This window comes from Somniosus microcephalus, chromosome 8 (genome assembly GCF_052327205.1).
Source record: "Somniosus microcephalus isolate GS21.2 chromosome 8, FLI_Smic_1.0, whole genome shotgun sequence".
In the NCBI taxonomy this organism is placed as follows: Eukaryota; Metazoa; Chordata; class Chondrichthyes; order Squaliformes; family Somniosidae; genus Somniosus; species Somniosus microcephalus.
The window spans coordinates 225,881,132-226,003,027 of NC_140994.1; the positions used below are offsets into that span (position 1 = coordinate 225,881,132).

At 43.5% G+C, this 121,896-nt stretch overlaps 2 protein-coding genes across 3 annotated transcripts; one reads left to right on the forward strand and one right to left on the reverse strand.

The window, feature by feature from the left end:
- Positions 1-14,924: 14,924 nt before the first annotated feature.
- On the reverse strand, positions 14,925-41,154 carry rnf14 (ring finger protein 14). 2 transcript variants are annotated; one of them, XM_085995742.1, is made up of 9 exons: positions 40,979-41,154; positions 39,856-40,121; positions 34,751-34,912; positions 34,474-34,622; positions 32,382-32,900; positions 25,573-25,801; positions 22,297-22,469; positions 21,062-21,192; positions 14,925-19,028 (listed from the first exon to the last, which is right to left on the reverse strand). In XM_085995742.1, the coding sequence occupies exons 3-9, from the start codon at positions 34,902-34,904 to the stop codon at positions 18,956-18,958; spliced, it is 1,428 nt and encodes a 475-aa protein (XP_085851868.1). In that variant the 5' UTR covers positions 34,905-34,912; positions 39,856-40,121; positions 40,979-41,154; the 3' UTR covers positions 14,925-18,955. The 2 variants fall into 2 exon arrangements, with proteins under 2 accessions (XP_085851868.1, XP_085851869.1); XM_085995743.1 differs by lacking the exon at positions 40,979-41,154 and adding an exon at positions 40,829-40,966.
- A 121-nt stretch (positions 41,155-41,275) lies between these two features.
- hspa4a (heat shock protein family A (Hsp70) member 4a) lies at positions 41,276-121,525 on the forward strand. The gene is made up of 19 exons (XM_085995741.1): positions 41,276-41,570; positions 61,817-61,874; positions 62,941-63,081; positions 67,446-67,568; positions 67,702-67,801; positions 70,381-70,514; positions 71,837-72,081; positions 76,304-76,380; positions 79,399-79,550; positions 84,743-84,849; positions 90,623-90,756; positions 92,246-92,442; positions 94,162-94,263; positions 98,540-98,695; positions 107,461-107,586; positions 110,865-110,972; positions 115,288-115,407; positions 117,264-117,425; positions 118,958-121,525. The coding sequence occupies exons 1-19, from the start codon at positions 41,464-41,466 to the stop codon at positions 119,162-119,164; spliced, it is 2,556 nt and encodes an 851-aa protein (XP_085851867.1). The 5' UTR covers positions 41,276-41,463; the 3' UTR covers positions 119,165-121,525.
- Positions 121,526-121,896: the final 371 nt, after the last annotated feature.

Consider the following 121,896-nt stretch of genomic DNA (forward strand, 5'->3'; position numbering starts at 1 on the left):
AGATTCATTGTTACGGGTGTGTGAAGGATAGACATTGGAGGAAGGAGTGCAAAAACCCTTGGAAAGACAACAAGGGAAAGAATTCCACAGCCCCAGCCCAAAAGGCAGAGGCAGGAATCCTTCCCGCCGCAGTCGAGTCATTTTTGGACACCATGAGGTCCATATTGACTGGCCAAGGGAGAGTAGCAGCCACTACCGGTCCTCTGACCCCATCCGCCCCATCCAACCCATGGCCCTGACTAGAACCAGCACAGCCTGTCGACCTGTGTCCCCCTGAAAACGACGAGGGGAGCAGGCCCTGTGTTAAGATGCGGGTGGAGATGGTACAGGGGAGATATTCAGTGGACACTGGAGCTTCCAGCATGGTGATCCATTCGGAAGACCCGACCAATCCACCCAGGTCTAACAAGGTCCCATTTAGCCCAATGGCAGTCACAGGGAATGAGCAGGCTGGGGAAATGGCCAAACTTTTGGCCATAGCTTTAGCATCCCTCCCTACCACGTGGGAGGGTAACCAAAGGACCAATGAGGTGGCCGAGCAGAGGGTTAGGGAAGGAGAGTCTTGGGACCCCTATCGGACAGGTTCGGTAGCCGCAATCCGGGACAACGGAGGCACACAGTGGGTAGCTTTGGCCCCGGACCTAAAGCAGGTTCAAGTCCAAGATCCCGTCTGTAAGGCCGTCCCGGTAGGGAAAGAGAATGGGGAGCCCTTAGAAGGCCCATTCGGGGCAGCGGACGAGGTTTTAAAACAGGCTGCTGGTTATATTGATCAGTGTAAACTGTTTAAACCCGAGACGAGAAAGCAGTCAGTTGGGGTAAGGTCTGAGGATAGAGATCCTCAGCCTGCAGTGGGAACAAGTTCACAGGCTGCACAGGCAGGCGCTGTGGCTTGTTTAAGGGGAGGGGCCATCCCGCCCACCAATTGGGACACTCCCCCACTCTTCTGGGATCTAGAGGAGGAGGGACCCAAGGGCGAAAACCCCGCCCCTGACCCAGGTTTAGAGGAGGAGGGACCCGAGGGCGAAGCCCCGCCCCTGACCCAGGTTTAGAGGAGGAGGGACCCGAGGGTGAAGACCCCGCCCTGGACCCAGGTTTGGGACCTGGGGGTGGAGACTCTCAGCCTGCAGCAACAGGCTGCAAAGAGTTACCTGCCCCCTAGCCCAGGTTCGGGAGAGGTAAAGCCTGAGGAAGAAGATCCCCGGCCAGCGGCAGTGGTAAGCCCACAGACCGCACCGGAGGGGCCGGTGGTTCGGGTTAAAGGCCCACCAGCCAAGAAAACCCTACCTGCCAAAGTCCCTAGAAGGTCCCCACGGACGCCCCAGCCAAGGAAACCCTGGTCACCGGCTCCCCACCTTAAAGGGGCAGCCTCCCGAGTCAGGGGTAAGTCCAAAGACAGAGGTCCCCAGCCAGCAGCCACAGGCTGCGAGAGACCGGAAGTGCAGGACAGTGCGGCCACACCGAAGGGAGCGGTGTGCCACAGCCCTAACAGGGATTAGGCTGGCTGCCCGGAGACGGGCGGCGGATGTATATAGTTTAGCTAATTTAAGTTTAGGTATTTAGCTTAAGTTTGAGTGTTTAGCTTAAGTATTAAACAAGGTGATGGGTAGTTTTAAATAAGTAATAATCTGCTAAGAGTGTGTGTATTTGAGTCGAGGTCGCGAGACCCGACTATGCTTCGCCCAAGCCAGAGAATCTCCTGGAGACCTGGCTATATGTTCTTGTATCTTTTGCAGAAAGATTTTCAGGATGAAGGGGGGCGTAATCCTACTCACCCTGATAGGACTGAGCATTGGAAAGCGAGGTGACGTGGAGGAGTCCCACATCTATGGGTGCTCAGGAGAGAGAGCACCTATAGTAACCGATAGAAGTGGCGAACGGGACATGGAGGAGCTCGCCGTCTACGTCCACGAGGGAAGGTGGCCAGGGTGGCTGGGGTCCAATTCATCTCAGTACTCCAGCCAGACCGGGTTCATATACGGGGAGGCCTCCCTCCTGTGCCCCAGGGTATAGGTCATTACCACAAGGTTCAGCATCACCGTAAGGAAACGTGTATACCTAACGTGTAAGGGACACATTCCTTTGGATAGGTGGTGGTGGCTCAGAAAACTGAGCAAAGATATGAGAAACCCCGCAGTCGAGTGGGAGCGGTTGGGGAACAATACCCACCGGACGATTACAGGGACTCATGGGGGATTAAGTGTGTGTTCACATCACTGTAAAAGAGAATTTTACCAATCTGCAGAAGTATGTAGCGCATTTCGGCTACGAAATTCCCCCTCTCCCAGAACACCTTACCAAAATACTCCAAGCAGTTATAGTTTCACAGAAACATTTTTACACTCTGGAGCAGAAAACAGTAGAGATAGGGGCTAAGATATTTGACATTGTAGTTCCACCCTGGTGGGACATTTTCAATAATATAGATGTCCCTTCGTGGATCAGATTGGCTTCCCACATTCTTGTGGTTTGCCAGTTGAGGATATTATTGTACCTAGTATGTACTCAGTGCAAGGGAAAAGGTCAAATACTAGAATTCCGAAACCAAAGGACCTGGAAGGAACATTATGTTAAAGTGGAGGGAGATACACCTGTTTGAATTTGTTGTTTGTATCATTGATTAAAGATTGTTTTTTATGTCCTTTTATTGCTTTTAATAAAGATGTTCAACGTGTTGTTTGTAATAAAGATGATGTGTACCAAGTGGTGCAGGGGTGTTGGACCCCCTCCATGCTTGGATGTGTGTAAACGACTGTAATTATTCTATGTATGCTTATGTACACTACATTTTACAGAATGGGAAATGCATGTGTCATGGGTATCTTAGATAGGTAATTGCAGGGGAAGGTTGACTGTGGAGGGTCGGAAATTTTGCTCAACTTATCAGGATGATACTTAAAGCAAGTTTAGTATCAACAGGGGGGAGTGTAAGGTTCTCAAAATTCCCACATTCCCCGAAAGATATGGATAAAGGGACCCTGCATGGACAAGTTGCTAATAAGGGGTACCCAAAATGGCTTCTGCAACCTCGTGACCAAAAGTACAGGATTTTAAAAGCAAGGCCCTGCAAACAGGCAGGCACCATTTTCAAACCTGAAACTTAAAATGCACAAATCTGTGAAGAGACTTTGTGGAGCCAGACAGTTATAGCAAACACAGAATATGCATTCCATTCGCCTTGAAACAGATCAGGTTAGAATGGGCCTCAATTAAGGCCATCAGGTTTCTGCATATTTAATCGGTAACAGCTCACAGAAGCCATCGAGTCAGGAAACCCGATTAAGTTTCATACATAACCAACAGCCAGGACATCGAAACCATTAAAACACAGAAACAACCATTTCAGGAGTTGTTAAAGTAAATGGCTGTAATCAGTTTAAACGAGCCCGCCAAAAGTTAGACAAAGGACTGACCTGATTTGGCGCGCAGATAAGGAATGAAGAATCGGGTATAATTGTAGGCCCATCGGTAGTGATCGCTCTCTTGCTCTGGCCACTTATCGTTTGGCTTTTGGCCTGCTGCCTCTCGTTCTCATGCTCTGGCCTCATGGCGGGCTCTCTTCTCGCTCCCCGCGCCGCTCAACGCCAAGGACGCCCATTACTACACTGAGGGCCCAACGCGGGAGGAGAACAAGACCCGAGTTCGAAACCACACAGGCCACAAACGGGCAGACGAGATGAGACGAGACGAAGAATACGGTAAACCGATAAGAGCAGAGAAGGGCAGCGAAAAGACGCGTTGAGGAACAAACGCCTAGTTATAAGCTGGCGTTTGTCACATGGACAGTAATAGCCCAGTTGAAGAACAAGCTGGTGTTCGAAGCATGGATAGCAAAATCATTAGATGGTAAAGACCGCCAACCGACCCCCGATGACAGCAATACCGTCGGCGACTGCCCAAAGGAGAAGAATGCCCATCGCGACGAAGTACTCGACGAAGGCGTTAAAGGAGAAAAAAGGGAGGGTGCCTCACACAAACAACTTCAGCACCGCGCCCTCTGACCACATGGCAACGGGATATCCCAAAGGACAGAAAGAGTGGACCTCACGGTGGCATAGTGGTTAGCACTGTTGCCTCACAGCGCCAGGGACCCGTGTTCAAATCCGGCCTCGGGTGACTGTCTGTGTGGAGTTTGCACATTCTCCCCGTGTTTGCGTGGGTTTCCTCCAGGTGCTCCGGTTTCCTCCCACAGTCCAAAGATGTGCGGGTTAGGTTGATTGGCCATGATAAAATTGGCCCTTAGTGTTAGGGGGGATTAAATACGTGGGGTTACGGGGTTACGGGGATAGGGCTTGGGTGGGATGGCTGTCGGTGTAGGGACCGGGTGCTAGGGTTTGGATGATCAGCCATGATCTCGTTGAATGGCTGAGCAGGCTCGAAGGGCCGAATGGCCTACTCCTGCTCCTATCTTCTATGTTTCTATGTTAAACCGCACCATCTAAAGCAACAGGTTTTGAATCGGTGAGCATGAATTCCTGGCCCCTCATAGCTTAATCTAGTTAAGTATAGGGGGTGGGATAAGGATAAGGGGATTTTTAATGTATTTGTTTCCCTCGATGTGCCGTGTGTTCCCCATTCCCATATAAGTGTATTAACTGTTTATGCCTGTAACTATACCAGTAATTCTCAGTAGTGTTGTATTCAGCCTTTTAATAAAAATTGGTTTTCTTGCACCAAACCACTTGTTTACTCGATTTTCTGTATCGCTGTCCAGTCTGGTGTCCAGAACCCAGGGGGTGTGGAGCGATTTGAACCGCTCAGAGACAGTCAGGGGCAGAGCTGATTGGGCACACACGCCAAAACCCCCTACAGCTTCTAGGTTTTTGTCCAGCAGTTGTGAGCAGTACTTCAATTTCAGGGTGATTGCTGAGAATGTTGACTCACACAATGAAAATCACCAGACCCACCCCTGCTTTCCAGCCAGAATGTGATTGGATGCTGCTTGCCCTTTGCCATGATGTGCCCTAATGGAGCTGCAACTCTTTTGCATTCAAAGTTATCTCAGAAAAGATTCAAAAGTTTATGCTTCACATTGTTCTGATGTTTTTTGATTTATAATAAATTCAGTTACTTTTACTGCTCTTAAAAATGATTATGTTTAGGGGTTTCATCCTTAATAGTTTTCTATTAATACACCAGAGTGGAGAATGGGGCAAAGTTTACAAACAACAAATCACAAGAAGTTCGTGAATGGCCAGTCTTCTGTCAATTGTTTAAATAAAAACTCTGTGAATTGTAGAAAGAAATATATGCTTGGAATTGTAGAAAGAAATATATGCTTGGAGTTGTAGAAAGAAATATATGCTTGGAGTTGTAGACTGCTACCTTGCCAAGTCTCTTCAGCTGAGAACAATGCCTCTGGTGACCCCCATTGACACAGAACTCAGGTTCTCATACAGGCACCGACCTCTAACAGAAACATTGTTAGCCATTCTCAACACAGATAATACTGTTGCAGTGATGCATCAACTTAGTGGAGAAACTAAGATGATGGCTAAAAGAATTTTCAAAAATATTTGTTGAGTGACAGGGTCACTGGCAAGGCTTGGAAGCTAAGCAGAGCCAGGCCTGGTTAGTACCTGGAGGGGTGACCATCAGGGAAGACCAGGTGCAGGTGGTCACGGAAGGAGCCCCGAGGAGGGGCGGTTGGTGAGAAGGTCACGGAAGGAGGAGCGGCTGGTGAGCAGGCCCGGGCGTTGGGCTGAAGATTGTCGGACAGGAGGAATGGTGGAAATGGAATGGCGGCACGCACCGACGCAGCGGTTTTGCTTCTCCCAGTCATGGGAGCTTGCAAGATCACATTTCGTTGTTCATGTACTTGTGCAATGACAATAAAGTTGAATTATTATTAATTATTATTCTTTTTAGTACATTTTTGCAGTATTATTTCTTGATTCATTATTTTAATGTCCTTAATCTCTTCAGTTGTGATTTCACAGAATGATAGAATCTTACAGTACAGAAAGAGGCCATTCGGTTCACACCTGTGCCGGCTCTTTGACAGAGTTGTCCAATTTAGTCCCACACCCCAGCTTTTTCCCCATAACCCTGCAAATTAGTCCTCGTCAAGTACATGTCCAATTGCCTTTTAAACGTTCTTATGGAATCTGATTCCACCACCCGTTCAGGTAGTGCATTCTAGATCTTAACAACCTTCCGTGTGAAGAAATTTCTCATTTCCCCTCTTGTTCTTTTGCCAATTATTTTATATCTATGACTTCTGGTTACTGACCCACTTGCCAGAGGAAATACTTTATCCCTACTTGCTTCTATCAAAACCCCTCATAACTTTGAATACCATCTTCTCTGCTCCAAGGAGAACAATCCCAGCTTCTCCAATCTCTCTACATAACCAAACTCCCTCATTCTAGAAAACCTCCTCTGTACCCTCGCCAAGGCCTTGACATCCTTCCTAAAGTGTGCTGCCCAATACTGTACACAATACACTAGCTGAAGCCTAATCAGAGATTTGTAAAAGTTTAGCATGGCTTGTTTTTGTCTTCAATGCCCCTATTTCAAAGCCAAGTATCCCATATGCTTTCTTAACCACCTTATCAACTTGCCCTGCCACCTTCAAAGATTTGTGAATATGCACCCCCAGGTCCCTGTTCTTGCACCCCTCTCAAATAGTACCATTTAGATTAAACTGTCTCTCCATGTTGTTTCTACCAAAGTGCATCAACTCACACTTAACCACATTAAATTGCATCTGCCATGTGTCTGCCCATTTCACCAGTCTGTGTCCTCCTGAAGTCTGCTACTATCACACTATTTACTAGGTTGCCACGTTTTGTATCGTCCGCAAACTTTGAAATTGTACTCCCTTTACTAAAGTTCAGGTAATTCATATATAACAAGAAAAGCAATGGTCCTAACACTGACTCCTGGGTGACCCCACTGCATACTTCTCTCCAGTCTAAAAAAATATCCATTCACCACTACTTTCTCTCCTATTCCTTAACCAATTTCATACCCAAGTTACCACCATCCCTTTAATACTATGTGCTTCTATTTTCCAAATAAGTCTGTTATGAGGTACTTTATCAAATGCCTTTTGAAAGTCCATATATACATCATCAACTGCACTACCATCATAAACCCTCTCTGTTACTTCATCAAATAACCCAGTTAGTCAGACACGATTTGCCTTTAACAAATCCATGCTGGCTGTCCCTTATTAACTCATGCTTCTCCAAGTGAGAATTAATGTTGTCCTTGTCAATGGTCTCTAGTAGTTTTCCCATCTCTGACGGTAGACTGATTAGCCTGTAGTTACGTTTATCCCTCTCCCCTTTTTTGAACAAGGGTACTGAGTTTGGATGATCAGCCATGATCTCATCGAATGGTGGAGCAGGCTCGAGGGGCCGAATGGCCTACTCCTGCTCCTATCTTCTATGTTTCTATGTTTGCAATCTTCCAGTCCTCTGGTACCACTCCAATATCCAAGGAGGATTGAAAGATTGTGGTCAGAGCTTCTGCTATCTTCACCCTAGCTTCCCTCAGCAACCTAAGATGCATCCTATCTGGACCAGGTGACTTGTTAACCTTGAATGATTCCAACCTATTTAGCACCTTCTTTCCATCTATTTTTATCCTATTCAATATCTCTACTATGACATTAACTTCATCCTCTTCTTTTGTGAAGACAGATGTTAAGTACTCATCCAGCACCTCAGTTATGCCCTCTGCCTCCATAAGATTTCCTTTTCTGTCCCTAATCGGCCCCACCACTCCTTTAATTATCCTTTTACTTTCTTTACATTTATAAAAGATTTTTGGGCTCCCTTTTACGTTACCTGCTAATCTTGTCTCATACTCTCTTTGACCTTGTATCCTTTTATAATTTTGCCCTGCACTCTCTGTAATCTGCCTGGTGTTTGATTGTATCCTGTACCTGATATTTGTCATAAACCTCCTTTTTCTATTTTAACCTCTATTTCCTTTGTCATCCAGGGAGCTCTAGCTTTGGATGCCCCTCAACCCTTTTTCTACCTATGTCATTGGTTCCAATACAGACCACTACTTCTGGCTATTCCTCTTCCCCTCGCAGATTGTCCTACATCTGTTCAGTGATATCCTTTACCCTGGCACCAGGGAGGCAACACGCCATTCAGGACTCATGTCTGCGGTTGCAGAAAGGCCTGTCTATTCCCCTATCAAATCCCTTATAACAACTGCAGTGCTACACTATCTTGTGCCCCCTGTGCAGCCGAATCTCCCACAGTGCCTTGGATTTGCTTCTGATTGTACTCTCCCAAGGTGTCATCACCTTCACTGGCACCTGATTGTGAGTGCCACTCCCAGGGGATTCCTGCACTACCTGCCTTTTCCTCCTAGTCTGCCTGGTGGTCACCTTTGCCCCCTGAACTCTTTGTAGCTGCAGGGTAACCACCTCCTGAAACGTGCTATCCACAAAACCCTCAGCTTCCCGTATGCATTGTAGTGACACTAGCCGCCCCTCGAGCTCAGAAACGCGGAGTTCGAGCTGTTAGGGGCACTTCCTGCATATGTGGTTTTCCAAGACACACAAAGTGTTCTGGAGTTCCCACATGGCACAAGATTTCTAGGCAACTGGCCCCAGCTGTATTCATATCAGCGAAGAGTTATTTAAAATTGTTTGTTTAGCTTTAAGGTTATTTAATGGTTTAGCCATTACTAAAACTCGGAGCAGTAAACTAAATACTTAAACTAACCACCAAACACTAATCTTAAATACTTCCTTATCTGTAATTCCTTGGGTTCTATCCATAGCGCTGGTTGTGACGTCACTTCTTCAGTTTTTCGATGCTCTGTCGCTCTCACCGTGTCTGCACTGTAGTTATGCTTATCGGACCTCCCACGATGCTCTATTATTTACAAGCCTACTGTCAACAAGGGCAGATGTCGATGATGAAATCCAACACTGCCTTCAGTGTGTCAGTGCAGCCTTCGGTCGCCTGAGGAAGAGAGTGTTTGAAGACCAGGACCTCAAACCCAGCCTTAAACTCATGGTCGACAGAGCAGTAGTGATATCCGCCCTCCTGTATGCTTCAGAGACATGGAACATGTACAGCAGGCACCTCAAAGCACTAGAGAGGTACCACCAACATCCCCAGCATCGAAGCTCTGACCACGCTCAATCAGCTCCGATGGACGAGCCACATCATCCGCATGCCCGATATGAGACTCCCAAAACAAACAATCTACTCGGAGCTCCGACACGGCAAAAGAGCCCCAGGTGAGCAGAGGAAGCGCTTCAAGGAGACCCTCAAAGCCTCCTTGAAAAAGTGTAACATCTCCACTGACACCTAGGAATCCCTGGCCCAAGACCGCACAAAGTGGAGGAGAAGCATGCGGGAAGGCGCCGACCACCTCGAGTCTCTTCGCCGGGAGCAGGCGGAAGTGAAGCGCAAACAGCGGAAGGAGCGCACGTCAACCCAAGCACCCCACCCGCCCACCCGTTCAACCACCGTTTGCCCCACCTGTGAGAGAGACTGTAGGTCCCGCATTGGACTCATCAGTCACCTGAGAACTCATTTTTAATGTGGAAGCAAGTCATCCTTGGTTCCGAGGGACTGCCTAAGATGATTATTTGCTGTTGCCCTTTGGTTAAATTGCCCTTAAATTACTTAGCACCTCCTTCCCTCTCTGCACCAAATTCCCGTTGCCATTCTGTTTAGCAAGCCACTGTTTGCTGCCACTGACTTTCAATTTTAAAGTAAAGTTTTAAAGTAAAGTAAGAAAAGTATGTTAAATTTCAGATTGATAACATACCATCTACTATTTACCCACTATTTAGCTCTCAACAAATTCCCGTTGCCACTCTGTTTAGTAGATACTTCCAGCTCTGTGCACAGAGTCCCTTCCAGATTTGTTGATGTTTTATGAATATAGAATTTAAAACATGCAAGTGAAATGTGATACAAATAAGCTTGTAAGTGGACAGTGTGATGGCAAAGGTGCGAGGGACAAATAAGCACTATACACATACACAGATCTCCTGTGGCATAGTTCGTGGTGAGTCAGAGGTTCAACTGTGCAAGGGATGGCCAGAACCACATTTGATTGTACAGGAAAATGTTGAGGTGGACTGGGAAGGGCTCTGGACAGGCAGAGCAGCAACTCTTTGTTGTGGTACAATATGCCACGACCAATAAGATTTTCACCCGACAGCACAACTTTCCTCGGCAGTCTCTCCACTTCAGCACTTTAATTGCGATCAGTCGTGTGTCTTTAAAGTAACAGCCTTCTGTTTCTCTCAATCTACTTAGCAGGGAGGTTTCCAGCTAGTTACTCTTAACAACTGCTTTTACGGTTTGCTGCTGTGACCTGAGAAGTTACTGACTGTAGACCATTTGTTACAGTAAACTAGCTGGAAATTTCCTACAGTAATAAGCAGGTTGAGCGAGGCAGAACACTAATTTTAATCACCAACATGCTTTAAAATATCAAAGTGGTTATGACTAAAAATTGACCAGGATTGCAAGAAAAGGATCTCCTGCAATTGCCCAGGATAGGCGAGTTCATGCGGAAGCAGGCTGTGGTGGTGTGAGACCCTATTGGGGATGGGTGAGTAGTAGGAGGGCATACAGCAGGATGGAAAAAGTGGAAAGGATTTTATTAGGGTCAGTCAGCATTTGGAAGTGTGGGGAAAGATATGGGTGCTGGGGGGGGGGGGGGGGGGGGTTAGGGAGGTGGCGATGGTGAGACATGGCAGAAGGGAACGAGGGGGGAAACAGTACAGGTCCTTGGAATAATGGGTGATAAGAGGCAGTGAGGGGAGGAATGCACAGGAGTGGTAAGAGGTTGCTGGAAGGAGGCAGGCAGCAAGCCTGAGTTGGTGAGGGGAGGGAAGAGAGATGAAGAAAAATTCTTCCCTTCCATCCATCAGAAGGTTTTAAACATAAGAAGGTAAGAAATAGGAGCAGGAGTAGGCCATTCGAGCCTGCTCCGCCATTCAATGAGATCATGGCTGATCTTTTGCCTCAACTCCATTCACCGGCCCTATCACCATATCCCTTGATGCCTTTACTAGTCAGAAATCTATCGACTTCTGTTTTGAATGTACCCAATGACTGAGCCTCCACAGTCCTCTGGGGTAGAGAATTCCAAAGATTCACCACCCTCTGGGTGAAGAAATGTCCTCTCATCTCAGTCCTGAATGGCCTATCCTTTATCCTGAGGTTATGGCCCCTGGTTCTAGACTTCCCCAGCCAAGGAAAACATTCTCCCAGCATCCACCCCATCAAGCCCTGTAATAATTTTGTATGCTTCAATGAGATCCCCTCTCATTCTTCTGAATTCAAGAGAATACAGGCCTAGATTACTCAATCTCTTCTCATACGACAGTCCCCCCATCCCAGGAATGAATCTCGTGAACCTTTGTTGCACTCCCTCTATGGCAAGTATATCCTTCCTTAGGTAAGGAGACCAAAATTGTACACAGTACTCCAGGTGTGGTCTCACCAAGGCCCTATATAATTGGAGTAAGACTTCTTTGCTCCTGTACTCAAATTCTCTTGTAATGAAGGCCAGCATACCATTTCCCTTCCTAATGGCTTCCTGCACCAGCACATTCATTTTCAGTGACTCATGTACAAGGACACCCAGGTCCCTTTGAGCATCTGCATTCCCCAATCTTTCACCATTTAGGAAATACGCTGCCTTTCTGTTTTTTCTACCAAAGTGGACAACTTCACATTTATCCACATTATATTCCATCTGCCATGTTCTCGCCCACTCACTGAGCCTGCCGAGATCCCCTTGAAGCCTCTTCACATCCTCTTCACAACTGACACTGCCACCTAGCTTTGTATCATCAGCAAATTTGGAAATGTTATATTTAGTCCCCTCATCCAAATCATTGATATACATTGTGAATAGTTGGGGCCCAAGCACTGATCCTTGCGGTACCCCACTAGTCACAGCCTGCCATCTTGAAAAAGACCCGTTTATCCCTACACTTTGTTTTCTGTTTGTTAACCAATTCTCAATCCATGCTAGTATGTTACCAATTCCATGTGCCCTAATTTTGTTCACCAACCTCTTGTGTGGGACCTTATTGAAGGCCTTCTGAAAATCCAAATACACACCTACCGGTTCCCCTTTGTCTAATCCACTAGTTACATCCTCAAAGAACGCCAATAGGTTTGTTAAACAGGATTTCCTTTTCATAAATACATGTTGACTCTGCCCAATCTTACTATTAGTTTTTAAGTGCCCAGTTATTGCAACCTTTATAATAGATTCCAGCATTTTCCCAACGACTGATGCGAGGCCAACAGGTCTGTAGTTCCCTGTTTTCTTTCTCCCTCCTTTCTTAAATAGCGGGGTTACATTTGCTATCCTCCAATCTGCAGGAACCATTCCAGAATCTATAGAATTTTGGAAGATGACAACCAATGCATCCACTATCCCAATGGCCACCTCTTTCAAAACCCTAGTATGTAGGTCATCCGATCCTTGGGATTTATTGACTTTGTCCCATTAATTTTGCTAGTACTGTTTTTTTTACTAACAGTAATTTCTTTAAGTTCCTCATCCTCGCCACGCCCTTGGTTTTCTTGTATTTATGGGAGGTTTTTTGTTGTGTCTTCCTCCGTGAAGACAGAAAAAGTATTTATTTAATTTCTCTGCAATTTCCTCATTTCCCATTATAAATTCTCCCGTCTGACTGTAAAGGACCTACATTTACCTTCGCCAGTCTTTTCCTTTTCACATACCTATAGAAGCTTTTACAATCAGTTTTTATATTTTTCACTAGTTTGTGCTAATTGTAGAAGTGCCTTACTTCTTAGCTCTGGGTAATGACTCAATACACACTTGGATTCGTCAGACGGACAGGCCTTTTATTTAACTTGCAAGGGGAATCAGTACCTCCACTCAAGGGGTGAGGCTACTATTCCAATGATACAGCGTGAGCGTACTATATTTATACAGTGTAACAAACAAGTTTGATTGACATTCCTTTGTTCCTCTATCAGGATACATTTTAGATTAATCATCAGGTAGAAATAACATATTGACAGAAGGATCCTGGACACATAAGTCAACGGTTAAGATATAACAGGATATGAATCGTGTAACCGGAGGTCCTCCTTAATCTTAATCATGTACAAGTTATTAAGTCACTGGGTACTTCAAATGAAACCCATTGTTTCACTTCTACATTCTCATTAGGTGGGCAGACATCTGTTCTTGGCTGTAATCCAAGTACGTGCAATAGCTCTAGTTACACATCGACTCTTGATCGGTGTCAAGTCTGAAAACTTATACCTAGCAAGCACCTGAAATTAACCCCTTATAATATGTAGATTTCCTCATCATATTCCATTTTCCCTTTATCAATTTCTTGGTCCCCCTTTGCTGCTTTCTAAAAAGATCCCAATCCTCAGGCTGACCGCTTTTTCTGGCGACTTTATAATCTTCCTCCTTTGACTTAATACTAGCTTTAATTTCTTCTGTTAGCCATGGTTGGATCACTTTTCCTTTTGGGGTTTTATGCCCTAGAGGAATATATGTTTGTTGCAAATTATGCATTATTTCCTTGAATGTTAGCCATTGTATGTCCACCTTCATATCATAGTCTCCCAATCTACCATGGCCAACTTGGCCCTCATACCCTTGTAGTTTCCTCTGTTTAGATTGAAGACCTTAGTTTCAGATTGGACTACATCACTCTCAAACTTAATGTAAAATTCAATCATATTATGGTCACTTGTCCCTAAAGGCCCCTTTACCACAAGATTATTGATTAGCCCTTTCTCATTACACAGTATCAGATCCAGAATAGCCTGTTCCCTGGTTGGTACCTCCACATACTGATCCAGGAAACCATCTGGCATGCATTCCAAGAATTCATCCTCCAGTGGTAATTTGATTTGCCCAGTCAATATGTAGATTAAAGTCCCCCTTGATTACCGTATTGCCCTTGTTACATGCACTTCTAATTTCTTGATTGATACTGTGCCCTACATTACCACTACTGTTTGGTGGCATACACAACTCCCACCAATGTTTTCCGCCCTTTGCGGTTTCTTAACTGCACGCAAACTGATCCAGTTCTACATCACAACCTGCCAAGCCAAGCTCTTATCTCTACCATATCGATAAAGAAGTGAACAAACATGAATGTTTTCCGATGCTTTGGCAACATAAGATGTAACTTGTCATGCCAATAAAGCGATTTGAATTGAATTGAATTGGCTTCCTAGAATTGAGCTGGAAAAGCCTGGCTAGGTGCTTTTTAAAGATTTGTGCCTTTTAAAAGCATTTAACCAATTTGAAACTGGTTCCTAGTCACTGCCAGGAATATGGCTTTTCTTTGTGCAAAGGCAGGATTTCCTATTATTTCTTAGTGGAACAAAAGCAAGACAGGCCCTGCTACAAGGATAATCCAGTGGGGCCTGATATTAAGGGGGAGCTAGGAGAGGCCAAGTAGGTCTCTGGCATGGAGCACAGCACCTTCACTGGTGGGAGGATGTATTATAAAAGTAGACATTGGAATATATTGTTGAAAAAGGTGACAGGAACTATATAAGATTTTTAATACACTAGTCAATCTCCTTCTGGCATTGCACTCCATGGGGTGTCAAAACCAAGTGTAATCTTCAAGTGAAGCAGTATATAATTGACCCCTGCCACTAGTGGTAGCACTGCAACTACTCCACTGGGTGTGAACAAAGGTGTAATTAGAGTGTGACAAGTTTACATAGGTTGTTTGTTACCATTATAAATGGAGACATAGAAATGTATCATGTAAAATGTTGACAGAAAATGCATGCAGATGCAAGTTTTAAAAATATTATTTATGGATATAGATTAAAGGAAACTTTCCATTTTGAAAACCTTATGAGGAAAACCCCTTTCCTCTTTACTATAATCTAATCTTCTGCCAGCACCATTTCAAGGAAAAATACAAAAACTCTGTGAAATAAAGCTTCAGGCCAATGAGTCCATCAATTGTTTATTCCACAGAATTGTTAACCTTCATCAAATCCTTTTATACAAGAGGAAATTCAATTTTAAACATCTGATTATATAGATTTTCTAGCAGTAAAGTTACTTCACAGCAGTTTAAAAAAATCTTGCTTTACAACAAAAAGCTTAAGGTAATCTTTCCTTGAAGATTGTATTTTTTACAAAAAACACTTCAACCCTGAAATTATGCCCATCTGAATTAACCTATTTATTTTAAACGTATGAGAGCAACATATCCCAGTAACATTTTTCTTGTGAGCTGATCCAATTGTAACCCCAGTCTTGTGTTGTGTAATAGAACATGCCATCTGAAAAGCAGAGCTACATGGGTAAAACTAGCTGTTTTAATGGAAGATATGAAGTGTGTCTGGAATACAACAGGAAAGTTCTTAGTGAATGGTTAGGGGAAAAGTTTATTTAAAAAAAAAAAAACAGGATCTTAGGATTTAAATAACATCCTACATTGAGGATGCCATGTCATTCGCGTGCTTCCATCATTTCAGCAACCATTATACATGGCAGGTGTTGGTTCTTCCTCCTCCCAGTAACTGACTTAATAAACCTGCAGTAATTAGATCACAATTATTAATGCATTGGTGCGATGTCACTGCACATTAACTACAAAGGATGTCTTACCCAATTACACCTGGATGACCTACATTGTAAAACGATGCAATTGTACCAGGGTACATATCTAAGCAGTTACTGGGGTCACTGAATGGAGCAGGGGGGGTGGGGGGGGGAGAAAAGAGAAACAATTCAAAATGTCCAAAAAAGTCAAATACATTTTAGTGCAGTGAGTAACTAACAAGCCCTGGGATGAATCCCTAAAAGCCCAGGTGCATAATTATGCCCTAGGACAACCAGATAGGATTAATAAAACACAGTAAAACTTGCCCATAGTGACTACCTTCAGGATGGACTTCACAGACTTTTTGACAGGAGAATTTTTGATACAGATCCAGAATGATCATTAAATCTCAGTAAAGGTGTTAGAGCGATAGTAGGTGGCTCCATCAATCATAGCCCACATCAGTTAAGAGTTTTCTACAATTTATCATTTTCAAAAAGCATACCAATTTACAAAGTTGTCACAGATATACTTTTCAATGAATTACTCCTAGTAATGAAACTCCAAACAAGAAACAGAATTACTTCAAAAATAATTTGCTAAATAAAAAGGCAACTTGCCGCTCTATAGATATTCCCTTCATAGAAAATCTTAGCATTCATTGTTGAATATTAACTTCTCAAATCCACTGCAGTTGCAGTAAAATATCCACTATACACCACCATTTTGTATGTCACTTCATTGATATGGGACAGTATGCTGTCAAGAACAATAAGTTAAATGAGATTTAAAGCACCCACTTGAAGAATATGCAGTGAAAGAAAACCATTTAAGAGAATTATGTCCAGTAGTCATGTGATTAACTATAAAGATAACTGCAACATTTTTAGCAATGCTCAGAAGATAGGATTACCAGAAGTCACCAAAACATCTTTTTATTCAATTATTTCTTGAAATTCCAAAGAATTTTTGCATGATACTTTAAATATGTCTTACTCTAAGGGAACATGGTGATGTAACAGACTGAGAATGGCTGGACAGTTTAATTGACAGAAATGCCTTTCTTGCACCAGAGTTAATAGATTAGCTTTATGTAATACCAAGGAAACACAACAGAAATGCAGCCGAAACAGCAGTCACCTTGTACACAAATATGCAGCAAATAAAAAGTATTTATAGTATGACCAGCTGATCATTTCAGTCGGATTCACAATTCCAGCAATTTCAATCATTTCTTTTTTTAAAACCAACAATTGTATTGCTCCTTTCCACCACCCAACTGTCCAAGAGAGGGATTAGCAGACTTGCTCCGAGGCCTTTGCTTGACAGGCTTACAGTGCATTGCAGGTTGACAGGACTTGACATATTCTTTCCCTTTATAAAAACCATTCAGTCTACTCAGCACCTAGTCCCCTTCCTTCAACTGACCAACATCCTGCCACGACCATAGTTTCTTACTGACGATAAATGTCTTGAATTAGCACAGTATTGTTTCACTGAAGCTTATGCCAAATGCCTCATCAGAAAGCAAAGAAAACCCAGGAACTTCACAATATCCCTTCAGGATTAAGCAAAGCAAAACCTAATTCACGCAAAAAAGATTAACTTGAGAGAATCTCACAGTTCGATACCTTTCAAAATCTACGATACATCATTACAAAGAATCGTTAGCCTAGGTATCCGTTTTAAAAATTATTTTTCGACTGTTTAAACACCGAGTTGCACTGACATCAGGTGAACTTGCTTGAATGAGACTTAGCCTACCACGAGGATTAATAACCATGTATGAATGGTAATGTGGCGCCTTGGTTCTGTAGATCACTGCTTTATTTTAAGGAAAGCTGTCACTGTGTACTCCAATGTATTGCAAGGTATAAGCCTATGATCCTCCTCAATTAATTTCTAAGTTCTGCTATAAGCGACAATGGAGAGTGGAGGCAAGAGAGAGTGTTTCCCACAGGGAGGAAACTGTTCTTGTGCACCATCTAGTCTATAATGTTCAAACTACAGCTACAATTAATAAGTGGCCTGTGAGCCCTAGCTATCTGGTCCACAAATTCTTGTTCACCATTCCTGAAGTATATGCATCTCCTAGAACACCTTCTCGTGCTGATTCTCCATGTTAGTCCCCATTGCCATGGTGTGGTAGCCAATCACATAACATGAACCTGTTTAAAAGAAATAAAGTAATGTAAGGCGTGCTTTAGTGACTGGCAGGGCTTTGGGGTGAAAAAAGGCTATCAAGATGCATACAGTGACAGATAGCAGGATGAGAGCTTCACATTTTACCCCGCAAAAAGATGCTGAGGCTCTCCAGAAGTAAAATGCACATGAATGACTTACAATGCAGAGGGAAGAATGATTCTCTTTTAATGATTTGCAGGGGGCGGGGGAGAAAGAGAGAAAGCAGAATAAAGAAAGACTAACTGACCAGAGTTCATTTGAGTGCAGCAACTTTTAACTTCAACCTTGAAATGACAGTTGTTTCTTGTTTTAATGTGTAATAAATCATTGCTTTGGGCACTTTTTGGGGCAAGTGAAGGCACCAAACAGCTAAGAGTTGAGAGCTGCTGATGAGTGTTGGCACAAGCATTAGAGGGACTCTGAAGGGCCCCAGGACTGAGGGTGACTGCGCCTTTATTACCACCTAGTACTTTCTTGCATAGTACAAATATACATTTTTATCTGCCTCTTCTCTCTCTTCCACCACACCCATGTTGCTGCAACTAGGATGTAAAAACATCAGGACTGTAATTAAACCCCCTGCCCGTTCCGGTGTCAAAACTGAAAATGCATCAATAAAAGCTCTCACAGTTTGTGCTGTTGCACCAAGTAGGGAAATTCCATTCGCAAACTACTGCATATGTTGGTTTGCAAAGCTCCCTAATTAAGTGGCCCATCAATGTCCTAGCCAATAGATCAAGAGCTGCAGCAAGAGGTCTACAAGCAAGCTGCCAATGTGGGTGTTATGGAAAGACCCAGGATTTGTTGGGGGGGGGGGGGGGGACAATGTTTTTTTTAAATTGGAAAATAAAGATAGCATTGATATTTCTCTATAGCCAAATATTTCTGAAAATGGCTCCCAATGACTAGGGTTCTCAATTTCACTCAGCTACACCAATACTTTCCTCTGAATGCTGTCCAAGTTAAATGAAACATGATCTTCCTCTCAAATTTGTATGCTTCATTTGCTCAAATATCTTTTATGTATATATGCTTGAAAGCCGAAAACAAAAAGCCCTGGAATACTGTATATTCTGAGCCACAGGGTTCATCACGGTCAACAATAAGTGTTAAAATGAATGACCTACACCAGGGGATGCCTCAACTACGATTGATTACACTGAAGATAGTAGCAGCTTGTCAGTTTAAATGGTTAACACATAAGCTTCACATAATGATAAATCATCGGCAACTTCAGAAAACAGCTTAAACAATTCCATCGTCATCTTCATCACTCAGGAAATCGTCTTCCGCTTCAAACTCAATACCTTGGAAAAGCCTACAAAATAAAAAAAAAGTAACATGACAATTAGCCCACCACTGAATCTCTCGAAGCTTGATCCACCTGTGCCATTACTTCATAATTTTAATGTATGTGAACCCACACTGCAGGACATATCAGGACAAGCATTGGCCTCACAACCTTTCTAAAACTCAGGTTAGACTTTCAGGATATATAGAGCAGGACTCAGGCCCCAGATAGATGACTAAGAGTCCGCCATGAAATTAGTTCTGGTAGCTTCAACTCAAGAGGACAATTATTTAAAAACTTGCGTCATTGTATTATCTATTGATTTCCATTGCTCAAAGAAAATGTTATGTCTGGAGCGCTTTCTCTAGTGAGGAAAATGTATATAGGACATGGGAAATGTTTTGACACGTCTGTAGGAAGCAAGCAGTGCCTGGTTTCTGGGAAATTACATCCAATCAAAACACACAGACACTATCATCTCCAAACACCTCTCTGAAGAATGTTTTCATAATTCTTTTCAGCAGATGTTGTTCATCATCCACCTCACTATATACTCATAAAAATATAATTTAGGACCAACACATTCTGACAAAAATCCCCAAAAACTCATCAATAAACTCACCCATTTATCTTTCTATAGCAAAAGAAACTATCATCCCCTCTTCTTGGTGGCTTTGCCTTGCCTACTACTGTTTCCAGATCTTCAGTCTTTCATTTAGCTTTGGCCCCTGACATTTCTTGGCCTTCTACGTACACATCATAATGCAGGACTCGGCAGAGTCAGTGAGCAACCTCACTGCTCCTCATTCTCATCTATGCATGCGCAATTTGTGAATCCCTCCTCTCCATTGCACATGAAGAATTAGTCAACACTCCATACATGCAGGAAAATTCGATAAGACTATTATCACTGAGCACACCACAGGACAATGATGCATAAACATTTTCAATTTGTGATAAATTTACCACTGCTTTCACAACTAAAGGCTGTTTTAAGTGTTACTGTTTAAATTACTGGGAACTTTGCTTTCAACAAAAAAGCTTGAGCCAGCATTTGAAGTTTTTATCCTTATTTCCAAGAAATTATGGCTTCTCTACAGCATTCTGTCACCTCTCCTATCCTATCCCTCTCGCAAAGTGTCAGTGAGCACTCCGCTTCTCCTTTGTGAAATGCCATGGGACGTTCTTCTACATTAAAAGGTGCTGTATCAATGCAAGTTGTTGATGCTGCCCCTATCCTTCATGGGAGGCTTTCGCCATGATCGCTTGGCCACCGTCCTGGTTGCTCTATTTCTAGCTGATCGGCTGCCACAAAATCTCTCTCGTTCTGCTTGGCTGCTCTGTATACACAGCTTCCTATCCACCAATACTATTAGAGCCAGTTTCCAAATGCCTCATGTTATCAAATCCCAGGCTCAAAGACATTCCAACTCTAGACCACTATCTGTGCTCGTAGATCCAAGCCCCTTGAAGTCCTCGCAAGTCTCCTCGCCTTTCTTCCAACCCCTCCACCTTCGAATCATTCTACTCCCTACCCATCCAAGTGCTTCCAAATACATTCCCCTTCCACTGCAATAGCATATCCCTCCACTTACCATGAGCAATGTCACAGGAATTCCACACTATAATACATTATACGTCACATGGCATAATAATGGCCATTATAAATCAGCACACCCTCCAACTCAAGGAGCAACACCACGGAACATTTGCTGGTTTTTTTTTTTTTAAATTCTTGTTATAATGCAGCTTGAACCTATTTACTTACTAAGCATTGTGACAAATATAACGAGTAAATAAATAATAGGTTGATGTAGGTTCAAGCTGCATTACAGTGAGGAATTTAATTAAAACATAACAGCACATCTTCTGCAGATTTACAAGACTTGCTGCGCTTTGCATCATTTTATGATCAAGAAAAATCTGCACCGTCTAAACAAACACAGTTGCTGGTCAATACCACAGCAGCAAACTACCAGAATAAGATAAACATGAAAGCCTTATGAGCAATCTAACGTTTAAGAATACCTCAAGATAAAGCTATTAAAAAAGAAACTCACTCATTGAAGCATGGTGATGAGGAATCGCTGAAGTGTCCATATGGATTTACTCTCGACAGCGGGCATATGCAAAGCCAACAGAAGTATTGCTTACAGCTAGTGCAAGTCATCTTATTGCATCCATTCGCCTTCTGGAAAGGAACATGAATAACATTTTACTGCAGCGACCCAATGACAAAGCATTCCATTACAAGCTAAAAAAAATTCTACATTGGTATCGATGATTCCTTGACTGAGTTTTGAATTTCAGGCAAACATTTGGTAGTTGGTAAGGGCTGTGGTAGCAGGGTCGAATGTCATGAAGCTCTAACAATATTTGAAGTTTATAGAAGTCAGGCTGCTATAAAACATGCATTCTGTGTATAAGAACTTGCATTAATAAAGCGACCCAGGGCGCCCCCAAGCACTTTCCAGCCAATGAAGTACTTTTGAAGTGGTCACTGTTGCAATGCAGGAAATTTTGTTCCTTCATGGAGTACTAACAAATGGTGCAATGCAGGCTTCATCAGCCGCCAGGTTCCCGATCTCAACTTTGTCACTGCACAGTAATGATGAGTACAGTCCAGGCATTTCCCTATAGGGATGGAAGAAAAAGGTATCCCTGGGCTACTCCCACATACTTTCTAGTAGCTGATTCACGGCTGTCTTGATACCAAAGCATAAATATCATGCTTACAGGGACATAAATGTGAACATATCTGTCCCTGGAGATTTCTGAAAATGCATTCCTAACAATTACCAAAAAATATTCAGCTTAAATAGTAAAAAAAAAATCAGGCATAAAATTTAATTTGTCCATTTTGCTCGATTTCTTTTTGCATTTTTTCATTTAAATTCAAAACAAATAGTTCCTCTCAAGAGGCATGATCAAAGGAAAATACATAACCGTACTTTAAAGAAAAAATAATCACTAGATCTGGCTAGGCATTCAAACCAACGACAATGGAAATATACTCATGATATGGCAAATGAAAATGAAAATAGTGAATTCCATGAACTAGGGACCTGGCAATATATGAACCATACATAAAAAACATCCAAAACTATTGCAAAATTCATCAACTTACCAGTGCTTCATAAGACTAGGATTGGTTTAAATTTCTGACAAAATGTTTTTAAAATTCAAAAGAACAAACAGAAGTTCATAAAAGAGACAAAGTTCAGTGACATAACTATCTCCTTATGTTACAAGATGATTTTAAATTCAGTGTGCGCCTTTAGGCTGATCAACCAACCTGTATGTTTGTGCCACAGCGGGGACATGGCTTGGAGTTCTTATCGAGCCATTCCTGGCTGCACAACTCCTCCACTGCTTTCTGAATCACTCGGCGGCCATAAGTCTTTTCCAAAAGCTTTTTGCCAGATTCATCGGTCGCCAAATACTCATCACGCAGCTCAGAAAGTTTCTCTGGTAAAATAAACACCCAAGAAAGACTGAGAAATAAAGTAACTAGCTAGCTCATGAATAACATATTTCTTTCCTCGCACTTCTTGCTCGGCCAACAAAAGTCCATGTGTGAATGACAGTGGGACTCAAATTCTAGATTGTCCTAGCCGATAGCCTATTGCTCCAGGATTCCAGTTACCAGAATGAACATTATGTAGAAAACCAGCAATGTGTCCACTTAAAATGACGCAAAACACACAATTAACTCTAGTCAAACCAACCTTATCCCATTCTCCTCCCATTACCTAGTGTCTTGCACTGTGCTCTTCTAACAGATTCTAACCCACTAAATTGCATGTCTTATGAACAACTCTCTTCCATGTCCTAAACATCTTTTAAGTTTGTAAGTGAATCATTCTGATCTAATGTGCTTTGGTGAAACCAAGGCTCTTTAACCAATATAGTTTGACTGAATAAAACTTGAATTAAGAACATCTCCAAAAATCAATCCCAACTTGAAATACTTAACAGTTTATATATTAGGTAACTATCAATATTTCATATCTAGTTCTATATTACTGTACATTCTACAGATGAAGACATACATGACTGAAGTTGATCATATAAGTTGCTACCTTCCAACTACATCTAATTTGCACAACAGTAATCCTAACAGATAAAGGGGGCAGGATTGTTTCTGCCTTCTAATCCCTTGTTTTAAACTATTGATCACAAAAAGAATCATTTTGTATGCATCAAAATTCATTCATCTTTATACAGCTAAATACTTTAGTACCGCATTTTCTGGAGCTTGTGGAAATCATTTAGAGCAAGTTATTAGCAAGTTTTGAATTTGTCAACTATAATTTATTTAAAATCTTACAACTGCACATACTTCCTGTCTGCACCACTTAACTTCCTTCTTCTGTCAACTTTTCCCCATTATAATTTCTTATGTCCACATTTAATATGGGTTTTGCCTATGTAAACTTGTCACACTACAATCTGGCCACTGGCTCACTTATGCACAGTCTGAACATTTTCAGAGACCTTTGTACATTTCCAGCAAGTCCAACTTACCATCTTGTTTTCAATGGTGAGATTTTCCTCTTATTTTAGCTTTCTATGCCATTTTTTAAAAAACAACTTTAATTTAAAATTTGCTTTTTTTTTTAGTTTCTTTCTTCCATAAAATAAATTGGCTTCCTGTCTGCGCCTAATGGCCTTCACCCATTCCTGGGTGCTTCTAGGCTGCTGTTTTGTGATTTTATTTTTAATTTAATATATAATGAAATAACACACGCTGCCTCCCAACATGTAACTAATAGCACCTCAATATCTCGGTCAGATGTGCAGTGGCTCAACTCCCAGTGTGCACAATGGACAGTAGGTCTAACTACCCTGTCCCCTGGTTTGTGTTTTTTGCCACAATAGTCCTTGCCCTGCTGACTGAAGCCTTCACTCCCCTCCCCTCCCGTTGGGGTAGTTTTGGCCCGAGTCCGTGGGGCGCTTAAGCTCTGCTAGCCCGATGCAGCCGCAAGCCACTATCTGAAGCCCTTGCCCCCACCACTTGTTGCAGGATGTGGGATTGTAGCGTTTAGAGATCCAGCTGTTGATCCAATTGATTTTCCTACTGCTCCTGCTTTTACTGCACTAGAAGTAGATTGGTTGTATAGCAAACAAAAATAATTGTCCAGTGCAAATCGAATTTCCATGATCTTTTGCACTGGTTTAAAAAACATCGCGCTGGAAGCTGGTCCCAGCCACAAAACTGGCCATGTTGCCAGATCGAATTAATCAGCTTGGAGAGTTTATGCTAATTACACCCTTTGAGAAGGCTCTTCAAATTAAGCTGGGGGGGTTTTATTTGGTGCAAGGGCACTAATAGGCACCTCTTAAAAGTTTATTAAAAAATATTTAATTTACTAAGAAACTGACTAGTGTACACCAATGATTCTGTATAGTTTTTAAAGTCATTTTCAGTTATTTAAATTGGGTTACTCACAGGTGGTGCACTGGACATGCTTATTAAAAATGCTTATTTTTGTTATAAACCCATTTTCATCTGTATTAAAAAAAATTTGCACCAGATTACCACTCTTAAATATATCAAGGAATATTTTTGCACTGGTTCATGTAAAATCTTCCATGTGATTGTGCAAATGAGTTTAAACGGAAACTTGAACCAGAACTTCAGTTCGGAAAACTAGCGCAATTTGCGCCCGGATTGCTGATTGTGCCTAAAACAAAAACTCTACCAAACATCTATATTGTCAGTAGATATATGTTTAGGGATAAAAGTGTTTGCCATAGCTTGGGCTATAAATGAAAGGCGCTATATAAATTCAAGTTCATCTTCTCTTTCACACTTCCTGTCTGCACCCTTGACTTGTGTGTCAACTATTTCTCCATTATAAATTCCTATAATCTAAATTTATAACTGGTTTGCTGATATAAATTCTTCACGCTGTAATTACAGAATCTGGCCACTGAAGGGCTTTGTGTAAACATCTCGATTCTTCTGAAAAATTTCAGAGCCTCCACCCACCATCTTGTTTTCTCTTCAGGTACATTTCAGGTTTTAGCTTTCTCGTCGTAATTTGTGTGTAGGTTTTATATAGTGGAATGGGGAATCTCTCCTGTCTGTACTTTATCCTGCACCAAGCCCAACTCATCCATCACCATTGTCGTTGTTGACCTACGATTCCTCAACGCCTCAGATTTAAAATTCTCATCCTCATTTATAAATCCCTTCATGGCCTCACTTCCACCGCCCTCTCCCCTCCCAATCCCTGTAACCTCTTTCACCCTCTACAACCAGCACCCCCCTGCTGAACTTTCCCTTCCTCTAAGGGAAAAGTAAAGGGGCAGTAGGAGCAGGGGAAACACAATTTAATTTTTTTTTTTTTTTTTTATAAAAGAGAAAGTTATGGGGATACAGACAGGAAAGTACCCCCTATTCCCCATCAACCAATATACACTTCAAAGTATCAGTCACCATCTGCCCAATAAAACATTTCCAAATCAGTGCCCATTTGTATATTTTAATCTAACAGGACAGAGACCGGCTTAAGTGCAAGATAACTATTCTTTAAAAAGTCAAGTGAAAACATGTTCTTCTTACCTGCTTTTAATCTACACGGGGAAATTCCATGATAAGCCATTTCACATAGTGCACAAAAGGCATAACGACATCCTGGACAGACACCCATGGTGTTCCCAGGCTCAAGCACCACCACTGACTTGCAAATGGTACGAGGGCAATACACTACATCTGTCATTAGATCCAATGTAGACTGAAGGAGAAGGCGGTCATACCGTGCAAACATCTCCTCCTCGACAAGCTCTTTGACCTATAAAGACGCAATACTTTCAAACTCTAAATTTGGACTCCAGAAATTCAAGAGAATCTGACGTACAAGTTACATCTTCATTCATGTTTTTGTATCTTCTCAACAGATGTGACTTCTAAAATGGACATTAAGATGTAACAGTTTCTTCGATAATGCGATTCCTTCAGATTACTTAGTAGAATGTTTAGTAAATTAGCCATAGATGAAATTTGGAATGAATTAACCTGCACTTCAAAATACATGCATTGGCAGTCGAATTGCTAACATTACAATTCTATCGAAACAATTAGCCTGAATATAGAATTTCCAGCAAAGTAGCACGGTTTCAGTGTGGGCAGAAGAGAACATTTCTTTCTCTATCCGTAGCCTGACCTGGTTCTTCAGCCAGGACTTGGGAGTGGCAACAAATGTAATAAAAGGCAAGTACCAATTAGATTAACAGGACAATCAGATTTGAATTTGAATTTTGTCCCTAAGCAAAGCCATAGATCAACTGGCCATGCGCTCAGCCCGAGTGGTTCCTAGCCCACCTATCTGCTTCTTGAGTTATCCAGCCCAGTGCCCGACAGCTCACCTGCTTGGTCATCCAGCCTAAGTGCTCCCTAGCTCACCTGCCCAGAGTACACACCGAACTGCCTGCTTGGCCAAGCTCAGTTGGAGATAATTTTCAATCCAAACTTTCCATGATTTAATGTCAGTCAGCACAGAGTCATGAGTTTGAGGGACGTTGTGGAGAAGTAGAGCTGGGTGTCATCGGCAGAGATATCGAAGCTAATCCAATAGCAGAGAATAAAGTCACCGAAGGTAGCATGTAGATGAAGAAAGGAGGGAAGAGGAGGGGGCCAAGGACTGATCCTTTCCGAACACTGGAGGTGACCATGCAGGGGCGGGAAGATAAACTTTGCTGGAAATGCACTGACTGTATTAGGGCAGGTGGGAGTCGAACCACACAAGAGCAGTCCAACAGAGCTGGACAAAAGAGAAAAGGCGAGAGGAGGATGATTTGGTCGACCATGCCAAATGCTGCACAGAGGTCAAGAGGACAACAGGGATAATGTACTGTGTCACAGTTATAGAGGATGTCATTTGTGACTTGGCCAGAGTAGATTTAGTGCTGTGAGGAGGGCAAAAGCCAAACTGAAGAGATTTGAACAGGGAGTTTTGAGAGATGTGCAGTGTGCTGGGAAGTGAAAATATATTTAAGTAACTTGGAGAGAAATGGGAAGTTACAGATGGAGAGGATGCATAGTAACCAAAATTGTTTTCTCAGCAATGTTACTTCATAAAAAGGTTGAAATGTTCATACTTCACCTTGCTTTGATTTGGTTATGCCAAAAAAGCAAATTACAATTAATTTTACCGTTGTCAGTGCATGTCTATCACTGGCTTGGATTGGGGGGGGGGGGGGGGGGGGGGGGGGAGAAGAGGATAATGGGACTTAGAACATGAAGTCCTAGCATACTCTGTAAATTGTAAAAAGTAAAAAAAATCCTAGGATGTATTCTGGGGGTTGTAGCATGCTAACCTGTTGACTTTCAACTGATTGCGATATCTTTGGGAAATCCATGAACTCATTTTAAACACAAATAAAAATACTGTATAGGTTTCTGGTTTTAAATTTGGTAATTACAAACAATTTTTCCTGGACTAAATGTCTCACTTTGGGAAGAAAGCAAAATGGCAAACAAAATCATCAAAAAAATATTTTGAGTAATCTGATTGGTTTCTCGTCTTTTCTTTTATTGGAAAATATTACTGATGGCCAATATACTTAATTATCCATTTTCAGTGATTCCTCATTGGTTGTTTTTTTTTTAAACCCGATTTCCATGTTTGATTTATATGTTCCCTAACTCTTCAGTTGTCATTTGAAGCTGTGAGAGGCCAGTAGAGTGTGAGCGCAGAGAGAGGTGTGGAGTTTAGCCTTGGAGTGTCAAACAATTTTTTTTCTTCTTTATCCTAAAATCAATACAGGAAACTTTTTTTTATCCGGCACAGACGGGACCGACGTGGTGCCGGTTCATCAAAAATTCTGGATAACCGAACGCTATAGTAAAAGATAGGAAGAGCTGACAGCTCCGTTTAAAGCAACAAACCCTGTTGCTTAGCAACAACTGTAGAACAATGAACACAAGTTTCAAGCGTCTCTGTAGCTTAGCAACAGCTGCAACCACACCCTTGCACAGCACAGATGGAAGGCGGCAAATACCAATATGAAGTAAAACCTACTCCTGAATTTTGCCGGTTAACTGAGATTTCCGGTTATTTAGGTGCCGGTAAATCTAAAGTTTCCTGTACTTGCACGAGGTGAATAAGAGGAGTTTTGATTGCTTATATTTTGGTGGTAGTGGCCAACACTACACACTTTCCCTAAGTTAGATACAAAGGGATGGCAGTGCAGGATACCCTTCTGATTGTAGGGCAGTCTGTGGACCATTATGGATACTTGGTATATCCAGGGGCAGCACGTTTGCATTAATTGTCAGAAACCGAGGGCAAGATTTTCATTGCGCCGTGGAGGCGGGCTTAGAGGCGTGTGGGGGGTTAAATTCCGAAATCGGATGTCCCGCACCCAACCTGCCTCCATGCCAGTTTCAAAGGAGGCAGGCACCCGACCCGCCTCCCCGAGGCGGGAAGGGGATTAGTGCCAATTAACTGCCTGTTAACAGGTAGTTAACAGGCACTTTTTAGCCTAATCCCTATTTTTAATGTTGAAGTGTGGGATTCCCGACTGCTCCAAACCAGGCCAAGTTAGAGGAGGCGGACTGTTGGGATGAAGGGCTTGGAGGGGTCAAGATGTCCGGTGTTCAGGTGAGTGATGGGTGCATGAGTGCAAAGGTAAGTGTGTTTGGTGTGTGTAAAGTGTTTAAAGAAGTTCTACTTCCTTCAGGTCTTGGGAGTCCCTCATCTCACCGGCACAGAAAGCAGAATGGCTGCGAGCTGTCAAAAATTGCAGCATTCAGCTTTCTGTTCCGGGGAGATCTCTAAATCATCCTGAGAGGAAGGAATTAACTTGGGAGTACAGATTGTCAGTGTTTGACAGCTTCAAACAGCTGTGAAACGCTGATATTTCATCTGTCAAAAGGTCTTGACAGATGAAATATTAATCTGTGACATCACCTGTTGCCGGGTGGCCCTTAATTGGCCTGCTGAGCCCGCTCCCCTCCAAGCCACACACCATCCTGACTTGGACTTGTATCACTGTTCCTTCACTGTCGCTGGGCCAAAATTCTGGAACTCCCTTCCCAACAGCATTGTGGGTGTACCTACACCATATGGACTGCAGCGGTTCAAGGCGGCGGCTCACCACCATCTTCTCAAGGGCAATTAGGGATGGGCACTAAATGCAGGCCTAGCCAGCCAGCGACGCGCACATCCCATCAATGAATTTTAAAAAATCAAGTCAAAATCGCGTGGGTTGACTAAAACTCGATGGAGGAGGGACTACAACTCAGAGGAGAGTGGTCCTAAGCAATAGTGCGACACCTTGGAAAAAGTGACTATGCAAGGGGGCGAGAGGCAAATAAACTACAAGAATGAGTGAATGGTAGTAGTGGGAGTACACTATAGTCAGGGTCTTTTTGTCAGTTATGATCAAGAGTCCCAAATGATATGTTGCCTCCTTAGTGGTAGGGTGAAAGATGTCATGGAACAGGTGGAAAACTCTGGAAAGGAAGAGAGAGCAGCCAAAAGTCATGTTCCACAATGGAACCAATGACAAAGTGCATTTGAGATACTGCATAGACAGATCAAGAAGCTAGGCACTAGATTGAATAACAAGATCACAAGGGTGATAATCTCCAGATTGCTTCCTGTGCCACAGACAAGTTAAGGAGAGGAAGATTAGGAAGGTCAAAGCATGGCTGCAGAGCTGGTCCACAAGGGGCAGCTTGAGATTCTCAGGGCATTGGAGAGATTTCTGGAACAAGGGAAGGCTATACTGAAGTCACCCGAAATGAAGTGACACCAAAGAGGGTAAATAGAGTAGTGGGGGGAGGATTTAAACTAATATGGCAGAAAGGTGAGGAATGTCTTAAGTTTGAGACTAGAGAGGGAGAGTGTGATTAATGAGAAGAGGCAAAAAATATTAAAAAATTAAACAAGCAAACCAGGAAAAAGAATGGAGTCAGGATGGAGTTGTAGGTATGTGAATGCGCAGGACTGCTTCCGAGATCAAAATGTTGTTAATCCTCAATGACAGTGGAGCCCAGCACGTTGAGTGCAAAAGACAAAGCTGAAGCGTTTGCAACCAACTTCAGTCAGAAGTGCTGAGTGGATGGTCCATATCGGCCTCCTACTGAGGTCCCCACCACCACAGAAGCCAGTCTTCAGCCAATTCGATTCACTCCACGTGATATCAAGAAACGGCTGAGCGCACTGGGTACAGCAAAGGCTGTGGGCCCTGACAAAATCCCGGCTATCGTGCTGAAGACTTATGCTTCAGAACTAGCCATGACTCTAGCCAAGCTGTTCCAGTACAGCTATAACACTGGCATCTATCCGGCAATGTGGAAAACTGCCCAGGTATGTCCTGTCCACAAAAAGCAGGACAAATCCAGTCCAGCCAATTACCGCCCCATCAGTCTACTCTCAATCATCAGCAAAGTGATGGAAAGTGTCGTCGATAGTGCTATCAAGCAGCACTTACTCACCAATAACCTGCTCACTGATGCCCAGTTTGGGTTCCGCCAGGACCACTCGGCTCCAGACGTCATTACAGCCTTGGTCCAAACATGGACAAAAGAGCTGAATTCCAGGGGTGAGGCGAGAGTGACCGCCCTCGACATCAAGGCAGCATTTGACAGAGTGTGGCATCAAGGAGCCTTAGTAAAACTGAAGTCAATGGGAAACTCTCCACTGGCTGGAGTCATACCGATCACAAATGAAGATGGCTGTTGTGATTGGAGGTCAATCATCATAGCCCCAGGACATCGGTGCAGGAGTTCCTCAGGGCAGTGTCCTCGGCCCAACCATCTTCATCTGCTTCATCAATGACCTTCCCTCCATCAGAAGGTCAGAAGTGGGGATGTTTGCTGATGATTGCAGTGTTCAGTGCCATTTGCAACTCAGCAGATAATGAAGCAGTCCATGCCTGCATGCAACAAGACCTGGACAACATTCAGGCTTGGGCTGGTAAGTGGCAGGTAACATTCGCGCCACACAAGTGCCAGACAATGACTATCTCTAACAAGCGAATGTCTAACCACTGTCCCTTGGCATTCAACAGCATTACCATCGCCGAATCCCCCACCATCAACATCCTGGGGGGGTCACCATTGACCAGAAACTTAACTGGACCAGCCACATAAATACTGTGGCAACAAGAACAGGTCAGAGGCTAGGTATTCTGCGGTGAGTATTCACCTCCTGACTTCCCAAACCTTTCCACCATCTACAAGGCACAAGTAAGGAGTGTGATGGAATATTCTCCACTTGCCTGGATGAGTGCAGCTCCAACAACACTCAAGAAGCTCGACACCATCCAAGACAAAGCGGCCCACTTGATTGACACCCCATCCACCACCTTGAACATTCACTCCCTCCACCACCGGCGTACCATGGCTGCAGTGTGTACCAACTACAAGATGCACTGCAGTAACTCGCCATAGCTTCTTCGGCAGCACCTCCCAAACCCGTGACCTCTACCATCTAGAAAGACAAGGGCAGCAGGCGCATGGGAATACCACCACCTTCAAGTTCCCCTCCAAGTCACATACCATCCTGACTTATAAGTATATCGCCGATCCTTCATCGTCGCTGGGCCAAAATCCTGGAACTCCCTACCTAACAGCACTGTGGGAGTACCTTCACCACACGGACTGCAGCGGTTCAAGGCGGCGGCTCACCACCACCTTCTCAAGGGCAACTAGGGATGGGCAATAAATGTTGGCCTTGCCAGCGACGCCCACATCCCAGGAACGAATAAAAATTTAATCCAACAAGGAAAGAAATGTTGCTTGATTTCATTCTGGGAAATGAAGATCTCCGGAGCATCCCCCTACCAGCCACCCAATGCCAGTATACCCAGGACTTTCCACACCCAGTACCTTTCCAATATTCTTTCCCCACAATGTGTCATACCCCTGCCCTGTGCTTCAAATTCTGAGGTGCCCAACCATTGCACCCATATCCCAGAAACTGAAGATTGGCTGTTTTCATAACCCTCGGTAGTTTTGCATTGAAAGTTTACTAACCCATTTTTCTCACATTCAACTGAGATGTTCAGTTGTGATTTGTAGCTAACTTCTGAAGACAGAATTTTAGCCAATCAAGTGCGAGTGCAACACAGACTTTACAGATCTGAAGTGATAGCGGAGATGTTATAGATGAAGTGTGATGGCTGAAGTGCAACAGATAGAAAATGTGTGCACGTGAAGGATAGACACACATGCATTCTGAACTTCGTAATGGGTTGGGGTCACTCAGTTTCTGGCTCATTTTTATGCTAACTCCTGAGTTAAGATGCTGACAACCAGACCACTTCCATGCTGCTACTGTGTAATAGCATTCACAGTGAAGAAATAAACTAAAGTAATTAATGAACAGGCAATTATATAGATTAATATTCAAAAGACCTTACTTGAGCAGGTGTGGCAATAGAAGTACACTTTGGCTCCGGACAGTTAAGGCACTGAACATTCCCATCGCGGATCTGAATCTCAAAATATTCTTTCAAACAAGCCTTGCAGTACACATGTTTACACTCCTTAAAGTGCATGCAGTCAATGCCCAGCTTTTCGGAAAAGCATACACTACAGCTGAACACCTTGCTATTAAAGGTTTTCTGCTGCTGACTCTGATCAAAGTCCAAGATTTCAGGCAAAATACTAGCCCATGACTCCACATCCTGGATAGCCCTTGGGTCAAGAGGAAACTCTTCTTTCAAGTTCTCGGTTTTGTCCTGCGATCCAAATTCTTTTTTCTTATTAGAGAAAATGCAGTCAGATTTCCCTTTAATGTTTCTTTGGATTTCTAATGGAGACTCAATTAGTAAAACAGAAAGTGTCTCTTCTTTTAAGAATTGCATCCATGAAAATAGCACTACACAACTGCCATTGTCTTTCCAAATTCTATCCAGGCAAGCACAAAGTGCAGAGAGCTGTTGGGAGACAAGCAAGCAATTTATCAAACAACGTAGGGAATAAAGTATAGAATTAACATCAGAATTATAACAGGGCACATGCAAATTTCTCCCTGCGTAGATCCTAAAATACTACAAGGAAAAAGGATGCACCTTGGTGGATTCCAAAGAAGATACTCTTGTGAATTATAAATCCGTTTAGGGGTTCTGCAGATTACATAGAAATTGCAACATGGAAACAGGCTGTTTGGCCAATCTGTCCATGTTGCTATTTATCCTCTACATGAGCAGTAGTTCTAATCTCACAGGCCCAGCCTGTTCCCTTTCCTTCAACCAACTAATTAACCTATTCTTAAATGCTGTTATGGTCTTTGCTTTAATCACAAACTTCTGTAGTGCATTACAGTTCTCTGCGTAAAAAGGTTTCTCCTGCTCAGTCGTAAATCTCTCATTTAATAAGAGCCAGTTGATAAGGCGGTTAGGAAAGCACTTGGTTTTGTAAATAGGGGCAATGGATTAAAAAAAAACAAGGAAGTCCTGCTAAATCTTTACAAATCTCTGGTTAGGCCTCAGCTGGAGTATTGTGTACAATTCTGGGCACCACACTTTAGGAAGGACGTCGATTGGTATCATCCTCTGTTTGCCACACCCCCACGTTTGGTGTCATTGGCAAATTTAGAAATTCTACTTAAAGTTACTGATAGAGCTCTTCTATTAATCTTATTAAATTTGAGAGATCTATTTGCAGGAGATCTTTTTATGTTGCATCCCTCCCTAACCCACATAAATGGAATGTTTCAGTTATGTCATGGATCAATTCTCAGGCACACAGATTACATCATCTGTTCATTTTATAATCTCATGCAGTGGAATGGTTCATACCAAAACAGCATGACCAGCATAATGTTGGTGGTAAATTCTGAAAGGAAACTCCAGCATTTTTGCCCGAGACCTAAAAGAACGTTTGGGGAATTTTTAACCTAAAATGTTGGGGGGAAAAAACATTGACTGTCGAAAGATTCTTCCAAAAAAGCATTTTCCAGCATGCTTAACAAGTTAATGTGAATGTGCTTAGTGTAATTATCAATAGCTAAGTCACAGTCTGATTACTTATAAATTAGTTACACATAGAGAATGGAAGGGGAAATAGAAAAATAAGAATTTTCTACTTAAAAGCACTGGTGACTTTTACCTCACACTTCAAATAGCAGGGGAATGCAGTTGAACTTTAGTAAAGGAGGATATATGGCAGCCATCACGGTGAATCTCTCCACAAAAGAAAATGAGTGATGATATTTAAATTACACTACTTGCCATAGCATTTTCACGTTTATCACTGGCATTTAATTTAAAAAGTAATGAAAACACATTTTAGTAATCCCAGAAGATCAAGGTTCTTTGTAACCAAATAAAATGGCAAATTGACATATCAGTGAAAATTTAATTTAATTTCCACTTTTATTACCCCACACAAGTGTTGGAATACACTGTGTTGTTTTCGGAGTTGCTGTTTTAACTGTGTAATTCCACAAACTCTTGTCCTTTCCCCTTAAATATTCTATATTATTAAAAACAAGAATGAGCCGCAAACCTGAGCTCGGAAAAGCCACTTGCAGCTCAGGGTATATTTAGGAGCTGAACACGATGGATAATCTGGTGGAAGTTCAAAGTTCAACACAAGAGGAGGCAGGAAAGAAACTATGTATTCAATCGGTTCTTTTTTATTCTGCTTTTCATCACCTGAATCAAGAAAAACAATTGTTATTTTGAGGATGACTTCTGGTGGTAATCTTGCTAATCCATTCTGTACTTCAAACCTTACAATTACAGATAGACATTTAAAACATTAACACATTAGTTCAACTTACCACAAACAAATATTCTGAAGTTTGGTGGCAGCTCCAAACAAATGCTAATTTCTCCACCCTGAGCAGATTCTGCACGTTTAAATTCATCCTCCTCATAAATACTGGCAAGAGCCAGCAGCTCATCCTCTTGCTCTTCTTTATCCCTGGAGGACATCTAGATTCCTGGGAATTAAACAAGTTTTTAAAAAGTGTCGTCTGGTGCCAAATAGCTCCTTATGAGTTGCAAGTGGCTACCTTAAGATCAGGTTTTCAACCCATTCTCACTTTTAGTTCAAATGGAATTTTTAACTGAAAGGATAAAGAGGTTCTGGTGGGAGAGTTAAAAGGAAACTCCCCAGGAAACGCATCAAGCACACTAACACTTGTGTGGGAAAACAGCGCAAGTGAAAGCCCCTTTTAGTGAAGTGACATCACAATGATCAAATTTGTTGCCCCTCCCCCCAAAAAAGGTTTTTGCAATTATCTGCTATACTTTAAAAGAGTTTTTTTTTTTTTTTTTTTAGTAAGGACCACAATTTCTTAAGACAAGTCAACCCAGATGGTACAGTTAGCTTCCTGGTCTTTTGATGCTGCAAAAAAAACTCAAGTACTATGATAACCATAGGGCAGGGGTTCCCAAACTGTGGCACACGAGACATCTCTGGGGTACGCGGGAGAAATTGTCTAATGGCGGATTTTATTAATTTGTTTATTTATTGCATTTTTATAATAGGCTACTGAGACGAAGCTTTAAAACTCTGTGGGAATTTGTTACATAAAGTAATTAATTTATTCAAGATGTACCAATAAGAACACAGATACGGTAACGTACAGCGACCTCACCGCCAATCACCGTACACTACAATGTGGCTTCAGTTGCCCAACAATCGTCCAGTCTAAAACGATAGCAAAATACTGCGGATGTTGGAAATCCGAAATAACAACAGAAAATGCTGGAAAAACTCAGCAGGTCAGGCAACATCCGTGGACAGAAATTTGAGTTGACGTTTCGGGTCGAACCCTTCTTCAAAACGGGAAAGAAAAGATAGATCGGAGGCAGGGCTACGATCAGACAAAAGAATAAAAGAAACAAAAGAAGTAAAAAAGAGACAATAAAAGGTATTAGAAGCTAGACGAGATGGTAATAGGCTGAGATTACGTGTAGAGTGTACTGGCAGGGCAAGAGATAGCTGCCAGGTGTGAGAGAGAAACAAAAGGAAAGGGGGGGGGGGGAAAGGAGTGGAAAAATTACAAGAAAAAATGAAATAGGGGCCGAGGTTATGATCTGAAATTGTTGAACTCGATATTGAGTCCGGAAGGCTGCAGAATGCCTAATCGGAAGATGAGGTGCTGTTCCTCGAGTTGATGTTGAGCTTCCGTGGAACAATACAAGAGGCCAAGGACGGTGAGGTCCGAGTGGGAATGGAGAGGTGAATTAAAATGACAGGCGACCGGAAGCTCGGGGTCACCCTTACGGACTGAACGGAGGTGTTCCGCAAAGCGGTCACCCAATCTGCATTTGGTCTCCCCAATGTAGAGGAGACCGCATCGTGAGCAGCGAATACAGTATACTAGATTGCGAGAAGTACAAGTAAATCGCTGTTTCACCTGGAAGGGGTGTTTGGGGCCCTGGACAGTGGGAAGGGGGGAGGTATAGGGGCAGGTGTTACATCTCCTCCGCTTGCACGGGAAGGTGCCAGGCAAAGGGGAAGAGCTGTTTGGGGTGATAGAGGAGTGGACTAGGGTGTCTCGGAGGGAGCGGTCCCTGCGGAATGCTGAAAGGAGAGGGGAGGGGAAGATACATTTGGTGGTGGAATCACTTTGGAGGTAGCGGAAATGCCGGAGGATGATCCGTTGAATGTGGAGGCTGGTGGGGTGAAAGGTGAGGACAAGGGGAACCCTATCGTGGTTCTGGGAGTCTAAAACTTGGATGCTGGTAGGGGTACGAGGGCAGCTGGCAGATCTGGAAGGGGGTACACAATAAGTAAAGTTTGGGAACCTCTGCCATAGGGCATATTATACCAGCTCCTTTGTGATCATCACCTTTATAACACTTTTACCTGGGTCATGATAACTTGAACTTAATGCATCCACTGCTTTGCAGTGAGAATAATCAAAACCTAGAAACCGAAAATCTCTATTACAAAAGCACAAAGAGCTAACAATGAGATTTCATAATCTTCTCAAAACTAATAAAGCTTCACTCTAGTGGCTTAAGACGTTATCAGAACCATGAGTGGCTGACTACCCCAGGGTCATCCGTTATCTTGAGTTGATTCCCAAGATTGAATTCTTACTGCACAAGAAATTGGATTTTCTAAAAAATTTGACATTCTGCACTTTTTTCTTTGAGGGAAAGAGAAGACTGTCAATATTTTTCTTGCAATTCACAGAATCAGCAAATTCTTCCAAATGCATTTCAAACAATTTTCTGCCTAACCACTTTCAAGTACATCAGAATCTCAATAACCACAGAATAAATTTGCCAATAAATATCAAAGCCTGAATTAAGACTTCCACAAAAAGCATATAAAAGGGACAATTTCTAAACAGTTCTGCCACAACTCATTCATTCAGCAAACAATACAAACAAAAATAAGTAAGAAGCAACACTTTTGCTGATTTTGTACTTAACTATTGATCGAATCCTAGATCAGCAATGTTATACATGCAGAGTGAATAGGAATGAGTTTGGCCCATTAGAATTCTATACAATGGGAAGGGAAAGAAACTTCACTATGCAGCAGATTCAGCACACTGCTCCTTAATAGTGTGGACACAGGTTTAAACCCAGCTTTGTTTGCCAGTTATAAGGGTGCTATAGGAAAGGAGATTGGACAATCTCAACTTGGTTCCTAGTGGACGTTGGTAGACAGCACAATAACAAATTGTGGTCAGTTTTAATTGTCTATTTTATCTAGAAAGTCTGACAGGATGGCTGCTATACAAAATAAAATCAGATTGACTTCCTAGGTGAAGTTTTACATTTAGTGTGTAGAGGCATATTTACTGTATTTCTGATATATCTGATCTGAGGTGGCTCCCCGATGGCTCAGTTGAACTATACAGATCATGCACACACATTTTTATCCTCAGTGTCAATTCTGTTAGCCAATCCCAGCCACGGTGCCAGTGAGGTGCTACAATTGTCCTCGACACCCCTGTGGTAGCAAGTGGAATGGAAATACCATTAGCTTGGGTTCCCACTCTTGAACTTTATCCAACAACCCCAACAGGAAGAGCGTGGGCTGACATCAGGTGAGGGCAAGATTGAGCTCATTTTTTATGCCTGCCCACCCCCCTACTCATCCCCACACACAATCCCGCCGACCCTCATTCAAGCCTCACGCATAACTAAATAACAGCCACTTGGACATCACGCCAGAGTTAGACTGGCACACATTCAGATAGACAGAGATTTCTCCCACTGCTGATAGCAAAGTGAGATTTCTCCCACTACTGACACTGATAGCAAGTGAAATAGTGTTCCACTCGACAGCACCGACATTCTTTTCTCTAATAAGCACACATTATAATCAAGTCTAAACCTAATACAGTGGGAAAAATTGGTTCAATTGAATTCTGTGTAATCAGAAAGAAGTTTAATCCACTGTAATTTTATGCTTGAATCAAGCGTACATTTATCTAACAATGTTGCCTGTACTAGTCATTAAGTTATCCAACATGTTAGTGGGTAAAAGGAGCAATTCCCACTGAAACAAAATATCACATTTTTAAGTCCGAAATCTAATAAAGCAGTTTTGTCAGTCAAAATGGTAGATAGGTTTGCCCACGCTGACCAATGCCAGTTTAAACCTATTATAGACGAGAAAGATTAGAGATGATTTTCACTGAATGAGTATGGCTAAGCATTCTAACACGTTGACTAGCATAACAAATTCACACTTGAGGCAGGTTGTTTGCCTGCCTGAATGCAAAGCTGCAAATGTCATAGAAACACTAAGAATGAGATCACAGATGGATTGCAAACTAATTAAATCTATGAATCTGTGTATATTTTTTCCAGAGTAATGCATGTCAAAATAGGTTAATTTTTATTTCAAAAAGAGTAAATATCACTCCCAATAAAGGACACTTGGCAGATCTGCAAATGGTGTAGCAGAATCTGAAAAGTAACAAAGAAAAAGGAGAATAGAAAGATAATAAATGGATTATATACAAAATTGAGATTCTTTTACTACTAGAAGTTCAGTTTGTTGTTTTAGGGCCACCTGTAATTAAAATCTTAAATTTAAAAAAAACCTTCCTTCTGGACTCCTGTATCTACAGGATATGGGCCAGTTTTGGCAGGGGGGGGACCACGGGAAGGGATCGCAAAGTGCTGGAAACACTATATAACTGTGATCACGGACAGGTCATGGGTTTATTGAGAAAGGAAGGTCTCGGGGTCTGGGAGCATTGGGGCCATCTTGGGATCGGGGAGCACAGGATCAACTCGAAAGGGTGTGTGAGCATGGAGAATGGTCCAGCTGGACTGATGAACGAATGAGAGATTTGTGTAGTATCATGTTGCAGAATTCAGGGTTGCTAGGATCTAGCAGTATTTGGGGGTATCATGTAGCAGCCTTGTGAGGGAGGAGGGCCAGGAGAATGTAACCTGAACTGCACCTGGCCTTTTTAGAGCCCATCAGACATCAACCCACACTGCAGCTTCCCCCATCAGCCTACTTTCCCAACTGGTCTATAGTCCCCATTGTGTCACCAGGCACCCCGTCCCCCTATCGCTTTCCTCATAGGCAGCTAGTTCCCGTCTTTATGCTCTGTCTTAAAAGCAAATAGGGCACTATTAGTGAGATTGCTGGCTTCTACAGATTTGAATAAATATAGATTTCCTTAAAAATTACTTCATAAAACTCAAAAAGTGTTTTGATCATATAGTTTTTAAATAGAAGAAAATTCCTTAACCCAAAAGTGCTTCACAACAGAAAGATTTCTTAACCAGATTTTACTTCAATTCTTCAATGCGCTTAACAACCTTTGGTGGCACCTAGGAAGAAAAACACAGGAACTACAGCTGTTGCTCAGCAAAGTGGTGTTAATAGGACTTTTTGCCTGACTGAGCACGTCACAATAGAAAAGATGTTCATATATTAAATGAGGCCTACCTGAAATAAATCTTTGAGAAGTCAATCTTCAGTTCACTTAACAGTCTTTCGGAAAAAGCAAAGAAACCTCACAGGATAAGGGGACCCACACTTCTACTCCTGTTGATGTACTGACTGCGTGCTAGGAAATTTTGCCAGCTGCATTTATATATATTATATACTCAGAATACAGAGATGTGGTTGAAAGCTTTGTGCAACATCTCGGAGGTAAATATTTCCAGTCCAAGCACAGGCTTCTGAGACAGGCTGAAGTCTTGAAGGTAAAACTTTAAAGAAGAAATTAAAAGACACAAAACACAATGCAATGGATAAATTTTATCATTTTACTGTGAAAATATATTAATTTTTTTTTTGGTTAAAAGAATGTTTTGAACATTATTATTTCAGTTACTGAAGAAAAAGAAAGACAGACTTTTTAATGAATATTTTGAGTAATTTGAATGGTTCACTGTTTACACGGCAATTCCCATTATGGATGTTTACAAAGGCTGTTTCATTGCTAAATTATGACATCCAAGTGCAACCAAAACCTGTGACAACCGAAAGTTAAGTTTGCGGGCAGAAAGTGCGCACATACACATACACAAGATCAATAAAGCATATATCGAGCAAGGTCCACATTTAAGGCTTTCGCAAAAAATAACCCAGGGTCTTTTGAATTCAATCCCAAAACACCAACGAAAAGTCCAAGAATGCCATATAATAACAAAATGCGACTTAGCACAAATCAATAGCCCTGCTGTGTCCATGGCAGCACCTCCCCATGATTATAAATAACTCACTATAGCAACACCAGGGGAGATCCGCCAGTACGCAGCGTGCGAATTTGGACAGTTGTTTTCCTCAACACCCAAAAGTCACCGGGGACCAGCTGCTTCTCTGCATGTGCAACATCTTTTCTGTCGGCTGGTCCCCTCCCAATGCACCCGTTTACTTCCAGCTCGGCCTCCCACATGTTGTCAGGTGGACTCACCTGAGGCCAAAATCCAGCCCCCAAACTTAACACCACTCCCGGGTTTTACCAAACACACCGCCGCGCCTCTACTCACACCCGTCTCCGACCAAATTGCTCAACGCTTTATATTCAACGGAAGGACCAGGCGACACCAAATACAACTATTACCGGTAACAGCTGAGTAACGTGCGTGGGCTCTCAAACCTCCGCCAGTTTAACCCCGCCGGCTCAGCCCGCTGGACGCAGGCCGCAGCAAAGCCCCGCTTTCCAATGACATCATCGGAGAAGGCCGTACTACGCAGTACGCAAGAAAGGCAGCGGACGTCACTGAAGTTGGCGAGTCACGGCTCAAACTGCGCAGAAAACCCGAAGAGCCGAGTGCCGAGACGACCTCTCGTTCGGGATAGAGCCAAATCTCGCGATACCGGAGCCGGCCGGCGGCGCACGAGAATCTATCGGAGTGAGAGACAGAAGGAAGAGCGGCGGTTCGTTGCTCTTCACATATATATAAAAAAAAAGTCTCAGCCTCCCTGTAGATTCGTGTCTAAAAAAAATACGGCATCTTTATTGGACGCGAGTTACTTGGGCGACTTTCCTTTCAGACTTTAAAAGATAAGCGATCGAGGTGTTCGCAGTCTGCGTTTAGCCCAGAGATGTCAGTGGTCGGCTTTGATGTCGGTTTTCAGAGCTGTTATGTGGCCGTGGCGAGAGGCGGCGGCATCGAGACGGCCGCCAACGAATACAGCGACAGAAGCACCCCGTGAGTATCCGGGAGAGACGGTCCGTGTGAGGGTTTTTTTTTTGGCGCCGGGGGCAGTGTTTTAAGGGTGCCGGTTGCTTTGAGGCCTAGTTTCCACCTTCCTCCTCCTCCTCCTCCCTGACACGCGTGGCCTAGGGAGGAGGTACTGACTGATTGACTGGCTGGATGCGGCATTGAAGCTTCACATCTTGCTCATTGCCCCATGCCCTTCGCCTTCTAGAATTTTCCTTCTAAAACTTGCTTTTTTGATCCATTGTCGAATATTTTTTAACCGTCAGAAATACCCAGTTTAATTTTAAATTCAGTTCAACAGAGATTCTGGTTTTTTTTTTATTAATGCAAGTTTGAAGGTGAATTGCAGTGTTCGGATTATTGCGATATCCTACCTGCATTGACAGTATTCCAATTTTTTTTTTGGGAGGGGTCCTGTTTTTTCTCCACAGAAATTTAGATTTTTTTGTATTAATAGAAACTGCTACCTCGCAATTTTTCATTTGAAATAGCATTTAAATTGCGGTTACTTTCAATTTCACATTCGCATAAATTGCACTACTCAGTGTAATTCTATTTAATGGCTAAACAAATTGCAGTGTGTGTGTGCTGGCAAGGTAATGCAGGATGTATGATTGATCACAGTTTCAGCAAATCCTCCATTTGAGTCCTTTCAGTGGCTGGGAGTTGTATAGTAAGTGGCCTGACCTCTTCCTTCCGTGTCTAGCTTGCATCCCCTCCCCCTCTTCCCGTCCTGACTAGCTTTACACCCCCGTTCCTCAAAGCATGTTGAGATGCAGACAAACATGTGAAATATTTTGATTGGTCTAGTGCAGCATTATGCTACTTCATTATACTATTTCTAAATCATTTTTTTGAACCTGCATCAGAGAAAATTGATTAATTTTCCTTTTTATTATTAATGCCTCTGACTTTCACTCTTGCATGTCACACATCAGTCCTCTTATCCTTCATGCTAATGAGCCAGCCTCTGACAGATTGCGATACTCTTTTCCTGTTGCTAAGTAACGGCTCACTGCCTGCCTTAGTTGACATAGAATCATTGAAATTTACGGCACAGACGGAGGCCATTTGGCCCATTGTGTCCCTGCCGGCCAAAAAGAGCTGTCCAGCTCTTGGTCTGTAGTCCTGTTAAGTGCACAGCCAAGTACTTTTTAAATGCAATGAGGCTTTCTGCCTCTGCCACCCTTTCAGGCAGTGAGTTTCAGACCCCCACCACCATCTGGGTGAAAAAAATTCTCTTCAACTCCCCTCTAGTCCTTCTACTTTAAACCCAAAGATGTGCGGGTTAGGTTGATTTGGCTATGATAAATTGACCCTTAGTGTTAGGGGATTAAATACGTGGGGTTATGGGGATAGGGTGGGATATGTGTCGGTGCAGGCTCGATGGGCCGAAATGGCCTCTATCTGCACTGTAGATTCTGTGATATGCCCCCTGGTTATTGACCACTCTGCAAGGGGATATAGGCCCTTCCTATTCACTCTTCTAGGCCCCTCATAATTTTATACATCTCAATTAAGTCTCCCCTCAGCCTCCTCCTGCCAAAGAAAACAACCCCAGGTTATCCAACCTTTCCTCAAAGCTAAAATTCTCCAGTCCTGGCAACATCCTCCTAAATCTCCTCTGTACCGATGACCTGAAGGAGCTAATCAATATTGTATTAACTGTCTTTTGTACATCTTGTAGTTTCTGAGGCAGTTTTCTTTTATTCAAGTTTTGCTTATGGCTTGGTAATTTTGTAGTGCCCACCAGTTCTGCAGTCAATTTAAGTTACATCATTTGCTAACATTTACTTTATCCACACCTTTCATGTTTTAAAGACTGCGATTTCCTTTGTTCTGTTCTCCAGTCAGATTTACTTCTGTGTGATTTCTTTTCTTCATAACTTAGATTCAAGGTCTTGAAATTATCCACGTTTAAATCTCTCTAATCATAGAATCTTACAGCACAGCAGGAGATCATTTGGTCTGTCGTGCCTGTGCCGGCTCTGTCAAAGAGCTGTCCAATTTAATCCCACACCCCAGCCTTTTCCTCCCAACCCTGCAAATTAGTCCTCGTCAAGTACATGAAAGGCCCTATGGAATCTGATTCCACCACCCTTTCAGGTAGTGCGTTCCAGATCTTACTAATCCTCTGTGCGGGGGGGGGGGGGGGGGGGGGGTGAGTGTCTCCTCATTTCCCCTCTAGTTCTTTTGCCAGTTATTTTAAATCTATGACCTCTGGTTATTGACCCACTTGCCAGAGGAAACCATTTCTTCCTACTTGCTCTATGCATCTTTTTGAAAACTGGGCATTTATAATTGGATACAATAGGGTCGGTGCTATGCATTTATAAATATCTTGTTTTCATCAGAAATGATAATTTGTTGGGGCATGGAATGGGCAAGTGAGGACTGGGAAAGTAAGCAGAGATGAATGTCACCAAATCCTGAATCTCTCTGCGTTAAATCATTGGATGGCCCTCTGGTTGTGCACTCAGCTCACCATATAAAATGAGCAATGATGTCCAGTCACATTAAGGACTTTGAGGAAATTAATTGTTAAAGCTTCAATTACAGGAATTTTGTATGGATTTTTGTTTGCTACAGTCAAAAACGATGCGAATTCCTATGGGTTTTCCTCTCTGTTTTTGTTGGAAGAGGATGAAAGGAGGGATGCTGCTGAGGTACATTTGCACCTGCTGTTAACCCACAGTCATGTCTTCAAACCCAACCACATCTACCTGGGAATGTCCAACAGTGATCGCTTCATCCGGAAAGCATTGATGGATTATCATCTGCTGGAATTTGACCTGCTGCCAACCACCTCCACAAGAGGAATGGCACTGCCAGTGGCAGTGAAGGCCACCATAACACTATAAACTTTGATGCCTCGACTCTATCCAAGCCATCATAAGGGACATAATTCGATTCACAGTCCACAGGTACATCAAGTGGGTCACTACTGTTTATTCTGGCAAGCACCTTGATCAGAATGAGAGGGCACTGCAATTTTTCTGCATCACCGGACTTCCCAAAGTCTAGGGCATTATTAATGGTGCCCATATGGCTATCTAGGCCCCTACAACAATGTTGTGGCCTTCATGAACTACAATGACTTTTATTCGATCAATGTGCTGATGGCTAGTGCCCAGAAACACAGCAAGTGAATGCCTGCTTCCCAGGTAATGGTTATAATTTAATTTTATTTTAAGATAATCCTGTGACTGGGTTATTTGAAAGAGAAAACAGAGTGGAAGAGTGACTCCTAAGGGACCAAGGTTTTTGAACTTCAGTTTGCAACACCATTACAACAGTCACAAACATACATGCAACCAACAGGAAAATTGAGCATATATACTGCAGACATCTTGAAGCAGCATATCAGATCCTATACAGATTGGAGCTGTATTACAATAGAGCCCACAAGGGTTTCCAAGCTGTCTGCTGCATGCTGTACAACTTAACCAACCAGCTGAGATGGAGGAGGAGCCCATCGACAGCCAAGAGCAGAACAAAACCCTGACAATTTGACAGACAATGCAAAGTTGCTTCAGCAGATACAATCAGCCCCAGAATTTGCAAAGTGACTTCTTCAAGCTTAAAGGTTTTGGGGCCCTTCTCCTGTGCTGGCTTGCTCCTTGCTGTTGTGTGCCACCGTGTCCTATTAGCAGAGAATTGGGGCTGGATTTTCTCAATGGAGATGTGCTGGAGGCGGGACTGCTGGTTTCCGGGTTTCAGTCCCGCCCCCAGTGACATCTGACCAACCCACGCTATTTTCCCTTGATTGGCCTTGTTAAGCCCTGGCCAATTAAGGGAAAGCCGGTGACAGATGACGTGACGCTTCATCTGTCTCAAATTTTGACAGATGAATTGTCAGCATTTGACCGCTTTGAGAAGTTGTCAAACACTGACAGTCTCTGTTCTAAGGTGAGCCCTTGCACACAGGCTCACCAAGACCTCTCTCCTCAGCAGAAAGCAGAAGGCTGCTGCATCTGAGAATGCAGCAGCCATTCTGTCCTCTCTGCCATTGAGATGAGGCACCTCCGGATCCTCAAAAAGGTTGAAGCCTGCAGAAAGAAGCAAAGGTAAGGAAACTTTTTCCAACACTTTACATTCACCTCTCGTACTTACCTGTCCACACTTGCACCCATCACTGACCTCTACAGCTGATATTTCGACCCCTCTCATCCCTGCAGACCCACTGCTCGCCTCGCTGACCCTAGCGGGGTTTCCCGACATCGGGAAGCCCGCATCAGCAGGCGTAAAATGGGGACAAGCCTCTTAACTGCCTGTTAACGGGCAGTTAATTGGCTTTAATCCCCTTCCCGCCTCGGAGTCGGGTCCCTGCACGAGTCAAATCAAATGAAATCAACTTTTATTGTCATTGTTAGTGCACAAGTGCAGTACAACGAAACGTAGGCTTGCGGCTCCCGAGAGTGTACAATTTGGATTAGGACACTTAAACATTTCAACATACATTTGTACATATATATTAGCATAAATATGACCATAATAAAGTGCATTGGCAGATGTGCAGGCTTTAGTGTTTATTTGTGGAGTTCAGTAGGATGACAGCCCTGGGAAAGAAGCTGTTCCTAAATCTGGTCGTACGGGTGCGAATGCATCTGTAGCGTCTTCCAGATGGTAGGAGGGTGAACAGACTGTGGCTGGGGTGGGTAGGGTCTTTGATGATGGACCGTGCCCTCCGTAGGCAGCGTTTCTGATATATATGTTCTATGGTCGGTAGCCGGGTGCCGGTAATGCGTTGGGCAGTTTTGACTACCCGCTGCAGGGCTTTCCGGTCATGGGAGCTACAGCTGCCGTACCATACCGTGATACAGTTTGTCAGGATGCTCTCTATAGTGCAGCGGTAGAAGTTAGAGAGGATCGGGGGTGACAGATTACATCCCTTCAGCCTCCTCAAGAAATATAGGCGCTGCTGGGCCTTCTTCACCAGAGAGGAGGTGTTGAGGGACCAGGAGAGGTCTTCCGTGATGTGGACTCCGAGGAACTTAAAGCTGGCCACCCTTTCCACCTCCGCCCCATTGATGTGGATGGGGGTGCGACTTCCGCCTTTGGACTTCCTGAAGTCCACGATTATTTCCTTTGTTTTCTTGGTGTTAAGGGCCAGGTTGTTGTCAGCGCACCACTTCACGAGATGCTGGACCTCCTCCCTGTAGGCTGACTCATCGTTGTTGGTGATCTGGCCTACTACCGTGGTGTCATCTGCGAACTTGATGATGGTGTTGGAACCATTAACAGCCACACAGTCGTGGGTGAAGAGGGAGTAGAGGAGGGGGCTCAGCACACATCCTTGTGGGGCCCCCGTGTTCAGGGTCGGGGGGGGGGTGGGGGGAGGTGTGGTTGCCTAATTTGACAGACTGGGGTCTGTTTGTTAGGAAGTCCAGGGTCCAGTTGCAGAGGGAAGTGTTCAGGCCGAGAGTTTGGAGTTTGGTGGCCAGCTTGTTGGGGACGATAGTGTTGAATGCTGAGCTGTAGTCTATAAACGGGACCCACCTCCCGGGAAGATGGTTCAGAGGTGGGTTGGGGCCGGCTCCCAATTTTTCCCATTTTCCCAACAGTCCCGCCTCCTCGGGGTTGGTAAAATCCAGCCCTTAGTGTTCAGATGTTGAAATTTGAAGAGCACACAAAATGATGTCCAAGTGCTGGCCTGCATCCTACTGTGGGTCAGTAAATTAACTTGCATCATTCAAATATTTTTATTGGGAGCTTGCTTTGTGAGCTCACCTTAGCGATTGGAAACAATAATTTGACGTCTACCTTCATGCCGAAAGAAAGCAACTCTCCTTTAATCCCAGCCAAGATCTCTCATCAAACATATAGTTATGGCTGACCCCAAAAAACTGTTCCTATTTCGTGTCGATGCAAAGCTTGCAGTGCACATGACTGCACACTCCGTGTCAAGACAGGAACATCTACTCTAGTGTTCCAGAAATGTCCTTTATTAGTGGATTATAAATGGTTAATCAGCAACCTTGTGATAGTTCCTAGTCCTTATTTTATCTTATTGCTAATAGCCTTACATTGACTGGAATTTGTGAATGGGCTAATCCCACAATTCTTTTCCTTTCTACTTTTATTAATTGAATCGATTAGATACACAAATGTCATATCTCCTAAAGCAGTGTGAACTGCCTTCTGTTTATCCATGGTAAAGATCCATTTGCCATTCCTTAGCTTGTCCCGTCAAATGCACCAGTGTTAATAAATAAATAAATAAATTAGTAAACTTGATGTCCTCAACAAATTTTGTAACATTACTAGATATGTTCTCTGATGCAAAACTGAGAGCAATTCTGTTCATACTAACTAAAATGCTTTGTTTATAACTTAATGGCAAATGCACTAATTTTGCATCTCCCCTCTGGGGCAAGGGGATGGAAAGCCAGCTGATGCTTGCTGGAAGACAGGTAGTAAGCAATATGTGCTTAATTCATATTTGCCTATACTAGGAAGATGGGTGGTCGTTTTGGTCCCTGCCTGTATACTGTGTTTTCTTTCCAAAAGGAAGTTCTCTGTACATAAAGTAAGTCGCACCATATTTTTTCTCTAGAATGGCTATGATTTTTAACATTGTACTCCAATTGTACAGTAGTTCAAAACGTTCATTAATACCTCCATTGTCAGTTCTTAAATGCCCATTCCTCATTATGGCCTCCCTCCACTAAAGTTTCTGGAGCTTACACTTTCTCATTTTTTAAAACAAGCAAATGAAAAATAAAGCTTTTTATTTATTTAAAAAAAAAAAAAAAATGCCTGTAGGCAGCTTCCATACATTGCTGGTTAGATTGGGGTTGATGTACAAAAGGATCACATTTGGATTTGCACTTGACGATCCCCACACCAGGAAGAGGCCATAATAAGGCATGAACATTTAAGAATTGTAAGGTTGTGGAGTAAGGAAATATTAGTGAAAGTTAGAAACATTATCTACTGGTAGGAATCATCATTCTTCGCCTGGAGAATAACCACAGTATGTACAGTTTTTTTTTTAATTACAGTATACAAGCAGATTAAAATAAATATTCATTTCTGTTGCTACAAATATGCTGAATTAAGCACAAATTTCTTGCTATCTATCCTTGGAGTAAGTGCATCAAACCAACAGGATATTCCATCCCCGAGAGATATATTTAGGTGAAATGCAGATGAGTTTCTGATGTTAATCTAGAGCTATCGCAGCATTATCTAAGCAGAAGTGAATCATGGCTGCTATTCTGTTTTGACATTTTTAAACCTAATGTGAGAACTTCTCTGCAACTGCGGCTCGCTCTGTCATCCATGTTTAGTAGCACAGGCTGTGAATTTATATGATGCCACTATATTAGCAGCTGAGTGAAGAGAAAACAGTCAAAACATAAGCAATTCCTTTCAGTTGACTCCTATCCATGTGCACAAGATAAAATTACTCGTTCATCTATTTGTCGGGACAGACATAAACAAGTAACCCATAACATTTTTCCACATGCACCTTCTTTTGGTGTCTCAGTACTCGTATATCATCCACAGCTGTAAGGAGGGATGATATATTAGCGGGTTCCTCTAATGAGGCCATATGGGTAGGGGAACAGATAGGCGTTTCTGTGGCCGTAGACGTGAATCCAGGATGGTTTGTTGCCTCCCTGGTGCCAGGGTCAAGGATATCACTGAGCGGCTGCAGGGCATTCTGGAGGGGGAGGGTGAACAGCCAGAGGTCGTGGTCCACATTGGTACCAACGACATAGGTAAAAAAGAGGGATGAGGTCCTGCAGCAAGAATTTAGGGAGCTAGGTGAAGGATTAAAGAGCAGGACCTCCAAGGCAGGACCTCAAAGATTGTAATCTCTGGATTACTCCCGGTGCCACGTGCTAGTGAGTATAGGAATAGGAAGATAGAACAGATGAATGCGTGGCTAAAGGGATGGTGCAGGGGGGAGGGCTTTAGTTTCCTGGATCACTGGGTCTGCTTCTGGGAAAGGTGGGACTTGTACAAGTCGGACGGTTTACACCTGAACCAGTGGGGAACCAATATCCTTGCGGGGAGGTTTGCTAGCACTGCTGGGGGGGGGTTTAAACTAACTTGGCAGGGGGATGGGGTACAGAGTGGAGCTATAGTAGGGGGTGATTTACAGCCAAATACAGAGGAAAAAACAAGTCAGATGGGAAGGCAGAGCAAATATGTGAAAAAAGGGAATATGGCAGGGCTGGAAGGCATTTATTTTAATGCAAGGAGTCTTGCAAATAAGGTGGATGAACTGAAGTTGTTGTTGAACACATGGGAGTACGATATGGTTGCTATCACGGAGACATGGTTGAGGGAGGGTCAGGACTGGCAGCTCAATATTCCGGGGTATAGAATCTTCAGGCGAGACAGAGGGGGGTGTAAAAGGGGAGGGGGTGTTGCAATATTAATTAAGGAGTCAATTACTGCTGTAAGGAGGGATGATATATTAGCGGGTTCCTCTAATGAGGCCATATGGGTAGAACTTAAAAACAAAAAGGGGGCAAGCACTTTGCTGGGAGTGTACTATAGGCCCCCAAACAGTCAGGGGGAGATAGAGGAACAGATATGTAGGCAAATCTCAGAGAAGTGCGAAAATAATAGGGTAATAATAGTGGGGGATTTCAACTTCCCCAATATAAATTGGGAGAGTCAGAGTGTGAAAGGCTTAGAGGGTGCAGAATTCTTAAAGTGCATCCAGGAGAACTTTTTGAGCCAACATGTAGAAAGTCCTACAAGAGAGGGGGCGGTACTGGACCTAATTCTGGGGAATGTAGCCGGGCAAGTGGTGGAAGTATCAGTAGGAGAGCATTTTGGCGACAGTGACCATAATTCGGTGAGATTTAAGGTGGTCATGGAAAAAGACAAAGACGGCCCGGAAATAAGGGTTCTAAATTGGGGGAAGGCCGATTTTAATATGATAAGGCAGGATCTGGCCAAAGTGGACTGGGAGCAGCTACTTATAGGAAAATCCACATCAAAGCAGTGGGAGACTTTCAGAAGGGAAATAGAGAGAGTACAACGCCAACATGTTCCTGTAAAGGTCAAGGGTGGGACCAACAAGCAAAGGGAACCTTGGATGACCAGGGATATACAAAAATGCATTAGAAATAAAAGGGGGGCTTTTGGCAGTTACTAAAGACGGAAGAAGCCCTAGAGGAGTATAAAAAGTGCAGGGGCATACTTAAAAAAGAAATTAGGAGGGCGAGGAGGGGCCATGAGATAACACTGGCGAGCAAAATCCTAAGATGTTTTATAAGTATATTAAGGGCAAGAGGATAACCAGGGAAAGGGTAGGGCCCATTAGGGACCAAAGTGGCAATCTGTGTGTAGAGCCAGATGATGTAGGCGGGGTTTTAAATGAATTTTTTGCATCTGTGTTCACTATGGAGAAAGACGATGCAGACATAGAAATCGGGCAAGGGGACTGTGACATACTTGAACATATTAGCATCGAGAGGGAGGAGATGCTAGCGGTTTTAGCAGGCCAAAAAATGGATAAATCCCCAGGCCCGGACGAGATGTATCCCAGGCTGCTGTGGGAGGCAAAGGAGGAGATTGCAGGGGCTCTGACACAAATTTTCAGAACCTCTCTGGCCACAGGGGATGTACCAGAGGACTGGAGAACAGCTAATGTAGTACCATTATACAAGAAGGGTAGCAGGGATAAACCAGGGAATTACAGGTCAGTGAGCCTAACATCTGTGGTAGGGAAATTATTGGAAAAAATTCTGAGGGACAAAATTAGTCTCCACTTGGAGAGGCAAGGATTAATCGGGGATAGTCAGCATGGCTTTGTCAAGGGTAAATCATGTCTGACAAATCTGATTGAATTTTTCGAGGGGGTGACTAGGTGTGTGGATGAGGGAAATGCTGTGGATGTGGTTTACATGGACTTCAGTAAAGCTTTTGACAAAGTCCCGCATAGGAGACTGGTCAAGAAGGTAAGAGCCCACGGGATCCAGGGTGCCTTGGCGCGTTGGATCCTAAACTGGCTGAGTGGCAGGAGGCAGAGGGTGATGGTCGAAGGTTGCTTTTGTGACTGGAAGCCTGTGTCCAGTGGGGTACCTCAGGGATCGGTGCTGGGTCCCTTGTTGTTTGTGATCTACATAAATGATTTGGATGAGAATGTAAAAGGTATGATCAGTAAGTTCGCAGATGACACGAAAATTGGTGGGGTGGTAAATTGCGAGGAGGAAAGCCTCGGGCTACAGGACGATATAAACGGGTTGGTCAGATGGGCGGAAAAGTGGCAAATGGAATTTAACCCTGAAAAGTGTGAGGTGATGCATTTTGGACGGACAAATAAGGCAAGGGAATACACAGAGTGGTAGGACCCTAGGAAGTACAGAGGGTCAGAGGGACCTTGGTGTACATGTACATAGATCCCTGAAGGCAGCGGAACAGGTAGATAAGGTGGTTAAAAAGGCATATGGGATACTTGCCTTCATTAGCCGAGGCATAGAATATAAGAGCAGGGAGGTTATGATGGAGCTGTACAAAACGCTGGTGAGGCCACAGCTGGAGTACTGTGTGCAGTTCTGGTCGCCTCACTATAGGAAGGATGTGATTGCTTTGGAGAGGGTGCAGAGAAGATTCACCAGGATGTTACCTGGGATGGAGCGCCTCAGCTATGTAGAAAGACTAAACAGGCTGGGGTTGTTTTCCTTGGAGCAAAGAAGGCTGAGGGGGGACCTGATTGAGGTGTACAAAATGATGAGGGGCATAGATAGGGTAGACAAAGAGGAACTTTTCCCCTTAGTAGGAGGGCCAATAACAAGGGGGCATAGATTCAGGGTAAGGGGCAGGAGATTTAGAGGGGATTTGAGGAGGAACTTTTTCACCCAGAGGGTGGTTGGAATGTGGAACTCAATGCCTAAAAGGGTGGTAGAGGCAGGAACCCTCACAACATTCATGAAGCATTTGGATGAGCACTTGAAATGCCATTGCATACAAGGCTATGGACCAAATGCTGGAAAATGGGATTAGACTGGACAGGGATGGATGGGCGGCGCAGACACGGTGGGCCGAAGGGCCTCTTTCTGTGCTGTAAAACTCTATGACTCTATGACAGCTGAATGGACCTTCAACGGTGACACTGAATTCAGTTCTTGTAGTATTGGTGGAGGCTGAAGACATAGGAAATTGAGATCAAAGGAGTTCTATTGCCAAATAAACTTAATTTATTTATCTAAATATTTTTGTTTAAAAATACTTTATCTGCTTATCTGATTGAAAAATATTTATCTGTTGTCCAAGTCAACGCTGCTGTTTTGGAAACAGTTCACCAAACAGTTGTTACCCAGCATGTTTTTAGTGTACTGCCACATTAGTCTTCAAGTAAATGTCTTTGACTTAAAAAGCCGCTGTACAAAGACACCCAGCTACTGAAAAATACTTAGCATTCCATTAATACTTGTTTAGCAGAATTAGCCACGGTTAAAACTTATAGCACCTTTTCAAGTCTTAGAGCTTACAAATTATTATTTTTTAATAAACAAATTTTAGATTGGCCAACACAAATGTCATGCAACTTAAAGCTGAGTGAAAGATATGAGAAGTGCACATGAAGGGAGTGCAGTGGTACCACTTAATAAAATTCTGTAAGATCCTTAAAAGTTGCAGTGCCATCCAGGTTTATTTTAAGTTCAATAGAATAGCTCCCGAATTTAGTTAAACAAAATTCTGTATCCAGAATGGGAGGAATTAGGATACAGCCAGATTTGAGTTAGACCAGTTTGGCAATGGTCAAGATCAGGTCATCTGCTCTCTTGTCTGTGGAATGGTGTATAATTTATGAAGAGTATGGCCTAGAAATTCAGTTGGTTGCGCCAGCCGGTAGCGCCTTAGGAGGAGTAGATGTCGGGCGCTAGGCGGCTAGCGGCCGGGCGCAGCGCGATCTGCGCCTCTCCCCAACTTCACTCACGATTTAGCGGTGGCGCAAAGTCTTTGCGCGCGCTCAGCTGCGCGCGCAGATCCTGACGTCATTTCCTCGTGCAACGCCCTTTGTGCGCCCCAAACTGGAAATTCAGTCGCGACGCCCCATTGTGCGCCTGGCGCCCCTAGCGACTGGTAGAGTGGAACGGTGCTGAGTCGATGCGGGGGGCGCAAATTAAAGGGCACTCCTCCTGCACTATAAAAGGCTGCCATTTCGCAGCACTCCTTGAGAGACGGATCTTTGCAGAGAGACCAAGGTAGAGAGCTTTCTGCTTTGGCTCAACACTCGGACAGGTACTTGTGGCTTCAGGCCACAGCTTTCCACTTGTCTTTGCCTTCATTGACATATCATTGTTTGCTAACATATTATGGGGGCTGCAATGGGTGCAAGCGCTGGCTTTCTCCATTGCATCCAAAGGGCTCACAGACGCCGTGAGAGAGTGGCAGCCCTGGCTAGACGGAGAGGGGGCAACAGGCGTCAGGAAAGGAGGCCTTACCCACCCAGGGTATACCGCCAGCAGTTCTCCTATCTCAACATGTCTGACGAGCAGTGTGTTCAGAGGCTGCGATTCCGAAGGGAGGTGGTCACAGAGATCTGCCACCTGCTTGGCGGTGATCTGCAGCCACAGCTGAGGAGCAAGACATCTCTGTCGGTGGCAGTGAAGGTGACGGTGGCTCTCAACTTCTATGCCACCGGCTCCTTCCAATCCGCTACTGGGGACATTTCCAACATCTCCCAGTTCGCCGTGCATTGCTGCATCCGCCAGGTGACCAATGCCCTTTTCAAAAGGAGACGTCAGTTCATCTCCTTCTCCATGACCCTTGCCAAGCAGCAACAGCCTGCAATGGGCTTTGCAGCATTCGCGGGCTTCCCCATGGTGCAGGGCGCCATTGACTGCACGCATGTGGCTTTGCGGGCACCTCTGGAGAATTCCGAGGATTACCGCAACCGGAAGGGCTACCATTCGCTCAACGTCCAGCTGGTGTGTGTGACCACAGGCAGCTCATCCTAGCTGTCAATGCCCGCTTTCCAGGCAGCAGCCACGATGCCTTCATCCTGCGCCAGACTTCTGTGGCAGACATGTTCCAGGCCCAGCCTCGCCCACGAGGATGGCTTATCGGGGACAAAGGCTATCCTTTGTGTACCTGGCTGATGACCCCGCTCCGTGCGCCCAGCACCCCTGCTGAAGAGGGATACAACGATAGCCATCAAGCGACCAGGAACATCATAGAGCAAACAATCGGCGTCCTGAAGCAACGGTTCCGCTGTCTGGATCGTTCCGGTGGAGCCCTACAATATTCGCCGGAGCGAGTCTCCCATTTCATGGTCGTTTGCTGCATGCTGCACAACCTGGCTATCCGCAGGACTCGGCCACTGCCACCAGAGATTGGAGGACCGGAGGAGGACCAGCACAGGAGGGAGGCAGAAAGTGCAAGGGCCGCCCGTCGCCAGCTTATTGAACGTCGGTTCTAGACCCCCCTCTCAGGGAATGGCTTGTGCCAATGTCAGCAGATGAATGTAGCCGCTCCACAAGCCCTCAGCCGAGCAGGGCAACCAGGACTTGACAAAAAAAACATGCACAGTGCAATTTAAGAACATTAATTTATTGCAAACCTCTGCCCTTCCCACATTACAACCTCATGTGGAGAAGCCCCCTCCAAAAACACAAAACTAACAGTCTCGGCCTTACAAAAACTAAAAAAGACACCAGTCTCGGCCTTACAACAACCACAAACCATTTGTGCAGACCTTCTACTTTTTGCCCTGCGAGGGCGATGCCTTTCGCATCCTTGCCTGGCCCCTGCCCGCCCTGCAGCTCCTCCTCAATGGGACCCCAGTGGCTGCAGCAAGGCTGGGGGAAGGCTGCTGAGGGTCAGTTGGCGAGACGGCAGATGCCCTTGGGGGTCGGCCTGCACCAGCTCTGGCCCTCGAGGGGCCGGCTGCTGACTGCTGCAACTCTGCTTGGGCGGCAGCAGTCTGTCCAGCGGCTCGTGGCAGCTGCAATGGCGGAGTGGCAGTGTCGGCTGCAGGAATGGTGCCAACCTGACAGATCGCAGGTGCTCGCTGGTCGCCTGATACAGTGGCACTCGCACGGGCCAGCACTGCAGCATGCGCAGCAAACAGCTGAAGAACAGACTGCTGGGCTGCTGCTGTGCGGCGAGTGCCCTGGCGATGCCTGGCTGATCCAGCGAGGGTGGCAGCAGTTAGTGCCCGTGTGGCCCTGGTCTGTGTCCGCATGACAACAGCCAGTGAATGGACGGCACGACTGAGCACTTGGCTCGAAGCCGCCTGTGCTGCTGCGAAGTCCTGTAGACTCCTGGCCTGTGCTGCACTGAATTGATCCAGACTCCTGGCCTGTGCTGCTCTAAATTGCTGCACACTCCTAGACAAAGACTCAATGGAGTCAGGCATCCTTGCCACTGCAGCCATGAGCTCATTGTGCCTGCGCTCAGCCTGGACGGCCATTTCCTCCAGGAGCCGCACCTCCTCTGCGCTGACCGTCACAGGACTGGAGGCCGCACTCACCCTCTGGGGAGAAGTCCGCCGAGCTTCCCCACCCCTCCCGCGTTGCTGCAGGCCGCTGGGCCCTGGAGCTTCACTCTCCTCCGACCCTTCCCCCCGGCTCCCCTCCAGGGAAGACGTGTCCCCTTCATCGCCATGGGCTGGCGCGGCTGAGGGTGGCACTGATGGGCCGGCTTCCTCTTCCTCCTCTAATTCGGAAGAGCTGACAGTGGCAGCTTGAGGGCCCGCCTCCTCACCTGGCGATTCACCATCTGAAAGCAGGAAGGCACAAGAGTAGCTTTAGAGTAAGGACAAGGCAGCAGCGAGGGAGGCATGAGTGCTGCCATTCACTGCATTGGTCAGACAGTGGCAAAGGATGCTGATCTGAGGCGCAAGTGGAACGAGAGGTCAAAAAGGTGATGCCCTTACCATTGGTGCCCAGAACAGGGTCGGCATCTCCACTGGCGACGGGGCCAATCAGCCGGCCTGCCATAATGCGCTCCACACGCTGGTCGAGGTCGGAGAGCTCTTTGACGTCAGGACGGCCTCCCCCGGTCTCAGTTCGTTTCCGCCGGTTGTGCGCCACCTTGGCCTGCAAGAGAAAGGACGGCCTCTAAGTACAGTGTGAAGCCCTGATCTTGTCTGCACTGCCTCCCATGGTCGAATAGCTTGTACAGTGTGAAGCCCTGATCTTGTCTGCACTGCCTCCCATGGTCGAATAGCTTGTACAGTGTGTAAAGTGCTGAATGTGCAAGTGATTTCCATGCCAGTCCCATAGCTGCTGGATGAGGGCTGGCCATTAGGGCTTTCAGGTCCCTTTTGCCCATAAAGTGAGGTGCACATGCAGGGATGAGGAGGACACTGGAAAGGGTACTCACCCTGACAACCCGAGTGAGGTCGTTGAACTTTTTCCGGCATTGCACAGGAGTCCTGGCAACCACGCTGTTGGAAGACACCCTGTTGGACACCTCCCTCCAGGCTTTCCAGTAGGCGCTGGGCAGCGGCCTCTTGCCACCTTCTGGGAACAGAACATGGCGCCTGCGCTCCACTCCGCCAACCAGCACCCTCAGGTCACCGTCGCTGAAGCGCTGCGCTCTCTCCCTGGCCTTCCCCATAGCCCTGGGCGTTGTGCAGATGAAGCTGAAGTGGTCAGGCCTAGGTTGAGGGCTGCAGTGTGCAGGGCGTGGCAGGCAAACAAATCCACCCTCCCCCTTTAAGAGCTGACCGGCGCCAGAGTGTCTGCCGTCAATCAACAACTCGCCGCACCGGCGCTGCGCCCGGCCTCGGGGGTATCGCTCTGCACCGCCGGCTTAGCGCCTAAAGATAGTCGTGCATCGCCTGTTTTAGCGCAGCAGCAACCTCTTGGGGCGATGCGACTGAATATCGGCGAAGGTGGCGCAACTTTGCGCCGGGCGCAAACTTTAGCGGCCGCCCGACTTTAGCGCCCCAAAAGTAGCTATACTGAATTTCTAGGCCTATATGTTTAAAGTGTAGCTCTATTTTTATTAAAATTATGTATTGATTAAGCCCTATTGCATTGTAAAAGTTGGCCTATTTAATTTAATTGGGTATTTCTGTTCCCTTAAGGGGAAATCCTAGTAACAGTTCTTCTTCTTCTTAGGCAGTCCCTCGGAACCGAGGATGACTTGCTTCCACGTTAAAAATGAGTTCTCATGTGACTGATGAGTCCAATGCGGGACCTACAGTCTGTCACAGGTGGGGCAGACGGTGGTTGAAGGGGCGGGTGGGTGGGGTGCTTGGGTTGATGTGCGCTCCTTGCACTGCCTGCGCTTGGCTTCCGCTTGCTCTCAGCGAAGAGACTCGGTGTTTGGCACCTTCCCGGATGCTTCTCCTCCACTTTGTGCGGTCTTGGGCCAGGGATTCCCAGGTGTCGGTGGGGATGTTACACTTTTTCAAGGAGGCTTTGCGGGTGTCCTTGAAGCGTTTCCTCTGCCCACCTGCCATGCCGGAGCTCCGAGTAGAGCGCTTGTTTTGAGAGTCTCGTATCGGGCATGCGGACAATGTGACCCGTCCATCGGAGCTGATCGAGCATGGTCAAAGCTTCGATCCTGGGGATGTTGGCCTGAGCCAGAACACTGACGTTGGTGCGCCTATCCTGCCAATGGATTTGCAGGATCTTGCGGAGGTAGCGTTGGTGGTACCTCTCCAGTGCTTTGAGGTGCCTGCTGTACATGGTCCATGTCTCTGAGAAACAGCAGGGCGGGTATCACTGCTGCTCTGTAGACCATGAGCTCAGTGCCGGGTTTGAGGTCCTGGTCTTTAAACACTCTTCCTCAGGCGACCGAAGGCTGCACTAGCACACTTAAGGCGGTGTTGAACTTTGTCGTCGATGTCTGCCCTTGTTGACAGTAGGCTCCCGAGGTATGGAAAGTGGTCCACGTTGGCCAAGGCCTTGTCGTGGATTTTGATAATCGGGGGGCAGTACTGTGTGGAGGGGGCAGGTTGGTAGAGGACCTTTGTCTTACGGATGCTTAGTGTAAGGCCCATGCTCTTGTACGCTTTGGTGAAGGTGTTGACGATGGTTTGGAGTTCGACCTCCGAGTGAGCGCAGACGCAAGTGTCATCTGCATACTGTAATTCGACGACAGGATGGGATGACCTTGGATCTGGACTGGAGGCGATGGAGGTTGAACAGTTTCCCATTTGTTATGTAAATTAGCTCCACTCCAGCGGGGAGCTTACTGAGGGTGTGATGGAGCATTCCAGCAAGGAAGATCGAGAAGAGCGTTGGTGAGATGACACAGCCTTGCTTGGCCCTGGTTCGTACGTGAATTGGGTCTGTGGTGGAACCGTTGGTCAGGATCACGGCTTGCATGTCGTCGTGAAGCAGGCGGTGGATGGTGACAAACTTTTGAGGGCAGCCAAATTTGAGGAGGACACTCCATAATCCCCCACAGTTGACAGTGTCGAAGGCCTTTGTGAGATCAAAGAAGGCCATGTACAACGGTTGGTGCTGTTCCCTGCATTTCTCTTGTAATTGACGTGTGGTGAAGATCGTGTCCATTGTGCCCTTTAGTGGGCGGAATCCGCATTGCGACTCTGGGAGGAGCTCTTCGGCCACTGGGAGAAAGCGATTGAGGAGGATTCTTACGATGACTTTCCCTGTGGCAAACAGCAGGGAAACTCCTCTGACATTACTGCAATCGGACTTGTCACCTTTCTTGAAGATGGTCATAATTATGGTGTCTCTGAGATCCCCTGGCATGCTCTCCTCCTTCCAGATAAGATAAGAGAAATGAGTTCATGAATTTGAGCCAGCGGTGCTTCTCCGCCATACTTTAGTGCCTCGGCGGGGATTCCATCTGCTCCTGAGGCCTTGTTGTTTTTCAATTGTTGGATGGCCTTTTCATCCTCATGCCAGGCTGGGGTTGTGCTGAGATGGTGGCGGGTCTCATGCTGCAGGATGGAGTTGAGGACACTCGAGTCGAAGACAGTCGCGGTTAAGGAGATCTTTGAAGTGCTCCTTCCAGCGGGCACTGACTGCCTCTCTGTCCTTGATGAGTACCTCTCCGTTCTTGGCCCGCAGTGGGATAGGGCCTTGGGTGCTTGGGCCATAGATGGTCTTGGCTGCGTTAAAGGATCCACGCACGTCGTGGTTGTCGGCTAGCTGCTGGATCTCCTGCGCTTTCTCCACCCACCATCTGTTCTTTAGGTCGCGAGTTTTTTGTTGGACCTCGGCCTTCAGGTGTCTGTAAAGCTGCTTTCTTGCGCTCGAGTTCTGTTGCTGTTTCCAGATCCGGAATGCCTTGCGCTTGCGGCTTATTAGCTCCTGGATCTCCTGGTCGTTCTCGTCGAACCAGTCTTGGTGTTTCCTGGTCGAGTGACTGAGCGTCTCTTCAAGTGCTGATTATGGAAGCCTTGAGTGCAGACCAGGCGCTGTGGGCACTCTCTGTCTCTGCATCACTGGGAGTCGTCCGGTTGTTTGTGAGGCACAGGCTGAATAGGGCTTTCTTAGCGGGGCCTTTGAGTGCTCCAGCATTAATTTTCCTGCGGCATTGTTTCTGTTGCCGCCACTGTTTTGTGGCTACATTGATGGAGCTGACAGAGCGGATTAACAGTAGTAACAGTGCACTTTTAATGGAAACCTGTATCTCTGACCTTTGCTGCTATTATCCAATAGACAATGGTTTCAGTAGAATTGGGTTGCAAAAGAACTTCACTTTGTGTTCAATATGTGTTCTATTTTATTCCCAGTCTGCAGAAAATGTACAGTTTATGGGCTTCCATATGGGCCCTTTGTGCATTTTCCTGAGATTTTGCCTATTTTCCTGAGTTTATTCAGCAATTTGGGAGTTAAAATAACACCATACAGTTACAAAAGTGCAATAGCTACTTTCAAGGTCAAAAATCACTGTAAAAGCTTGGTTTAGATTGATTGGCAGTTGTCCAAAACCCCACAGCCATGCCCTTTGGTCACCTACTATACTGATCTGGCAAGCAGTTTGAGCTCCGATAATTCTCAATTTGGAGTTTTTAATCTAATGGGGCATGTTGATCCTGTAGTTCATTTTGGAAAAGGTTTTCTGTCTCATTTTAAAGGAAATCGCCGCCTTGATTTAAATGAGCGCGCTATCCATTTTCAATAGCTCACTCACATCCTCTTGTGTTTTTCCCCGTGTGATGCGAAAAATAAATACAAGTACAAACATTGTATTTTTATTCATCATTTGCTTTGCTTCAGGCAGCATATTCTGGGAAGACTATCACTGCAGTAAAGTTGTGTTAAATTCACTGAACAGTTTATCTTCATGGCATAACTACTGCTTACAAGTTAGCTACAAAATGTTCACGCCTAGAATGTACTGCATGAAAGAAAGAGAGGCAGAGGCGTCCTTTGCAGTGAGTACTGGAATGTAACAGGCTTTTGCTCTTTCCAGCACCATAGCATATGGGTCGGGTCACTTAAAGGTTTTGTGACAAAATTATTAAAATGAATACCAAAATAAATCAAAGTTACAGTTTCCACAATGCCTCTCTTGAAAATCTTTTAAATCTGATTGCATCTGTCATTGTACTGCTATCTGCTCAAGAATTGGAGTCCGGCTGAAGGTGGCCATGACGGGATTGTGGATCTGGCTTGAAGAATACTGTGGCTTTCTGATGCTGGTCATGACCAACATTACTATTGCTGTCAGTTCTCTACAAGAGCATGACCTGAGCAGGAAATCTGGGGGTTTTCTGTGTGGCAAGAATTTTAACAAGCAGCTGCAAATCAATACTGTGCGCTGATAGAATCTGCACAGAATATGCCTCTGCCTGTTTAACTCTGTCCCAGACACTGGCACCTGAAACTCCAGTTGTATGCAGAAATGCAAATGAAGTGTTAACCATAATTTACCGAAGTGGCATTCAGTTAATTATAGTTAACACAGCATTCATTAAGCTATCGGAAATCTCTAGCTCCTTTTACATTGACACTGTTTTTAATTGGAATTCCTGGACACCAGCATCTGCAAAATGGCTCCCAGTGCTTATGATGCTAAATCTGGCTCCCTTATCCTGGCGGCAGACACTGGGCCTGCTTGTCTGTTAGAGATAAGGGAGCCGGATTTTTCAGGGTAAATGCCAGAAACCAGCTTGCGGACACTAATCGGGAACCAAATGTAATCTCACCAGTATAAAAGCAACTTATTTTTTGCCATATGACAGTTCGGTACTGTTTCTTCAGCCTTTCTGTGCTCTCAACAACCACCAGGGTCAAATATGGTACATCTGTATTGTATATCCAAAGCAAAAAGTACAGGTTGGGATCCTGGAATGGTTAAATTGTACACTGCTTTTAAAATTGCAGGTCTTGTGTATCTTTGGGACCCAGAAATCGTTCGGTTGGAGCTGCAGCCAAAAGTCAGGTAGGAAGAGCTCAGTGCATCCTTCTTTATAGAGAGTTGGAAAATTCCAGGAAAATATGTTACTGAAGCTCATTTGTAATCTAGCTGTGGTCCTGGGTGTATAAGTCTACCAGTGTTTTAAATAATATTTGATTATTTTTCCTCCCAAATCCATGAGTTATATGCTGGAAACAATGGGCCGGATTTTGAGGTTGTAATAACAGCAAAACTGTCAGTGCTCGCCATTATTGTCCTGTGAAACTGACAGTAACTTCGGGCGTCCACACATGCGCAGCTAAACGTGGAAATCCAGAAGTTGCTGTCAGTGATTCTCTGCTCCTCCACAGGACGCGCACTGTTGAACACCCCGCAGACGGCAAACTTTTTGAAATCACTGAACTGATGAGAACTTCAGCTTTTATGCTCTAATATCGCTGTTAAAAAATCCCCTTTAAAACATTGTTTTACAATTCAGAACCACTATTAATGTAAGATGCAGTATATTTCAGTAAGTGAGTGGTGATCAACCAGGACAGGTATTTGATAAAACATTGGCTATCGCGCTTAAAGGTAAATGCATTGTCGGGTATGCTGGTGAACCAAAAAGACCAGGAAAGTCATGATTCAAACCCTGTGCTGTGCTGCAGTAGCAGTTGGGAGCTACAGTTGACCTCAGCACCCAACTTGGGAGACAAATTAGTCAAGAATCCCATTTCTGTCAGCTGCCTGCCTTCGATCTGAGTGTGTGTGTTGATGGACACTGCATGCACTGCCTATTGATGCCTTGGAGTTAAACCTATAATTATCCCAGACGTTTTAATCCTTTTAACTAAGTACAGTGCATTTTTAAATTGCAAAGCAGATAGTTGACCATTCCTTTACAAGACTTACATAACTAGCAACAGAGAAACCTGATCCTGTACAAAAATCTTAAATTTAATTTATCGTGAAATTGGAGCCAAACTATAACTGCAAGTTGCACCTTATGTAAATGAACTAAAATTTGTTGCAATTTCATTCAAGAACTTTGAAAGTAGAAATAATTGTGTTTTAGGTATTAAGAATCAAGTTTTAACTTCTCTTGTAGGTAGTGTCAAATGTGAAAAACACTTTACAAGGATTTAAAAGGCTCCATGGCCGGGCTTTCACAGACCCGTTTGTAAACACTGAGCAATCCAAGCTTGCATATGAACTTGTCCAGATGTCAAATGGTACCACAGGTGTTAAGGTTAGTGTCACCTTGCTCTGTAACTAATGGCTGGCTTATTACAAAAGTGTATGCTTTATCATTAGGATGGAAGTAGAAAAGTTGATGTCACTTGGTCCAAGCACTACCTCATGTTGTTGTGACCTACCTCCATATTGGTGATGCTTGAGAATGCCCAAAGGAGTTTAAAGGAAAAACTCCTTTTTAGATTTCTATTTTGCCTAACCTATTTAGATTGTGTTTTTTTTTTTTTTTACTTTTCAGTATAGAACTGCAATACCTTTCAATAAAACTGTCACTGGTCTAATAACATAAATTGAAGTTTTTTTCCCCAGTGAAAGTTAAACACAAACATTTGTTAGGGATGGTTAGTGAAAAGCTTACTCGAGATACTTCATCTATGTGTGAATACAGTAGTGAACACATTAGAATACATTCACTGGTCCGTTGCTAAATGCCTCACTTTAGTGGAACAGTGTTGATTTTTAAGTCCTGCAGTAATTGCTGTAATGAGTGAGTTGCGAAATAGTTTTAAATTGTTAATGTGTTTACTAATTAGAAGCCTCCAGTTGCCCCTAAATAGACTTGAACATCCAAATATGCTCAGAGGAACCCCAAGCTCTTGTTAAGCAGCTTTTAAATATCTATTTCCTTCATTTTGTTAGACTCCAAAGCACCATACCCTAAGATCAGAGGATGGGTGGGTGTAATGCTCCCAGTCTCTCTCTTGTCACTCCAACTGATAGGGGTACACAAAAGTAGCCTAACATGCAATGACCCCCCAACTAAGGATGGTCTGTCCCAAGATTGTAAACTTGTCATGGAGGACATCATGTCTGCATATCCTACTACTATGTGGTAGGCATGCATTTAAAGGCCACACTAGTATCCATCTGATGGCTCAGCTGGTTAAGGTACTGAGTAACTGAGCAGCACAGACCAGGAAAGTTCCATGTCCAATCCCCAGTCTATACTAAGGCAGCAGTAGGAATTCTATTGGCCTTGGTGCCCCTAAGGAGGGGAAATCAGTGATTGTTCTTGGATGACCCTTAGTGGAAATGCATATATTTTGATGTCAGATAGGACCAGATCAGGCTTGATGGCAAATAGCTCACATATAAAGAATGGCCACTTGCCTGAGGCACCATGGGATGCCTGGTACACAGAATTGGCTGCTGGGTTTCCCTATACAGGAAACTTTGTGCTATCCGGCACCGACGGGACCGAGCTGTTGCCATTCCCTCAAAACTGCCGGATACTCCAGCGTTAATGTTGAAACATACGGAGAGTTTCAGCTCCGTGTGAATCAACAAACACTAAACAGCCGGCAAGCGTCTCTGTAGCGTCTCTAGCTGAAGCTGTTGCTTAGCTACAGACCTTGCAGAGCTTGACTGTTGAGAAAAAAGCAACGAAAAGAAAAAAGATGGCTCCTGATTTTTGCCGGTGGTTCGAGCTTGTAATAAGGGAGCATCTATAATTATGGGGGATTTTAACTATCATATTAATTGGACAAATCAAATTGGGCAGGGCTGCCTTGAGGATGAGTTCATTGAGTGTGTTAGGGATGGGTTTCTTGAGCAGTATGTAACTGAACCGACCAGGGGGCAAGCAACCTTAGATCTGGTCCTGTGTAACGAGACCGGATTAATTAAAAATGTCCTAGTAAAGGATCCCCTTGGAATGAGTGACCATAACATGGTTGAATTCCATATTCAATTAGAGGGTGAGAAGGTTGGATCTCAAACAAGCGTGCTAAGCTTGAATAAAGGAGACTATGAAGGTATGAGAGCGGAATTGAGTAGAGTGGATTGGGAGAATAGATTAAAGGGTAAGACGATACATGATCAGTGGTGTACATTTAAGGAGTTATTTTACAACTCCCCAAAAAAATATATTCCACTGAGAAGAAAAGGGTGTAAAAGAAAAGACAGCCATCCGTGGCTAAGTAAAGAAATTAAGGATAGTATTCGACTAAAAACAAGGGCATATAAGGTAGCCAAATCTAGTGGGAGGATAGAGGATTGGGAAAACTTTAAAAGACAGCAAAAAATAACAAAAAGATTGATTAAGAAAGGGAAGATAGATTATGAAAGTAAATTAGCAAAAAATATAAAAACAGATAGTAAGAGTTTTTATAGTTATATAAAAAGGGTGGCTAAAGTAAATGTTGGTCCCTTAGAGGATGAGACCGGGAAATTAATGGTGGGAAATATGGAGATGGCAAAAACACTGAATATTTTGTATCAGTCTTTACAGTAGAGGACACTAAGAATATCCCAACACTGGACAAACAGGGGGCTATTGGGGGGGGGGAGGAGCTAAACACGATCAAAATCACTAAGGAAGTGGTACTCGGTAAAATAATGGGACTCAAGGCGGATAAATCACCTGGACCTGATGGCTTACATCCTAGGGTCTTGAGGGAAGTGGCGGTAGGGATTGTGGATGCATTGGTAATAATTTTCCAAAACTCTCTGGACTCGGCAAAGGTCCCGGCAGACTGGAAAACTGCTAATGTAACACCCTTATTTAAAAAGGGCAGTTGACAGAAGGCTGGAAACTATAGACCAGTTAGCCTAACATCTGGGATAGGTAAAATTTTGGAGTCCATTATTAAGGAGACAGTAACAGGACATTTGGATAATCATAATTTAATAGGACAAAGTCAGCATGGTTTTATGAAGGGGAAGTCATGTTTGACTAATTTTCTGAGTTCTTTGAGGAAGTAACATATAGGGTGGATAAAGGGGAACCAGTGGACGTAGTGTATTTAGACTTCCAAAAGGCATTTGACAAGGTGCCACACAAAAGATTATTGCTTAAGATAAAAAATCATAGGATTGGGGGTAATATTCTGGCATGGATAGAGGATTGGCTATCTAACAGAAGGCAGAGAGTTGGGATAAATGGTTAATTCTCAGACTGGCAATCAGTAACTAGTGGTGTTCCGCAGGGGTCAGTGCTGGGTCCCCAACTCTTTACAATCTATATTAACGATTTGGAGGAGGGGACCGAGTGTAACCTATCAAAGTTTGCAGATGATACTAAGATGGGAGGGAAAGTAGTGAGTGAGGAGGACATAAAAAACCTGCAAGGGGACATACAGGCTAAGTAAGTGGGCAGAGATTTGGCAGATGGAATACAATACTGGAAAGTGTGAGGTTATGCACTTTGGCAGGAAAAATCGTAGAGCAAGTTATTATCTTAATGGCAAGAAACTGGAAAGTACTGTAGTACAAAGGGATCTGGGGGTCCTGGTGCACGAAACTCAAAAGGTTAGTATGTAGGTGCAGCAAGTGATTAAGAAGGCCAATGGAATGTTGGCTTTCATTGCTAGGGGGATGGAATATAAGAATAGGGAGGTATTGCTTCAGTTGTACAAGGTATTGGTGAGACCGCACCTGGAATACTGCATACAGTTTTGGTGTCCATACTTAAGAAAAGACATACTTGCTCTCGAGTCAGTACAAAGAAGGTTCACTCGGTTAATCCCGGGGATGAGGGGATGGACATGTGAGGAGAGGTTGAGTAGATTGGGACTCTACTTATTGGAGTTCAGAAGAATGAGAGGCGATCTTATTGAAACATATAAGATTGTGAAGGGGTTGGATCGGGTGGCTGCGGGGAGGATGTTCCCGATGGGTGAAACTAGAACTAGGGGGCATAGTCTTAGAATAAGGGGCTGCTCTTTCAAAACTGAGATGAGGAGGAACTACTTCACTCAGTGGGTGGTAGGTCCATGGAATATGCTGCCCCAAAAAGCTGTAGAAGCTACATCATTACATACATTTAAAACAGAAATAGACAGTTTCCTAGAAGTAAAGGGAATTAAGGGTTACGGGGAGCGGGCAGGAATTTGGACATGAGTCTAGGTTCGGATCGGACATGGCCCTGTGGGTAGCGGAGCGGGCCCAGGGGCCGTGTAGCCTGATCCTGCTCCTATTTTGTGTGTCTAATTCTGTTAGATTCAGGAGATGGTTCTGTGATAGTAGATTGGCGGTTAGGATCAGATCAGCCATGATAATTGAATGGCGGAGCAGGCTCGAGTGGCCGATTGGCCTACTCCTGCTCCTATTTCTTATGAGCTTGCCGGACATTTAGCCAGATAACACACAGTTTCCTGTATTACAACAGTGACTACATTTCAAAAGTACTTCACTGGCTGTGAAGTACTATTGGGATGTTACGAAAGGCACTATATGTACAAGTCCCTTCCTCCCTGATATCAGTTATTTTCCTCTCGTCACCTATTATGATTTAATGAAAGATGTTTGTGAACAACAAATGCTTTTGGTCAAGATGTATTTTTCAAATAAAAGGATTTTATTAATGTAACGATGAAAAGATTTTTTTTTTAAGTTTCCTTGTTTTCATTTTTTTAAAAGGTTTCGTACATGGAAGAGGAACGGTGCTTTAGTGTGGAGCAAGTGGCAGGAATGTTGTTGACTAAACTGAAGGAAACAGCTGAAACTGCGCTTAAGAAACCAGTCATGGATTGTGTGATATCAGTAAGTAGTCAAAGTACTGCTAATTTTGTACGGTATAATATGTAGTATTCACTTTTGAAAATTGAGTCTCTTTAATGTAATTCTTTTGGCCAGATGCCTTTCCCTTCATTGATCTTCTGTGTACTATCTGTAGGTTCCATGTTTCTACACAGATGCTGAGAGGAGGTCAGTCATGGATGCTGCGCAGATTGCAGGGCTCAACTGTTTACGGCTAATTAATGAAACTACTTCAGGTAATAGTTAAATGCTTTTTGGACACAATAGGCATTCTTATTGTGGGAGAGAGGGGACTGGAGTTGTCACATTCTAGCCGCTGACTTGCACTAGAACAATAGTATATTGGTGCAGTTTGAGGGGAAAAATAGAAAATCAGCTGTTCTATTGGTGAGAATAGAATTCAAACCATTGGCCTGCCCAGCTCATTGAATTACTATCCCATTGCAACCTGTACAAATAATAATGAATGCCAGGGAGTTGCACAGCAGTAATCTAGCTTTAGTTAAGACTGTTGTTTATGTAGTGCCTTAACAAGTTTATTAAGCATCTTAAAGTGCTTCACATACAATTAATTACTTTTTGAAATGTAGTGACTTGTTATGTAGGTTAATAGCAATCATTTAGCATGTAGCAAGATTGCACAAACAGCAATGTGATGAATGATTGGTTATTTAATCTGGTTTTGGTGGTTGAGGGAAGAATGTTGATCAGAGCACAAGTAGAACTCCCTTTAAACAGTGGCATGGAGTCTTTAATGTTGACTTTTGGTCTAATGTCGCATCTGAAGGATGACACCTTTGACAATGCAGCACTCCCTCAGTACTACATTGGAGTGTTTAGTCTAGATTATGTGCTCTGGATTGGGGTTTGCACCTGCAACCTTCTATAACATCAGAAACCATGAGTAATATCTATTGAGCTCTCGAATCCTAATTAGATAACTAACTTGAATTCAGTTGTATTTATCTTATTTATTAAATCCATACCATTTTATTTCTTGGTGGGCTTTTAGTAACTTTTATTGGTAGCAATTGACTGTTAATTATATCCTTGATGTGATATTCACAAAGTTTATCCATGATTTTAATCTGTCTATTGCAAGAGAGAAGCAGTCTCCGTGTAGGTTAATAGATGGGTAGGATTGTTTCAATGCAGTGAAGCATTAAGGGGTTCAAATAGTATCAAAAGTACCAGAACATTTGTTAATAACAGCCTGTAACCAATTAGTAAAATGCATGTGAGAATGGGACTGTTGTTTTCTTCCTTTCTTCTTTGTCTCTGTGGGGAAATAACTTGATCTCCATTTGGAGTCGCCTTCTATATGCAAAGGCAAGAATGAGAATTTGTCATGTGGGTAATTCTAGGAGAGAACCTACATCCTACCACTCTTGTAGATCTTTCTGTACCCCAGCTTGCTGCACCACTATGTAGTTCTGTCTTCAGAAATCTATGAGTAGATCCTCAAATTTACAAAGAAGTTTGTGCATACATGATTTCAAATATTGTGCTGTTTATTGATAATTATGTGTAATGAGAATAGGCTATATAATTGAATTTCAGCTAGTTATTTTTGGAAAAAAGAATGAAAGCAAATGTGATCAGTCCTTTCAAATGCTGAAAGACACAGTGAAAGTAAATTATTTAACTCCGCCACGAGTACAAATTGACAAACATGAAGTTACTCAAGTGGGCAGAATTTTTTTCAGAGTGCATTATGAAATTGATATCCATCAAACAGTTAATTTAAATTAACTTTTTAAAGATATGGAGGTAGAGTTTCTGCTTTGGGTGGAATCGGCGATTCCTGCGCAAATTGCGGCCGTTTTTCCTTCCCGCGTTTCCGCTCAAACTCATTTGCGTATCGGCGAATGCAAAATCTGCAAAGAGCCAGCGCAATCGGGCAGCATTTTAAAATGTAATTTAAAAAATTAAAAAAAATTCCTTGATATATTTAAGAGTGGTAACTTGGTAAAGTTTGATTAATACAGCTGAAAATGAGTATCACAAAAAATAAGCATTTTATATCAGTGTCAATCCACCACCTGTGAGTAACCTGATTTTAAATTACTGAAAATGGCTTTAAAAAAATATACAGGACTATTTTCGTGTTAGATTGGGATATAGTAGTCAGTTCCTTTAGTAAATTTTTAAAAAAAACATTCAAAACCTTTCACAGCATACCTATTGGTGTCCTTGTGCCCAAAAGTTCATAATTTTTGGAGCCTCCTTGAAGGCCTGCAAACGAGCGCAATTAGCGCAAACTCCCAATGGTGATTAATTCATCCTGGGGGCTTAGCCAGTTTTGTGTGCAGGGCCTACTTCTAGCGCGATGCTTTTAGAACCAGTGCAATTGAGTGGAAACTCCAGGCCGTACTTCCTTTTCTCTCAACCTGAGTCTCAGCCTTTGGGGTACAGTCTCATGTCACCCATTGTTTATACAAGCCTAAACCGTGAACGTCAACAGACTAGTCAGCCATGAGGAAACCACAAGTCCTACAACAGTGCCCACATGTGCATACAGTGTCTAGTAAGGATCATTGATCTGGTGATCAGGAATAGGAATTTGTCCCTCCTTAGCCTGGGGTTGCTGAGTCCAATGGTAGCACTGGTCTGAATTGTCTTTTCTCAATCAGCTTTTTTCAATCTATGCTTATGGAGGAGAAATGTGGGTATTTGAATAGGCTCTTTACTCACACACTTTGATACAGTGTGATTTTATTATTTTGTCCCAATTGTGTTGGGCTCCCCTGCTGTTCTTAATTAAAATGACTTCCTCTGGAACATTGTGTAGTTACACCTATTGCTTTATATGCAGTTGCACTTGCTTATGGGATATACAAACAAGACCTACCAGCCCCCGAGGAGAAGCCAAGGAATGTTGTTTTTGTTGATATGGGACACTCAGCATTTCAGGTTTCAGTCTGTGCATTCAATAAGGGGAAACTAAAGGTAAGGTCAAGCAGTATTTTTTTAATGCATATGAAGTCTCATTTCTTGACATTTTGTGGAACAAATGTAAGCAATGTACATACAGTAAATGCTCACAAACACTACTACTGATTGAGGACTTCGTGATAATAGAGAAGCTGCAAGCTGCTTCACTTTGATCTTAATTCTGCTGCATAAAGTTCTTGGTCTTAGAAATAATCAACAAACTTTAGTAAAGTGGTTCTAGTCTGAATGTAGTCATTAGTTTAAATTACAATATCTTCTTTAGAGCATTACTTACCTTGTCAATTATTTCTGGGAGCAAGAACTTTATGCGGTAGAATAACTTTGAAAAGGCAGCCACACAACTCTCATAATATGGCTTATTTCACATGTTCCCTTTTCTTCTTTCACATAGGCATGCATAAACACTGCTTCTGGAACTCTTTAGCAACCATAATCAATGCACTGGTCTCTGGCCTTGTATTTTAAGCAGTGTATCACCATTATTAATTTAATTGGCTTTTTGGCAGTCCACAAGAGAAATCCGTACTCCTGCCTTCCTACCCTTTTTATTACCATGACTCCAACAGATCATTAATTCTTGTAACAAACGGGTATATCGACCAATGATCGAGCTCTATAACAGCTGCTATCTTTGTGTCTGTGCTGTGACTGTGATGATTGTGTTGATAGTTTACACAGTCCTGCGAATGGTATACTGGAATTTTAGACAAAATTTCATCCTTTGCATCCAATTGAACTTCCAATCTACTCTTTTTTTTAAATGACATTTAGCAGTGCCAGATATCCCAGTTCTTTAAGTCTTTGCAGCAAGACCACTTTACCACGTTGACAAATTAGACATGCAACGTCAGTACTGGGTGAGATCTCTTCTCCAATGCTGAAAGCCACTTCTAAAAACAAAATAAATTTATTACGGTCGAGAGTAAAAATGTCAACTTTCATTAGTTATATTTTTGGCAGTCACCTACCAAAATTGGTGCGATAAAGAATAGCCACAGAGGTAAGAAAGTTCATCTGTTGGCTGACATATAAAAAATTATTACATACATGTATTACTCTTTCAAATTAACCCAAACATGTGGCTCCACCATTAAAAATTAATACTCTGTAACTGCTTATTTCTTGGTTTAGAAATATACAGTAGGTCAGACAACCTCTAAAGAGAAAAGACAGGTTATGACATTTTGGGCGTGTACTCTTCATTAGAATAGATGATGGGTACACACCCAAAACTTCATAACTTGTTTTTATTTCAGATTTCCAATATTTGCAGTTTTTTTCCCTTGCCATTTAACTGTCGGTTTGTGTTGTCCTAGGTCCTTGCTACTGCTTTTGACCCTTACTTGGGCGGAAGGAACTTTGATGAGATTCTAGTAAATCACTTCTGTGAAGAATTCAGTAAAAAATACAAACTAGATGTTAAATCAAAAATCCGAGCCGTAGTGCGGCTTTTCCAGGAATGTGAAAAGCTGAAGAAACTAATGAGTGCCAATGCATCTGATCTACCAATGAATATTGAGTGTTTCATGAATGACATTGATGTTTCTGGAGCATTGAACAGGTATAAAATAATGCTGAAGTTTCAGGATCTTGGTCCTTTTAGAAGTTATAAAAGATACAGTAATGGTTACTACCTCTAGGCTTATTGTAACACTGACCACAAAGGCGCACAAATTACATTTTTGCAAGATAAAATGCATCAAGAACCAGTTATGTTGTCATATAATCAAGATTTCTGATTGCCTAAAATATGGGGTGGTAAATTGCGAGGAGGAAAGCCTCAGGCTACAGGACGATATAAACGGGTTGGTCAGATGGGCGGAAAAGTGGCAAATGGAATTTAACCCTGAAAAGTGCGAGGTGATGCATTTTGGACGGACAAATAAGGCAAGGGAATACACAATGAGTGGTAGGGCCCTAGGAAGCACAGAGGGTCAGAGGGACCTTTGTGTACATGTACATAGATCCCCGAAGGCAGCGGATCAGGTAGATAAGGTGGTTTAAAAAGGCATATGAGATACTTGCCTTCATTAGCCGAGGCATAGAATATAAGAGCAGGGAGGTTATGATGGAGCTGTACAAAACGCTGGTAAGGCCACAGCTGGAGTACTGTGTGCAGTTCTGGTCGCCTCACTATAGGAAGGATGTGATTGCTTTGGAGAGGGTGCAGAGAAGATTCACCAGGATGTTACCTGGGATGGAGCGCCTCAGCTATGAAGAAAGACTAAACAGGCTGGGGTTGTTTTCCTTGGAGCAAAGAAGGCTGAGGGGGGACCTGATTGAGGTGTACAAAATGATGAGGGGCATAGATAGGGTAGATAAAGAGGAACTTTTCCCCTTAGTAGGGGGGTCAATAACAAGGGGGGTCAATAACAAGGGGGCATAGATTCAAGGTAAGGGGCAGGAGGTTTAGAGGGGATTTGAGGAGGAACTTTTTCACCCAGCGGGTGGTTGGAGCCTGGAACTCACTGCCTGAAAGGGTGGTAGAGGCAGGAACCCTCACAACATTCATGAAGCATTTGGATGAGCACTTGAAATGCCATTGCATACAAGGCTATGGACCAAATGCTGGAAAATGGGATTAGATTAGACAGGGCTTGATGGACGGCGCAGACACGATGGGCCGAAGGGCCTCTTTCTGTGCTGTATAACTCTATGACTCTATACTCCTATGTATCTCCCTGCACTGGAAGATTTTTAAAAAGTAAATTTTAATTCTGTTTGATAACCAGGCAGTAGAAAAAGAAAAAAATAATTTTGGTTGTCTTCAGCCGCTGGTTGCACAGTTAAGGTACAATGGTGCAGCGTCAAGGATGTTAATGCTGGTTATGGTGTTGAACCATGACCTAAACCAAAAGCCAATGGGCAGCATGGAAACTCTTCTCATTTTGAAAGATTAAATATGTCCAAAGCATGTAGTATTTTCCCAGGTTAATTTTGTTTTGGAAATTTTTATGAACACTTGTTTTACAAAATCCTGATGTAAATCTCTTGCATAGCCTAGATCATTTTTTTTTCGCTTATGGGATGTGGGCGTCGCTGGCAAGGCCAGCATTTATTGCCCATCCCTAGTTGCCCTTGAGAAAGTGGTGGTGAGCCGCATTCTTGAACCACTGCAGTCCGTGCAGTGAAGGTACTCCCACAGTGCTCTTAGGGAGGGAGTTCCAGGATTTTGACCCAGCGACGATGAAGGATCAGCGATATACTTCTAAGTCAGGATGCTGTGTGACTTGGAGGGGAACTTGGGAGGTGGTGGTGTTCCCAAGCGCCTGCTGCCCTTGTCCTTCTAGGTGGAAGAAGTCGCACGTTTGGGAGGTGCTGCCGAAGAAGCCTTGGCGAGTTGCTGCAGTGCATCTTGTAGATGGCACACACTGCAGCCACGGTACGTCGGTGGTGGGGGGAGTGAATGTTTAAGGTGGTGGCTGGGGTGCCAATCAAGCGGGCCTTGGATGATGTCGAGCTTCTGGAGTGTTGTTGGAGCTGCACTCATCCAGGCAAGTGGAGAGTATTCCATCACACTCCTTACTTGTGCCTTGTAGATGGTGGAAAGGCTTTGGGGAGTCAGGAGGTGAGACACTCGCCGCAGAATACCTAGCCTCTGACCTGCTCTTGTTGCCACAGTATTTATGTGGCTGGTCCAATTAAGTTTCTGGTCAATGGTGACCCCCCCCAGGATATTGATGGTAGTGGATTCGGTGATGGTAATGCCGTTGAAAGTCAAGGGGAGGTGGTTAGACTCTCGCTTGTTGGAGATAGTCATTGCCTGGCACGTCTATGGCGCGAATGTTACCTACCACTTATCAGCCCAAGCCTGAACAACATCCAGGTCTTGTTGCATGCGGGCATGGACTGCTTCATTATCTGAGGAGTTGTGAATGGCACTGAACACTGTACAGTCATCAGCGAAAATCCCCATTTCTGACCTTATGTTGGAGGGAAGGTCATCGATGAAGCAGCTGAAGATGGCTGGGCCTAGGACACTGCCCTGAGGAACTCCTGCAGCGATGTCCTGGGGCTGTGATGATTGACCTTCAACCACCACAACCATCTTCCTTTGTGCTAGGTATGACTCCAGCCAGTGGAGCGTTTTCCCCCTGACTCCCATGACTTCAGTTTTACAAGGGCTCTTTGATGCCACACTCGATCAAATGCTGCCTTGATGTCAAGGGCAGTCACTCTCACCTCGCCTCTGCACTGAGGACATGATACAACTGTATTTATTTTGCCTTTACTATCCTGCCTAATAGATTGTGTTTTATCATTTCTTAAAAAGTTTTTCCTGATATCTGTGAAAGGGAGATGTGTTGCATTTCAAATCAAAGAACTATACGTATCAATATTTGAGATGTGGCTAATCATTTTAAATGTGATTACTGCATGCTGAATCTGTCTGTTTGTCTCTCTCCTGACTTGCTTTATCCATGTGGGAGAGGGTGCACAGAACAACTGTCTGGTATACAAGTCATTTCAAAGGCAGATCATCACTGCTGTCTAGACCATTTGACCAGTTGTTTGTTAAAGTCACGTAGGTGACAGAAAATGTAATACTTTTTAATTGGCTGCAAGAGATCGAGCTATATTGTGTTGATCAGTGGTAAGTCTGAGCTTTGGGATGTCTTATCAGTTTGTGAACAGGGCTGCATGCTGTGCACACTCAAGACCATGACACACGGTGTAGTCAGGACAGCCGCAGCTGTGCGAAACTCAAAATAGCAAGTGAACCAACAGCTTAGCTGGCAGCTGGCCCAGTTTCCCTGCTTATCAAAAGGTACCGCTTCAAAATTTCATGGATTCTGCACAATCTAATGACTCCCTCACTTGAGTCCACATGGACTGCCTCAAGGACTGGACTAGTTTGAAGGATGAACCTCTTCCTGCTGGAGGATAAAACTCCCACTGCATTTTAAAGTAGAATCTGTCACCTATTTTCCAAAAGCTCATCAAACCTTTTGATTTATGATACCATACAGTACATGGAATAACTAAGTGCTTTTGGGTTTTCCTGAGTTGTTGAGATAAATCAGTTTTATAAAATTGAGCGTTCTTCATGTATATAAAATCAGATATTTTGAAGGACAATCCAGACTTGCTGCCACTGAGTTGCTCATTTTAATTATGAAAAAACAACACTGAATTAAATTTTTTATATATCTTCAGAATGTGGGTGTTGTTAGCAAGGCCGGCATTTATTGCCCATCCCTAGTTGTCCTCGAAGGTGGTGGTGTGCCTTCTTGAACTGCAGTAGTCCATGTGGTGAAGGTATTCCCACAATGCTATTGGTCAGGAGTTCCAGGATTTTGACCCAGTGACAATGAAGGAATGGCAATATATGCCCAAGTTAAGATGGTGTCTGGGAAATTGTGACATTGACCCAAAAGTTTGAGAGACAAATTTAAAAGGATAGGAGAGAAGAAACAATTGTCAAGGAAACTGGACCAATAAATATTGGAAGCCTATTTTGCATTCAGTGGAGACACTGATTTATAACCTGACCAGAGATTTGTATCATCTTGAATAACTGTTTAGTCAGCTTCTGCTCTGCTGCACTATTTTAATATTAGTTATTTTAATATTAGTGGTTTCAATATGGGAACAATCTACAAATGCAGTTTACAAGGATATGGTTTTCAAAAACTGCAGGTGATGGGAGTAATTTTTGTGTAATTATCTCTTAAAAGCTGGTGGACAGATTAAATCTTTACACGCAGGATAGCAGTGTAACGTTTTCTCAAATCTTGGGTCAAAACTTCTCTCAATATTTTTCTATTTTGGATTGTTCAAAGGGCCCAGTTTGAAGAGATGTGCAGTGCTCTTTTGTCTAGAGTGGAGTCTCCTCTTCGCAGTCTTTTGGAACAAACTAGTGAGTAAACAAATTCATTCAGATTGGTCTATCTTTGGATGTTCCACACTTCAGTTTCACTTTGTTTTTCTCATTATAGAATCATTGTTCTCTTTCAGTGCTGTAATTACTTTCAGCTCATAGCAGTTTGTTCTTCAACTCTGATTCCATTTCCTTAATCTGTTCCTGTAGCTTTTATATTCCTTTTTCAAATACTTATCCAATTCCTGGTCTTGGTCAAGACCCATCTAAAGCACTGCGTTCAGTTTTGGGCACTTTGGGAAGGATATATTGACCTTTGAGGGGATGCAATGCAGGTTTACCATAATGATGAATTAGAAACATTAGGAACAGGAGAAGGCCATGCAGCTCCTCAAGCCTGCTCTGCCAGTCAGTTAGATCACAGCAGATCTGCACCTTGCCTCCATTTACTCATCTTTTCTGCATATCCTTTGATACCCTTACCTAACAGAAATTGTAGATAATTACATGGACAGATTACATCTTTTTACACACAGGATAGCAGTATAACATTTTCTCCAATCTTGGATCAAAACTTCTCTCAACTTAGAGGGTTAAATTATGAGGACGGGTTATATAAACTTGGCTTGTATTCCCTTGAGTATAGAAGATTGAGGGGGTGATCTGATCTGGATGTTTAAAACATTAGAAATTTGATTGGGTAGACACAGAGAAACAATTTCCTGTGGCGGGGGAATCAAGAACAAAGGGACATCATCTCAAAATTAGAGCTAAGCTATTCAGGAGCAAAATCAGGAAGCACTTTTTCACGCAGGGTAGTAGAAATCTGGAGCTCGCTCTCCCAAAAGGCTGTGGATGCTAGGACGGTTGCAGCTTTCAGGACTGCGGTAGATAAATTTCTATTAGGTAAGGGTATGAATCAAAGGATATGAATCAAAGGTGAGTAAACGGGGTTGAGGTGCAGATCTGCTGCAATCTAATTGAATGGCCGAGCAGGCTCGAAGGGATGAATGGCCTTCTCCTGTTCTAACGTTCCTAATTTCTTATTAAATAATGTAGTCTCTGTCTTAATGGGGCAGAAATTCCGATCCCTACGGGTGGGTACGCGCTGTGTACTCGGCCGTAGGGACATCGGAAATGCCGGTTTCAGGCATGCACAGCGCATGCGTTGGAAACCGGCATTTCCGATCTGTCAAGAAAGCTCTTGACAGATCCTCCAGCTGCCCTGGAGCAGGGCCTCTGCGGGCGGAGAGTTCCATTTTTTGGAGACCCTCTGCCCGCAGAAAACACTTACAATTCTTGCGCCTGGTAAAAGCAGGTGCAAGGCCTGCTTTTACTAGGATAAGAGTTGAAAAAAAGTTTTAAAACATTTTTTCCACTGATTTATCATTTAAAAATACTTTAAAGAACGGTAAGTTTATTTTTAGCCCCGTTAAAAACTTTAATTATTTTTTTCAAAAATTTAAATTTTTGTTTAAAATGGTTAATTTATGTAATTTCAAGTCATTTTAAAAATGTGATTTTTAAAAAAAATTATTTAAATTTTACTATGTTTTGGGGGTGATCGGCATTCATATATTTGACAGGTCTTCCTGTCAAATGTATGAATGGAGATTCCCTTCTCTGATTGGCTCCCCATGGCCCACGTGATCCCAGGGATGCTGCGAACCGCCAGTGCCTCTGGGATACGTGGGACCTGCGGACTTGGCGCAGATTTTTCCAGATCGCAGCCTCCGCCTGCAAACGGAATTTCTGGGCCATTCTCTGTGCTAAAACATTCCATGTTCAAAAAAAATCTATGAAAATATTTCTTCTAACTTACTGTTGCAATTTAATAACTCTTAACATTGCTTTCTTGATGGTTCAGTTTATTAAAGCAGACATAAAGACTAGGAAAATCCCAAGTTTGATCCCCAGTCAGGGCTGAGTTTGCTGACCTTGTCCAAGATGGTACAGGAAACTTTGGTTTATCCGGAGGTTAACTGTCCGGAATGCTCGAGCCACCGGCAAAAATCAGGAGCCGTTTCGTTAGGTTTTTTTTCTTTTCGTTGCTTTTTTTTCACCAGTCAGGCTCTGCAAGGTCTCGCTGAAGCTGTTGCTAAGCTACAGAGACGCTTGCAAGGTACAGCCGACTGTTTAGAAGCTGTTGAGGGTTTGTTGCCAGATACGGAGCTCAAAATCTCCGTATGTTTCAACATTAGCGCTGGTTTGTCCGGCAGTTTTGATGGGACGGCAACAGCTCGGTCCCGTCGGTGCTGGATAGCACAAAGTTTCCTGTAGTAGGTGCTAAATTGGTGTTGGTGCCTCTGGGATAGGGAAGGCAAAGTAGGCCATGATGTGGATGCGGATGTGCATGGACATGGACTTTAAATTAACATATGATTGAAGTCTGTGATGCCCCAGCAGTCAAATAGCCTGCTGATATTCACTGCCATGGCTCACACCTAAAGAATGACCTCTTGAGCAAAGTGCCAGAGGGCCTTCAGTGTCTATGGAACTGAACCCCAGCAAAAAGGCAACATCTTGAACAGTGGAGGGGAGAAACCTTTTTTATAAATATCTTGACTTGTTTATTTTCTTCTTAGATGTTCTTATTGGATGTCAAAGGCTGACTTGTGTAGAAGCTATCCCCTTTTTAGTTGCTATTTTAATACTAAATATTGTCCATAATTCTGAAATAAATCCTGAAGTCTGTTCACCAAAAAAGCCTACTTGATGAAAATGCTATAGTTTAGCTAAAAGGAGAACCACTTGAGCAAAGTGCCAAAGTAAGGAAAGTGTTCCCCTTCGGTGATTCTATCACACCACGGTACTTATAATGTCAGAAACCAGTCTTGAAAGTGTAAATTCTGAATTTTTATGGTACCTTTTAGAATGGATTACTTTACAAGTTTCGGCATACAGTTCTGTCTCTACATTAATGGGTATTCTAAAAAAGAAAGTCTTTCATAATGGAACATTTTATCTTTCTCCATTTTCACCCTCCCATTATACCATAAATATTGTAAAACTGCTACCATAATCCTTCAGTAACAAATGTTTCTCCTCCCTTTTTAGAGCTTAAACGAGAAGATATTTATGCTGTTGAGATTGTGGGTGGAGCAACTCGTATCCCTGCTGTTAAAGAAAGAATTAGCAAGTTCTTTGGTAAAACCCTCAGTACAACTTTAAATGCAGATGAGGCTGTAGCACGTGGTTGTGCTTTGCAGGTGAGAAGTTTATCATTTGTGGACCGACGCATAGTGCGTAGTTTGCCGTTCTCTCTTGGTCATGACTGTCACTGAACATGTATTTTTATTGTACCAAGGAAATTACTGAGTTGGAATACCAGTAGTGCAGACTGAGCTACAAATTACATACCAGTCCAAAGTACAGTAGATATGTTGATAGGATGAGATGAAGCAAGGTGGGAGGAGGCTTGGGTGGAGCATAAACCTGTTGGTCTGAATGGCCTGTTTCTGTGCTGTAAAATTATTTTTAATTCTATGTGCAAGAAACCTCAATGCTGATGCTAAGTTCCTCCCAATCACTTTTTTTTACATTCAGTTTTGGTGTGTCTGCCATTAATTTAAATATTGAGTGTCGCCACATGATTTTTAAAAAAAATTAAAATTGCAATTAATATTTTTTGAGTGACATTGATGGGTGGGGGAACTTGGGAAGCCTGATAATTTAGTTTCTGTTGTAATACTTAATGTACAAAAAGAAAACTTCCATAGGCAGTCCAGGGTCCAACACGTTGGCATACCAATGTGCTTCGTTAATGGATTAGCAGGTTTAAGGTTTATGCCTGTGATTCACCACATAATGTGTACCTGATCTCTCTCGGCCTAGTGGAGTCAGGTACTTTTTCACAGGAAGAAAAGGAAAGTCTCCTGTATTTTTTATTACAAATCTTTTACAGGCATATTTAAGAGTCATTAGCAAAAGCCTGGGAATAGGGCTGACGTTCCATTCTGTCGCCTTTTTCAGGGAGAGGGTGGTATGTCTAAAAGAGATGGGGTTTTTTTCTTAAAAGACTTGTCTTAAATGAATTTCTATTCCACTCAGTTTCTAGCCTTCCCATATCTACTGAATGAGACCAGTCAATTGGCAAAGAAATTCATTGATCTATGATTTATGAAGTGCAGCCACGTGAGCTTTGCTGAACTGATCAGCAAATCTTTCAAATTTAAATCAATCTTTAGGGAAAACTCAACAAGCCATGATAATGAGATTAACGGGCTGCTTTTTGCATTCGCATTGCAGAGGTGGGATTCAATAAATTGGAGGTCTTGGAGCATGAGCATTTTGCAGTAGAAAAGGTTCAGGGAAAATTCTCTGGAGAAATATTGAGATCTTCTGTAGAGCAAAAATAATTCTTCTTTCTCTCCAAGTGTGTTGCCTGTGCCATTTCAATGTAGTTTGTTAAGTTTTGGCAGTGCTCTTGACCATTGGCATTTATCCAAACTAAATGGTTGTAGTTGCATTTTCTTGGGCCAAAATGAAAGCATTATGATGTAGAACTATGCAGTATTCTACAACCCTGGGCAGTCTGCTTGGTGCAGTGCAGCATTCTCCCCCCTCAGGAAGCATTGGTGAGTTGAGTCAGAATCAAGATCCAAATATAAATCTTTACTTTCTGATACCTGAATTTGAACCTACTGTTGGAAACATCGAAAACTAGGAGCAGGAGTAGGCCATTCGGCCCTTCGAGCCTGCTCCGCCATTCAATATGATCATGGCTGATCCTCTATCTCAATACCATATTCCTGCTCTCTCCCCATACCCCTTGATGCCTTTTGTGTCTAGAAATCTATCTATCCATCTATCTTCTTAAATATATTCAGTGACTTGGCCTCCACAGCCTTCTGTGGTAGAGAATTCCACAGGTTCACCACCCTCTGAGTGAAGAAATTTCTCCTCACCTCCGTCCTAAATGTCCAACCCCGTATCCTGAGACTGTGACCCCTCGTTCTAGACCACCACCCCCCCCCCCCCCCCCCCCGCAGCCAGGGGAAACATCCTCCCTGCATCCAGTCTGTCCAGCCCTGTCAGAATTTTATACATTTCAATGAGACCCCCTCTCATTCTTCTAAACTCTAGTGAATACAGGCCTAGTCGACCCAATCTCTCCTCATACGACAGTCCTGCTATCCCAGGAATCAGTCTGGTGAACCTTTGCTGCACTCCCTCTATGGCAAGTATATCCTTCCTTGGGTAAGGAGACCAAAACTGCACACAGTACTCCAGGTGTTGTCTCACCAAGGCCCTGTACAACTGTAGTAAGACATCCTTGCTACTGTACTCAAATCCTCTTGCAATGAAGGCCAACATACCATTTGCCTTCCTAACTGCTTACTGCATCTGCATGTTTGCTTTCAGTGACTGGTGTACAAGGACACCCAGGTCTCTTTGTACATCCGCATTTCCCAATCTAGCGCCATTTAAATAATACTCTACCTTTCTGTTTTTCCTACCGAAGTGAATAACATCACATTTATCCACGTTCTACTGCATCTGCCATGTATTTACCCACTTACTCAACTTGTCTAAATCGCCTTGAAGCCTCTCTGCATCCTCCTCACAACTCTCAATCCCACCTAGTTTTGTGTCGTCGGCAAACTTGGAAATACAGGAAACTTTGTGCTATCCGGCACCGACGGGACCAAGCTGCTGCCGTTCCCTCAAAACTGCCGTACACTCCAGAGCTAACGTTGAAACATACGGAGATTTTTCATCTCCGTATGAGTCAACAAACCCTGTTGCTGCCTCTAAACAGTCGGCAAGCGTCTCTAGCTGAAGCTGTTGCTTAGCTACAGACGTTGCAGAGCTTGACTGTTCAAAAAAAGCAAAGAAAAGAAACGAAAAGAATAAAAAACGGCTCCTGATTTTTGCCGGTGGCTCGAGCTTGCCGGACGGTTCGCCTCCGGATAACACAAAGTTTCCTGTATTACATTTGGTTCCCTCATCCATATCATTGATATATATTGTGAATAGCTGGGGCCCAAGCACTGATCCCTGCGGTACCCCACTAGTCACCGCCTGCCACCCCGAAAAAGACCCATTTATTCCTACTCTCTGTTTCCTGTCTATTAACCAATTTTCAATCCATGCCAGTATATTATTCCCAATCCCATGTGCTTTAATTTTGCACACTAACCTCTTATGTGGGACTTTATCAAAGGCCTTCTGAAAATCCAAATACACCACATCCACTGGTTCTCCCTTATCTATTCTACCAGTTACATCCTCAAAAAACTCCTGTAGGTTTGTCAAACACGATTTCCCTTTCATAAATCCATGTTGACTGTGTCTAATCCCGTTGATATTTTCTAAGTGTCCTGTTATCACATCCTTTATAATAGACTCTAGCATTTTCCGTACTACTGATGTTAGGCTAACCGGTCTGTAGTTCCCTGTTTTCTCTCCCTTTTTTAAATAGTGGGGTTACATTTGCCACCCTCCAATCTGTTTGAACTGTTCCATAATCTATAGAATTTTGGAAGATGACAACCAATGCATCCACTATTTCCATGGCTACCTCTTTTAGTACTCTAGGATTATCAGGCCCTGGGGATTTATTGGCTTTCAGTCCCATTAATTTCTCCAGCACTATCTTTTTACTAATTCTAATTTCCTTTAATTCCTCCTTCTCACTAGACCCTTGGTTCCCTAGCACTTCTGGGAAGTTATTTATGTCCTCTTCCGTGATGACCGAACCAAAGTATTTGTTTAATTGCTCTGCCATTTCCTTGTTCCCCATTATAAATTCTCCCCTTTCTGACTGTAAGGGACCTACATTTGTCTTCACTAATCTTTTTTCTTTTTATATACTTGTACGAGCTTTTACAGTCCGCTTTTATGTTCCTTGCAAATTTACTCTCGTACTCTATTTTTCCCTTCTTAATCAATCTCTTGGTCCTTTTTTGCTGAACTCTAAACTGCTCCCAATCCTCAGGCTTGCTACTTTTCCTGGCAACTTTATATGATGACTCTTTGGATCTAATACTATCCTTAATTTCTTTTGTTCGCCATGGCTGGGCTGCTTTTCCTTTTGTGTTTTTGTGCCAGAAAGGAATGTATAACTGTTGCAATTCATGCATTCGTTCCTTAAATGTTAGCCATTGCCTCTCCATGTTGAGGTTCACGAATCCACTTCCCACCACGTTTCGTTGTTCCCCAAAGCACTGACCCTCTTGTCACTTGCACTTAATATGCAGAGATGAAGATTTTCAGTTATTCACCAAATTGTGCTGAAGTTTAAAATTGAATATTGTCTGCTTTTCCTCCCCTCCTGAATATTTATCAAAATTGTTGCTGTGCACCAATACAATGTGCGTTGACAAAAAGTCAAATGAGTTGCTGCATCTTACCTGTAATTATACATTTCTGCTCTGTAATAATTCAAGAACTGTGGACATCTTTTACTTAAATTATCTAATGAGGTTTTTTAAAAAAATATAGAATCTGATTTAGAAAACAAATTCTAAATTTAGTATAGGAAAATAATAATTCTAATAATCCAGGTGCATTTATATGTTCATTCAGTTATGTATGCACATTGTTACTCAGTTATAATTTTGATCCTTTAAATCATCAGTAATAATATAGATAGTTCTGTTAAAAGCAATCTTTCTCTTTAAAAAAAGAAAGTTTTTAAACAGTGCCACTCAATTGGGCAATTGCCATTCCCGGCATTCACCTAATGTTGCGGGCTCTAACAAAATATTTATTGTTCATGTGCTGAATCCAGTTCTGATGTCAGCAATGGGGTAAAGTAAAAAGGTGGTGCTACTACCTTAACACCAGCAAAGGCATTCATGGGTTTTTTGGCTGCTGGTTGAATGTACAGGTGGGATGAGTCAATCACTACCCTGTATGTATCTCTCTAGGTCATTGGGAAGATATTCGAGCCAGATACATATTTGTAAACCATTTAAGATGGATTGCATCACCTGATGCTTTATGTCAGTGCAGCTTTGGTTTACAAGCAATCTTCCATATTTATCATTTCAATGTTCTGTTTGCCCTGTGGAATATGCCCTGTTTGCCATGGATTACGCCCTGTAAGATAAACAACCGTTTCTACAGCTTCCAAGGCCTATTACAGTTCTATTCAGAAACACAAATAGATTGCCTGAGTTAGCTGGTAGACTCACTATAGGAGAAATCATAGGCAAGAGTTCATATCCTGCTCCTCTGTGGCACAGAACATTAACACATCAATATACTGCAGAAATAGGTGCTTTTCAGCTGCCTTTATGCTCATGGCATGACTAGACTGGTACAGTGAAGAGATACATATAGATTAAGTGGTCAGTGTCTGTACTTCTGAGACATTTTTTCCAAGTGTACTAAAGCTTTTGAGGCAAAACTGTCTTTCAAATATTGTACTTCAAGTTTCTGTTTTTTTTTCTAGTGCGCTATTCTTTCACCTGCATTCAAAGTGAGGGAATTCTCTATCACAGACTTGGTTCCATTCCCAATTTCCATGAGGTGGAATTCGCCTGCTGAGGAAGGGCTTGGGTGAGCATTTATTTCCAGCTTCTGAATCATAAACAGTTTGGATTACTTTTTGGATCTAGGTGTCTGAAGTTAGGAGTCCATTCAGTTTCCCATGTGCAATTTTCAGGAGTCTTAGTATTGTATTCAAGAAAAAAAAGTAGAGCAATAATCATCTGTACTTTAGAGTTAGATTGCTTAAGTGCTTAGTTGTTGCTTATAGTGCTAGTGACATTGTGGTCAAATACTAATATGGACAGGGTTCTTGCATCACTATCCACTGACCTCTACTGGAAATTCTCCAGCAAGGACAGAATCAGTTTGCCTTTGATGGCTCCTGAGGTTGTCATGGCTCACAGGTGATGTACCAGAGGGCTGTCATCAATCTTGGAATCATACCTTCGCACTAGAGTCCCAGAGGACAAGAGCGAAGAAAATAGGGTGGAGAAGTTGTCCTGTAATTTGTTGTGCATAGGAAAGGAACCTGTGGTCCATGCATTTTTTTTTTTAATTGATTGTTTCTGCTTTTGGTAAATTCCTGGATTTCTGCACAAACACCATCTGTCCCTGCTCTCCTGCCAAAACCACTCGACAATCTGGGATGATCCCAGAAAGCAAAGATAACTCCCGGCTGCTTCTCTCCACTAGCAATAGTCTCCTTCAACCCCGCTCCCCTGACCCTTCCACCCTCACCAGCAACAAGCGCAAGGAGCTCATGTCACCAAAATTGAGACCATCCGTTCAACTGCATCTGCCGGACTCCTCGTTCCCCTTGCCCACAATGCCAAACTTCCAACAAGGTTTTCCTTTTCTAGTCCTGAACCCACATCTTTATCTAGTTTCTCTCCTACCATTCCTCACACTGGCTTCTACAAGCTCATCTTGTCAATGAGATCCACCTTAATCCTCCCATGACCTATTCCCACTAAACTGCTCAGCACCCAACTTCTTTCCCTTCCTGGTCCCTATGCTAACTGATGTTGCAAATCCTCCACCATCAACATCCTGGGGGTCACCAGTGACCAGAAACTTAACTGAACCAGCCAGATAAAGGCTGGGTATTCTGTGCAATGACTCACTTCCCAAAGCCTTTCCACCACCTACAAGGCACAAGTCAGGAGGTTTTTTTTTATTCGTTCATGGGATGTGGGCGTCGCTGGTAAGGCCAGCATTTATTGCCCATCCCTAGTTGCCCTTGAAAAGGTAGTGGTGAGCCGCCTTAAACAGCTGCAGTCCATGTAGTGCTGTTAGGGAGGGAGTTCCAGAATTTTGACCCAGCAGCGATGAAGGATCAGTGATATACTTCCAAGTCAGGATGGTGTGTGACTTGGAGGGGAACTTGGAGGTGGTGGTGTTCCCATGCGCCTGCTGCTCTTGTCCTTCTAGGTGGTAGAGGTCGCGGGTTTGGGAGGTGCTGCCGAAGAAGCCTTGGCGAGTTACTGCAGTGCATCTTGTAGATGGTTCATACTGCAGCCACGGTGGAGGGAGTGAATGTTTAATGTGGTGGATGGGGTGCCAATCAAGCGGGCTGCTTTGTCTTGGATGGTGTCGAGCTTCTTGAGTGGTGTTGGAGCTTCACTCATCCGGGCAAGTGGAGAGTATTCCATCACACTCCTGACTTGTGCATTGCAGATGGTGGAAAGGCTTTGGGGAGTCAGGCAGTGAGACACTCACCGCAGAATACCTAGCCTCTGACCTCTTGTTGCCACAGTATTTATGTGGCTGGTCAATGGTGACTCCCCAGGATATTGATGGTGGGGGATTTGGCGATGGTAATGCCGCTGAATGTCAAGGGGCAGTGGTGAGATGCTTGCTTTTTGGAGATAGTCATTACCTGGCACTTTTGTGGCGCGAATGTTACCTGCCACTTATCAGCCGAAGCCTGAATGTCATCCAGGTCTTGCTGCATGCGGGCATGGACTGCTTCATTATCTGAGGAGTTGCGAATGGCACTGAACACTGTAGTCATCAGTGAACATCCCCACTTCTGACCTTATGATGGAGGGATGGTCATTGATGAAGCAGCTGAAGATGGTTGGGCCTAGGAGAACTCCTGCAGTGATGTCCTGGGGCTGTGATGATTGACCTCCAACCACCACAACCATCTTCCTTTGTGCTAGGTATGACTCCAGCCAGTGGAGAGCTTTCCCCCCCGATTCTCATTGACTTCAGTTTTACTAATGCTCCTTGATGCCACACTTGGTCAAATGCTGCCTTGATGTCAAGGGCAGTCACTCTCACCTCGCCTCTGGAATTCAGCTGGTTTGTTCATGTTTGGACCAAGACTGTAATGAGGTCTGGAGCCGAGTGGTCCTGGCAGAACCCAAACTGAGCATCAGTGAGCAGGTTATTGGTGAATAAGTGTTGCTTGATAGCACTGTCGACGACACCTTCCCTCATTGTCGACGACACCTTCCATCACTTTGCTGATGATTGAGAGTAGACTGATGGGGCGGTAATTTTTTTTTTAATTGGCTAGATTGGATTTGTCCTGCCTTTTGTGGACAGGGCATACCTGGACAGTTTTCCATATTTTTGGATCGATGCCAGTATTATAGCTGTACTGGAACAGCTTGGCTAGAGGCGCAGCTAGTTCTGGAGCACAAGTCTTCAGCACGACAGCCAGTATGTTGTCGGGGCCCACAGCCTTTGCTGTATCCAGTGCGCTCAGCCGTTTCTGGATATCACGTGGAGTGAATCGAATTGGCTGAAGACTGGCTTCTGTAGGGGTGGGGACCTCGGGAGGAAGCCGATATGGATCATCCACTTGGCACTTCTAGCTGAAGTGGTTGCAAACGCTTCAGCTTTGTCTTTTGCACTCACGTGCTGGGCTCCACCATCATTGAGGATGGGGATATTCATGAAGCCTCCGCCTCCTCCCGTTAGTTGTTTAATAGTCCACCACCATTCACGACTGGATGTGGCAGCACTGCAGAGCTTTAATGTGATCTGTTGATTGTGGGATCACTTAGCTCTGTCTGTAGCAAGCTGCTTCTGTTTTTTAGCATGCATGTCGTTCTGTGTTGCAACTTCCCCAGGTTGGCACCACATTTTTAGGTATGTCTGGTGCTGGCTCCTAGCATGCTCTTCTACACTCCTTATTGAACCAGGGTTGGTCCCCTGGCTTGATGGTAATGGTAGTGTGAGGGATATACTGGGCCATGAGGTTACAGATTGTGGTGGAATACAATTCTGCTGCTAATGATGGTCCACAGCGCCTCATGGATGCCCAGTTTTGAGCTGCTAGATCTGTTCTGAATCTATCCCATTTAGCATCTTGGTAGTGCCACACAACATGATGGAGGGTGTCCTCAGTGTGAAGATGGGACTTCGTCTCCACAATGACTGCGATGGTCACTGATGCCAATGCTGTCATGGACAGATACGTCTGCGACAGGTAGATTGGCAAGGATGAGGTCAAGTAGGTTTTTCCCCTCGTGTTGGTTCTTTCACCATGCGTCACGGGCCCAGGCTGCAGCTATGTCCTTCAGGGCTCGGCCAACTCGGTCTGTAGTGGGGCTACCGAGCCACTCTTGGTGATGGACATTGAAGTCCCCCACCCAGAGTACATTCTGTGCCCTTGCTACTCACTGTGATGGAATACTCTCCACTTACCTGGATGAGTGAAGCTCCAACAACACTCGAGAAGCTAGACACTATCCAGGACAAAGCAGCCCACTTGATCGACACCCCACCTACCACTTTAAACATTCACTCCTTCCATCACTGGCGCACCATGTCTGCAGTGTGTACCATCTACAAGCTGCACTGCAACAACTCACCAAGGCTTCTTTGACGACATCTCCCAAACCCACGACCTCTACCACCTAGAAGGACAAGGGCAGCAGGCGCATGGGAGCATCACCACCTCCAAGTTCCCCTCCAAGTCATACACCATCCTGACTTGGAAATATATCGCCGCTCGATCAAAATACTAGAATTCCCTACCTAAAAGCATTGTGGGAGTACCCTCACCACACTGACTGCAGTGGTTCAAGAAGACTGCTCACCACTACCATCTCGAGGGCAATTAGGGATGGGCGATAAATGCTGGCCTTGCCAGCGACGCCCATAATCCAGTGAATGAATAAAAGAAAATGGTCCCGCTCCTCCTTATTGTGCCCCTCCCTTTCAAAACCGTTGTCATCACCCCATGCTCAAAAAAATCCACCTTAATTCCCTACTGCCCCATCTCCAACCTTCGTTTCCTGTCTAAAGCTCGTGAGCGTGTTGTCGCCTCCCAAACCTATGCCCACCTTTCCTGCAATTCCATGTTTGAATTTCTCCAATCGGGTTTCTGTCACTGCCACAGCACTGAAATGGCTATAATCAAAGTTATAAATTCCATCTTCTGTGACTGACCATGGTGCACTACTCCTACTTCTACACCTCTCTGCAGCCTTTGACACAGTCAAACGCCATCCTCTGTTGTGTAGCTCATGCGACTGCCCTTGCTTGGTTCTACTCTTGTCTATCCAATCATAGCCATACCGTATCCAGCAGTGGCTGATTTTTTCCCACCCTGCACAGTCACCTCCGGAGTTTCCCAAGGCGCTATCCTTGGTGGTCCTCCTCTGCCTCATCTATATGCTGTCCCTTGACGACATCATCTGAAGACATGGGTCAAGTTCCATATCAGTGCAAATGACACCCAGCGCTACCTGTCCTCCTCCTCTCTCTCGAGCCCTCCACTGCCTCTTGTGTCGTCAGACTACTTGTCCGACATCCAGTCAGTGATGAGCCAGTTGCAATTTCTTCGAGTAACCAAACATTGGGACGACTAAAGCTGTCATCTTCGGACCTGCTACAAATGCCATACCCTCGGCACTGATTCCATCACCCTTCTCAGCCACTGTCTCTGGATGAATCAGACTGTTTGCAACCTTATCATTCTGTTTGACCTCTTCGAACCCCGTATTTTCTCCATCACAAAGACTGTCTACTTCCACCACCGTAGCATTGCTCATCTCTGCCGCTGCTTCAGCCTATCTGCTGCCCAAACCCTAATCCATGTCTTTGTCACCACCAGACTCGACTATTCCATTGCTCTCCTGGCTATCCTCCATAAACTTCACCTGATCCAAAACTCTGCGCCCCGTGTCCTGTCCCACTCACCCATCATCCCTGTGCTCGCTTACCTATATTCACTCCTGGTCCCCCAACGTCTCCAATCTAAAATTCTCATTCTCCTGTTTTAATCCCTTCATAACCTCGCCACTCTACCAATGTAGCCTTCTCCAGCCCTACAACCCTCTAAGAGCTCTTCGTTCCTCCATCTTTGGCCTCTTGTGCACCCCCACTCTCTCCATCCTACTGTTGGAGGCTATGCCTTCAACTGTCTAGGCCCTAAACTCTGGAATTCCCTCCCTATATCTTTCCACCTCCCGCTCCTCCTTTAAGACACTCCTTTTAAAATCCACCCCCTTGACCAAGCTTTTAGCCACCCCTCTTAAGACCTGCTTTTCTGATTATGCCTCTGAAGCACCAAGGGATGTTTTTCTACATTAAAGGCTCTATATAAATGCAAATTATTATTTGACCTAATTTCTCTTTCTCACCCCCTTTTTTGCATATAATTAACCAATGAGAGAAAATATTTTTTCTAGACCTAGCGTACATTGAGTGCAAACAAACATTTTGCTATTAGACTTTTGTAATGCAATATTTACACCATTGTTACACATGTAGTTTTCCTCAGATTAGCGACTTGTGTGGCGAATGATCAGTATATTTAGTTTTCAGTGCATTTGAAATTGATTCTAATAGGTTCTACGATTTTTTTTTAATTTCTCTTTAGTGATTGTGAGGTGTTCCCCAAGAACCATGCAGCACCATTCTCCAAAGTTCTTACTTTCTATAGAAAAGAATCCTTCGACCTTGAAGCAATTTACAATTGTCCTAAGGAGTTACCATATCCTGACCCCCAAATTGGTGAGATGTAGCAAATGCTTCTGTTTCCTCTAAATGTTGTTTTCACGTTGAGAGGAATGTTTGCGCAATTTGAATGGATTTCTTTGAGGGTTGTTAAAACTAGCTTGGAGTATAATGGCTGTCCTTACGAAGCTCAACCATAGTTTCTAGGGTGTTAGAGAGTCTATGAAGATCTCTCCAAGCTGAAGTTTTGTCTCTTTCCATGCCTCTCCCCATATCTCTAATGGGATTGGTTTGAGAACACGGAGTGTTGCATTTCACGATTTTCAACCATTTCCCTGTGGAAGGATTCAGGTAAGAGTTATATTGAAGTATTAGGTTTAAAATCCAGCATACAGCCATGTGCAGGGTGGAGAAGATGAGCAGTCTGTTGGAATGTTGCATATTCTCTGTTCAAACAATGGGAGAGATCGTTAAGCTTGTTCCTATGAATCATCCAGGCTCATTACACTGATGTAACACTATTCAGTAGTTAGGTGTCTTGCTGGGTGGAGCTGGCTAACAACCCGTGGAAGAGATTTAGCAGGCTGAATTGATAGTTCTATAGGCCAACTTCCAGGCAGGGAAGGAGTTGGGGGTCCTAATGCCAAACTTCTTGTCCCAGGAGGCCATAAGAAGAATGAAGAGACACATGTTTGAAGTAATGTTAGCTGAGAGGCAAGTAAGGCTTAGGTCAGTCTACCTTAAGTCTCATTCAGTGATGAAAACTGACAAATGAAGTGTTACTTAGACAGCTAACCAGGACAGTGTTGTGTATTTTTTTTATTATTTATGAGGAGGTACTGCATGTACACTGTATTCAGGTAACAGTTGCTCTATGTTCATTTACTGCTTGAAATAAAGCAGCTTAATGATTTGTATCTTGCCTCATTTCACTAAAGTATTAATCAGTCCACCTTCTGGAAAATTGAAGAAGTGCCTGTGAGGACACTTGTGAGAATCATAATATCTAGTTCATATAACAAGGGGTCTCTTACCCCGCCCCAGGTTATGCTAGCTTATATCGAGACATTGAATAGCAAAAATAAACTCCTGATTGTGAGGGATTTGAGTGCAGGGGAGTTATCCCCGGTGTCCTGGCCAATATTTATCCCTCAACCAACATAACAAAAAGAGATTATCTGGTCATTATCACATTGCTGTTTGTGGGAGCTTGCTGTGCACAAATTGGCTGCCACGTTGCCTACATTACAACAGTGACTACACTCCAAAAGGTACTTCATTGGCTGTAAAGTGCTCTGAGACGTTCGGTGGTCGTGAAAGCCGCTATATAAATGCAAATCTTTTTTTTCATTTCTTTTTCTTACAGGAGAGATAAGTGATTCTGACCAGAGAGAATATCTAAGGCAGACCTGAAATTTGTATTCCTTATAAAAATGACTCTTTATTTCAACTCATTACTTGCAGCATTAATTTGAAGGTTTTTATTTGAGGGGAGGGGTGTTTCGATGTACAGATTTTTATTAGATCATTTGAATTTACTATTTAGGTCACTTTACTGTTCAGAAAGTGGTCCCTCAAAGCGATGGGTCCAGTTCGAAGGTGAAAGTGAAGGTGCGAGTTAACATTCACGGTGTCTTCAGTGTATCCAGTGCCTCATTGGTGGAAGTGCAGAAATGTGAAGAGACGGATGATATTCCGATGGAAATGGATCAGCAATCCCAGACTAATCTAAAAGAGGAGGAGGTATACTTAGCTTGCATTGCCTTGCTCTTAGTGGGCTATTTCATGAACAATGTTGAGATTTATATCTGGCGCTCCTTTTGAATTCTTGTCTACCTATGCAATTGGGAAGCAGAACCATTCATAAGAAAAAGATTGTCTTGATCGTAACATTAAAAGTATTAATTCATCAGTAGTGTTAAGACACTAGGTTGCTTGCTAAAATTAAGTCCTCATTTATTCCCCCGGCCCCACCACCAACAATCTACCTCTTCTTCAAAGCTTCTGTGCAACCTCCCTACCTGAAAGGATGGACTAAAGATCAACTTTCTAGCCTTGTGTCCAATTAGTGCTTGATTGTTCAGCTCTTTGATTTTCCTTTCCTCTGCGAGAGGGATGTGACTGACCTCCATTCAGTAATTGCACACAGCAGCAAGATTGTGAACTCTGTGGGTTAATATGGATACAGACAATTGTCCTGCACCAAAACTAGTATTGAGTTTTAACAAGTGATGTGCTAGCTGCTGAGGCTTTATTACCACTACTGCCAGTACTTTACACAGAAAAGATTAACAGACATAAGCCAATATTTATTTATTTTTTGCTGTGATTTCCACACCTCATGAGTATCTGAGTTGTGCTGTCAACAGGGAAGAGCTAAGGGATGATGGACCACAAAAAGGGAGGAAAAGTTGAATTGTCAGCTATGCTGGGCCAGCCTTCAGAATCTTTGTCAGCTATAAAGGGGTGTGTTGCTCACGACCAAGGATTGATGATTTGTTCCCACTGCTCCCCCAAATAAAAACTAGTCTCTTTCATGTGCGCAGTTTTGGTCTCCTTACCAAAGAAAGGATATATATTTGCCATAGAGGGAGTGCAGCAAAGGTTCACGTGACTGATTCCTGGGATGGCAGGACTGTCGTATGAGGAGAGATTGGGTCGACTAGGCCTGTATTCACTAGAGTTTAGAAGAATCAGAGAGGATCTCATTGAAATGTATAAAATTCTGACAGGGCTAGACAGACTGGATGCAGGGAGGTTGTTTCCCCTGGCTGGGGGGTCAAGAACAAGGGGTCACAGTCTCAGGATACGGGGTAGGATATTTAGGACTGAGATGAGGAAACATTTCTTCACTCGGAGGGTGGTGAACCTGTGGAATTTTCTACCACAGAAGGCTGTGGAGGCCAAGTCACTGAATGTATTTAAGAAGGAAACTCTTTTACCCAGCACCTAAATAACCGGAAATCTCTTAACCGGCAAAATTCAAGAGTAGGTTCAGGTAAATTTTACTTCATATTAGTGGCAGTTCCTGGATCTGTGGCTGTGTAACTGGGGTTCGTGCACTTGTTGCTAAGCAACAGGGACACTTGGTCTGTGGCTGGAGTCCCTGCACATGTTGCTAAGCAACAGGGAAGCCTGGATTTGTTGCTGTGTATGGAGCTCTCGTACCTTTTAAACTATACCTCTCTGTAATCCGGACTTTTTGATAAACCGGCACCACGCCGGTCCCGTTGGTGCCGGATAATAGTTTCCTGTAGATAGATTACTAGACACAAAAAGCATCAAGGGGGCATGGGGAGAGAGCGGGAATATGGTATTGAGATAGAGGATCAGCCATGATCATATTGAATGGCGGAGCAGGCTCAAAGGGCCAAATGGCCTATTCCTCCTATTTTTCTATGTTTCTATATTGTTTTTAAGAAATGATGGATTTTGGAGCAAACATACTTTTGTTCTTTTCAGAGTAAGATGCAAATTGACCAGCAGGAAGAACCAGCTCATGGAGATGGCTATCACCCACCAGGATCAGCAGAGGGTCAGAAAAATGAAATCGATGAAATGGAGGTAATTTTTGTGGTTTAACTTCTTCTGTGATTTTTACATCATGAAGTGGCATTATGGATTATCCCAGTGAGCATTAAAGGATCAATGGACACTCCAGAGCATTCATTAGGATAATAAAACTCTGTACTTAAGAAAATTATAGAAAACTACTTTAGAAATCTTACCACAAGTGAATGCCCATCATTTTTATCACATTCAACTGCATGGGATACTTTTTTTTAATTCATTCGTGGGATGTGGGCGTCACTGGCAAGGCCAGCATTTATTGCCCATCCCTAATTGCCCTCAAAGGTGGTGGTGAGTCTCCTTGAACTGTTGCCGTCTATGTGGTGTAGGTACTCCCACAGTGCTATTAGGTAGGGAGTTCCAGGATTTTGACCCAGCAACGATGATGGAATGGCGATATAAGTCAGGATGGTGTGTGACTTGGAGGTGGTGGTGTTCCCATGCACCTGCTGCCCTTGTCCTTCTAGGTGGTAGAGGTCGCAGGTTTGGGAGGTGCTGCTGAAAAAGCCTTTGTGAGTCGCTACAGTGCATCTTATAGATGGTACACACTACAGCCACCGTGTGCCAGTGGTGGAGGGAATGAATGCTCAAGGTGCCACCACCTTGAGGTGCCGATCAAGTGGGCTGCTTTGTCCTGAATGGTGTCGAGCTTCTTGACTGTTGTTGGAGCTTCACTCATCCAGGCAAGTGGCGAATATTCCATCACACTCCTGACTTGTGCCTTGTAGGTGGTGGAAAGACTTTTGGGGAGTCAAGTGAGCCACAGACTACCCAGCCCCTGACCTGCTCTTGTAGCCACAGCGTTTGTGGCTGGTCCAGTTCAGCTTCTGGTCATTGGTGACCCCCCCGCCCCAGGATATTGATGGTGGGGGATTTGACAATGGTAATGGTGTTGAATGTCAAGGGAAGGTGGTCATTGCCAAACATTTGTGTGGTGCGAATATTACTTGCCGTTTACCAGCCCAAGCCTCAATGCTGTCCAGGTCTTGCTGCAGGCGGGCACGGACTACTTCATTATCTGAGGAGTTGCAAATGGAACTGAACACTCTGCAATCATCAGCGAACATCCCCATTTCTGACTTTATGATGATGGGATGGTCATTGATGAAACATTGGATCAAGAGAGAATGGCAGCCCATTCTGCAGCATTTCTTTAACTTCAAATTCATAATTATTAAAAATTATAAAATGTTAATCTAATGGAATGATATGGGGGGGGGGGGATTAAGGAGAGAATTCCAGAGCATGGCACCAAGGCAACTGAAGGCACGGCTGCCAATGGTGGGGCGAAGGAAATCTGGGGTGGACGTGGCCCGAAGTGGAGGAATGCAGAGTTTTCAGAGGGTTGTAGGGCTGGAGGAGAGTACAGAGCTAGGGAGGGGGAGGTATTCGATCACAAGGATGAGAATATTAAAATTGAGGTGTTGCTGGTCTGCCACTTCTTCCTTCCCTCCTGTGCTCTAACCTACTCCTCTCAACAACTCCTCCTCCCTGCTGCCGTGCGCCCCCCGCCCCCCAAGCTAACAGTCCACATCATCTTCCTTCGCCTCTTCCAGTCTACTACCACCTTCCCTTCTCCCTCCTTCCCTATCCACTACATTGTCCTCACTGGCAGGAGGATGTAATTACAGTAGGACAAGCTTCCTTGCAGATTACATTATAATAGTGAGCTTAGGAATTTATAATAGGGAAGGAAAGTTAACAAAGTGCATGCAGTCATGGAGATTTTTTATATATTGTAGATGACTATCAAATGTTGTTGTATAAAAATACAGACTGAATGTATGACTTTGAAATGGGGACTGAATTATGCCTGTACATCTTGGTCCGCTAACCCCACTGCCTCTGAAGACACACTGGCCTAGAAATGCGATGTTGTAGCGCCGGCCATTAAGGCTGGTTTAGTTGAAAAAGTGGCGGCAGCCTCTCTATTGCCCGCTTCCGGGACGGGACATGGCGTCTGTCATTTTGGTGAGGGCCATAGCGCTGCCGTTGACAACACTGGCCTCTCAAATTTAAATAAGTAAACTGTGATGTCAATCGGCGTGCAACACCTGATTTGATGTCACGACTGTTAACTTGAACGTTCTTGCTCTCCGTAATGCTGTGTCCTGAATACGCACAGAAAAATGTGTGAAGCAGTCCTGCAGAGACGCTGTCAGCGCTTCTTAAAGGGGCACATGCATCTTTCAGATAAGTTTGGATTTCAGCTTTTGGACTTTTTAAAAATATTTTGGTGCTTGATGCAATAGATTTAAAAAGTTATTAAAGTTTGCAGGGTGTGCTGCTGGATGATTGCAAGGCTTTGGATGGTAAAGGAAGGCCTCTGAGAAGACAGAAAATGCTGGAAGTACTCAGCAGGTCATGCAGCATCTGTGGAGAGAGAAACAGAGTTAACGTTTCACGTCGAGATGCTGCCTGACCTAAGTACTTCCAGCATTTTCTGCTTTTATTTCAGATTTCCAGCATCTGCAGTATTTTACCTCTGAGAAGACCACTTGCTCACAGTCCTGGGGAGCACATGGAAATGAAGCCGAGGCAGCAAAGCGGACAAGCTGCTCACAGAGGGAAGAGGAGGAAGCAGAAGAGGAGGATGCAACCCAGACGGCCCCTTTCTGGCCAGGATATCCGGGATGGAATCATCTGCGGTACCAGTGAACTTGACCCCAATTCCCCTTTCAACATTTGTCCCACACCTTACCTTCCTTCTGTTACTGACCATCACAGTGTTCTCTTGGCCACACTGCTGAAATAAAAGCCACCACAAAGCAAACTTTCCAATCCAACTTTATCCATAAATGCATCCAATATGACATCAAGAAATCAACTAATCACCCTTGTGCATTCCCTTAGTGACTGTCTTGTGCCTGCCTTTGCCTATCCTAGTGATGTCACGCAGTCCTACCCCAGTGGCTGCAGCATAGCTGGTGGAAGGCTGTTTACTTTCAGCGGGATTACTGCAGATGGCCTTACAGGACAACCTCGAGGAGCTGGTGGCTGTGAGTGTGAAACCGAGTGATGGTGTTTCTTCTTCAATCTCCTCTCCCTCTTCTTGGTCAACCACTGGCTGGGCAGGCTTTCAGACACCCAACGGTAGAGTTGTGGTGAGGGGAGGGCAGGAAAGCAAGAGCTGCATGCTTACACCATGTGCACCTTGTAAATCAGAAGATACTGTGAGATAAGGGGGAAGTGGGATGTGAGAAGGAGGCTAACTTCTGAGGATCCAAGCATCTTGTATTCTTTCAGCCCTGCCGCTGGCCAAGGGCCCAGCCATGCCCCTGCCAAGAATGGCTAGCACCGTCTTCTCCAAGGGAGTGAGGTGAAGTTAGAAATGTGAGATGTGCCTTGTGTTTGGTACAGATTGTTGGTAGGTGAGTGATTGTTGGGGGGTGAGGTGGGGGTGTCGTGCAATGAGCAGTGTGTGAGGCTAGTGGTGCAGTTGGTTGGAGATGGCTTTTGAAGATGCATTCACTGACGTTGACCACTGGTCTGAGGTTATAAAACTTCTTTGGGCACTGGAGCTAGGTTCTGAAGGAGACACTGCTGCCAGTGATGGTGATGTGGTCCCACATTGTTTTTTCTGGAGGGGCTCATGGGCCCCTGTGGGTAAAGGACCTCTCTTGCAGTGTTGACCCCCTGCACAAAGTTGGAATGCTGCTTGCGAGACCCTGGGTGCCTTGTCCCTGGCATGTTGAGCCATTGGTGTTCATGCTGAAGCACGTTTACCATTTTTTACATGCAGAAGCCAGTTCTGCTTCAAGAGCTGAAGACTACCATTTTGGAATTATTTTTAATGTTTTTTTTCATTTTAGAAGGCAGTTCCCCTTTAAGGGCTCAAGACTGCTTTTCTAAAATGATAGGCTAGCTTTCGACAACACTGCCTTGCTCCAGGGATGCTACGATCACGCTACATTGGGCCTCTTGCTAAAACTACTGCTTGAAACCAGCATGTTCCATGGTAGGTTCTGCACTCCGATCATTTAAATCAGCAGGCAGCACCAAAATAACGGTGCTGCCTGCGCTCTTTTTATGGGCGGGAGTTAACCTCACTCCACGATGGCACCAGCCGTTTTGCTGCGCTATCGAATTTCTAGGCCATTTAGTCTTCACTTCCCGTATGCAAACTCATGGGAGATGGATTCCTCAGCTGTATAAAACTTTCCTTTTAACAGTTCTCTTGATTTTGATTTTCGAATACAATATTATGAAAAAAATGTTTTCATTGTGTTTAACTCAAAACTTTGGTTAATTGCTTCATTATTCTTTTTAGACATGTGAAACGGCTTCAAAGGAAGATAAAAACAGAGACCAGCCTCCACAGGCAAAGAAGGCAAAGGTCAAAACAAAGACTGTGGACCTACCTATAGAGAACAATCTGCAGTGGCAACTGGGTCAGCAACTGCTGAATATATACATTGAAGCTGAGGTAGGAAAGATAATGAAATCTTTACTCAAAGATGTTATAGAAAAACATCTAGAAACCAAAAATATGAGGAATAGTTTGCACGGATTTCAAAAGTGAAGGTCATGCTTGACCAAGCTTATTGAATTCTTTGAAGAAGTAACAGAGAGTAGACAAGGGTAATACAGTAGATGTAATATATTTGGATTTGCAAAGGCCTTTGCTAAGGTATCGCATAGTAGACTCATGAATAAGGTCGGGACAGGTAGCAGAATGGAAAGCAAGCTGACTACAAAACAAAACAGTGGGGATTAAAGGCAGCTACTCTGACTAGTGAAAGGTGGGAAATGGTGTTCCACAGGGATCAGTGCTGGGACCAGTTCACAATTTACATAAATGATTTGGGCTTGGGAATCAGGAGTACAATTTCAAAATTTGTGGACGACACCAATTGTGAGGTGTAGTTAATACAAAGAAAGAATGCAACAAAATACAGGAAGACACTAATAAACTTGCAGAATGGGTGTGTAATTGGCAAATTAATTTAAATACAGGTAAGTGTGAGGTGGTAGTAAGAAAAAGGAGTTCACATACTACTAAATATAGATAGATGGATAATACAATTTTGAATGGGATAGAGGAGCAAAGGGATCTAAGGATACAGATACACAAATCACAAAGTAGCGAGCAGGTTAGTAAGACCATTTATTTAATAAAAAAAGCAAACCAAGCACTGGGGTTCATGTCCAGAGGGATAGAATTGAAAAGCAGAGAAGTTATGTTAAACTTATATTGAACCTTGGTTAGACCACACTTGGAGTACTGTGCACAGGTCTGGCCTCCATTATTATAAAAAGGATATAGAGGCATTGGAGAAGGTGCAAAAAATATTTACAAAGTTGATACCAGAACTGAGAGGATATACTTATCAGGAAACGCTGAACCGGATGGGGCTCTTTTCTCTAGGGGGGAAAAAAAGGCTGAGGTGACCTGATCTTTAAGATAATGAAAGGGTTGAGATAGACGTAGAGAAAATGTTTCCACTTCTGGGGGAGTCCAAAACTAGAGGTCATAAATATAAGATAGTCACTAATAAATCCATTAGGGAATTCGGGAGAAACCTTTTTATCCAAAGAGTGGTAAGTATATTGAACGTGCTACCACAAGGAGTAGTTAAGGCAAATAGCATATATGCATTTAAGGGGAAGCTAGATAAGCACATGAGGGAGAAGGGAATAGAAGGATATTCTGATCGGGTGGGAGGAGGCTTGTGTGGAGCATAAACGGCAGCATAGACCAGTTGGGCCGAATGGCCTGTTTCTGTACTGTACACGTGATGTCAACTTTTTTCAAAGATGTTACATTTACATCAGAAGATACTGTGAATCTGTACGGGGTAGGGGAAAACCAACTACTTTTTGATGGTGCTTATTGGGCCAGAAAAAGAGTATCTTGCACTGGTTTTGTTGCACACCAACATTGGCTCCCAACATGCCTAAATCTAGTACCTGACGTGTACAATAACTTATCTGAACAGGGTGTGCTGAACTGGTGATGAAGTAAACAAGACCTCCTACCAAGAGATTTGGTTTCACTTTACCAGTTCAAACAGATTCTGTATGCATTAGTGTAACAGAGACATTCCACATATCTGCATTTAGTGTTTTCAAGCTCGAATTACAGCATTGCATCTCACTTTTTAATTATCCGTTCCTGGGATGTGGCGTCACTGGCAAGGCCAGCATTTAATGCCCATCCCTAATTGCCCTTGAGAAGGTGGTGGTGAGCCGCCGCCTTGAACCGCTGCAGTCCGTGTGGTGAAAGTACTCCCACAGTACTGTTGGGGAGGGAGTTCCAGGATTTTGACGCAGCGACAATGAAGGAACGGCGATATACTTCCAAATCAGAACATAAGAAATAGGAGCAGGAGTAGGCCATGCAGCCCTTCGAGCCTGCTCTGCCATTCATGAGATCATGGCTGATCTACTGCCTCAACTCCATTCACCGGCCCTATCGCCATATCCCTTGATGCCCTTACTAGTCAGAAATCTATCGACTTCTGTTTTGAATATACCCAATGACGACTGAGCCTCCACAGCCCTCTGGGGTAGAGAATTCCAAAGATTCACCACCCTCTGTGAAGAAATTTCTTCTCATCTCAGTCCTGAATGGCCTACCCTTTATCCTGAGGCTGTGGCCCCTGGTTCTAGACTCCCCAGCCAAGGGAAACATTTTCCCAGCATCCACCCTATCGATCAAGCCCTGTAATAATTTTGTATACTTCAATGAGATCCCCTCTCATTCTTCTGAATTCAAGAGAATACAGGCCTAGTTTACTCAATCTCTTCGCATACGACAGTCCCGCCATCCCAGGAATCAATCTCATGAACCTTCATTGCACTCCCTCTATGGCAAGTATATCCTGGTAAGGAGACCAAAATTGTACACAGTACTCCAGGTGTGGTCTCACCAAGGCCCTATATAATTTGGAGTAAGACTTCTTTACTCCTGTACTCAAATCCTCTTTAATGAAGGCCAGCATACCATTTGCCTTCCTAATGGCTTGCTGTACCTGCACATTCACTTTCAGTGACTCATGTACAAGGACACCCAGGTCCCTTTGAGCATCTGCATTCCCCAATCTTTCACCATTAGGAAATACTCTGCTTTTCTGTTTTTTTTTCTACCAAAGTGGATAACTTCACACTTATCCAAATTGTATTCCATCTGCCATGTTCTCACCCACTCGCTGAGCCTGTCAAGATCCCCTCTTCACATCATCTTCACAACTGACACCGACACCTAACTTTGTATCATCAGCAAATTTGGAAATGTTACATTTAGTCCCCTCATCCAAATCATTGATATAGATTGTGAATAGCTAGGGTTTCCAAGCGTTGGTGGGAATCTCGAGCAGCAGAGCGGGGCTATAAAAGGCCCCAGAGACCAGGTAAGGCCTCACAGCGTCGGCGGGAATCTCGAGCGGCAGAGCGGGGCTATAAAAGTCCCAGAGACCAGGTAAGGTTTACCAGTCTCCAGTCTGGGAACTCGGAGGGAAGGAGAGAGGTAAAAAGTAATCCAAGTGTGACGTCACCAGAAAGCGGGTAAGTGATTGGTTGGTGAGTATTTCTCCCTTTTGAAGCTTAAATCTCTTTGGTTTATAGTTTCTAAGGTGTGATATCGGGGCAGAGGGTATTTAAGAATAATAAATTTAATTATATAGAATGGGAGGTCAGGTGATGTGTTGCTGCTGCAATGTGTGGGAGCTGGTGGACACCATTAATGCTCACGGTGATCACATTTGCAGTAAGTGTTGGCTGCTCGAGGAATTCCGGCTCCGTGTTGAAGAGCTGGAGTCCGAGCTTCAAACACTGAGACACATCAGGGAGGGGGAGAGTTACCTGGACTCTGTATCACGAGGTATTCACACCAATTAGATTAATTCAGATGTAGTCCGTGGCCAGGGTCAGGATGGTGTGACTAGAAGTGAGGCAGGTACGGGGATCCAGGAGGTAGTGTTGGAGGAGCCGCAGCCCTTGCACTTGTCCAACAGGTTCGAGGCTCTTACTCCCTGTGAGGATGGGAACAGGGACTGCGGGGAGGATGAGCAACCTGGCCACAGCACCGTGGAGCAGGGGGCCATTCAAGTGGGGGGAGTTAAAAGAAATGTTGTAGTGGTAGGGGATAGTATCGTTAGGGGGATAGATAGATAGAGTTCTTTGCAGCCGAGAGCGAGAGTCCCGAAGGCTGTGTTGCCTGCCCGGTGCCAGGGTTAAGGACATCTCCTCTGGACTGGAGAGAAAGTGGGAGGGGGAGGATCCAGTTGTCGTGGTCCATGTTGGTACCAACGACATAGGACAAGGAAGGAGGTTCTGCTGAGGGAGTTTGAGCAGCTAAGGGCCAAATTAAAAAGCAGAACCACAAGGGTAATAATCTCTGGATTATTACCTGAGCCACGAGCAAATTTGGCTAGGACAAATAAAATTAGAGAGTTAAATGCGTGGCTCAAAGACTGGTGTGGGAGAAATGGGTTTTGCTTCCTGGGACACTGGCACCAGTACTGGGGCAGGAGGGAGCTGTTGCGTTGGGACAGGCTTCACCTGGCCAGTGCTGGGGCTAGAGTCCTGGCGGATCATATAACTAGGGCTGTAGAGAGGGCTTTAAACTAACTAGTGGGGGGGAGGTTCCTAGAGAGCAAATAATAAAAATGACAACAGAGAAGGTCATAGACTTAGGTAGCAGTGGGGAAATTAAAAACCAGAGCGTGTCAGGAAGGGGCAGAAGGTATGGAGTAAAAAGTAAAGTAATAAAAAGGGCAAAAGCAGGAACTAAGTGTCACAAAACATCTTTGAAAGTTCTCTATCTGAATGCACATAGCATTTGTAACAAAATAGACAAGTTAATGGCACAAATAACTACATATGGGTATGATCTTGTGGCCATTACAGAAACATGGCTGCAGGGTGACAATGCCTGGGAATTAAACATACCAGGTTATTTAACGATCAGGAAGGACAGGCAGGAAGGAAGGGGAGGTGGGGTGGCTATGCTAATAAAGGAAGGAATCACTGTAATACAGAGAAATGATATTGGGTCAAAAGATCAGGATAATGAAACAGTTTGGGTGGAGGTAAGGAATAATAAGGGGAAAAAAACACTAGTGGGCGTAGTCTATAGGCCTCCGAACAGTGGCAACTCTGTTGGACGGAGTATCAATCAGGAAATAGTTGAGGCTTGTAATAAGGGAACATCTATAATTATGGGGGATTTTAACTATCATATTAATTGGACAAATCAAATTGGGCAGGGCTGCCTTGAGGATGAGTTCATTGAGTGTGTTAGGGATGGGTTTCTTGAGCAGTATGTAACTGAACCGACCAGGGGGCAAGCAACCTTAGATCTGGTCCTGTGTAATGAGACCGGATTAATTAAAAATGTCCTAGTAAAGGATCCCCTTGGAATGAGTGACCATAACATGGTTGAATTCCATATTCAATTAGAGGGTGAGAAGGTTGGATCTCAAACAAGCGTGCTAAGCTTGAATAAAGGAGACTATGAAGGTATGAGAGCGGAATTGAGTAGAGTGGATTGGGAAAATAGATTAAAGGGTAAGACGATACATGATCAGTGGTGTACATTTTTAAGGAGTTATTTTACAACTTCCCAAAAAAAATATATTCCACTGAGAAGAAAAGGGTGTAAAAGAAAAGACAGCCATCCGTGGCTAAGGAAAGAAATTAAGGATAGTATTCGACTAAAAACAAGGGCATATAAGGTAGCCAAATCTAGTGGGAGGATAGAGGATTGGGAAAACTTTAAAAGACAGCAAAAAATAACAAAAAGATTGATTAAGAAAGGGAAGATAGATTATGAAAGTAAATTAGCAAAAAATATAAAAACAGATAGTAAGAGTTTTTATAGTTATATAAAAAGAAAAAGGGTGGCTAAAGTAAATGTTGGTCCCTTAGAGGATGAGACCGGGAAATTAATGGTGGGAAATATGGAGATGGCAAAAACACAATGAATATTTTATATCAGTCTTTACAGTAGAAGACACTAAGAATATCCCAACACTGGACAAACAGGGGGCTAAAGGGGGGGAGGAGCTAAACACGATCAAAATCACTAAGGAAGTGGTACTCGGTAAAATAATGGGACTCAAGGCGGATAAATCACCTGGACCTGATGGCTTACATCCTAGGGTCTTGAGGGAAGTGGCGGTAGGGACTGTGGATGCATTGGTAATAATTTTCCAAAACTCCCTGGACTCGGCAAAGGTCCCGGTAGACTGGAAAACTGCTAATGTAACACCCTTATTTAAAAAGGGCAGTAGACAGCAGGCTGGAAACTATAGACCGGTTAGCCTAACATCTGTGGTAGGTAAAATTTTGGAGTCCATTATTAAGGAGACAGTAACAGGACATTTGGATAATCATAATTTAATAGGACAAAGTCAGCATGGTTTTATGAAGGGGAAGTCATGTTTGACAAATTTGCTGGAGTTCTTTGAGGAAGTAACATACAGGGTGGATAAAGGGGAACCAGTGGACGTAGTGTATTTAGACTTCCAAAAGGCATTTGACAAGGTGCCACACAAGATTATTGCTTAAGATAAAAAATCACGGGATTGGGGGTAATATTCTGGCATGGATAGAGGATTGGCTATCTAACAGAAGGCAGAGAGTTGGGATAAATGGTTCATTCTTGGACTGGCAATCAGTAACTAGTGGTGTTCCACAGGGGTCAGTGCTGGGTCCCCAACTCTTTACAATCTATAACGATTTGGAGGAGGGGACTGAGTGTAACCTATCAAAGTTTGCAGATGATACTAAGATGGGAGGGAAAGTAGTGAGTGAGGAGGACATAAAAAACCTGCAAGGGGACATAGACAGGCTAAGTAAGTGGGCAGAGATTTGGCAGATGGAATACAATACTGGAAAGTGTGAGGTTATGCACTTTGGCAGGAAAAATCGTAGAGCAAGTTATTATCTTAATGGCAAGAAACTGGAAAGTACTGTAGTACAAAGGGATCTGGGGGTCCTGGTGCACGAAACTCAGAAGGTTAGTATGCAGGTGCAGCAAGTGATTAAGAAGGCCAATGGAATGTTGGCTTTCATTGCTAGGGGGATAGAATATAAAAATAGGGAGGTATTGCTTCAGTTGTACAAGGTATTGGTGAGACTGCACCTGGAATACTGCGTACAGTTTTGGTGTCCATACTTAAGAAAGGACATACTTGCCCTCGAGTCAGTACAAAAGGTTCACTCGGTTAATCCCAGGGATGAGGGGATGGACATATGAGGAGAGGTTGAGTAGATTGGGACTCTACTCATTGGAGTTCAGAAGAATGAGAGGCGATCTTATTGAAACATACAAGATTGTGAAGGGGTTGGATCGGGTGGATGCGGCGAGGATGTTCCCGATGATGGGTGAAACTAGAAGTAGGGGGCATAGTCTTAGAATAAGGGGCTGCTCTTTCAAAACTGAGATGAGGAGGAACTACTTCACTCGGAGGGTGGTAGGTCCATGGAATATGCTGCCCCAAAAAGCTGTAGAAGCTACATCATTACATAAATTTAAAACAGAAATACAGTTTCCTAGAAGTAAAGGGAATTAAGGGTTATGGGGAGCGGGCAGGGATTTGGACATGAGTCTAGGTTCGGATCGGTCATGGCCCTGTGGGTAGCGGAGCGAGCCCAGGGACCGTGTAGCCTGATCCTGCTCCTATTTCGTGTGTCTAATTCTGTTAGATTCAGGAGATGGTTCTGTGATAGTGGATTGGCGGTTAGGATCAGATCAGCCATGATCTTATTGAATGGCGGAGCAGGCTCGAGGGGCCGATTGGCCTACTCCTCCTATTTCCTATGTTCTTATGTAAGCACCGATCCTTGTGGTACCCCACTAGTCACAGCCTGCTATCCTGAAAAAGACCCGTTTATCCCTACTCTTTGTTTTCTGTCTGTTAACCAAGTCTCAATCCATGATCCAAGTCAGGATAGTGTGCAATTTGGAGGTGGTGTTCCCATGCGCCTGCTGCCCTTGTCCTTCTAGATGGTAGAGGTCGCGGGTTTGGGAGGTGCTGTCAAAGAAGCCTTGGCGAGTCACTGCCGTGCATTTTGTAGATGGTAGATACTGCAGCCACAGTACGCCGGTGGTGGAGGGAGTGAATGTTTAAGGTGGTGGATGGGGTGCCAATCAAGCGGGCTGCTTTGTCCTGGATGGTGTGAGAAAATGAAATCCACAACTGATCATGTTGCAACATAATTGCATCTTAACGCTCAGTTAAGAATATTTAATTTCCCAATGTTTGAGGCTATGTAAGTTGGACCAAACCCTGTTTGTCTCCCAAATGTATGCATCAATGTCTAGTGAAGCATGAGATCTGGATTTGTGTTTAGATGTTCAAAACGCTGATCTAAATAGCCTCTTTCCAATCTATCTTTGGTCTGAACTTTTTAAAATTATTTTTTAAAAGGGTAACTTCTCCTTTACACATTTGAATTCTGTTTTATGTAAATTGCAGGTTTAATTTCTTATAATTGGAGGTTTAAATGTAGCATTTAAAAAAAATTTAAAAAAGTCATTCAGCCTACTTCTGGGACCATCAGCCCTTAATGTTTGCAAAGGGACCAAACTTCATGCTCTACCTGTGGAATAGAACAGGGGCATGCAGAATGATCACAATGAACTCCACAAACTCTGAAGCGTGACCTCTCTGATGCTTGGAACAGCAAATTCTTATTGGCAACAAAAGTGCTTCCCATGTACTCAGCTGCAAGATTTGCAAGTTTCAAATTTGCTACTTTATCGATCTCTACAAATCTTCAACTCATCAGGATGAGGGATGAATGTGCTAAAGCAAACATTTCAGTTCTTCCTCTGTACCCATGTCCAAGTGCATTGATTTGATGCAGACTATTCCACTTTTCCCATAAATCTGTTATTAACCTCCTCTTCAGGAGAGTGCTCACTACTTCACCAGGGTAAATGTTATCTTAAATGAGCCATGGTTCTGGCCTTCCAATGCCAATTCATACTATACTTTGTGCAGTTTTTGTACTGTCAATTCATACAGTTTGGTACTCTTCTGTCCATTTCCATATTTGTTTTCATTGAATCCTTATTTATTTTATGATATTGAGAAGAGTTTTTAAAAATCCTGTGTTCACTTTTTGTTATGAGATGCCTTACAAATGCAATTTTATCTTCAATTTAATAGAAATTATGCAAGCAGCTTTGAAATTATTGAAATATCTTAACTATAAATAGTTTTTTCTATTTCCATTTAGGGTAAAATGATTATGCAGGATAAACTTGAAAAGGAAAGAAATGATGCAAAGAATGCACTGGAAGAATATGTGTATGAAAGTAGGGACAAGCTAAGTGGAATCTATGAAAAGTTTGTCAGTAAAGATGTAAGTATTTAATTAAATGTCAGGCTATATGTGTGTAATGAGGAATAAAAGTGGAGGGTTCTAAAACTATACCTGGAGTTTTATAATGGGCTATTCTATGTCTCAGCTCCTGCTTTGAAGCGAGGCGATTGTGAACAGCAATGGGAAATAAGTCTATTAAATAACGCAATAGAAATAATGAACTTGTGTATTTTTACCTACGTTTTATTGTTTCTCTATTTTACCTTGTGCCAAATTGGTCCTCGGTGCTCTGAAATCCATGATCAAAACATACCTTTTAATACTGCCAAGATTTTCCCTATGGGAGTTTTTTTGCTAATTGGAGGGGTGGGGTGGGGAAATGTCATTCTGAAAATGTGGTTAGAGAAAATAGCCATTACAGTTTGTGTACACTGCTGAGATCTTTTTCAGGTTTGTCCCTCTGGGCTAACTTGATCATGCTATTTTAGTTAAAGTTGCTTTCCACTATTCTTGCGTTTTTGCCTTTGGGGAGGGATTAAGATGCTGGTCAAGTACTTTCTCTGCCATTCCTTTGGGTTCATTGCATAGCCTCTTGAGTTGGATGGTGATGGGGGTGGGGTGCAGTTCACTGCACTGGCAGAATTGTGCCTGCACATGATTCTGTAGTTGTTCCACCATAACAGCAAACCCTACCCAACAAGAGGCTGCTTTCTATTCAGTTTAGTGTAAGCCAGCTGTTTGTAGTAATTTCCAAACTCAAAGAACAGGGTTTTTTTTTAATCCTAATACTTGGACAGCATTCTGTTTGGATTCTCAAGTAGGAGTCCCAAGTTCTCCTCTTGACTAGATGGTCAGGATTTTGTGCAGTGTGCGCTTGCCAAACTGAAGGGCCGTGGGGAGAGGGATCTCTTCCTGAATCACTTAAACATGTCTACCGAGGGCCTATAGCGACTGGATGCAGGAATTGTGCTAAACATTTTAAGCAGACATGACCTTATTACAAGCAACACAGTTTTTGTTGTGTATGGTTAGGTCCACATACTGTTTAAATGTGGTCCCACTCGGGCCTGAGAGATATTCTATTTATTTATGCGGTGGGTAAGTTTATTTTTCTGTGCGAGAGGGGAATGCTTTCAATTTAAAGGAACCTAGGACCTACTTTATGTTCATCCACACAATTGAGGAAAAATATGGCAGTTGTGTTCGGTGATTGTGTAATTTATGTAGATTTGTGATGATGGCGTTTACATAGAGTAGGCGAACAAAGTGATTTTTATTTTGGCTTTAAATGCTTTTATTTTTGAATTCTCAAATTTGAATGGAGAAGTGATAATAGCAGTGTGATACTGGATCATTTGGTACACCTCAGGTCTGTTGAAAATTAGTGGAAGTTAACCTGCTGCTTCTGAGATTGCAACCATTTTTGAAAACTCCTGTGTGTTGGAATATCCATTTTCCTGTTCCATGAATATCAAAGATGCATATGTAACGCAGTGGCAGGGGATAAACTAGGATGGATAAAATGAAGATGGGCTTTAGTAAAATTCTAAACCACTTCTAAATATACTGCAATAACAACAGAAAATGCTGGAAATACTCAGCAGGCCAGGCAGCATCCGTGGAGAGAGAAACAGAGTTAACGTTTCCGGTCTGGGACCCTTCATCAGAACTGGACCAAGCTGGAGATGTAACTGATATTAAGCAGGTGCAGAGACTGGAGGGGGGGGGTGGGATTTAGGAGGGGAAGAAGGAATTGAAAGAACATACTGTGCTTGTGGAAGAGGCAGGAAAGATAAAATGTTGCAAATGGGAATGGCAAAATAATACAGCATGAAAAATGGGGGCAGGGGTTATTGTCTGAAATTGTTGAACTCGATGTTGAGCCCGGAAGGCTGTAAAGTGCCTAATCGAAAGATGAGGTGCTGTTCCTCAAGCTTACGTTGAGCTTCATTGGAACAATGTAATAGGCTGAGGACAGAGAGATCAGAGTGGGAGTGAAGCGGAGAATTAAAGTGACCGGCGACCAGAAGCTCAGGGTCACCCTTATGGAGTGAACGGAGGTGTTCCGCAAAGTGGTCGCTCAATCTGCGTTTGGTCTCCCCAATGTAGAGGAGACCGCATCGTGAGCAGCGAATACAGTATACTAAATTGCAAGAAGTACAAGTAAATCACTGTTTCACCTGGAAGGAGTGTTCGGGGCCCTGGACAGTGGGAAGGGAGGAGGTAAAAGGGCATGTGTTGCATCTCCTGTGCTTGCACTGGAAGGTGCCAGGTGAAGGAGAAGGGCTGTTAGGAGTGGACCAGGGTGTCGCGGCGAGAGCGGTCCCTTCGGAATGCTGAAAGGGGAGGTGAGGGGAAGATGTGTTTGGTGGCGGGATCACGTTGGAGGTGGCGGAAATGGCGCGTTGAATGTGGAGGCTGGTGGGGTGAAAGGTGAGGACAAGGGGAACCCTATCATGGTTCTGGGAGGGAGGGGAAGGGGTGAGAGCAGAAGTGCGGGAAATGGAACGAACGCGGTCAAGGGCCGTGTCAACCACAGTAGAGGGGAATCCTCGGTTGAGGAAAAAGGAAGACTTCGGAAGCACTGGTATGGAAGGTGATATCGTCGGAACAGATGCGGCAGAGATGGAGAAACTGGGAGAATGGAATAGAGTCCTTGCAGGAAGCGGGGTGGGAGGAAGTGTAGTCCAGGTAGCTGTGGGAGTCAGTGGGCTTGTAGTGGATGTTTGTCGAAAGCCGATCACCAGAAATGGAGACGGAGAAGCCAGGGAAGGGAAGAGTCGGAGATGGACCATGTGAAGGTGAGGGAAGGATGGAAATTGGAAGTAAAGTGAATGAACTTATCTAGTTTCTCTCTCCACGGATGCTGCCTGGCCTGCGCAGTATTTTGCTATTGTCTAAATATACTGTCGTGTGTTTAGTGAATGTCTGTCTGCATTAATGCCTGTGACTCCTTATTTTTCATAGCGAAATATGCTTCAATTGCAAAATATCGAATTAATTTGTATTAAATGTGCAAAATCTGTATGGGACATTAGACCAGATAATTTCAATTCATTAAATATATTCAAGAAGGAGTTAGATATATTTCTTCAGGCTAAAAGGATCAAGGGATATGGGGAGAAAGCAGGGACAGGGTACTGAGTTTGAATGATCAGCCATGATCTCATTGAATGGTGGAGTAGGCTCGAGGGGCCGAATGGCCTACTCCTGCTCCTATCTTCTATGTTTCTATACTTTGAATTAATAGTGAAATGTAAATTTTTGTACTCTTGGTTGACATAAAGACCAATATGAAACTTTATTTTTACTCCTAGGAACAAAGCAAATTAAGCCTGCTGCTAGAAGACACAGAAAACTGGTTATACGAAGACGGTGAGGATCAGGGAAAACAAGTGTATTTAGATAAATTGGCTGAATTGAAGGTAAATATGTACAACTTAGTGAGACTCTAACTGGGAGATACATATGCATAACTATTTCTCTAACATGCAGTGAAACAAAACTTTGTATTCCTATAGTTAAAGGTTTTACTCTACTTTGTATTATAGGTTTGTAGGAGTAGAATTTCTGAGATATTGATGACAAAACTCTGTCATTAATTGTCGATAATCGGGATCAGCAAAGCAGACCTGGAAAATGGAATAAAATTACTGTTGCAAACCACTGCCACTAGTATATAGAATGACGCGAACTGGATTTTTTGTGTTAATTTAATTGTGCAAGCACAACGGGTGTACAAGACCGTATAAACTGAGCAGCTATCCATTTCAGCAGATCCCTCCTGAATTCACACCATGCTTTGATTTCAGTTTGGCCTAAAGTGCACTGTCACATGCAAGAATACCATTATCATATGCAAGTACTCTTATACTAAAAGTACCCATCATGTGATTTTCCATCATTTATGACCGGATTGTGCTGTGTGTTCAACCTGGCTACATGGAGTAGACATAAAGAGCTCCATACAAAAAGATCTTGGAGGCAGTGGCTTTAAAAACAAAATCAGTAGCTGTTTTTGCTGTTCTTTCAGTGGGGTAAGAGTTAGCATTAAAACTTCCGAGACTGTTTATATTGAAACCAAAGCTGCCAAATGTGTGCAAAGTCAGTGCAACAAAAACTTGCATTTATATAGAGCCTTTTCACATAGTAAAATGTCCTAATGCAATGCAGTCTATAAGTGAAGCATTTACAAGAGATCAGCAGAGCAGGAAATTCATTAAACAAGATGGTGACTAGAAAATGGGCTCCAAGAATTCAAACTTTCACTTCAGCTCAGAGCAAAAAGGCATCTAACTGCAAAGCTACAGAGCCCCGTGCAAGTTGGCAAGTCAATTTAAAATTAGTGATGTGCAAACCCCATCACAGTATGTTCTGGTTAAAGTGCTGCAAGGTGAAAGAAAACATGTGATGGAGATCAGCTGATGCTGGAGCCTGACTGCCCACACCCACAGTTACACCACCAACCATCTGCAGACCCTGGCACCAACGGCCCCTGTAACGGGCTGCACATCCCATTTAAATCTTTGCTCATGGGCGTTTTTTCTATCGGAAAGCCGGCAAGCAGTCTGCACGGGATCCCCAGACAGCCGCACAGCTTAAAGGAAATATTGCCTAGCACATCTACCTGTCAGTGACCAAAAGCAATTGCCTCTGCGGGTAATGAGTCACTAGCTGTGCTCTCTGTTGTGGGACACCTGCAGCTAAATTGTGAACAGGGACAGCACTGTCACTTGCAATTAAAGTCAGCACTACTCTTAACTTTGCTGTTTCCTACTTCTTCTGCACTGGCATGTGTTGCCCACCTTGGGATAAAACATGACTCGTGCATTGCCAGCTTGGCCAACACTTTGATCTCTTATCCCATTGAATAGCAGTCACAACATGACATAGGCTCACTAGATTGAGGGTGAGAGGGCTGCCCTATGAGGAGAGATGGAGTAGAATGGTCCTATATTGGGAGTTTAGAAGAATGAAAGGTGATCTCATTGAAACACAAAATTTTGAGAGGGCTTGACTGGGTAGATGCTGAGAGGTTGTTTCCCCTGACTGTTGAGGCTAGAACTAGGGGCCATAGTCACAGGATAAGGGATGTCATTGAGGACGGAGGAGAAATTTCTTCACTCAGGATTGTGGAATTCTCTAACCCAGAGGGCTGTGGATGATCAGTTGATGAGTATATTTAAGACTGAGATCGATACATTTTTGAACACTAAGGAAATCAAGGGATATGGGGATAGTGCGCGAAAGTGGAGTTGATGTAGAAGTTCAGCCATGATCTTACTGACTGGCGGAGCACAATCGAGGGGTCGTATGGCCTACTCCTGCTCTTGTTTCTTATGGTCTTATGACATTGCTGCTCAATTTCATCACATTGCTGCATTTCCCAAAATACAGGTGTCCTTCCTGGCAGGCATGTGGCTAAAGAGGCATTAGGTTCCTGCTCTGGCGCTGCTGTTTGCTCCTATCCACTGCAACTCACCCAATGTTACCTACCAAAGCTCACTAATTCCATCCTCCTGGGGTGTGTTTAGCTATTCTGGTGCTTGAGAGGGATGGAGGCTACTTTGAGCTGCCAACTAATTCTTGGCCACTAATAGAATGCTGGGTTTTGAATAGACCTTGATTTGCAAGATGTGTGAATATTTTTGTAGTTGTATGCGTGCCATGTGTCATTGTGCAAGAAGGGGGCTAAGACATTGAGCAGTGGATGGTACTAGCCCAGGGCTTGGGGGCGGTCTGCTGTTTCACTTTCTTGTACTGAATTCATGCTCTTGCAGGCAGGAATGTCCAAGATGCATCCTCAAAGGGAGTCAAGGGCTTGTCATTGCTGTTGGTATGGTTCTGTTCCTTTGTATTAGGAAGCATCTTATCGTGTAAGCAAAGAAACCGTCTTGAAATGTAAATTGAAGGAGCACATATAGAAGACTGCTTCTTTGCTTGCAGGATAAGATGCCTTCTAATACAAAGGAACAGACTCATAACCAACAACAGAACTTCCCTTCTGGCCCCATACTAGCTGACATTGTAAATGGTCCTCTCTCCTTGGGTACTGCCCCTCTCCCTTTCAAAACTGCTGTCAACAACAAATTCCTGCTCAAAAAACCCACCGTTGCAAACTACCGCCAATCTCCAACTTCCCTTTCCTGTCCAAAGTCCTCAAAGGTGTTGCCACCTCCCAAATGTGTACCCATCTTTATCGCTGTTCCATGTTTGAATCTCTCCCAATTAGTTTTCCGCCCCGCCACAGCACTGTATTGGCCCTAATCAAAGTCACAAATTACATCCACTGTGACTATAAAGCTCTATTCCGCCTCGTCATTTCCAACCTCTCTGCAGCTGTTAACATAGTCGACCCCGCCATGCTAATCCAACACATCCTATGTTACAATAGCAGAATACTGCGGATGCTGGAAATTTGAAATAACAGAAAATGCTGGAAATACTCAGCAGGCCGGGCAGCATCTGTGGAGAGAGAAACAGAGTTAACGTTTCAGGTCTGGGACCCTTCATCAGAACTGGAAAAAGCTGGAGATGTAACAGATATTAAGCAGGTGCAGAGACGGGGGTGGGGGGGTTTAGGAGGGGAGGAAGGAATTGAAAGAACATACTGTACTTGTGTAAGAGGCAGGAAATATAAAATGTTGCAAATGGGAATGGCAAAAATCATACAGCATGAAAAATGGGGGCAGCGATTATTCTCTGAAATTGTTGAACTTGATGTTGAGTCCAGATGGCTGTAAAGTGCCTAATCGAAAGATGAGGTGCTGTTCCTCGAGCTTACGTTGAGGTTCATTGGAACAATATAATAGGCCGAGGACAGAGAGATCAGAGTGGGAGTGACGCGGAGAATTAAAGTGACAGGCGACCGGAAGCTCAGGGCCACCCTTGCGGACTGAACGGAGGTGTTCCGCAAAGCGGTCGCCCAACCTCCTATGTTATCCAGCTGAGTGAGTCTGCCCTTGCTTGATTCTATTTTTACCTACCCAATCATATCCAGAGCTGCGTCAGCAATTACTTATCTTCCTGCCCTTGCATTGTTACCTCTGGAGTCCCCTAAAAATCTATTCGACCCTCCTCTTCTTTATCTACACACCACCCCTATGGTGAAATCAGCCGAAGATGTGGCGCCAGGTTCCACGTGTATATTGACAACATCCAGCTCTACATCTCCAGCTGCTCTCTCGACCCCTGCACTGCCTCTGTTGTCAGATTGTGTGTGTGCGTGACATCCAGTCCTGGAGGAGCCACAATTTTCTCCAGTGATATATTGGGAAGGCCAAAGCTATTGTAGAAGAGCTGCAAAAATGCTGCAATTCCTATCTCCAATCTTCACTTTCCCCCGCCCCTCCAAAATTGTGTGAGCTCTCAGCATAGGCTCAATTCACACTTGGGCACTTGCTCTGCATAGCTAGGAATCTTGACCCAGAAGTTGGGGCACAATTCTGTGATTCAGGTGGGCAAAATTTTACACCACAATGTTTTTGGTATTGCTGCAAACGTTGCAGAACTTGTAGCCAAGTTAAGACTGCCAAAATTCTTACGGACTGTTTCAGCACACAGACAAATCTTTCATCCCATCAGACTGGTATAAATTCAAAGCATCAGGGCAAAATGGCCAGTTTCTGCATTCCTGCACCCTCTCGTTCAATTTTTTCCCCCCCACACATCCTTGTTTCAAAGGAACATGCATACTTTAATATGCAATCAAATCATTAATGTCTTAATTTTTCTTTACAGAAACTTGGTCAGCCAATTCGGGACCGCTATCAAGAGTTTGAGGATCGCCCGAGGGCTTTTGATGAGCTTGGAAGACAGATGCAGCAGTACATGAAGATAATAAACTCCTATAGAAATAAAGTATGTGAGCAAGGGCATTTGTCATCAAAAGTACTATCTGGTGAACTGAACTGTGTATGATGAATAATACTACAGTTTCTTTGAGTCTGTTCATAATATTTGTAATACTGTTTCATCTGTATCTCTTAAAGGATACCGCAGGTAGAATTCCAATAGAGGGGTTCAAATGTCATACTTCACGAGTGAAGCATGAGCAATTTGTAACTTGCCACCTGAGCTTGAAGGTTATCCAATTGCAGCTTTGTTTTTAAAATAAGTACCAGTGCACCTTCCCATTGCTCATGGAAAGTCAATTGAAACAGTCTGTTATCTTTTTCTATTATAACATGTTTTTTTTCCTGTCAGTGGCTGTCCACATATTTCATATTGTTGATAGATGATATTTACACACGCAGGTTAACAATTTGATAAATTCACAGTTGGTTACCAAGAAATATTGTCCTGTGTAGATTGTAGCAATAACTCAAAGCTACAGTATCGGAAACATTAGTTAGACCTGGGCAGAATACTTTGCATGTGGAAGTATAATAAAATATTTCTCTCTATCAGAAATCTTGTATTTTTGCTCCCTGCCTGCAGACCTGCATTATTGAATCTGAACAACAGAAAAGGCACTCAACTAGCTTTGGAACATTAGTGAGAATCATATTATTCATCGCAGCATTCTTGGTCGTGTATGTTAATCCAGAGATGTCACACCATGAGCCCGACTGATTTTTTTAATTGCTCATGCATCTGGTTCAACATCTAAGACTTAGAAGGTTGCTGATGCACACTAATAATGAAGAGCTTGCTGCTGACACAAGCTGTCTTATCTTTTTTCAGAACTAGAATGGCAGGTCTGCAGGAGTTGTTGGCAAGAAGACAAGCACTTAATTTCTGTTTGTTTGGAGAATTTTTTTTACACCCAAAAAAAAAGGGAAAAGAGCATTTTAATTAAAATTACTTCCCTTCCTTGTAATGTTCTTTCTAAGCAATTATATTGGCACCAATTGCAGCATCGCAATAACTTGAGCCTCTAATTCTCTGATTACCCCCTCAAGATTCCCAATGCAAATTCTGAAGCCTTTTTAAACTTTCAGCAGCCACTGTGTTCAGTTTTGTAAGACTTTCATCATTAGTAAAACTTGGCGGGGTCATCTTGGGATCAGGATGGCTTCAAAATGACATGCCTGACTGGAAGTTTAGAACCAATTTAATCTTCTATAGTAGACTTAGTAATCCGATACCTGAACCAGGCAGGTCTGCAGTACTCCAGGGCACTGACGACTGACCAACCAGCCAACCCAGCTCACGAATAGAACCTGGAAGCGTAGACTTGTCACGAGTTGGTCAAGATTGTTCCAGCTGAGCTGCAGATATCCTTGCAGGCAGGTGACCACATTTTGGGATAAATGTGCTGTAGGAGAAGGAAGAATCGGGCATCTAGCTCAGAGATTTGAGTAAAAGTTATATTCATTTTAATAGAAAAGATGATGGCAAGAGAGTTGGCTGCAGATGAAGCTGGGGTAAGCAAGGAGGGACTGGGCCATGTTGGAGGAATAGGTGAATTGGAAGGAAGCCTATGACAAATGGTTTTAGAAACAAAAACGGAAAAGTGTTTTTGAAGCACTGTAAGCGAGCTGTGACACTAATCAACCATGCCAAACTAATCACAATCCAGAAAGTGTGACAAACAGAAATCGATATGTTTTCTCCTAGCAGTTCAAACATTAATCTATGGCAGATGATGTGGCTAAAAAGTAGCTGAAATAGATCTTCAAATGTGGTAATATCTCATGAATAGCTGGTTCAAATAAGCTCATTCATATCAGTGAGTCTCTGATTTTTGTGATTTGCTTTTCCTCCTCTGCTAGGAAGAACAATATGATCATCTGGATCCAGCGGAGATGGAGAATGTGGGAAAGCATGTGCAAGAAGCAATGGAATGGATGAACAGTAAGATGAATTTGCAGAGCAAACAGTCTCTAACTCAAGCTCCACTTATAAAATGTGCAGAAATCCGAGCCAAAGTTAAGGTAAGCAAAACCTTACAAGCTATTTAAACGAATTACAAAGGGTTTGGTTTTCATCTCTGTAATTAGAGTTCCCAAGGCTTCTGAACATTGACTTACCTATATTATTTGAGCAGGTACTATTCCGGGCTCCTGGAGGCCACTAGCAACGTGTGACCAGTTTGGTTACTTGGGAGGGAAGGCAGAAGTATCAAGAATAGATGAATGTTCAGTAATAACAATAGTTTTATGGTTAGATTTTTCTCTGGAACTGCTGTACTGCTATTCCCATGGATGGCAAATAAAAATGATGGGGATGGTGCTTGAGGATTTTTATTTTTGCAAAATTATCCTACTCTTTGTAGTATTGTATCTTGGAGAATGTATGGTGTAAATACAGCATTCAGTGAAGGAAGTTTGCCTGTTACTTGGGTTACTAGTGGTTTCTGTTAATCTGATGCAAATGGGGTTTCCTCCTAAAACTGCTTAGTATTATTTCCTTCCCTGGAGCCTGAGAACTAGCATCTACCCATCTCTGGAACAAAATGTAGGTTGTCATTGTTTTTACTAGCTTGGAAAAGAAGTTGCAAGGGGTGAACAAAACAAACTGGTGCCTTCATGATTGTCATGTAGAATATTACATGGTATATTTTCCATATTAATTTTGTTAGCATTGCTGCCAGTTATTCTACATGACCTGGTTGAAAGGTGAAAGCAGTACAGTACCTGAAGGCATAGAACATCCAACAGGTACTATAAAGGTTGGTTTTGATGAGAGTACAGGAAAATATAATATAGGCTCTTGCTACTCAAAATTATTTTGGATGATTTGTACTGTGTGTGTGCGCATGCTGTAATGGATTTTCTTAAATTAGTAGAAAACTGTTGATGCTCAAGCTTCCAAAATGTTTATGGCTTTGTTGAGGTAAATATGCAGTTAATATATAGCTTCATGGAGAATTTGATGACTATGTGGAAGAGTTGCCCAGGAAAGCAGTGGGTGGGTAACTTTTCCGCAGACCGAGCTATTGAATGATATTGAGATATAAAGTGGAGAAGGAAGTCTGTGACCTTTGGAACAACAACAACTTGCATTTATATAGCACCTTTTGTTGTCGTAAAATGTCCCAAGGCGCTTCACAAGAGTGTTGTCAAACAAAATTTGACTCTGAGCCATATAAGGAGCTATTGGGGAAGATTGGTCAGAGAGGTAGGTGAAAGGCGGGGAGGTTTAGAGAGGGAAGGAAACGGCCCAACAGACAAAAATGGTCATTTCCAGTTCTATTTTCTAAAGGTAGTTGAGAATATATCCGGAAGAAGGCTAATTAAGTAGTCTGATGATGCGTTATGAGTAAGCATGGTTTCCTGGTTCTTTTACCACCTTAGGGAGTCGAGCAAGAATTTCCCACGTTTTTCCTGAAATTGCCCATGTTTTTTTTTTTCATTCCACCCCTCCGTCCAGGAGTTAGCATTACTAGTGATTTCTTTTCTTGCCCTTTTCATGTTTTTAAAATAATGCTGCCAGCAACCTTAATAGTTTTCACTTTCTGTCTCAGGAATTGGTCAACCTTTGCAACCCCATTGTTAGCAAGCCAAAGCCTAAAGTAGAGCCTCCAAAGGAAGAGAAAGAGGGAGAACAGAATGGACCAGTGAATGGGCAACCAAGCGCTGACTCCGAGGGCTCTACACCTGCTACCACTGAGAGTGCCCAGAAAAATGCAGAACAACACCAACAAACTCTACCAGAGATGGATATTGAGTAACGATGCAACAATCATATACCCAAACTGCTATGTAAAATTTAAAGTCATGGACTCTGCAGGGCAGCTTTTTTCCCCTTTTTATGGTGAATGGAGTAACCTGAACCTGGTATTCTTGAACCTCTCTGGCAAATTTAGTCGTTTTTTTTTTTTACCCCTGCCCTAACTTTGCAATGGGATGGGAAATAATTGATACAACTGGGGCTTGAGTTAAATGTTTTGGTTATAAAAAATAGTTTTGCTTGTGGCTTTGTTTCACTGAAAAAGGTAATTTTTTTTTGTTTGCTGTTAGCCCCCTCTCTCTCTCTCTCCACCCCAAAATGTGGCGATTGCTGACACTGCAGGACGCGATTGTGAACTTTCCTAGCAAGCTTTCTGCTGGTAATTTAGAATGCTGGATAGCAAAATGTCTACAGCATTTCACGAAGTCGCTCGCATTCTGCTCGAGTGCTGTGTTCTTGTTTTGTGTTTTTTTTTGTTCGCCTGCATTGATGGTTATTGCCAACTATTAGAAACAAAGTTACATTGCCTGCCTTTTTAAAGAATCCCAATCTTCAAAAGATTTGCACGTATCATATTTTTCCTTTTAGAATGCTACCATCAGTTTCCACCTATGCACCTATTTGTATTTTACAACAGTCAAGTGTTGAAGTCAAAATTAAAATTGCTTGGGTCATATGTTAAAGGGAAAATGTTTTAGGTTCAGTATTCAAAATAATTAAATAAATCCTGTGTTTGGCCAACAAAAAGAAACATGCTGTCTGTCCAAGTATTTGACAACCGATATTGGTTCACTGCTAAGGCAGATTGTGATTGATCACAGGCACGATGTAGCACCAGTTAATGCTGCTGTACAATATCTACACTCTCAGTTAAATTTCTTTGATCTGTGACACTGGTTTCTTCCCTTTAATTCCCATATTAAATTTAAATTGTTTGAATTTGCTCGTGTACGGTAATGTTCTTGGTTTTTTTTAATGGTGGTGTTGGGTGTAAATACAAATTTTGGGAGGAGTGGAGAGAAAAACCAATAAAATGCTCAGTTGCATTCATATAGCGCAATACAGTGTTGACTTCTCAAAGAACAGCAACTTCAGAAGAACTGACAGCACTGTCGGGCTTTATAATGTTGCAATAAGTGATCCATAAATAAACACTACAACCAACTTTATAATTCATTAAGGGGGAATGCCACCCTTCATTTTTATTTAACTTGAGCGGTCTATTACATGCCAAGTGTTCTGAATCGTGAATTAAAGAGAACCAGATTGTGATATAATAGTTTTTGTTAAACCTGCAGGATAATGGACCTGTTGGCCCAAGTGGAAGATAAACTATATTCAAAAGAACAAGCAGCACTATAGCAAAAGCAGTGGTCTTTTTAAGCACTGAGGGAATACTACTGATTCTTCTTTGTGTGGTTAATTTTGGGAAGGATGATGGGTTGGTAACCAATTTTCAATCTCCTGTAGCTGGGCCATTAAATTTTGAGGGCATTTATGAGCTCCTAAACAAACCTGTTTTTCTTTTCCATGTGTTAGCAGTGCAGAAACAGAGTATAAATTGAACTATGACACAAGTTCCCCAGAATGCATTGCACGAAGAAGCAGTGCTTCCTCTCCCCCCACACCCCAAAACCGTGAGCTGTTGCAATTTGGGCAACCACAAATAATTGAAGGTACATGGCACCGGATTAAAAATAAGTAGCTGAGTTCTCTTTCATCCCTCTTCCCCTAATCTACTGTATTGTTTTTATGTGTGGAATGAAGGTTGGCGTTTGCTTTGGTGTCATTAAGTTTTGTTGTCTGTTTTCATAGTGTTGTAACTGGAGATGATCAGTTTTATATAGAAAAGAATAAATGGTCATGGCAGAGGAAGGGACGTAAGGAGAGTCGTGCTGTGCATATTGAATCGCTGTAGATATGCCAGTCTTTTTTTTTGATTAAAAAGGATGTGCCCCTTGTCCCTTACACTACTTACATTTCATCCCTCAACAACCTTGTATGTCGTACACAGGTTACTTTAATTACTTTTTAATAACGCGGTGTGTAAAGTACCGTGTCTGATATGATAAGACCAGTTAGGATATCTCTTTGCTGAGAAATTAGTCAAGTCTGTTCAGTTTCCAGTTCTTGTTGCTTAATTATTGCATACTGAGTTATGAAGCTGCACCTCCAATATAACGGGTGGTAATTCATTATAGTCATCAGACTGTATAATTTCAAGGACTGCAAGTCTTGCAAACACTGTTCATTGATATACCATGTCACAAGGCTTGAGAGTTGCTATTTCCACTGTATATTTATACTCTCGCTATTTCACTGAACAGAGTGTGAAATGCAATAAAAGAAATTGAATGAACAATTTGTGTGTTTTTTTAAATGAAGGTTGGTAAATTATGTGGGCTTTTGGGTTGGTTTCAAATAGACTGGGATGGAGCATTATCTCAGGAAATCCAGTTACTCTTTCCTTCAAAGGAATTGGCTCACTGGGTAACTGGTATACAATTGAGCCATACAGTCTACTCCAGTTGATTTATTGTGTCCCTGAGTTGAAGGACAAAAAAGTGAGCCAAATTCAAATGTCCTACACCTCGCTCTTCCCGTTCTTGCCTCCTTTTACCCCCACTGTGCTGTAAATTGCATGCCAGTGATGACAGGATTGGGTTCATCTGTGATACTATTTCCCTTCTCCCCACATCACCGGGTCACTCATTCTCCTGGGCTTTCCTCTCC

What these genes read in the sequence shown, in the direction of transcription:
- rnf14 (XM_085995742.1), bottom strand. Translation starts at nt 34,904, where the DNA reads ATGTCCTCCAGGGATAAAGAAGAGCAAGAGGATGAGCTGCTGGCTCTT. An exon ending in AGTGGCTTTTCCGAGCTCAG is followed by an intron (nt 32,901 to 34,473) that starts GTTTGCGGCTCA and finishes GTCTCCCAACAG; the next exon opens with CTCTCTGCACTTTGTGCTTG. An exon ending in CTATTGCCACACCTGCTCAA is followed by an intron (nt 25,802 to 32,381) that starts GTAAGGTCTTTT and finishes GCGTCTTTATAG; the next exon opens with GTCAAAGAGCTTGTCGAGGA.
- hspa4a (XM_085995741.1), top strand. Translation starts at nt 41,464, where the DNA reads ATGTCAGTGGTCGGCTTTGATGTCGGTTTTCAGAGCTGTTATGTGGCC. An exon ending in ATGGTACCACAGGTGTTAAG is followed by an intron (nt 63,082 to 67,445) that starts GTTAGTGTCACC and finishes TTTTTTTAAAAG; the next exon opens with GTTTCGTACATGGAAGAGGA. An exon ending in AAATCCGAGCCAAAGTTAAG is followed by an intron (nt 117,426 to 118,957) that starts GTAAGCAAAACC and finishes TTTCTGTCTCAG; the next exon opens with GAATTGGTCAACCTTTGCAA.